The following is a 144,179-nucleotide window of genomic DNA, read 5'->3' on the forward strand; positions in this document are numbered from 1 at the left end:
TATACAGTCGTACCTGTGTTGCGTTCACTGTGGGTGCGAACGACACAGGTTACGAACGCTGCAAACCCGCTGCGGTCTGCGCATCCTCCACGCAGGTCACGCATGCGCCGAAGTGCAATATCACGCTTCGGCGCATGTGCGAAAGCTCTGCTCGGGTTGCGGACTTTTCTGGGTGCAAACGGCACCCGGAACAGATCGTGTCCACAATCCAAGGTACCACTGTACTATGGGAATGGGAGTGAAAAGCAGTAATTTGGGGAAGTTTCATAGAATTATCCCATCTTTTACTTTTACAAAAATAACCTGCAACACAACTTTGGCTTGCAAAATTCTATTGAGAAGTGCCTACATTCTATTGCAAGAGATGGAATTTGTCTGTTCCTCTGATTAGGCACCAATGATGCTATTGCAACCAACCCTCACATGAAATATTGATTGTAACATTTAATGGAATTATTCTTCATCATTTCTAAGGGTGGTAAAAGCTATTTTGGCAAAAAGCTTTTGTGGTTTGGTACTAAAAATCTTGCTGGTGCAGTTCAGATTTTAGAATTAGCATAAGAAGGAATAAGTCTAGCTACTGCCATTTTTGAAAACCAGTTTATTTCTAGGCATTATCTTCATGAAAGAAGAGACCAGATTTACACTATACACACCCACACACACACACACACACACACATACACACACAGTTTGTGATATATGTTCTCAAAGCACATTTTCCAATCCAAGGTTCTTTAAGTCAGGTGACTTCAATATCTAGTAGAGTGCAGCTTACCCTGCCATTTCTTTAGATCACTGGACAAGCCTTAATTTCCAGTCTGGATACCATACCAAGGTCCCATGGTGTCTAGTGATCAGAATGTGCCAAGGCACAGTTCAAGTGACAAAAAACCATTCTAGTGTCTGTCCCTACAGCTATTGGAGAATGCATGGCTGTATTTTGCCACAAGCGCACCTACAGTGGTACCTCTGGTTACGTACTTAATTCGTTCCGGAAGGTCCGTTCTTAACCTGAAGCACCACTTTAGCTAATGGGGCCACCGCTGCCGCTGTGCTGCCAGAGCACGATTTCTGTTCTTATCCTGAAGCAAAGTTCTTAACCTGAAGCGTTATTTCTGGGTTAAAGGAGTATGTAACCTGAAGCGTATGTAACCCGAGGTTCCACTGTATTTCCAACATGATAGTCACATGATGATGTCCCCATTTCCTAGCCCTGCATTTCCACATAGGAGCAGTGCATTAAGCAACCCTCTGCTCACCCACATATTGAACAGCAGCTCTTAACAAGTCAAGAAATAGTCCTTGCATTGATTTAAGTCTTGGTTCCATTGCATGTACCCATAACAGCCATACCTGAAGATTAACAGGCAAGCAAGAAGTAAGTAGGGTTTTATTCTTAGACAAGCTGCTGAACTAGGATAATAAAAGCAATTCAGCTATTTTACAAATACAAAATGTAGCATTTTAAACCAGTAACTCTAAAGTCTATTAAATTAATTATTCTCTGGAATTTTAGAGGCATACACTTTAAGAACTCTTTCACAAATAACTGCCCCTTTCCCAATAACTTGCAATAATCTGTAGGTATACAATTGACTCATTATTTAACATAACTCATCTCTGAGTGCTTTGTAGATCTGATACTGTGGAGAATGAACCATTCTTTACCACAAGACAGACTGGCAGACACATTCTAACATCCAGCACTGTGAACACAATACTGCTTGTTCCTTCCTGGTTCATTACAGTCATTTATGAAAATCTTCCACCAACTTCCTACTACCTCTTGCTATAACGTCTTAGCTGGAGGTTCTGATGCCATAGTTTTGGTCTGGAGCTGCTCTTGTCTGTCTCTAGATTTGGATCCACTTGTTCCTGTATATCTGATTTTACAGCATGGAGTGCATAGTTAATACTAGTGCTTTCAGTCCAGCTCCAGGACCCAAACAGGGGGTTGTACAGCATTCCTTTCACTGTCTTGACTAAAAAGCCATCTGTAAGAAAGGAGAGAGAGAGAGACAGCATAAGGAGACTATTCTTAAAAGGGACCTAACATCCACAGTAAACATGTGCAAAATTTCCTGTAGTGTCATTCTGGCACAATAGTGGTGTTGTCTCAGTAAACTGTGAGCCAAAGCAGCATTAGGAACAAGTTTTAAATCTTGATGCTATCAAAACATTCAATAACGTCCATCCCAAGTAAAATGTATCTTGCTGAATAGTCAGTGCTATAAATTCAAATTAGCACCTGGCTGATGTTTTTGAATTGTGACTAAAACCACAGGTTAACACATGCATTAACTCAAACCCAGAGTTAAATAAAATACCTGTCTTTAGAAAGTTGATGTTTAAAATCATTTTTAAAGGACACCTCAATTTACACACCAACATTTTACACATCAGATGATCCAATAGTCAGTGTTTAGGTATATCTACATGTTCCCGTGTGTGTATATACCACTTCATCATTTCATTGTCAACCCCCCTCCCTCCCCCAAGTGGGATAAACACTGTTGCCCAAGCTTGCCACTTGTAGAACAGTGCACTTGCCCTCCCCAACCCATGATATCATACAGTAAATCTTCTCACTGATGCTTAACATAAATTCCTAAAGCAGAGGAAACTGCTTTATGATAGAATCCCTTCTGAAAACACACTTTAAATGCAACCTACAAAAATCAGGGTGAAAACAGGACACCGAAAAAGGACTAACAAGGCAAACCTATGTTCACTCGGAAGAAAGTCCTATTTAATTCAATAGAGCTCAACCCCAGGTAAGTGGGGTTAGAACTGCAGGACTCACTTCTGGCAAGGATAAGATGCTGCTCACCCCAACACCTTCCCCCATTTAATTATTAACAGTCATTCTTCACCACTCTTCATCAAAGGATTCCAGGGTTGTGGGTGTAAGTGTGAACAAATTCACATAACTGTCTTTCACTTCCTGGTGTGAGCCTGGCGGGTCTTTTGATTGAGTATTTCATCCACCTTAGATTTCCCCCCACCCACTGACTACATATGATTACTCTGTAAAGCATGCTTGCTTTATGCAACACCTGTATCATGGGACAGTCAAGGTCAGCTAGCAGCCATACTTGAAGGAAGTTACTGTGTCCTTTCATTGGGGTTTAAACACTTACTTGACTCTAGGAGCCTCTCTAGCTCCTCAGGCGGTATGAACTTCTCCCAATCATGGGTGCCTGTCGGAACGATGCCCAAAACTCTCTCAGCTACCACAATGCCAAAGATGTAGGACAGCTGTGATTTGTTGATTGTAGTAATAAATAAGGAGCCTTCCGGCTTAAACAACAACAGCACAAGTGTTAGCACATCTGTCATGTATACACAATATAACTAGCAGCATCCAGTTAGTGTGTTAAAATTAGGACTGTCACCAAAGTAAAAAACTTGTGGTTCAAGCTTAAATTGATTTTTTAGCAGTTTTTCAAGACACTTCAGCAGATACCATCTTAGAAAAAGCATTTCCTTATATATGTGTGTATAATGCTTCTTCAAATATTATTCTTGCCTCCAGTTTTCTAGAATAAAACTATTTTAAAATTCTGCCATCCATACAAATACTGGCACCTTTATTGCCAATCACCAGATTTTTAATTGGTGAAACTAGCCTAGCAGCCAAGTAATGTAGCCCTAATCATGTAGGCCTAGCCAAAACATATTTGCATGGGTCAATTCAAAAACATGTTTCATCAGAGATGTTTGAATTTGTACTATAAGCAATGCAATTTATACTGAAGCCAAATTCAAATTATTCATGTTACTATGGTTCTGAGATTGGTATACAGAATATCTGTTAAGCGTTACTGCAATATTTTTGTGCACTAATCACCGTTTGGCTTGTTTCTATAAGAAAACAATCTAGGGCCCCATCTGCATTCTATATTCAAGGCAGTATCGTATCACTTTAACAATCATGTCTTTCCCCCAAAATCCAGGGAACAGTAGTTTGTTAAGGGTGCTGAAAGTTGTGACAAGACTGCTATTCCTCTCGCAGAGTTATAATTCCTAACGGTTTAATCCCTCTTCGCAGGGAACGCTGGGAGTTGCAGCTCTGTGAGGAACAGGGTGCCACAAGCCACAAGGTGGGGTTATGTGATCGATAAACTACTATTATTTACCCTGGGCCCTTGGGATAAATAGAACTCAAAATATCTACTTATTTATTTTGTGTTTTATAATTTATTTCCTTCATGTTTTTAGGTAAACGTAACAGATCTGTACCCAGAACCCATTTATTGTCTGGTTCATTTCCTCAGCAGGAAAAAGTACAATATTCTAAAGGTTGTGTTTGTTTTCAATCTGGATAATTTGAATCAATAAGGGTTACAATTACACCCTGTAGCACAGAGCAAGCCAAAAAAAGGAAACCAATACAAAACATTTCTTACAATCAACAGCTTAATTTTACAGTGCAAATGAATCAGCATTCTCTTTTTTGCTTTCTTCCAACTCACTTTTAACACTTTGCTGCAGCACCTGATAAACATTTCCACATCAGCCACATGTTCTACAACTTCAGAAGCTACAATGACATCAAATGTGTCTGATGCCTCTTCCACAATATCCTCTAGCGTACAGGATTTGTACTGTATTCTCTTAGCCAGGACTGGATCAAACGATTTATGCAGTTCTGCTGTTCTAATGCTGTCTTCCAGAGGATCAATCCCAGTAACCGAAGCTCCCAGTCTACCTAGTGGCTAAGACCATAGACACGTTAGTCTCTTCTGCTTAAAAAAAAATAGAATATGTAACAAAGTTATTTGATTAGAAGGAAGTTACTGAAGAGCTTAAAGTAATCTCCAAAGCTTCCTCCCTAACATCTATCCCTTTAGTGACACTTACCCCCACCTGCCCCCCCCCAAAAAACCCTACTGGAAATAATAGAAGGGACAGATCCAATAATATTCAATTATTCAACTTTTTCTAGGTTGATTAAGGAGAACAGATCATCAGAAGCATAGTTGCACTTTAGACTGCCAATTATAATAAATAGCTAATTATTTTGTCTTCCAGAGATTGTAGACCACAAATACACACTATGAAAAGTAAATCATGCATAAGGCTTCAATCCGGTCAGCACCTACTTGGAAGTAAGTATCACTGAACACAATGCAAAAGAAAAGTAAAAAAAAACTTTGTGGAAGTTCCAGCAAATTAGGGAACTTCAACCCTTTTCACAAAATCAGTTGAAGTGTCTTCCGGCTCACAATTTAGCTCTACAGCTAAATTCTGCATTTCCAGCAAGAACACAGCAACATCCTGCCTGCACATAATAAATAAGTGCATTGCCACATACACGATACCACTTTGCTTTATTGGACTATCTTACTCTAAATAATACAATAATGAACTAATAGAGCAGATTGCAAGAGAGACTTCTAGTTAAACAAGTACTTGGAATAACTAAATAAGCACTATTCAAAACTTCAGTGCTGTGCTACTTCAAAACAAAGGGTCAGGGATAAGAAAATTTATTATCAAAGAAGTAAGCCCTACCTCAGTTAACAATCCACCACCACAGCCAACATCCAGGATCTTCACACCAGAGAGAGGGCTTCCAGGCTGATGATCATTTCTCATATTTAAAACAGTATCTCTTACACAAAGTACGAAACAAATTATGTTTTAATTATGACCGTCCACCAGTAAAGACTTTTTGGTTGATCACTTGCATATTACCAAAGCCTCAAAATGTTTGCTTTGCTGAGATATGGAATGTAATCAGGGAACTTTCTGTTACTAAACAAAGGTTCGGATATAGGAGGGTCATCCTTAATATTCTCTTCTTTTTCATCTATTACAGTACACACTCCAGAATCAATATTGGCTCAAAAATAAAGACGCATATGCTTACCTCATAGCTCCCATTATTAAAACACACCCTCACTAAGTGAAATTGGTCTTCACATATCAACTAAGCTCAAATCCTATACACCTTTGCATGAGAGAAAGCCCCATTAAGCTCATTGGCACGCACTTGTGAATAGGACTGCTCATTCAGTCTACCACTTAAAATCTACAGCTCCAGTTGTAATAGCTTTGCACTTAGTAAATCTTTAAACTGAGCAATACAAATGAAGACACCTCTACTCTAAAAGGTGATGTGTTATGATTTTCAGATTCCCAGAAGTATGTAAAAGCTGACCCATTCCAAAACCTTACCTAATAAATGGCACTCTAATATCATTCATAGAATGAAGAGCTGCATAATCTCCGTGCTCATCCCACCATTTATGTGCCAGGAGTTGGAATTTTTTCATCTCCTTTGGATCGACTGTTGTTTGTGACATGCTGTAATGTCGCTCTGTGAGTAACCTAAACATCAAAGGTGTTATTACATTAGGTGGCATAAAAACAGGGATCAGCTAGCAAAATTGATTTTAGAAGTGTAACAAGAAGTTCCGTTTATGGAAGAGGGAAATTTTACAAGTGGATAAATTCAGATTACAGTAGGACACATGATTGTTCCTTACATTGAAGGCTAATGTATTTGGGAAATAGTTTTTGTTGTGTATTGATTCAATGGTTTTTATATCTGTATTACTATTGTCTGTATTAACATTAGGATAAAGTAACTGCCTTTCTGTTCCAGAAGGAACAGCTACTATTGGTTCATTTAAGCTGCTGTATTTGGATCATCAGTCTTATTGGTTCCCACCAAAAGGCAGCTTTGTGATTGCTTGAGATTGTTCCCTCCAAAATGTATCCTTTCTAGCCAGTCTTCTGTCCCTATAAATGTAGCTTCCCTCTCCTCAGTCTCCAGTCTTGTTTGCCTGAATAAAGAGTGTTACATGAAGAAGCTGTCTCCTGCCTATGTCAGAAAGCTGAAATCACTTACTGAAATCACTAACCCCATGCTACAACAGTTTTATCAATGGCTAATAAACACAACAGCTTCATGGAATCTCCATGTTCAGGGAGTGACATTATGCCTTTGAATACCAATTGGTGGAGTATGAAAGATGGTGGTTTTCATAGCCTGCTTATGAACTTCAAAAAAATCTAGCTAGCCACCCGAGGGTTAGTTGGCCCCTTGGTTTGAATCAACAGAGCACTTATTATATTCATGTTGACAAAGTCTAGCATGCACAAACCCAATTATATCTATTAGAGACTACAAACTATCTGACCTATGTAGAGACAAATAATTCACAAATCACATCCAGTAGACCCAGAGGTGGATGTGCAGAATCCTGCTGTCCAGTTGTATATAAATTATGGTTTACCAACATGTAATGACCCTTGTGTTTGAATAAAACAAATGGCTGTCCATTAGGAAGATTTGCCATGCCACTACATAAAACATTGGTGGCAGGGACACTAACATAGTGGCACAAAATGTGCCTTATGCTTACAATACAAAGGCACATGTGCCCAGAATGCTAGTTTGTAGGCTACATGCCAAAAAAGTTACAGATTACACTACTGTTATTTTTTCTTATTAGGAAATGCATGAAAACCATAACCCCCTTAAAAAAAATCACAACCTTCATTTTGAGCTGAGTCAATCATTATGAAGTAATCAAAAAATACAGACAGGGTGGGAGGTTATTATTTTTGTTTATTACTATGTTATGCATTTTTGTGTTTTTATACTGTAAATCACTCTGTGATCCTTGGATGAAGGATGGAACAGAAATTTAATAGATAATAATAATACTCACATTGTGTTCCTCGCTTGAACCAAACTAACAAATATATGATATTTTAACTGATCTTTACACCTCTTAAGGAAGGGTGTTTGGACTATTTGAGGAGGCTGTCTATAGTGGTTACCTGGAGAGAGAGAAGTAAAGCAATTTTTGTTGTAAGCTTCCTGGCCCAACAATTTTTAAAACTGCTAAGAATCCCCAATACATCCGAGTTTCTAGCTGAACAGGTTAATGTCTATTTTCTACAAACAACAGCTGCAAACGGTTGGCTCATCACTCCTTGTCTTCCTATTAGAACAATATGTAACATTTTGGAGTTCTTTCAGCAGCATATAATGTTTTGCACATTTTCATAATTAGTCTCGGGAATCAGTTTTAATCCAAAAAGGCAACCATGTGTTACCACAGTTATATATTAGTTATGTTTGTAACACTGCTTTTTAATGGGCTAAAACTAATATGTGCAGGAGCTCCTTTTCCCATATTGACACGCCTTTGCTATAAGATCAGCAGATCAGGCACTCATCTAATATGGTGCAAGAGTCAAGAAAAGGCCCTTTTCGGTGGTGGATCCTTGCACATGCATCTCGCCTCATTTCTTTACAGATCCAAGTAGCTAGTAAATACAGTTTTTCAGTGGGCATTTAGAGGAGATGAGACCTGATTGTTGCTGTGATGAAAAACTGTTATTCGGTGATTTGTTGTATGTTTTTAGTGGATTTTACATATCCTTATTTACTTGCTTTGATTTTTAACCATCCTGTGGCCTGTACAAAGATGACAAAAATCAAATAAATAAATAAATAGACAAATACTGTCAGGAAAACTACAGTACCTCAATGGTGAAAGATCCACACCCTCACACTCCATTGATAATTTCAATGCAAACTTAACATTCAATAGAATAAGCTAGTGACATGAGGATCAGACATCCTGGTTGGGGCTGTGAAAATTCATCCAAAGTTAGATGGCAAAGCTATTTACCCAACTTCTACAGCATTAGCAGCACACCCTGGCACCTTGCAAAATTGCAAACGCAGCAAATCAAGGTCCCTGTTCCCAAGGACCTTACAACCAACAGATAGCAGGGAAACACTACAATGGCAGAGGCAGGCAAATGCCAAGAAAACTATCTAGAGCTTTGGCTGTAATTCGGACAGCTGAAACAATGGGGTAAATGGAAAAAAATAAGCTCACCAGGCATGAATGCAACAGGTGCTGTTTTCTGCTATGGTGGGGCTGTAATTGGTAGGGTTTTCCTAAACAAAAAAAATTAGCAACTTCCAGGGTGTCCTGGTTTTTACTTTTAGAAATATGGCAGCCCTACGACAGGAAGCCCCGCTTGCTAGGGTTGCCGCCTGCCCTGTACAATACAGGATTGTCCCCTATTCCGATCTGAAATTCTGCGTCCTGTATTGATACATTTTGTATTCTCTTTCTATCTCTCGTTAGGGATCCTCTCCAAATGCACGTGTTTGAAAGGGTGCGTGAAAGGTCCTGTATTTAAGCCAAGCACAGACAGATTTACAAATCCATTTGTGTGGGGGGTGGGTGTGACCAATTCCAAAAGGATCGTCCTGTTAGGCTGCAGCAGATTGTAATGAAATGCTTTGAAGTCACTTCAGCTCCAGATTTTTTTTGGGGGGGTGAGGAATCGGTTCCCCTCCCCCACCCCTCCTTTTACCAGAGCAAAGGTGCCAACCCCGCAGGGATAACAGGGAGCCACCCAGCCGGATATACGTGCGGAAGAAGCCCGTTAGCATGCAAGGACACCGAAAATAAGGCAGGAGTGGACCCAAAAGCCACGGCGAAGCGCAAAGGCTTACTCACAGGAACTCAAGGCGCGCCGGCACGCCGCCCAGCCTCCCGCCATCTCCCCGCGGAAGACCCACAGCCGCCTGGCCCGGCTGAGGCAGCCGCTCTGCCAGCCCTTCATGGCTCAAGCTGATCTCCGCGCGGTGCCACTCTCAGGCGGGGCTCCACCTCCCGCCCCCTGAACTACCAATAGGGATTGCCGTTTCCAGCCACAACCAACGCTCAGCTTCCGGTTCCGGCGAGGAGAGAGGCGACTTTCCCTTTTTCTTTCTTTTTTTTTAGGAATTGCGCCAAGGTCCTCCTGAAAGGCCGCCGGTGGAAACAGCCCTGCAGCAAAGTCAGACTGTAGCCCTGCTCGCGGGTGGCGAGGAATCCGCTTTTTTGAGCAGAGTTTATTTGTTAGTTTATAAAAAATATATTTATGTACCGCTGTATCATTAAAAAACAAACAAACCAACCACACACACCTATATAGGTGGGCAGCAATAAAATATAAAACCATACAATAAAAGACAAATAGGAAAAAGTTAAGAACACAGGCATCAATTTACTGAAAAAGTTAAAACAAAATAAAAAATAAAAAAAAATCCTTCCAGTAGCACCTTCGAGACCAACTAACTTTGTTCTTGTTATGTTCTTAGTTGGTCTCTAAGGTGCTACTGGAAGGAATTTTATTATTATTATTAGTTTGACTACAGCAGGCCAACACGGCTACCTACCTGTAACAGAAAAAGTTAAGAACACAGGCTTCAATTAACTACTGTGGGAAGGATGCATTCTTAATTGTCTGCATAGGCCTGAATAGAGATTACACAAAGGCTGACACAGAAGGAACCTGCTGAATAATGGCAGATAATTCCACAGGACTGGGCAGATGACACCAAAGGTTCTGTTTGTCATTGTCCAACGAGCCGTGCCAACTTGGGGAGTGACAGACAATGCTCCTGCAGATGATCTCTGGGATATAAGGATTCGGGAAATTCCTGAGGTTCCCTGGACCTAAATTGTTCTGGCCTTGGAAATTAGTGCAAGAATCTTGAACCTGGTTACATAGTAAGCCAGCAGTCAAAAGTAGCTGTTTTAGCAATGGTGTCTCAGGTTCTTGACCAGAAGCTTCTGTCAGCTGCATTCTGCACCAGTTGGGAGTTTCCAAACCAGACCAAGGGCAGGTCCATATAGAAGGTATTACAGTAATCCAGCCTTGAGGTTATCAATACATGGACAACAAGCCAAGCTATCCCTGTCCAGGAATAACTATAGTTGGTGAATCAGACAAAGCTGGTAAAACGTTTCAAGGGGAGTGACTGTGTTTGAGGTCTTTCTCAGCAAAAAATCAGTCTGTTATATCCTTTCCTTATTGGAATGTTTCAATATAAGCTCATTTTGTAAAGGGGAGACTAAAATGGCTGGAGCAACAGATGTGTATTTTACATGTGTACAGTAGGCTAATTTCACCAGCCAAGAACTCAGAGTGTGTGGCCTGGCCCCCAGACAGATGTTCCCTATTCCTGCCTTTATGGCTTGCACATGAGGGGAGAAAAAAACTTCTGGTTGTTTACAATCTTCTACATGGGATGGTTCTCCATGGGACCTTCAACCTACAATAACTCTTCAGTTGTCTCTTCATTCAGCATAGAGAATCTAGGCAACCGTTATGATTCCACAAGCACTGGAATAATTGCCAGGGTGTGTAAGAGAGGTGATGAAATTAAGTATAAGAAGGTAGGTATTGCATTGGCTGGTGATGGCACAAGGCACTGAAACCCGAATAGGCCCAGACAGCCTTCTTCTCTCACTTCTTTGGATCCAAGTCAATACATTTACCATATTGTGTAGAAAAATTAATTATAGCTGCAATAAAGGAAACTCAATTTACTTAAAGGCTCATTGTTGACAACAGTTTGGTTCCACCATTCTCTGTGTGATGTGTTATATAAACCATTAAGTAAAACCTATGAACCTTTTAATTAGGAAGGGTATGCTCTCTTTATTGGCATACAGACATTACTGAAATTAGTGCACTTGTGTGAATGAAATTTCCACAGATACAGGGAGTGACAAATCCAGCTGGTGTAGTATATAAAAAGCTTCATGCACAATCTTGTTTACTTAACAAATAGAAGTCTAGTTTAAAAAGTGGGTGCAGTAGATCATGGAAAGCTGTATTCCTCAGTACTTCGTTTTAAAATAAATGGGAGCACTGAAAAAATCTTTGCCCCCGCTGATTTAATTTTTGAATACAATCTCTCAGATTCTTAGTTATCTAAAAACCAGTTTATCCTTAGAGCTTGTTTCTCTTCTTTCGTTTAAAACTACAGTAGGTTGAAATCATGGAGAAAGGGATGAGAGGACTCTGGGCAACATAATTCTTTGCTGTTCTTTTTATGCAATGTTTACCTGGAAAACAAATCCTGCTGAATTTAATGGAACATTCCCAACATATGCCATTGCATTCGTTAGCCATTTTTAAAGGATAAATTTGGTCAGCAGAATTATATTTAAAAACCAAAAAGCATAATACTGAGAACCCCTCATCAGAATGTCTTATTTGACATTTTGAAGTTCGCAAGAAGTCACAATGTTTGTTGACAGTTGTTTGGGATGGGCAGGTTGTATTAATAGTTTGCAAATACCAGTTTTTTACGACTTCAGTTCTATTAGCCCAAAGACCATCTCTCTAGGTAGTTAATATGTTGGCAAAAGAACTTTAAGAACTGTCTTGTTTTTTAAAGTGAAACCATAATTCTAGTAATAAGTTGCAAGACCAGACCTAGTTATTTTTATTAACCTTCTGTATCACAGTTATTTAATGGTTTCTAATGCAGAAGTTATAGAGTAATAAAACAAATGAATCCAAAATAGATTCTAGCTTCTCTAACCATATGAACCATTATAGAGTGTGCTTTTGAACACAGAAGTAGGATATTGAGGAATAGAGTTTCAAAGCTACAAACTCGCACCATACATGTTGTTTACTTGCACTTCGCTACTATTTGTGCTTGGCTAGTATTGGTATGTTGTACAATAAGAATTATGCACATTTTAGTCACAGACAGTAGGATGATAATTCAAGAAATGTTTTTTAAAAACAAAACCCTACAGTTCATTTCAACAATTCTATTGCCCGGGGACTGACCCTGAATTAGCCAAAGAGGAAACTTAAAACACTGAGAAAATTTAAAACTGACAAACTGTTCAGTATTTTACAAAAGTGTATTGTAAAAAAATAAGTAATTCAAAATAAATTAAAATACAAGAATTTAAACAAAAAATGAACTAAAGAACTTTATTGACATCACAGTACATTCAATAGCAATTTTAAGAACATTACAGCTGAAAGAGAATGGCATATTTCATAGTCTTAGTAAGCACTACTAAGGAAAAATGTAAATACAAAGAAATCCTAGCAAGTACTTAACTCCGAGCAGCGTTTCCCAAAAATACAGCTATTTACAGATTATTTTTTTAAAAAAGGAGGGTTCAGCTTTCACCTACACAGCCACAACTGTAGCCTCTATAATGAGCCTCTATAATGAGACAAGCCCTTAAAAACTCATGGAATTTTTAAATCGTATGACTAGTGCCATATCATTCCTCAGCGTTTACGACGTGGAGGAGTCATTGATCTGAAAAATAAAGAGAAAGGGAGGGAAATTAAAGGGGAAAATAACTATCAAAACCACACACACGTTAGGCTTAAAAACTTAAATTTTCTTAGTTGGAAATAAATGCTATCAAAGTCGTTCCCATCCGCCACCCCCCCCCCACCACACTCAGAACAATCTAAAGAAGTTAGGTTAACTTGTAAAATAAATAGTTGCAGGCATGATGATGAACAAAAGCAGAAATAAATACATAAATCAAACAAGATACTTAAAAGAATACTACCTTGATCGTGATTTAGACTTGTGTTTGCGGCTTGCCTTCTTACCAGACCTTTGAGATTTCTCCACGGACCGCGACCGACTATGCTTTGCTTTCTTAGACTTCTTTTCTTTGCTGCTGCCTGGTGACTCAGAACTGCTCCTCGTGCTAGATTCCGAACCTGAGTGCTTTTTGCTCTCTTTGGTAGAACTTTTCTTGCTTTCCTGCCTAGAATCATGCCTTAATGTTTTTGAGGAAACTGAATCGCTGCGAGAGACCGTTCTTTCACTATCTCTTTTCCTCTTTAATCTCTCATCATGATTGCCAGCTTTACTGTCTTTTTCTTCTTTTCTCTGTTTCTCTTTGCGCTTCTCCTGGTCTCTCTCCCTCTCTCTGTTCTTTTTTTTGTCTTTTTCTAGGCTCCTGCTGCGTTCCTTTTTCCTCTCCTGAACTTTACTATCGTGGCTGTGTTTGTGCCTGTTTCCACTTTCACTTCTACGCTGGTCCTCACTTTTACGCCTATCTCGACTCCCACTACGAGTGGAAAGGCTAGCAAGTCTATCCCTTGAGTGACTATCACTTCTACGCCTCTCCCAGTTTCGGTCATGGGAAGGACTACGATTTCGTCTCCTCTCCCCCCTGTCTACACTCCTATGTCTACTAGATCTCCGCCTTTCTCTTACCTTGCCCCTACTCCTGCTCCTCTCTCTCCTGTTTCTGTGAGAATAGCTCCTGCTTCTGCTGCGCCTAACCTTATGTGAAGGTGATCTACTGTGGCTACGCCTCTTTTTCCTTTTAGGGGAAGAAGAATGTGAAGAGCTGCGACTGCTGCCAGAGCTACTGCTATAGGATGAACTAGAGGCTGTACTGCTGCTACTACTGCTGCTACTTCTGCTGTTGGCACTCGAGCTACCACTGCTTGAACTTTTTGACCTACTCCTCCCTATTCTCTCTTTTTCTTTAACCTCTTTTTTGGGTTCAGCATCTGGTGTCATTTGCTTTGGAGATTTTTTCTTTTCACTGAACACATCTGCCTCCACCTCTTCTTTTGCATCCTCTGGTGGTGAACTGCTGTTTTGCTCTTTACTGGTGAGTTCACTCATCTCTTTAGCAATTTTCTCATTCTGGAGCTTTTCTTCTGCAAAAGTAAGTGCATAAAAGAAACAAATACAAAAATCATGCCAAGCGAAATACAAGAAATCTCTCCCTATCATGGCCAGTGTATCAACAAGGCAGCATGGTATAACACTGCTTCTTTTATATTACTACTTTTCTGTAGCTATTTGAAAGTCAATGGAGCTTATTTACAAGTGAACATGAATTAGATTGGGCTGTTAATCATCAATAATTCCCTTTTTAATAGGGTTTTGAAGCCAGTATATAAATGGAACCTAAACAATAATAACAATAAATATCTATGAAATATATCTGTTGCCATGGGCAACTGTAAACTGGCAGTCTCATTGAATTCAGAGGAATCTTTGTAATATGTGTGTTCCTGGAATCTCTGTACTGGAAAGTGTGCCTTTCCCCAAGGATTTCTTCATGCTATAGCTAATTCTGCCTCTATTCTATCCAAAGATTCTAGCAGATTCTTTACTTGGTAAATTCTGGATGTGAGCCAGTCCTTGTGTATCCAACTCTTAACAGGTAGGTCTTAGGAATTACAATGGCCAAGGCCTCTGCTTATGAAATTTTACTATCTGTGTTATTGACAGAGGTGAGGTCACCTAAAGATAAAACTATTTGGAGTTGTAAACCAGTACCAAAGCACAGAGAAAATCCCAAATTCCTCAATTACCTGTAATGTACTCTATAGCTCAGGCTTGTGTACATGGTGCATTACGTTTTTATTTCCATAAAGCTTGGCTCCCAGGTTGCAAGTTAGGGTACAAGCTGGCACATAAGTCTGAGAGGTTGAAAACCACCGCTGCTGTCGTCAATTCTGAACCAAACACACATCCTACCTTCCAGCTGTTTCTCTAGCAATAGCTGCTGTTCTCTCTCCTTTCTCCAAAATGCTTCTTGTTTTTGCCTGATTCTGTGTCGCAGTTCCTCGTCATCAGTATCGGATGACTCAGAGCCTCTGTCGCTCCTCTCATCGTCACTGTCTCCTGATCCATAACCACCCAGTCCACCTGCGTGCATAAAGCCTAGTCTATCACGAGGGAAGATTAATCCTGGTTCTTAATATTTCTGCAGGGCAAAGAGGAGAGTATATTGCCCATCTTTCACTTCTTCACTGAAGAAGCCACTTATTCTGGAGGAAGTGCCAAAGGTGGTTGACTGGATGTTCAAGGCCCACACATTTGACCTGCTGTTCAGTATCTGGTTTTACTTCTTCCGGAATAGCTTGCCATGTTTTCCAGCAAGCAATCGCTATGATTACATACTTTCCCGTTAAGTATATGGGTAAAAAAGCTCTTTACAGAGCCAGTACCAAATGCTTAGTGTACATCAGCAAGACCATATACACAGGAGTGCAGTGCCTAAGACCTGTCCCTGAAGACATCTTTGTAATGATTTCAGCCAGCTTCAATATCCAGGGCTTTAAAAAGTCCCAAATGCCAATCAATTTTCTACTGTTCAGAAAAGACTGTACATTAAAGAGGTACAGGTATGGAATAGGAATGGACTTCTCTTCCCCCAAAAGATAGACCTGGAAAAACTAACAAGACTAGCAGAAAGTAATCTTGAACATCTGATACAGAAGCATTCTTACTTTCTTATTATGTTCTCTTCAGTATTAGTTGACTAATACATTTAAGCTAATGTGAAAGAATTTGTTACTAGTAGTAAAAATATTTACTATAACAGTTACTAAAATTGTATAATTGTTACACTGATATTTCAAACATTTTTTTAAAAATCTATTACATCTCAATGTAATTCTGAATTTCATATCCAGCATATCCCAATATTACACTAAGTGCTGGCTATGAGAACTCAAAATATACATTTGTTGTGTGGATTGCTGGCAGGACAAAACTGTAGATTTTTATTGGTTTCTTTTTTCAAAACACACACTAATAGCTGAATTAAAAACAGGAGAAAAATTCCTCCAAATTCACTTTATTTAGATACTGTAGTAGCTATCTGGTGCAAAACATTTCATTTACAGGACAGGCTTACATTATGCTTACAATGGAAATAACACCACTGTACAATTTCATGTATTTCAATAGGTTTATTTGCAAGATAAGCCCTTTCTAAGAAACACAAAAGTTATCAGATGCTTGCCTATTGCATGTTGGTCAGTTTCAATACATATTTAGAAATGCAAGCCAGAGCAATCTCCCCATTAAGTCCCTCTCAAAATTGGGAACATACTTACCAAGTCCAGTAAGGGAAGCCAATGCACTGGACTGTGCCAGCTGTTTTGCAGGAGCTTTGTATCACATCAACAACAGGAACAACATGTTAACACAAATAGCCACGATTTCATAGGCATGAGAGTCTATGGTATTGTTAAATCTACTACTATTGCTGTTTTGTGGAGGAGAGAAAAAACATTAAAAACGTAATCCATTGAAAACCCAGTTATTTTCTGGCCACGAATGTTTAGAAATTTAAACTGTGAATTAATAGTGGATAGATCAGTTTCTTATAGTTGTACATTTCCAAGTTAATAAATTTCATCTGCAGACAGAACTGTATATAATTATTTACTCACAACTATATGGAATAAAGCTGCCTATTTTCGTAAAAAGAAAATAGCTGGCTAACAGTGAAAGCCAGTTCATTCATAATTCAAGTATGCGTTAAGTTTTACTCAGTTAAATTTGAACTAGAATTATCTAAAATATGTAAACATTTAAAATAAATAAATGACATTCTATAGGAAAGAAATGGAATAACTGAAATTAACTCACAATACACTGCACAGAACAATACACTGCACAGGACAATAGTATATGATTATTACAACTGAATTTTTGCAACTTTTCTTCCTTAACATACAGACTGCTTTTAGGTACAGATACTATGGATTTAAATGTTCTAGGACATGCAAAAGGATATTTAATTAAAGTACTAGAAAGCCTAAGCATACCTTTTATTGCTTTACGATGGGCATCTTTAGCCACGTAATATATTTCTTCATTTGTGACATCTAGGAGAATTTCTGTCAGCAGCATTTTTGTCAGCAACATCTAAACAATTATAAATATAAAATACCCAGTTCAAACACAATTCTCAGCAAACCTTTGCAATTCTATTCGGTTATTCAGGTTAGGAAGCATAATGGTTCCTTTACCCATGATTTCTTGGAACTACTGAAGAAAGCATTGGGCCCATACTATGCAACTGCTTACATGTTCAACCACAAGCAACGTACTTTAAAATGTACCAATTTGTTCAGTATGCATAGCAGTTCACCTTTGCATTCAGTGATGTGTAGTCAAGTAATGAAAACAGATGGAAACAGAGTTTGGGAGAGAAGAGCGCTACAATCACATTTCACATACATCTTTTCTTTTGAGTAAGAGAATCAAGATCCTTATAGGATCCTGCTGATCCTATAAATCAAGAGCTTGGATTATCTAAATTTGCTCAAGCATTTATAAACCTTTGGGTATGCTATGTGTACCTAACTTGACTCTAGCCATTCTCTCCCCTTGCCATGCATCTTATATCAGCACTATATCAGTGATATCTAGTGTCGCTCTTGCCCATAACTTTACAAAAGGTCATATATGTCCACTTCCCTCCCCCCCCCCCAAATTTGGTTCTCTGTTCTTTCTCAAGCCAGTCAAATGTGTAGTTAAATGCCGATGCTGGTTGTGTGGCTTTAAAGTTGGAGTTGACTGTCATCATATTAGGCTGTGCATACAATCATTTTATTCTTGCCTTAATAGCTACTAGTGGAAGCACTAGTGGAGGCACAGAGAACTTGCTTGCTAGCAGGCTTGCTAGTTTTCTCTAACTTAGCCCAAGAGGAACAGCTTTTCCTAATAACTAAGAGTACAATTTTTAACTAATTAAGGACAGGTTGATTAAAGTTGTTTTTATTCAACTCAAAAAGGAATCCTTGCTTAATTTTAAAAAAAGTTTTTAAGTAAGCATAAACAACAGGTGACAGAAACCATCTTTAAAGAGGCACCCCCTTCAATTTTGTAAAGGAGGGAATGCCTCTCTGAAATTGCACTTGCTGCAAAATACATGTACACTATATAAAAACAGAGTGTTTTCTGAAAACTATTATTTTAGTCAAATGAATTTTAACAAAAATTAATTAAATCAACACTATTAGATAAACCAACTATGATTTCTTTAAACAGAATGGCAGCCCTACTAATAAGCAAGCACATACAGGCATGGCCAATGAAGTGGTACCAAACTCATCCATACCATCTGATACTCCTTTTCTTCCTCTGTCATTTCTGGTTCGCTTTGCTCCTCTTGAGGAGCTGGAGAGGGACTTCTACTGACTTTTCCACTACTTGTAGCTTCTATGTTATCAAGATCTTCATCTTCTTCATCACTATCCTATAAGAAAAAGATTATGAAATAGGTTAAAATACAGGTTAGAATTCAATGCAGCATTATTACAGCTGTTCTGTCAGTGCAATAAACTTTTTCACTTACAAATTTACTTTTCTGAGGTAACCGTGGTCCATCTTCTTCTCCTGGGTGCGCATTTTCCTTTTTTTCTTTCTTAGACAATTGAGAACGTTGGTGCTCCATTCTCTCTTTCTCTAGCTTCTTTTGCTTTTCTCGTTCCATCTTCTCTAGGCCCTCACGAATCCAAGCAGGCAGAGTTCGGCGTTTAACAGCATCTAAATATTCATACAGAAAAGTAGTTTCTTTAAAAGGAACCCATTCATTTTCCTTTTAAGCTCATCAGCTAATTGATGTGTTTGAGGTTTTTAGGATGTTTCATGGGGAGAAAGCCACTGTAGCTTTCTAATTCTCTCCCTAGGCTAAACTAGACATTGTGATGGCAAACACATAAATAGGAGTTGGGATGCGGCTAAGGTAAAGGTAAAGGTAAAGGACCCCTGGACGGTTAAATCCAGTAAAGGTGACTATGGGGTTGCGGTGCTCATCTCGCTTTCAGGCCGAGGGAGCTGGCGTTTGTCCACAGACAGCTTTCCGAGTCATGTGGCCAGCATGACTAAACCGCTTCTGGCGCAACAGAATACCGTGATGGAAACCAGAGCGCACAGAAATGCCATTTACCTTCCCACCACAGCAGTACCTATTTATCTAATTGCACTGGCGTGCTTTCGAACTGCTAGGTAGGCAGGAGCTGGGACAGAGCAACAGGAGCTCACACCGCCATTTGAAATCCACAGCATAGGGAGGTGAAAGGGAAATCTCCTGCCCATGCATTCTCTTTGAGATCAGCCCGCTCAAGGCATGATCGTACTGTACTGATAACAGGAGCTTGTTCAGCCCAAGTCACTACATTTATTAAAATTAATATGATGAGGACATACCGATTTGAGGAGTCTCCTGTTTTGCCGGTAATGTGATAGGTGAACGCTGGCGATCTCTGAATGCTGGCCTCTCCCTTCGATTCTGAGGTGGTGCAGGAGGTGCTGGAGGACCTGGAGGTCCTGGTGGTCCAGGCTGCCAGTAAGGTGGATGAAACCCACCTTGAGGTGGACCAAAATTAGCCCCACGCTGAAAGAGTAATGAAGCTCATTTTCTTTCAGATCAATGCTACACATTTCCTTACTTTAATATTTGGCCTGTACAAGAATGCACAGTAGAAAGAACCTTACTGAATAGAAGCCCTTTTAATATTTTAAGGGACAGCATATATTCTCTAAACTGTGAAATTGACAGTTTCAGAAAAGAAAATTGACTAGTCCTTCTCATTTCAGAATTCAGAAATAGGAATTTTGCGTTACTGTAACAAAACATATATAAACTGGAAAAGTTCCAAGTCCCTTTCGTATTGGATGGGTGTTGAAAGGCTAGGGGGAAAACTTGTAATATCTACGTCTAATAAGCGTGTGGGGATTTGACAAAAAAATGGAAAAGGAAAAAGAAAGAGCCCTGAAACAGTCATTCTCCACTGATGTTTACTTTAAAAAAATCATTTACAACTTCATATTTGACTGCCATATATCACACTTTATGACACAATGTAACATTGACACACTGTTTAGAATGGCAATTCAGAAAAGTGTAGGCATGTTTAAGTGCCACTGAAATCAATGGAACTTGGCACTTCCTCTGAAAAGCCTAGTCTAGAAAGCCCACACAGACTCAAAAGCATAAATGTGCACAGCGGTCCACACTGCTCACTTCAATCCACACACCTAAAGAAATGTACACTTCCAGTAAAATGAATGGAGATGCTTTTTCAGGTAGAGGTGTTCCTTGCACATAAACTGGAACTCTTGCCCAGGAAAAATAACAGAACTGGCTATAATTTTGGCCAGTTCTATACTTCTAAATTACAGTATTTCAGAGAAGCTTAGTTGTGTGCAGGAGCACACAATTCATTTTGGAAACTGATATTGTGGGCATAATTCACCTTTATGAATCAAATCAAACTGGCGAGAGGTGGAAATGAAATACTAAATCATCTAGGTCGGATATCTTTCTAAATAGGCAGTTCCTTCTCAGAATATACTTGCTCATGTATTTAAGCATTTTGTTTTCTTTCATATTTTTCTGTTTTACACAAAACTTATTGCATTGGAAAACGAGGTGTTTTAACAACCAAATTATAAAGAGGTGTTCACAATGAAGGTGGTTTGCAGATGACAAACTGTTATCTGAGCAAACAATAAAACTTGTGGATTCTGTTGAAAATCGGCACTAGAGGCACAACTCCATGGAATGGGCTCTGCATGCTTACAATATTTAAGCAAGAAATGTTTCACCTGATAGTCAAACTGGTTCACTGGGCCCATTGCAAAGTTATCAGGTGGTGGTCCCCCAAAGTTGTGATTATTCTGACTAAATATATGCCTGTTGTCAGGGGCAAATTCCCCACTGTCCTGACTGTTGCTGTCTTCCGACGGAGGAACAATATCCATTGGGCCTGGTGCTGGAGGAATCCATGGCTGCTCTGGAGGTGGATGAGGGGGTTGGTGGGGCATGCTCCAGTCTGTTTTGATTTAAAATCAAAATGTTAACAACTCATTTTTTTCCATTTCTTCTCTTGAGACTTTCAAAATAAAATCTTTGATGTAAAATACACACAAATATATACCTCCATAAAACTAGCATTCATTGTTTGTGTCCAGACAATCACTGATATTCCTTCTTGATTTTTGTTTGCTGGCTAAATATACCATGAAATCAACCAAAATCAGGAAGATCTTGCATTTCATCATCCATAACATACTAAGAGCTAGTTGTGGACTTGAAAAGGGATCATGAAACAAGCCAGTGGGGAAGAACACTGTTCTTGGCTAGTTTATCCAAGTAGCTTACCATTTCCCTTAGCATATAGCTGTACTAGGCACACAGGCAGAACGGGGGGGGGGGGGACAGGACGACAACTTTCAACTATATGTTTCCATACTGTATCCTTTAACCAGCCTAATTTGAAATACATATAAGAGTTTGTGAAACTGTACATTAAGCAAAGTTAGCCCATTTGAAGCACAGAAAGCACTAGACTTGCTGGTATGAAAGTCTGTGTATGAAATGCCTGTGAGGAAATAGAAAACATTTTGATCTACAGATTGCTATCTGACCAGAGCCTGAATCTGACTACACCTGGCGGATTAAGGCAGCAACTAGGAGCATATCACAGAGCACTACAAAGGGCAGAACTATATGCTCCAATTTAAAATCTGTGCATTAACAGAGAAAATAATTTAAAGCCAATGGATTTGGATTTTGCAGTCAACTTGCCTTTTCTAAGGATGCTCCAGGCTTAGAAAGATAGAGCATATCAGTGTTAGAATCCAAAAGGAAAGAGGAATTAGTATTTTAAAAAAACAAACCTGGCTGCCACATTCTGTTGAAGTTTGGATCACCCTGAAAGTTGCCATGGTTGTTTGGACCAGGCTCCATGCCTGTCATCTCCTGGCCATTTGGCATCATCCCTTGCTGTTCCACTACATTCTGCTGCCCCGACGCTTCTCGCTGAGCAATCCATGCTTGAGCTAATGCTGCCCAGTCAATTTGGCCTAGAAATAAAATTAGATCTCCAACATACAGATTTCCATGGCATAATTAGGAAGACATATTTGTCAAGCCCATCAGAACAGCACCTTATTCACATGTTAAAGCTTCCTTTTAAAAATGTCCTTCATATAATTTATATGGATTAATCTAACACTATTGTATGTTTAAAATAAGGCAAATAATCATTAGATTTAGGCTGTAATCCTATACACACACACATAGAAATGAGCCCCAGTGAACACAGTGGGACTTCCTTCTTAAGACTGCACTTTAAGACTACCAAAACAGTTCATTGTCCTATTACAGTTTCTTCCAATCCTCCATTTCAAAAATATCTAATAAACAGAATTTGTCAGCTGTATTCAGAGAATGAAACCTGTACTGGTACTAATAGTCCTGTTGCTATAATACACATACATATTTAGCATGCATACTTAAGCTTCAATGGATTTAGTGAAACTTATTCCTGAATATGTAGGAATGGGCTGCACCCCTGCAATCCTGAACACACGCCAATTTTAATGGGATTTAAAGATTTAAGCAATCCACATGAAGGCTTGCAGCCTAAAAGGTTCAAATCAGCATTACACTGAAGTCAAGGGGAAAACTGCCGATGGGATTTAAATGGATGTGGTATGTGCCCCAGTTTTAAATTACAGCCCATTTTCTTTCTCCCATCTCCCAAAAGCTATTTTTGAAAAAAAGAAATACTTTTCAGTCAGACAACCTAAATTTACTATCCATTTACTATAGACTGAAAGTTGCAATATTATTTTTATGTATCCATGTTACCCAAGTAGGATTCATTGTAAGTATTCTAGTAGAGCCTGGGTATAGTGTTTTAAAACACTATAACAAAATGTCAAGGAATCAAAAGATAGCAAATAAAATACTAACAGTTGTATTCAACCTAGTGTTAAGTGTACAAGGTTTTCCACTTGTGCAATGGGATTTTCACCCTCTCTTCTTCCCCTGCCTCTCCAATTTATTACAGGGGTTCCCTCAATTATCTGCAGATTTGGGGAGGCCATGGGGTGCATGCAGGGGAAGATAGAGGGAGAAAGTTTCATTGTGCTAATAAGAATCCTTGCACTGGTGGGACATGTTAGTTGCATGCTGCCCTATGGAACAGATTAGCTTGATTAATTCTGTAGCAGGTGAAAGATCATGTCCTCGTCAAATTCCTAAAATGCTGATTGCTGTGCTAGCTTTTATCTTGAAAGCACTTTTCCAGTTATTCACTTACTTGGATCTTGCTGGTGCTGAAATGACTGCATCCATTGCTGCTGATTCAAAGGCCACTGTTGCCAAGGCTGCCCACTTTGATCCCACATCTTTAGTTCTTTATATATTCTACATTTAATCAAAAATAACAGTTGATGTTTCAGTTGAAGCTTCATGCATTTAGAGTCATTTAACTCTTTCAAAAGTCACAAATTATATTTTAAAATAAAATTAACTACCCAAACATTATCTCAAACAGATCAAGTAGCATTTCCATTTTGTTCCAATTCCTGGTAGCATCCAGAAACACTTATATGCCAGACAACTGCATATAACAGAATTGCCATTTCATATTGCAGGACTGTCATCAGTTGAGAAACAAGTAAAAACTTCACTTTCAGAAAACTGGTCAATTTATTACATGAATTCCTAACAAAATTGTGAAGGAGAGGGAAAACAACGATAAACACTTTTGGGAAATAAATATATTGTGAAAAGATGTCTAGAAAGAAGACTTGCCAAATCACAGGCACTGGCCCAGAAGTGCCTTTTGGTGATTTTTTTTTAAAACCCAGGCTTCCAAAGAACCTTACCCCTGTCAAGAAAGATTAATTTAGTCTCTGTGACTAGACGGGTGATAACAAAAGTGTTCTCAAAGCACACTATAACTTTGAAGTGGCAACAAAAGCTAATTAATTATTGAGACTATAATGTATTATCATTTACTTAAGTAAAACTGCTACTGGGTGGGATGGGGTGGGGCATAGACCAGAAAGCTGTCAATATGCTTAAGAGACATGTTCCTTAGAAATACTTCTGGATACCTACTGAAACATTTCTACTAAGTAGGAGTCAACAAATATTTGTAACAAGATTATTACAATTTCAAGAGTGAAATTATTAATTATTATTATTTTGTTGTAAATACTACACTAACACAGACAAACTCATGAGAAAGTATAACTTCCTTCCTTACAATTCTATGAACGCTACCCTAAGCAGTGGAAACCACTGAAGGAAATGCATATTTCTATTCTCCCAAGCAAACATGCTGGACCACTTTTTCTCATTACCAGTCTGCTTGATCACTAAGGTCAGCATCTGAGGCTCTTTCCCATGTGCTTCAACGCTGTATAGTAGGCTAAGGCACGTGGCTACCAAGTAGAAAAAGAGAATCATCTGTTCACTGGGCTTCCATTGATGAGACTCATTCATATGTTCAATCCCACCCTTGGTTTATACTATATCAGTTCAGATGCATCCACTAAGAGGCTGCAGAAGCTCTTGTGCAAGCAGGTGAATTTACTTTTACTTTCTTTGTACAACATTCCAGTGTGAGATGGAAGACAATCTTTCCATAAACAGTAGGAAACCATCTTCAAATCCAACCACTTGGTTTTGCCTTCAGTGTTTCACAGAAGCCCTATAGCAGGAATAGTCAATGTGGTGCCCTCCAGATGTTTTCAGACTCCAACTCCCATCAACCCAACCATTGGCTATAATGGTTGGGGCTGATAAGAGCTGAAGTTCAACAATGTCTGGAGGGCACCACTTTGCCTGCCCCTGCCCTAGAGTATTAGGGTACTAATCTACATGCGTTATTAAGAATGAATTTATTTCCACTTGACCGAATAGGAAATACTTTACTTTACTAGATCTAGACATATTGTCCCTTCATGACCTATCCCTTCCATCTTTTGCCTTGTTTCTGAATGCCCTGCTCTTCTGGTGCAGCTAAGATACAATATTCCAGGCTTGAATTATACAAGGGGGAATCCCAATTCCTTCTGATACAGCTGGATTTAGAATCTAGAAATAGGCTAATGTTCAAACCATTCATATAAATTAAGACATGACCTATAGTTTCTGGGATTTTTAAACTTTTTGAACAAACAGAAGTGACAACAAACAATCCTACAATCATCTAGTACACAAGAAAAGTTATGCCATTATGTATTTCCACATAAAATGTCTCACAGAACTACAAAATAGGTCTCTTCTTCATAAGTATTGCCGAATTCCGAAAGATGTGAAATTTGAAATACTAGAACTCATTCTGCTGTCTTACCGATTTCCAAAGTAAATTCTAACAGATTGCTATTGCCTAGTTTTTATTATGTTTTAATCCATTAGAGACCAATATCTTACATATATTAATAACTTCTTATAATTTTGGGGAAATATTTTATTATGTTTTCTGTATCAGAGCATTCCAAATATAAATGAAAAAGTTGCCTTTTGATTCTTGGCATCTCTATTTAAGTCATACTCATACATTCAGCTGAGATGGCACTGTAACAGAATAATGATGAATGAGTGGCACAAGACCTCCCTCTCCTCCATATGTAACTGGCTCATCTGCTTAAGTTTGCATAGAGACTTATTAATGTGACTTTTCCCCTTCAAAAAGCAGGGAGAGCTCACAAGTCAAATGGGCATATGCAGAGGGCCAAGTTCACACTAGAGACTGTTTATGTGTAGGTGAGGAGCAGCCGACATTGGTCCTCCACTGCTAAACTATTTTAACATGAGCCAGACAGTAAGTTTTCATCTATAAATATTCCCAAAATATGAATCATTTTCTTCTTCTGTACTAGGCAACCTTTCACCCTCCAGATGTTACTGAACTACTACTTCCATCATCCTTAGCCATTGGTCATGCTTGCAGTGTTGATGAGAGTTCTAGTTCAGCAACATCTGGAGGCCCAAAGGTTCTCCACATCTGTTCTAGATTTTCTACCATTTGTACATGCATTATTTTTCAGTGTTCTAAAAAAATGATGCAATTGATACCTTTTTGATCTCAAATGCTTTACTTCTATTAATAAAAGTTTCAAAATTATTCTTTCTGCCTTTGAACTTGCATCCCCAAGCTGGCTACATACTCTCAGCAGATGGGACTACTGTATGTGTGTAATTTCAGTAAAGGACAGAAAACAGGTGACCAGTACATACTAAACATACATGACTCCAACACAATCTCACATATGTACTCTATATAGAAGAGACTGTAATTTCCTGTTTGTTACTAGTACCATGCTACATATCCTATGTTTCACTAAGATCTTCAATAGGTGCCCCCCCAATCATCTGAGGTGCAGCGGGTGGCTAAAGAAAACAACCTACTTATTTTTCTTACAATTGTAGAATGCTGTACCCAGGGAGCATTGCCTGAAAACGCAATGTAATTTCATGAGTAAGCAAATACCTATTTTCTGTTCAAGCCTTTTATCCTTTGGTGTTTGCTTTTATGCTGTTCGTTTATACTATGCTTTTTAATGTTTTTAATTTTAATCTTTTATAAACTACCCTGGAAAACTGTAGAACAGATCTGACCTGAACTAAAATCTATTTATTGGAAAACACTATTTCCCCAAATTCTCAGAGACACCAGTTGGACTACACACAGGATCATATGCAACAAGATACCATCCTTGATTTCAGGCATTTAACAGATATATTTTACTTTTAAAGCCAAACTGGTCCTTTTCTTTAACTAATATTATATGCCTTGTACAGTATATGTCTGTTTTGTCCTCTATTAAGCACAATGAAAATTCCAACAGGCAAAATGTTGCTGAGAAGCCATTAGAGCATTCCCAAAACACCCATCACAGTTTACTTTTGGGATCTAACTTAGTTAAACTTCAATTGGCAAAAATGTGGCCAAGGCTCATGTAGGATTTTGCAGAAAAGTACCGTAAACTTGGGTGCAGATGTTTCACGTGTTAGGTGTGTGAAGTTATTCTGAAGTTCAAGCTTCAATGATTTCCAGAAGTGTCGCAAAGCTTTCCTGTCTGGAGTTTTGACAGCCAAAGTTTTGACAGCCATGTGGTAATTTTAATTTCTAAATATTTTAACTGGATAGTCTGTTTTTACTTTATTTTCTTAAGCTGCTATTATTCATTCCAAACCTTTGGAAAGAGGTGGGACATAAACAGAAATAATTATTTAGACAATGGCTGGTATAGAGACATCTGGATGTTATCAACATAGATTACCCAATAGTGAAATTTTGACTAGCAGAGTATTTCAGTTTTCAGTGTATGCTGAGAAGTGTATGAAGTTGTTAAGTATGTTTTAGTACCTTAGTTTGCCACCAAAACCCCACTTATCTAGAAGTCCTATTGAATACAATAAGACTTACTTCTAAGCAGACATACTTAGAATTAAGTTACCAAAATAGTTGTATGATTTGAACACTATAAGTTAGTATGGACAAGACAAGCCCTTTTGTACATACTCCAGAACACTAAATTCTACATGCATTTCCATCAATAATGTAACTGGTTCCACACATACTGAAGCTTCTTTTCCATGAAATATTTACACTCAGGCCATCCAGAGTTGGTATACAGTGGGGACTAAGAACTGTCAACTGTGAATTCCCTGTTTAAAATCTCAAAGCCATTAACTCAGCTGGTAGCATTAAGCAAAATTGCACAGTATTCTCTCTTTCCTCCTCTTTCCATCTACAATGTCAGAATACTCTCCTACATTACAGAACTCTTTATTAGGATTACTGAGATAATGCATGTAAAACCAGTTGAATTGCTGAAATAATCTGTATATAGAAGCTTAGTTCCCACCCCAACTTTTTGTGTACACAATCACAGATTTTACTGCTGTGAAGCAAAATGAAGTAGAGTGCTTCACTTAGCACACATGCTTTCATAGCAAAGATGTGAAAGGCTGAAAATTAATCCTAACCATGACAATCTTTTATTTATTTTTAGTACAACTTTCTTCCATCATGGAACCCAAATCATTATACATAAAGTTCCCAGACTGTCTCCCATCCTGGCACTGATTATTTATTGTGTTTATATCCTACCCTTACTCCCCAAGGGACCCAGGAAGGCAAATAAGATACACAACTTAAAAACAAAAAGCAAAAACATTCTGAAAACAATCAGTTATTGTATCAAAATCCAGGGTAAATAGGTATGTTTTCAGCATTTGCCAGAAACTGTATGATGAGGTTGCCAGAATAATGAGAGGATAACACTACTTCAGGGTTGCCACAGAGAATATGCTCTGCCACCGCCCCCCTTTGAGCATCTGGGGGCTGAGAAAACACCAAGGGGGCTCCCCCTCTGTGGATCTGAGCAAGATCCGTGAGGTTGCAGCTGCCTTCCTGAGTCTCAATGCTTGCGGCTAGGCCTCACTAATGAACAATGCTTACTGCCAAGTAAACATGTGCAGGGTACTGTTGAAAAACATTATCAGAGTGCACATGAATAACTTCAAGAATTTGACAAACATTTTTGGGCCAGACGAATATGTAGCGAAGTATGAATTGCTTTACCACCACATGAGGGGAAAACCCACTCAGCATCCAAACCCATTATGGCAACTATCAGCCAGTACAGTAATCCTATACAATAAAAACGCCTATACATGCTTATGGAGCCAATGGGCGTGACTGACTCCATCCCTTCCCTCCAGGCACCACGAGCAACAAAACCACCACCGGCCCCAAACGTCAACCCCTATATATTTCATTCCGATGAACCGGGAGCGCACCGGCGCATGCGCATTATGGATTCGTAACGGGTTTTAATCTCAACCCGCCCGTTCAGTACCACAGCGGGGACAACGGCGCATGCGCAAAAGGGGGTGGGTACGTGAGGGGTGGGGGAAACAGAACCTCGAGAAAAAGGGTTACGTGCCATAAATAAGCGCCCGCTGCGATAAGTCAACCAATGTGGGGGAATCCCTCCACGCTTCTTCACATGGGCCCAGCGGGCAGACACCTTACCCCCCCCCACCTTCTCAACCGCGCCGGCTGCTGGGACAACAGCGCCGAGCCCTGGCGCGCCCCCTGACGCCGAAGGGAAAGGCGCCCCAGTCCTTCGGCGGCGTCGAGCGTCTTTTCAAATGCAGCCGCCCTGTGCGCCGTTACTCACCCCCTCCCGCTCCTTCCCCGCCGACCGGCGGCACTAGCAGCTCTTGGGCTGCCTCCTTCTCTCCGGTAGGCTTTTTTCCCGAACCACACAAAATGGCGCCCGCTAGGACTCACCCGGAACAGAAACTCACGTCACTGGAACCCGTTGGAGAAAGCGGATCGACCGCCATCTTTGGTAAGGGCAGAAGCGGCTCCTGAGAGACTCCTTTAACGAGAAGTGGGCGGGGGGGGGAGGTTAGCCTTTTAGGCTAACCCCACTATTGAGAAGAGAATACGGGTCCTCCGAAATATATGCTAAGAAGAGGAAAGAGTCCTTTCATGTCTGCTGATTTTAATCTCAGTCTGCTCTTCCCCGCCACCGACACACACCTTTTAGGGTTCGGATTAAGTTTATTCTGCCGGCGCCATTTTTAGGAAGGGCGCAACGCCATTTCTTCCGCTCTTGGCATTTCCGCCTCGAGGCGAGGCTTGGGAAGGGCAGCGGCGCGTGCCTGGTGGCTCTAAGGTGTGTTACTGGGTTACTGGCAAAAAAAAGCCAGTGGATCTGCGCATGCAGAACGGAGGATTAGAAAGACCGTTTCGCATTTCGAGACTGCTGCCAATAAGGATGAGCCCAGTGGGTGATCCTTGCAAAATTAAGATATGCCTCAGGCTCCTGTGCATGTTGACCCAGACATCAATTCTACACTGGTTTTATTCCTAGGTGAGTGCGCGTAAGGTTGCAAGCAGGGCAAGTGAAGTAGTCGGAGTGACCTACATCTAACGCCGCCCCTAAACTGCAGTTATAAACATTTATTTAGAAATAAAAATCCGTAGCAGTGAATGTGACGTGCTGCTCGTTTCCATGCAAGTTTGCTTAGCACTTAATCCCGCTGAATTTGAGTGCAACCTACTTCGTGGTAAGTATACAGGTCATCGCAGCTTTATGTCCAAATAAATATGCTCAGAATTTGTGGGTGCACTGCAGCCACAGCCTTATCTAAATAAAACCCACAGAACTCTAGAGCTGCAATCTTGTGCATTCTTATCTGCGATAGATTTATTAAACACAATACTTTTAATCATTAATTTATATCCCACTGTTCCTTAAATTACCCCAAGGTCCACATTTCTTCCTTTCCACAACCCTGCAAGGAAGAAACAAAATAAAATAAAAAATTCCTTCCAGTAGCACCTTAGAGACCAACTAAGTTTGTTCTTGGTATGAGCTTTCGTGTGCATGCACACTTCTTCAGATACAAAAGCTCATACCAAGAACAAACTTAGTTGGTCTCTAAGGTGCTACTGGAAGGAATTTTTTATTTTATTTTGTTTTGACTATGGCAGACCAACACGGCCACCTACCTGTACCTGCAAGGAAGGTTAGGCTAAGAGATGTGCCTGATGCAAGCAACTGTTGAGTCGCAAGTTGAAGCCTGGTTTCCCAGATCCTAATCTGACACTCTTAACTACTATGCTATACTGATTTGGAGCAAATACGCATAAACTCATGCTCTATTCAAATTATGTGTCAGTGTGTTCTGTGTTGGAAGGGATTTGCATGATGTGGGCGTGTCCCTCTGCTTAGTCCTGCCCAGCTCTGTCATTAGTAAAGCTGTAGCAATAGGCCAGCTGAAGCCACTGCAAGCAGCATCCCTATGGTGAGGCTGGTGCAGCAAAAGGGTATATTTCCTACCTTCCACCATGTCTGTTATGAGCAGCACAGCTGTGCTGCTCCATCAAGCCCCGCCATTGTTGGCCAGCGACTTGGATCGACCCCTGAGCTTACAAGTAGAAAAGGACCCCGATCCAATCTACCTCACACATTCCATTTGTTTCCACCTGATTATTGGAAACTTTGCAACTCACAGAACAGGCAAGCAATAAGGGGCAAACTGCAGAGCACAGCATTGTTCAAAAAGACACAAACACAGCTCTAACCATCTGCAGTTGGATCTCAAGAGGTGCATGTGCCAGACTGCCTGCCTGTGTCTCTTCTCTGACTCCTCACATTGACAGCACTTAACCAAAGCAAAGGTAAGGGAGATGATGCAGGGGACACATCAAACAAGACTGACAGCCACATCCATCCCATGAACTCAATAGTAAATCATTTGGCAAGTTAGGGAAGGCATGATCCCCCACCTGTCTTAATGAAATCAAACACAATAATCTGTTTTAACATCCGACATTCATTTCTGAAAATTTCCCACTATTATTTTGCAACATCCTAGATGCCGTATTTTTGCTCCATAAGACGCACTTTTCCTCCCAAAAAGTAAGGGGAAATGTCTGTGCGTCTTATGGAGCGAATGGTGGTCCCTGGAGCCGAATTGCCCAGGGGCCAAAAGCAGATCCTGCTTTTTTTAAAAGAAAGAGAGAAGGGGGTATTGAAAGGACCCCGCTCAGCAGATGATCAGCAAGAGATCAGGAGAGAGATAAGACTCCTGGCTCCCTCTGGGCCCTGCCCCCTTGCCCAGGCCTCCATTGTTGAATGTGCCTGCAGAGGGAGGCTGTTTGTTTCCCCAGCCACATGTAACTGGCTGATTAAATTATCTTTCTGCAAACTGTAGAAAGGGCTCCTTAAGAATCTGCAGAAATGTGAGTTGAACCCCAGCAAAAGGGGGCTTTTCCTCTTGCTTTTCCCCCTTTGCAAAAGCTTTGCTTCCCCCCCTTTGCAAAAAAGCTTTGTTTCCCCCCTTTGCAAAAAAAGCTTTGCTTCCCCCCCCTTTGCAAAAAAGCTGCACAAATCTGAGCTGATCCTCAAAAAACCAAGGCTTTTTCCCCTTTCCACCTCTAAAAACTAGGTGCGTCTTATGTTCAGGTGTGTCTTACGGAGCGAAAACTACGGTATATAACAGAGAAGTAAGGGAACAATAGATTCTGGGTAAGCTGTGGGTTCTAAATAAGCCTTTTCCCATCCTAAAGTGGTGTGACTTTAATGAACCCACATACTGAATAAAGTTAGCTTAGAAAAATAATTTAGAAACCAGAATATGACACTGGATTTCAGTTAAAAATTTATCTTACCCCTTCAAATAAATATAAAATGAACATTTTTTTCTAAACTTGTGTGCTGACTTTTATGTTTTATTTTGACAATCAAAAATAAACAAGTGTTTTTGTATCCCAATAGTATATATTTAGCAGACATTTTCATATTTTGCCTCCATTCAATTAAATACATATTCCTGTTGAACATTCTCTATACATTTTATACATAAAATACGTAAAAATACAGTAATAGGTTCATTTATTGCACATACAAAGTAAATTATGCTTGCATTTCTCTTTGCTCATCATTACACAAGTATCCTCTGCAATATATAATTGGCCTGAATATTGTTTTAATATAATCCCAAGTTTACTAGTATACTGAAATATTAAGGAATAGAAAATCTGTTATTCATAGTGCATTCTAAATTTATTCTAAGTATCATCTGCCTCACAATATTCCCTGGTTTAATCTATCATATGTAGACCATTGAGGAAAAATATAAAATATTTAATTCTAGACTTCTTTTCAACACACTACTGTTCCCAGCAGGCAAATCAAGTTTTCACTGTGCCTTATACATAAAACTCACAGCAACTCTTGAGTTGCTAAGCAAACACCCCTGCCTTAGGAAGTACTGGCCTAATACTTTGTAGCCTAAATTCCAATAGATCCAGGTTTTACAGTGTGCAGTTCCAAGATTAAGCCAGAAGATGGTGTCACTTGCACTGCTCAGTTACCATACTACCGTAGTGATCGTATCAATTTCCTTCTATGATGCCTCCTTATCTGAGGAAGTGTTTTACAGTCAAAGGACTGATTTGAGTTTGAACCACAACCACACTAACATGGGCATGCTAGTATAGAGAAAAAAAGGCAAAGGTCAGGGGTCATTTCAAAAGGCTGAAAAGGTTGAAACGCATGGGGAAAAGCAAAGAAGGATAGGGAGAAAAAGTGATGGTGGAGCGCGTCTGTTATTGGGATACTGAATTCTAATTCTAGGGCTGAATATAATACAAGAGGTGAAAACCTGAGGTAGTACAAGGAGATTGCAAGGGAGATACGGGCAGAGATCATTTTTTCAAAAATCACAGAAAACCACTCAACTATGATACCCCCAGAAGTAGATAGCTAATTAGGCTTTTGTAGCATGAGCAGAACCCATACACTGTTCATTTGCTATCATGAGCCAGCCAAAGCGAAGCATATTTAAAGCCCACTGATTTTAATGTGAGCATTTAAAAAGTGTAGTTAACTCCCTTTTAATTTGACAGATTTTAGCTTTGGGTCGTGTGAATTTTAAAGGATGCTTTTTAGAAAGGTGCCACTGAAATTCTTAAAATATAATCTCTTTATTTGATGTAGAAACCAAAACATAAATAACATTCCAGAGCTTGTGTATGCATTCTTCAGAACTCCCGTACCAATGAATAGGTACCATTTTCTTTCAGTGTATGGGGTTTTAACCCCTGTTGAAACAGATAACAAATTCCTGTATGCACTTGAGACTTCATGTCTTATCCCCAAAGTGCTGGAATGCAGCATTTAAAATAAATTCTGAATATGATTGTGCATAAAAAGGTACATCTGAGTAAGGACCCCTGACAGTACAGCCCAGCTGCGAATGACTCTGGGGTTGCGGCACTCATCTCGCTTTACTAGCCAAGGGAGCCATTTGTCCACAGACAGTTTTTCCGGGTCATGTGGCCAGCATGACTAAGCCGCTTTTGGCAAAACCAGAGCAGTGCACGGAAACGCCGTTTACCTTCCCGCCGGAGCAGTACCTATTTATCTACTTGCACTTTGACGTGCTTTCGAACTGCTAGGTTGGCAGGAGCTGGGACCGAACAACAGGAGCTCAGTCCGTTGCGGGGATTCAAACCACCGACCTTCCAATCGGCAAGCCCTAGGCTCAGTGGTTTAGACCACAGCGCCACCCGCGTCTGAGTAAGCTACATTGCTCTAAATGTGCATGGGTGAGTGATGGATTTGTTGGGATAGATACGTAATATGGAAATGATCAGTCACTGAAACTGATTAATTTACTTTAAATTATCAGATTAAACGTGAATCATCATGGGTTACTGCAGGTCACAACAACTCTCTCTCCAGTGCTAGGATCATAACATAATATCAATAAATTATCATTAAAGTATTAGCAATAATTGGAATTAGTGAGGTGGGTATGGAGACATTCTGGATGTATTCTGCAAGAAACTACTCAGAGATAGATGGATACATATGTGCATGACACACTCACTGCTGTTCCATTATACAGCTTGTTAAATTGACTCTTTTGTTTTTAGCAGGCAGTGGGTTATATCCAACAGTGTTGCTCTGCTGGTAAGCAAAGCTGCTGTGACTGGAAAGGGAGGGAAGCAATTTCCCATGATTCCTCCTCCCTCTCGCAGCTCCTTACTTCCCTTAAATATGCTCTGGCAGGCCCCCCCCCCCCATGCCAAACTGCTTTCCTCCCCATTTCACTGATGGAAGCCTTGCCATTGGCTAAGACACATAACTGGCTGGAACCCAATGGCTACAATTTAAAGAGTATCCTAGAATATGTAGGGTTCAGTGCACAGGAGAAACTTGGATTATCCTGAAGCTGAAAAGGAGAATCCACAAAGAGATAATAACATTTCTTTAAAATTCTCCAAGTCCTAAAATTAGATCATGTGGTGCACAGGTAAAAAATAAGAAGTAAAAAAACTGCATTTCACATGTGGAGCTAGTCCCACTGTCCTCTGTACATTAGAAATAATATGCATAAATTCATATTATTGAGGACAGTAATAAACAGCAGACCTGATCCTTTGTAAGAGACAGCAATATACCCCACCCCCGTATTTAATAGAAAAGAAGTTGAGTACTGTCGGTAGTGTATATATTGTGTACCAGTAAATCAGCATGCTTGACTATATGATGCTTTGCAGATATTAATGGCGGAGAACATAATGTATGACTAGAAACTATATTTGGATATATATAAGCAAATACAAAACACTACTAAACCTTAGGTTACGTAAATACAATCTTGGTAACAACACACACATCATAACAGCCTGTTTTTGACTATATAACTTCCATTTCAAACACAATTCAACATATAATATCTCACAAAGTGTAATTCCATAGACCGACACATCATGCAAACAGAACATATCAAGAGAAATTAAAGTCCAATGGATGGTCAGGAGAGTTAGAATCTATACAGTCTCTCTGTTTAAAAAAGAACTTTGGCCAGTGATTGAATTAACTGAATTTATTTTGTTCCATGTTTCCGTCATAGAAGAATATAGTATGTAAACTTCTTGTTTTAATTTGTATGTTATGTTACTTAGTTTGTATAAAGATTATGTTACATCATGTTTGTTTAATTTAGAGTATGCATGGCTGACGAAGCCCAGTAGGGTGAAACAAGTTATTATCCCAGAATCCTTGTCGTGCCATACCTTCAAGTTTTCCATCTGATCCGATATCTACATCCAAGGAACGTTAGAATCCCCAAAGCAGCAATACGTGGGCCATCATAAGATAAGCATACCATATTGTGGTTATTGCCAATATGCCAATTTAGGAACCGAATGGACTTGTGAGATATTATATGTTGAATTGTGTTTGAAATAGAAGTTACATAGTGAAAAACAGCCTGTTGCATTGTGTGTGTTGTTACCATATCTATAAGCAAAGTCAAATGTTCTGAAAAAGTAGCATAGTGACTATAGTCATGGTGCATATCTGAATACACTCCCATGTCAAGCACTCTTTGAATGTGAAAAGGGAGCACATAAGGTAGAAAGGTTCTGTTCTAATCTACTCCCTGATGTACTCAACTTTCTGCATATAGAACTCAACATGCATTCAGAAGAGAATCAGTTCTAGAAGAACTGTGCAACATGCCTTTTTTTAAATATATGAACTGACAGAATCACAGAATTGTAAAGTTGGAAGGGACCCTGGGGGTCATCTAGTCCAGCCCCCTGCAATGCAGGAATCTCAACTAAAGCATACACAACAGAGTAGAACTCAATTGTTGAGCTTGCAGCTTAACAAACTACAGCAATGTTTTATAGGAACTTCAAGTGCCAGATTGCTATTCAAACATGATTAGTGAATGGCACAGACTAACTCTTAATGGTTGCACAAAAAGAAAGGCTTGCAATCACTCTCTCTCTCTTCCCCACTCCCTTCTGTACTCCCCCAAAAAAGCTTTCTCCAAAGGAGAGGGCTGCACAGTGAGGGATGTGTTATACTAGCTTGCAGTGGGAGGGGGGAAATCCCCAAAATTAGGTGGAAGAATTTTGCTCTAGTCTCTGCTGTACAGTCCTCTGCCTCCCCTTTTTGCAAGAGAAAGGTAGAGAAAGAGACTGCTTATGTGGGCTGCAACTCTACTTCTGTATTAAGGAAAAACCAGGCACAACTCCAGTTCATTTCTCAATTCATGTTCTTTTTTTTTAATTTTGCTTATCCGAAACTGAAATTTCACTACAGTATTCAGTTTCCGAGCACATTGCTTCAAATGCATTTTGGGGATTTAAATAATGAGCATGTGGGCTTATATTCAGAGAAACATGAAGTTATTTCCACTTACACGTGAGGTGATTTTCTGTTCCTCCACTCTGGTTGCAGCTCAACATGCCCCTTTCAAAAGCAGCAACACAGGGTGCTGAAACTGCATCCTCTGCTGTTTGATGGGCAGTTGCCAATCAACATGGTAAGCTACCCTGCTTATGTGTGCATCTAGGTGCTTTGTGCATGCACCAGCTTCTCAGAACGCAAGGCATTGTTTTTAAAGTAAGAAATCATGGTAAATTTTGTATTAGAGAACAGATAAAAGCACAATATTTACATGTACTGCTGCATTTAAGAAAACACAAAAATAACTTATTTAGACTTTCAGTATTGATCACAGCTACAGTATTCTTTCATAGAAAAGCAAGTAAGCTTGTGAATTTAATACTCTTGATTCTGTAACTGCTTGTACATGGGTATCACTGACATATACCCACTGTCCTACAGTGGCTCCTACAGAGTCTTTCAAACCTGCAATGCAAAAAAAAGCAAAAAGAGTTATTAATTACCATCATAGTGCAGAAGAGAATACAATATGACTAAGCCAATAACTCTGAGAATTTTGAAGGTTTGCTATTGTATAAAATTCACTGAAACTTTGTTTTCATATTCACAGTACTGCCAGCTTTGAAAATTGTCTTAGCAAAAGGGTACAAATGAGGAAAGGCAGTGTTTTCCCAACTGCATGTTGGAGTGAGCTAGGGTGGCCTTGAAAACTGAAGCTACTTGGTTGGATACCTGCTTGGGCAGGGAGACAAGGGCCAGTGGGGGGGGGGCCGAGGGGAAATGGAAATAAAAGTGCATAGAGCACCAAAACCCCACTACATGAGCAGTAGATTTCTCGTCCTTTTTAGCCTCTTGAGATTTCACTAGAAACCTGTTACAAATACATGTCAGCTTTTGTGCAGGCTACACACTTATATTTAAAAAAGAGAAAACTTGGCTTCTGAAGATACACACGTCTACAGTTTATGGGGCTGCATTGTAAATGCAGAATCATTGAGTCTACAGCACAGTCCTGGATAATGCACAGAGTCCTGAACAATGTGAAATGACATATTATCTCCAATGTAGAAGATACAAGATTTCGGCAGTAAATGTTAAGAAGAGCCCTGCTGGCCCATCTAGTCCAGCACTCTTTTCTCATGGTGGCCAACCAGATGCCTATGAAAAGCCTATGAGCAGAACCTGAGTGCAATAGTGCTCTCCCCACTGACTTCCCACAACTGGTATTCAGAGGCTTACTGCTTCCAACATAGCCATCATAACTACAGCCATTCGTAGACTGTCCATGCATCTGTCTAATCTTTTAATTCCATCCAAGTTGGTGGCCATTATTACTGTACTACCTTACATGGGAGAGAATTCCACTGCTTTAATTATTATGTGCTGTGTGAAGATTACTTCCTTCAGCGTGTCCTGAATCTTCCAGCATCCAGATTCAAAAGTTACCATAGGCTGGAAATCTTGAATGTGGAAATTATTGCATGTAAGAAACAGAATGTCTTAATTGTCCTTTTGCTGGAAAAAGGTGGGCTGGATCTAAAAGATAACTGTTTATTGTAGGCTGCTGAAGTACTGAACTGATAAAACCAACTGTATGATACTGAGAAAAAGGCATGCACTAGATGTGCATGTCCCAAAAATACATCATTTTCTTTAGGTACATACCTTGAACATTTCTGTTGCTAGAAATGTGCTCCAAAATCTTTTTGGATGGTGCTCTGACTTTCACATATGCTGCATAGTGACCTCCTCGCATGGACCCACTATGCTCCACTATTCCATAAAGAGAATAGAGAACTTTCCCACCATCTGCCACATTCTTCATTGCAAAAACAAAAGGGAGATGGAAAGGGGGGAAATGTGATTTCTATGCAGTGAGTTTTGAGAACATACTCAGCTCAAAAATATAACAATTAGCAAAAACAGTGACAAGCCTTCACTAATTTTACATCTTAGGCTAGCAAGAGAGGGTTTTTTAGTTTTTGTTTTTTAGCTATTGCCAATTCAATACAGCTACAGTGGTGCCCCGCTAGACGAAAATAATTCGTTCTGCGAAAATTTTCATCTAGCGGGTTTTTCGTCTTGCGGAGCGGCAATGACAGCCGCGCTCCGCAAAACGAAAAAAAAAGACGAAAATGTTTCGTCTTGCGAGGCAGCCCCATAGACTTTTTCGTCTAGCGGGGCAGCCTTCTGCTAGACGAATGCTTTCGTCTAGCGAGTTTTTCGTCTAGCGAGGCATTCGTCTAGCGGGGCACCACTGTATCTTGACTTGGCAGAGAAATGAGGCTTTCTGTGATTTAAAGGGAAGCCTTGGGCTTCACTTGAAAACAAAGACAACTGTAAAAACTGAAGCCTGAAATTATCGTTGAAGTAAATTGAAATGGTGCTTCTGACATGCCATACCTTGCAAGAAGCAGAACAAAACGGAGCCAAGTCCAAAACAAGAGGGAAATCCACGTGGCGGTTAACTTTCCTTAGACTCATACCAGCCTGAAGAAGAAATGAAATATTTACTATTTCTACTTGAGTGCCACCTGAATCCAGCTGTACTGCAAAAGCATAGTACTGAACGTTTTAAATTCAAAAATTCTGAATCGACTACAGTGACAAGAACAGTATACATACACTGACAAATTAATTTATTTACCTGATATGTTGATAAGAAAATTGCTAAATTCAGTCATGCAGAAATGCAACATAGAAGGCTAAATTGCAGCACCACGAAGAGAAAAGCTGCATCTGTTGAAATTATGTATTGTACAGAACTAAACTGCATTTTTGAAAAATGCTATAAATCTAAAGATCCACTAACAAAATGGGCTTAGTCATTTCTACCTTATTTATTTATAAACCACACAGTCACAGAAAATATAACAAGGCAGTACACAACATTAAGAGCCAACAAATCCTACTCAGAGTAGACTCTTTTAAATTCATGAACCTATGTTAGTCATGTGTATTAACTTCAATGGGTCTGGTCAGAGTAGGATTAGCATTGGATACCATCCTAAAAAACAATTTTCTTTGGCTGGGTATAAAAGGATCAAGTCTTTGATATTTCTTCCACAGTCACTCTGGAGAAAATACAGTTTTACAGAAATTCAGTGCAGTCCAAAATTATAACTCCTTTCAATAACACCTTATTTCAAGACTTTACCTGATGAAATCTTTTCAGATGGAGAACAAGAACAGCAGGAACTGAAGAAATCAACAGCTGCTTCCTGGCATTTGTATATACACCTTCTATTTTCTTTTCTGTACAGAAAAAAATTATTTAAAAAGCATGGCAGTATTTTTTAATTTTCTGTAGTATTTTAAGTATGCGTACAATCCCCACAAAAATCCAGAAAGGTGAATGTTTAGTAATAGTCCTAATATTCCTATTTTTCAGATAGCAGCTGAGGTTAAATAAACAATGATTTCCCTAAAGTCACAACACAGCTAAATATCTGAGCCAAAAGTCTCCAAGATCTAATTCCATTAGTCTTTCTACTGAGAACACAGGCTCACTGAACATATTGAATGTTCAAAAATGGTCAGAAGGCCCTCCTCTCCTTTTTTGCTGGATATTTTGGACATAATATTAGAGAAAAAATATTTCAGATTTGATTATTAATTTTATTGTCAAACTAAAGGAATGGCTCTGGGTAATCCTGTTGCCCCTAGCACAGCAAATTTATGTTAAGTCCTACTTCAATAGCACCTATCAGTTCTGAAAAGAAGAAAAACCTTCATGTACAGTACAGCAAGTATATGATACACAAATATTTATATTATTGCTCATCAGGATTGTGTGCTTTCCCCATGTTTTATACAGGTGAACATGGATGATACTCAGTTTACTGATCATATGGACTTACAACAGACACTGTTTTTGATGTTATGATTTATAAATCACACATACAAATTTGTATTAAAAAATTACAGTAAATCCACTTTTAAAACAGATTAGATAGTCATGAACGAAAAACTTATCAATTTTTAATTAGCCCTGATGCTCAAAACAGTGTCTCCATGCACTGAAGGAATATATCTTTGATTATCGGGTGCTAAGGGCAAACAACTTGTGGAATTAGACAGACCTCAGTCTGGTCCAGCAAGTCATATTGCTAAACTCCTAAATTATGTTCTGAAGGGAGTAAGTTTCTGCCAGAGAAAATTCAGCTAGAGGCAACTATTGTCACCTAGCCACACTCCAACTGCATTATTTCCCATGTTTAATCTCCATATCTTTCACGTTGGAGTGATTTTGCTGAGAGGAACTTGGAGGCATCAATAGAAGAAAAACACTGTAAATGCATTTTGGCCACAAGAGGGCATTAATATACAAATACAGTGGTACCTTGGGTTACACACGCTTCAGGTTACATATGCCACTAACCCAGAAATAACGCTTCAGGTTAAGAACTTTGCTTCAGGATAAGAACAGAAATCGTGCTCTGGCAGCGCAGCGGCAGCGGGAGGTCCCATTAGCTAAAGTGGTGCTTCAGGTTAAGAACGGACCTCCGGAATGAATTAAGTACGTAACCAGAGGTACCACTGTACAAATTAATGAAGGATGGTGACAAATGTCACATTTATTTAGGTCCTCTAGAATATATAAATCACAAATGTGCGTATAGAAAAAACCTAATTATGCAACTGGAATAAATTACGTATCTGGGGAATCTGCATAAATTTAATCAATCACAAGCTTTGTATTATATGCCAATTAGAGTTAAGGTTTTGTGGAGTTTTTTTTTTATTTGAAGTGCTTTGAATGTATCACATCAACATTGAGTGCATTTATAGCCAAAATGGCATTATTCACACAAAAGAGAGAGGTTATTAGCATGCTCTGGAGAATCACAAGCTCTGTAGAAAGACAGCCCAAAGAGGACTGAGCATGCCTGAGTGGGCATAGAATGACAACCAACTGTCCCGAATCCTGCATGGGAGCACTGCACACCACAACCTTATGTTGCAGGCCCCATTTGTGCTTGTGTCATATAAATGTAAAGGCTAAAAATATTTAGGATTATTGAAGAACTGTACTGAGGTCAAAAAAAATTGCAGACATGGTGAGATGAACAGGTTCCCCTCAAAAATGCACACTAGTTCAGTCTCTTGGATATAAGTTAAATGTCACTGATTGTGTTCTGTGGTGCAATCATACAACTTTTCAGGGTCTCTTGGTTATACAGCCAGAATCCAAAGGACTACAGTGGTGCCTTGGGTTACAGACGCTTCAGGTTACAGACTCCGCTAACCCAGAAATAGTACCTCGGGTTAAGAACTTTGCTTCAGGATGAGAACAGAAATTGTGCGGTGGCGGCAGTGGGAGGCCCCATTAGCTAAAGTGGTACCTCAGGTTAAGAACAGTTTCAGGTTAAGAACGGACCTCCAGAACGAATTCAGTTCTTAACCTGAGCTACCACTGTATTTTAGGCTGATCAAAGTCTTGGAAATGCCCAAAAGGATTTCTGAACTTTATCTCTGAAGAGCGGACTTTCATGCCGTGTGGCAAAAGGTCTTTGAAATTCCTGTGTTTCAAATGCAGTTTAGCATGCATGGTGGTGGCTGATTTTGAAGGCATATAATACATTCCCCATCCCCCCAAGTGTGCCAGAATCATACACTCCATTGGACCCTGAAAAGTTGTGTATGTGAAACAATACACTCAGCCATCATTTCATTACCTGTGAAATTTGCTTTCTTCTGGTGCTTCTGTTTCCGTTCCGTACAGTTCTCACACAAAAGTTTGTTGTTTCCCATTAAGAGCTCCACATATGTAAACTGATAGAGGCATGACTGGACTGAACACTCTTTAGAACTAGTTATGTAACACTGAGAAAGAGTCTGGAAAGCATTTTGAGGGTTTTGCAGTGATGGGGGGTTCTCTGCTGAAATGTCTATGTTGTTGGACAGACTTGACAGCTGATCTCTACTGAGAGTCCCTTCGGTCTCACCGACACCACTACCCAAGCAGAGGTTTGATAAGCCAGTAGTAAGTCCCTCTGTACCGCCATCACTTGACTTGTTATACTGTGATTTAATGCTTGCAGATAAATGTTTATGTTCATCAGTGCACAACCCAGGTGTGCTACAAGCTCTGCTGGAAGCAGTTTGCTTAGAATGACTTTCGCTTTCAGAGGCCTCACTGTCTGCACCAATGCTACTTTCAGAATGACTCGCTTCTTTTTCACTGCCTTCAGTCTGACTTCCATTTCCTGCAGATTCCATTACCGAACTGCTGTCTCTTGTATATGGAACAGCAGGTCTGCCTTCACCTTTAGTGTTTCTGACTTTTTTGTGCATGATAAAATGACTTGTTTCTTCTTCAGCAGAGGAGGATTTTTTGGCAAATCTTCTTTCATGGTTTTCTTGGTTCTGTCAATTTCCACATAATTAGCAAAGGGGTGGGGGGGAGAAACCAAATGTAAGTCTGTTGAAAATCCATAAAAGCACTGCACTAACTCTTAAAAGCATTTAGGAAATATGGTGGTTGTTTTTTAAACAAACAAACAAACAAACAAACAAACAAACAAACCAGTGTTTATGCATTTGCTTTAAAATGTATTTGGCTATATACTCCAACCTCAAATTTCCTACCTTTCTGAGACAGAAAAACCCTTTAACCTATCTTATGGAAACTCTCCCAGGTGTTAAGATCAGCAGAAGGGGCCTCTTGGTAGTTCTACTACCCTCAGGAGTTTGGGTGGTGGTGGTCCTGAGAGGGCATTCTCTCTGGCAGACCCCAATATCCTCGTGGATTTCCATGGTCTTTATACAGGATGACAACAAAACCAGCCACAGAAGGCACAAAGACCTAGGATTTGATAATGGTTTTGAGGGGATTCCTTGCACAAATGATGATGATCCATAAGTATCTGTGCATTGGATCCATGTTTTTGCATGGCAGTGCTGGAAAGCTCTGGATCTGTGGTGTTTACAGATCAGTGAACACAGACACAGCTGACCTGTTATTTGATAGGCGTTGCAGGGCAGTCCAGTTTCCTTTCCCCAAATAACTCACCTACCCCCACGCCCTTCTCAGTTACTCCACCTTCTGGTTAAGCTACTCAGGTACAGATGAGCTCTGAAAAGTATACAGAGCTGAAAGAGGTAGTGCCTAGGATATCTTAAATTAAATGCATTAATTTAGTATTGCAAACAAAAATATTACTAACTAAACTTAAAGCTTAAATTCAATTTTTGATTCCATTCAATTTAAACTTAGATTCCATCTGTAATAAAATCTCTTACGCTTTCAAAATCAATTTATCTTAGGGGCTTGTAAAACTTCTGCAATAAATGAAGAAAAAAACAGTGGCAGCTCATTCCTCTCATGACTCCAATTCTACAATATTTCATGGATGGATTATTCTTAACATACAGTAAAGCAATTTTGGCTGGTTTGAGCAGTAAGTGGTATATGAAAGCATAATAAAAATTAATGTGTACAACATATGTAAAACAGAAAGTGTTTAAAAAAAACCTCTTGAGAACTATATGAACAGTATTATACATTTATCAACACTGCAAAGTTTAACTTTGATTAACAAAAGCAGCATTAGGCTCGGCAAAAATAATTTAAATGCCTGCCTTCCAATGAAGTGTTGGGTTTTTTCCAAATGCCCTTGGATATTCAGATATAGCTGCGTTTTCTGTCATCCTTGGCTAAGGACAGAGGATCCCAACACATGGTGTTTGGAATTGGCAGTGCCCTATCTCAAAATAATTTTTCTAGTAAATATAAAGAGGGTAAATATCCCTTAGGTGATAGTCCTAAATTACCTCAGCTGGAACTAAAGTCCACTGAATTTAATCGGGCACACATACAGATTTATGTTTATATGACCAAGGGGACCAAGAAAGCTTTCCACTAGCAGCAAGGAACTTTCTAAATGAAAAGTGAAACATTTAACTATAGTGGTAAAGACCTCTTTAGGTCATTTACACATTCCTCCTCAAATGTACTCCTCTTTAATTCAGACTTTGAATACTAAAATTAAATTGATCAGCCTCTAGACCCTATTAGAATTTATTATGGGCAAGTCACTCATCTAAAAATGGAAATGGCTTCCATTAATTTCAATGGCTCAAAGCTTATACTCTTAAAGCCTTTCTAAACAATCAGAGGGAAGGGAATTGCACTTTTGTTGCACGGGATCCAAAATATCCTTCCTTTCAGAAGCACTTGTACTGGCTGCATCACATTTTCCTGGTGCTCAAATCACAGCCTATGTTGCTCTTTTCCCAGCAAGCAAGGTTTTTTGATTGAAAATTCTGGCTGAGCAAGTTTCAAGGGCTGAGCAAGTTTCATGGGCCACCAACAGGCCATCATCGTTTCATGAAATGGAAGAGTCCAAGCCCAAACCCCAGTAGGGGACCACTACCAATACCTGCAGGCTCCTGATCCTGATATACTCATCCTCACTGCTGCTGCTGCTGCTGCTGTTGCTGCTTACTACTACTACTACTACAACTTGTTTATCTGCCCTCTTGAAAGGAACAAGCAAGGAGAAAGAGCAGATACCCAACATGGCTTGCAGATTATCTTAGAGGACTGGGCCAGTGGGAGAGGTAAGCAAGTGAGAAACAACAGCAAGGTGGAGGGCCATCTCATGCAGTATCTTGCCTCAAAGTACCAAAAAGCAGCACTTGGTACCATCACTGATTTACTGATACTGCTGATGACATTCTTGACCACCCCAATCCCATGTCTGAGACTGCACAAAAGAGACTTGCATGAAAGTTGAAACTGACTTGCTTTCCCACAGGCAAATTGGGGGGGGGGGGTTCATAGTGCTCACAACTGTTCAATTTCCATTGAAGGATTTCCCAAATAGCCCCTGAAATTGCTTGTATTGCTAGCTCTGGATTTCTCCACATGCAGTCTGAGCATTAACACTTGTCTTGCCTTTTAAAAATAAGAAAGGGGGGAGGGAACACAGCACAACTATTATTCTCCATGCATTGTACATGGCCTCAATTTCTCACTGCTACGTCTGAATCAATATGGATTCCCTTCCCCTTCCCCCCCCCCCAGACTAAAACATAGCAGGGGCAGACTGTGGACTGATAGTATCGCCACAATTCTTTTAGTGAGCTTTGCCACTATACAAGTGGTAGAATGTTTGAAGGAAGTCTTATGGTCCATTTTCTGAGACTAGAAAAACTTTTTAAAAAAGCATCTCCTAATTCCAGACTCCATTTAAAAAGAGGGAGAGAGTTTCTACAAATTTGCATGACTGCATACAAAGAGATGTCAAGTAGAAGATTTTGTGCTAAGAGGAAATCAAAATCTGAAACAGACAACAAACATAAAAATCATAGCATTTGTGTGTATATGGTAGTGGGGGAGGGAGGGAGGGAGGGAGGGAGAGAGAGAGAAAGAACACAATAATGGAAGGGAATGGAAAAATAAAAAGCATAAATAGCCACTGAAACCTTAATGCCATCCAAAGAGAAATAAGTAGGTTTTTAGATTTTCAGCAATAGTATTTTTAAAGTCAGTGGATTTTTTAAAAAAAAGACTAGGAGATGGGAAATTCTGCCAGACTGCCTTAGAGGCCTCACGCTCACCACTCAGCTGTTAAGCAAGACACTTTTTCATCTGTCAAATGCTGAAGGATATAGGTTAAAATTTTAAATAATAAAAAATGGTCTGAAGTATTCTATTTTCAATAAATGTTCTAAACATAAAAGCTTTCCTTGTAAAATAATGTACAGTAGAATATTTGCAGGGGGGAAAGCATCTCACATTGTATTAGCCCATCATATCTGCAGCATGCTGTGCCACCATCAGGAAGAACCATGTTAAGAGGCTGAACTATGGTTCATAGGCCCTTGGGCCACTGGAGGCTGAGCACATCATGGAAGTCATGTTCCAAGTCTCCTGGGAGACTGTGTTGGCTGCACTTCTCATGTAGTACACCCTGCCAACTGATCCACCAAATGGCACGAAGGCTGACTTGTCTGCTCTCTTGGCCAGCCCTGCACTGCTTGCAATTGCAGCCAGAAGCAAACTTGGACAACACTAGAGGAAAGCAGGCAGGAGGGCACAGAGAGTGGAGAATAAATTTGAAAAGTAGCTTTTTATTTTATTTTTTAAAGAAAGAAATATTTTAAACCCATCTTTTTTTATAAAAAAAAAATCACCTACAAACACACATACATACAATATTTGTGGATGTGGGGGTGAATATATCACACACTTTTAAATTTCATAAATACAGTACTTTAAAACCCTGTAATGTATCAACACCGCATTATGAGCCCCAGAAGTATCAGGTGTACATATATCAAAAAATCTGTAATACAGTGCTGTAGATTAAAAGATACCTATTCAAACCAAATGAGATTTGTTATACAACTAGTTGAACTACAGATCAGCTATGCTGTTGCATTCTTACCTTATCTTTTGTTAACAAATGCTTTCTAGACAATTTAGATTGTTGATTATTCAGAGCAGTAACAGAAGAACAGTTGTACTCAACATCTGCTTCTTGGATATGTTTACCTCTGCTTGTCCTCCCAAAAGGAACAGGTTTTGAGATCTGGAAAATACACGTGGTTATTCAAGGTAAAACATACAATCTCCTATATTAAAAAAAGATCTTTCCCTCCTACCTTTTCCAAACAAGACTTATATCAATATGCACAGGGTAAATTAGACATCTGACACTTTAAAAAATATATATCTGGTTCATTTACTGGTCAAGTCTTAATCGTATCTTGTAAAATAATATTAATGTGTTTAAAAATTTAATTAGATTGTGTAAATAATTACAAAGACATATTTCTAGAATACTTCACAAAATTACAGCTCCCAGAAACTTGAGAGAGTATCATAGGTCAAGGCTTTCCTTTTGAAAATCAAATACAATGGGCTAAATCAGCCTTTTCCAAACTCAAGTCCCTACCTAGATGTTGTTGGTATACAGCCCACACCATCCCCAACCATCAGCCATGTTTGAAGGGAATGATGGAGGTTGCATCTGGGCACCCAAGGCTACAGAAGGCTGGGCTAAGAGGTAATCCTAAATCTTGAGCACTTGCAATCTACGCAGGGTTGCTCCCTCAGGAACTCCAGGAACTGCCTTATACTCAGGCTACTGTTTCATCTTGCTCAGTATTGTCTACAGTAATTAGCAGTGACTTTCCAGGTTTTCAGATTGGGTTTTCTCTGCAGATGCCAAGGATTGAACCTGGGACCTTCAACATGCAAAGCACATGCTCTGCTAACAGCCCTTCTCCATGAGCTATGGTCCTGCCCTCAAATGTTCCGGCAAGGCCTCTCCTCCTCAGCGAGGGGAGGGGTTGTGAGCGGGAGCCGGCTCCAGCACCTGGGCGGGGGGCGTTTCGCCCCAGCCTTACCTGCCCCGCCGCCGCGCCGCGCCCCTAGCAGTCAGCCAATAGGGCTGACTTGGGGGCGGGGTTTTGCTGCACCTTAGCAGCCGCAGCGGCTTATATAGCCAGCTGAGGACTACATCCATCAGAAATAGCTCTTTTCCCACAACAGTGATTCTTACCCATCCCAAATAATGCTACTTGTTAAAAAATACCTGATTGTCTGAAGAAGTTCACCCTTCATGGGTCAACACTGAGTAATTTAGGTCATTCATTTTAAATATAACCGATGTGGCTGAGCAGATTCCTTCTCCCCCACCTGTCCACCCTTCAAATACCAAACACTGTGAGGGTACTTACACTTTAATCTATGATGAAAACACCTCTTTCCACAAAACACTTCAGTTACACTGCATGTTTTCACTGTGAATAACTGATTCATAGCAGAGAAAATGCTAATAACTACTTGCCAAGTACGGTAACACATCTAGTTAATGCTTATACTGCTCACCTTTTATATCAGACAAGATCAGTTGTGTGCTTCTGGTATAAAACTAGTATATCATACAGGCAAAGGGAAATGGCTAGATAATAAATGTGTTTGAAGTTATTAATCTTACTTAAGAGACCCAATTCAGGAAGGACAACCCACAGACATTAAAAAGGCTCCAGGCATGATTTAATTTTTTTATTAAAAAAATAATCTGATAGTCACCCTTTGGTCAGTGCAAATGGTCAAGTTCAGTTTGGCAGTGCCAATATCTAAGGTAGGGTATGGAGAGACTGAATCCAGGGCTCACTGGCAATCTAATGTTTTGGCTGCTCCAACATTCGTTCAGTGATCCGCAAACACAGCAGCATGATGCTAATGTACCAATTGTAGCTATTTATTAAAGAAGTTGTTTCTTACCCTCTCTTCTATTATAGGAAGTGAAAGATCAATGAAAGGTTCCTTTACTGTGGAAATCTTAGAAGAAAGTAAAAAAAAGAAATATATCAAAGTGGAGTATGCATCATTTCTGGTTTCCATCATGCATTAGAACTGATGAACAGTGGTAGACAAATTTAATAAATAATAATAATAATAACTGCCTAATTCAAAAAAATTACACACTTTAAGGTTTCTTTATGTAGTGAAGAACTTCACAATACTGTTTTAGAAATGAAGTGACTGATTTCATTTTGGTTGTGTGTGTGTGTGTGTGTGTGTGTGTTTTAAAAAGGAAAACAGAAGTATGAACACTGTCAAAATCTAGAAGTAGTCATAGATTTCATTGGCAACAGAACAACTTGTCTTTTAGAACTTAATTTCAATACTATCAGAACATTATTAGATGCTAAATTTAGGCACAGAAATCTAAACATGTTTAGTTTTTTGCTGTTTTACACAGATTTTTAACATGCTCCCCTTTCTCTTAACCACTAGCATAACTTTAGGCTTCAATAACACAAGAATTCTGGCTATGGGCCTATACTAATAAGCAGGGGCAGAAAAATGCCCCACTTAGAGACTCCACTGGAAACCCACACATTTACATTTAAAGGTGGGCCATATTTCTTTCAAAGTAAGTTGAACTTTGAGAGACACTGATGAAGTGTTTCCAGATACTAGAAGAGGGAGGGGGAAACAAATAATTTTTCAAGTCCAGCTACAACTGTATCAATGTGGTGCCTGCCAGCAGGATTCTAGCCTTGTTTCCTATGGACAGGGACTCTCCATGTCCAAAAAAGCAAGCCAAATTTTGCAGTTCAGGGCACCGGTTTCCAGCGACTAGTCCCTGCCAATGCTGGCAAGGGAATACGAGTCGGGAACTTGTTTACCAGGGCTGTAGATAGCTCATGCCTGACACCAGCATGAGCAGGATTGCAAGGATGAGGCCACAATGATACAAAACAAACTGTTAATCTTTCTGGCACCCCAATCCTAGCCATATGCATGGATCTAGCTGCTTGCAAAGGCTTTGGCTCAATGACATGTTTTCTGACATTTTGCTTATGAAGTATTCAACATGCATCACACTCGGTAATTTCCTAGTACAGCAAGTCTTAAGGATGTATTTCCCTCAGTGGTTTTTCACATGAGGTATCGTGGGAACATTCTGATCTGCATTGTGAGGAACATTGCCCTCTTTCAGGGTAGCAAATCTGGCTCCAGTATTTCCATTTATACGACTGTTCAGCATCATCACTATGCCAATAGACAACATCATGAGTAAACATCTCAATATGCCGCTTCGATGCCACAGACTGCAGGGCTTATTCATAAATAAATTATTATACTGCTTTTGGGTGGTGCAGCATAATAATACTCTAAAACAGGTGTGGCTAACTGTTTTTGACTTGAAAGCTGACCACATTCACTACTGACCAACTCTTCAGGGTCCACATGCCAGTGATAAGTTTGGCCATCCCACACATAAGGGCAAACAGCCCCCCTTCTCAGAAAATCCATGCAGATCAGCTGATTTCAAATGTTTGATCTGATGACTGAGAAGGTGGAGATTCTTATTCCCATTGGGGTGCTGGGCTCTGCTCACCCCAGAGCTATCTCTGCTTTGAAGTGTGTATAATTTTTTTGTTTTGGCCAGAGCTGCAAATTCTGAGGTCTTGAGGAGCAAAGAAACTGGCTTGGGGGGTTGGATCAGGTCCCCAAACTTGGGGTTAGCCACCCCTGCTCCAGAAAGAGGAAGAGCATCATGGAATGATTAAAATAGTCCCTTTTTATGCTGGAGTGGAACTGGATGGTGTGAACACATTTGTGGGACAGGGCTAAAGGCTATAGAAAGATTTAAGTCTTTCAATTATGTACTGTACTTAAGATTGATATAAAACAATAAGTCTACTGAAAGTTATAATGGAATTGCCACACTGGGGAATATCTCATATTTGCTAAAATATGAAAGCAGATACATTGTCAGCTGGTAGAACTATATAAGGCTGCTGAACAACTGTCTGTCTACCTACCTATCTATCACCCAGAGCCAGCCTTAGGAATCAGCTTTGTTGGGCAACAGCTGAGGCCCATGGCCTAGCAGGGGCCCTCTGCCAATCCCTGTAATCTTTTTGCCCTGCTGTTGCTTCCTATTTAACTGCTCTTGAATCAAAAGGAAAATTAGGGAAGCAAGAAAGACTCGCATACCTCCCCCACCCAACACACACACTCTCTTTCTTGAAATTGGTGGAAACAATCTGGAGGGAGGAATGAACAGGTAGCGGAAACAGTAGCTAGGAGGTAGGGATGCCGAGTTAGGGGAAAGGGCCCCACTGAAAGAATTTTGTCAAAAGACCTCACCACCAAAAAAACCAAAACATCCCCACTTATAACTGGCACTACTAACAGCTTCTGGGATATTAGTATTTTCTGTAGATGGCATTTTTAGTTCCATGCTGTGCATAAGGAACTAGCTAAGGAACCCTGAAGAGCATGTATATGCATACACACAAAGACCTATAGGTCTTTGATGATAATGTGACAAACCTGCAGAAGGGCTGAGAAGAACATTAGTTTTTCTTCAAGTAAGAAAGCAGCTACATGGCAGCTAGAGGGATATGTTATACTTAATGCATAGTTTTTGATCTTACTTTCATTACAGTATTAGAATTCAGATCTCCAACCTAAAATTATTCAGGTGGTCAGGGGTTGTTTTTTTTATGAAACTCCCTTCTCTATATGAAAGTGAAATTTAAAGGGTTGCACTTCGAAATAATCTGTTTTCTAATATACTATTGCAAGACATTGATAAAACAGACAGTACATAAATTAATAAAAAAACACAGTACATTCACATCATTAAGTGATCTTTTACTTTAACAAATCAAATTCCAGAATACCTACATTTTCACATTCCTCACACATGATAGTGCTAGTCAATTCACCAACAAAGATCCTATCTATGAAGTTCATCTTCACACCCTCTCTTCCATATGCTGCAAAAACATTACCCTTTTTTAAAGGAGGAAACACATACATCCATTCTAAAAACAATTCATTCTAGGGTTTTATTCTGAAAACAGTTAGTGCATTGTAAGTAAACATTTGCAATACTATCAACACAGAAACGTTTCCATTCATCAGTACTTAATACACTTTTTAAAGAGTGATAAATAGATACATTTAGTTTTGATTTCTGTTTCAGATAGCTAACAGCACGCATTTCAAAAGGAGCAGAGGCATAGCAAGCCCAAGTGGTAACCAGTGCGGGGTTTTTTTGTCAAACCCCCCCCCCCAACATGATGTGCTGCAAAGCATTGTGGGGGAACGCAAAACGCTCACTGTGACTTGAAGGGGTGTGGGCGGATGGTACCCCAGGCCCAGGTGGACTGAGTAAAGCAAGCATAGCTAATGCTTTTGCAGTGCTGTGGTGAGTCCTAAGCCCAAAGCCACTGGATTTGCTCTGGCTTGTGCTTGAGGCTCTAGGTGGAGGTGCCAAATGTCACCCCTTGAAGATGGCACCTTTGTACCCCCTGAGAGGGCAGTGCCCTGGTGAAATGTGCCAGGCTGCTGGGTGGAGCCCTGGCTGGGCAGAGCTGTGCTTCTGTGGCTCTTCCCAGCAGGAAGGAAAACACAAAGTGTGTGCTGTGTAAGCCAGCTGCTGCACTGAGCAACTTATGAGTTGTGGAGTGGGCATGCTGAGAGTCACCCCCCTCCCCTGGAACCCGGGGTGCCCCCCCAGCGACACCCCTGAAAAGGAGGGATTAAAATGCAAAATATGACTATACCTATCCATATACTTTACATAGTGGACATTTTATTATGCTATACAAAGCATCAACAGCACTTCAGTGATCCCACTGTGTTTTTCCTCCTTGAGTAGTCTGCCTTAAGTATTAAAGAACTAACATTTAAGGCAGACTCCTTTGCGGGGCAGGGAGAGGAACTTTTGGTTTTCGTATCCAAAACAAGACCCCATAGTAACTTGTAATAAGATATCAAAAACTAATACTTTAACGTAAATCATCATGCTTGTGTTTTAAATTCATAGATAAAAATATATTCCAGCTCATGTTTTTAGTACATGTGCTTTGATATTTTGATTTATGCAGCTGTTCAGGCAGTCCTTTTTGCCTGAACTTGCTTCCCAGTATATGTGGAATGTGGCCGTATAAGGTTAAAGCCTTATATCCCTGTCTTACAGGGTAATTTATGGACAGCTTAATGCCACAGTTTCTAAGTGGTGATTTGCCTTGAACTAGACTTCATAGACTCATCCTCCAAGGGCTGAGAAAAAGGGGAGGGTGTTATCCATTCCTTAATCCTCTAGCCTTCCCCAGGTTGAATCCTCAACTTAATTACAATATGTATACTTGAGTAGAGTGCAGCGAGCAGGACTTCCTGACCCACTTAAAATTCTAGCTTCTCCATTTATTTTTTTACAGAAGGCTAAAGACAGAAGACAACCTAGCTATGTGAATCATAGATATAGCTAGATCAGAGAATCAGGTTACAAGTGTAGAACAAAATGATCAATGGGAGTGTTTTGCATGCGCACTAGATGGCACCAGAATAATAGGCACAAGCCCTGGAAAAGCCACACGGAACCTCCAGTGTGATTCATTTGAATGAAATTATATATTCATTAATACAATATTTCATAATCAATTCATTTGCAAAAGCAAACTCAAACCAGACTCTGTGCAAGTTAACACAATGGCACATTTGCTAAATACCTTTGACTTTCCTTTTCGTCTCTTCGTCTGCAGTTTTAGTGGTTGGATTATTGAATGCTTTTAAGATTGCAGCTTGTATGCGCTGTAAGAAACATTCAGCACATATTTTATTTGTCAAACTTTGCAAGTACAGTGAAATATATTAAACAGAACAAACAACAACAAATAAGAAGAACACTTGGCAGTACTGTCAAAAATACATAGCCTCTTACATTTTATACTTTGTCAGTAGATTTGAAACTTAAATTGTTAATATTAAAGGTTTCCTTCAGCTGCCCCACTTCAAAGATATCTGTTTCTTCAGGCAAGTAGTAAACTGATTATCTTTTCCCCTCCCTTAAAAAGCCATGGGAGAAACCCTGAAATGCAATCTAGAAGACAACAAAATTGCAGCTCTAATTTAATTGTTTTAATGGAAAAATACAGCTGTATTTACTGAGCCAGCATTCTAACAAAAAGAACAATGACTAAAGTAATTAAAGTCAACCAGGTATCTTGGTGATGGGATTTTTGTTACAGGGCTCAGAACCTGTGGCTCACCACATGTTGTTGACCTACAACTCCCATCATTCCTGACCACTGGCCATGCTGGCTGGTAGCAAAGGGAGTTGTAGTCCAGCAGCAGCTGGAGGGCCACCAGTTCCCTGCGCCTGACTTAGAATCTATTAAAAAAAACTGGTATGGTATGGCTAAGAGTGTGAACTGAAGTAACCAGTTTGCTTTTGCCTCAATATATATGAATATATTTAAATTGTTTCAGCTTTCTCTCTCTATAAACAAGAGCAGCGGAGAGACAAGGCAATCAGAATTGGGTCTGTGTTACATGTGGCTTGCATGACAGAGATTAGCTCTTTCCCCCACTGTGGCCCAGATTGAAATAAAATACACAGATACACATTGAACCTCCTGTAAGCCCTGCCAGGGAAGATTCCATCGGAGTCAATGGAAACTTTATTGCTAGGACTTCAGTGGGATACAATTTCCACTGGGACTACTAGGGAGGGAGTGGAAGGGTTAACTCCCTCTCCCCATACACCATGGTTCCAATCCTTAGGGATGTCCTAGCCCTCTAGCACAATTAACAATTGTGTTAGGGAGAGTGAGGCCACACACACAACTGAACTTCTGAAAATAGAAAATGTTAAGTATTAAATAAAGCCATAATATAAATGTGGCGGGGGGGGGGGAGTTATAGCTAAACCATATATGAACATGGCATTCAATGAAAACTTAAATATATAGTCCACATGTAGCCAAACATTTAAGAACATTAAGTATCTTCCAACTAAGTCATGTTTTACTATGCAATGGCATTCTAGATACGGGCCTTTCTAAACTCATTCCTCACGTGCTGATAAGATGTGTCAGTATCAACATCAGAAAAGACAAGGGAAAAAATACAATTGTATTTCTAACTTAGAAATATTTGTGATGTACTTGCTCCACTCATACACCTTAAACCGAGAAGTGCCATGATCAATGTATTTTGAAATATTAACTACATCACTAGTGCACCAAGTAACAGCTTCTACTTCATGAGTATCTGACCTGGCTAGTGTATTAACTCCCAGTGCCTCAAGCTCTTTGTTCATCTTAAATCCAACAATATACTAAAGAGGGCTAATCAATAAATAACTCAGCAAGTTGGATACCATAAATGGGTTTAAGGCCATAAGCTACTCCCTTTTTGTTGGGATGAGTGCGTTGAACCATTTATTTAGGTCAAAGAAAACATAGTCTTTGAAGGGTTTGGGTGCGGCTAACAATGGCATCAGACATTAATCAATTAGCAGCAGGGTTCAAATACTTCAAAGCCCTGGTGTGAAGCATCTCCAGTGCACAATGTTGGAAAAACCAGACAACGTGCAATTTTGACTGTGTTATTGACTATTTCCATTTGCTGTGGTTTTCAAAAAAGGCTCACTTACATACATTAATGTAATTTAGAAGGATGCAAATACAAAGAACACTAAGTGTTTGGGAATAAGGAAGCATTCTGAGCCCACAAATGAGATATCAGCATGAATGAAAATTTGAAAGCACTTTAACAGAAAAGAAAATGCAGGATCGACAAGCAATAGATACTCCCTGCACTTAAAAAAAAAAAAAAGTTGTCATAAATTTTAGTTTAAAATAGTCTTTATATTATTGTGTTGTAAAGGATCAGAAGATTTTTTATTTAAAAAAGATCAAATTTTTAGAAAATTATATTTTAATTTATGCAGAATAGATCGTTCAGAAATAAAAGTTTACTATGGGGGACAGTGAAAAACGTGGCTATTTGGCATTTTAGCAAGACTGGTCTAAACTTTTACACTCAGAGTAAATACATTTAAGAGCAGCGTGAAAAACAGAAAGTTTTAAAGTATTCTGGTGGCAGACAGATTGCTCTAGGCTTCCCTTCAAATAAAAAACAAAACACATGGTAGTGACACTTTCTAACAATAGCACGATTAACAGCTGTGGGGTTCCCATGACAGACAATGTTGCTCATGTTTTGTTTCAGACTGGCACAACTGTCACGGCTCACAAGATTGACCAGATCCGCAAAACTGACATTTTCAGTTTGTCACACATCTATAAAATCGAAAAGGGGGAAGGGGGGAAATCCCAAGAGCTTTTACTAGTAATGTCCCTTGCTGTGATGCCTGAGGTGATAAAGTCCTCATACTATTCCACCATTATGGCCAAACATGGGTTTAATTGTTATCAAGGGTGGGATCAAGCTTTGTTTGTCCGTAGGTGGAAATGGGACTGGGAAACAACTTCTACGCAGCTTTTCTTTTTCTGGTTTAAGTAAGGCTAGATTGCATAATTATTGGCAAGGTAATGAAATAAACAAATAACTTTTAAGGCCCGGCAAAGGGTGTGTGCTAATTTTGGTTTATTTATCCTAACATAGTATCGGCCAACATTCTATTATTGGCAAGCATTTTCTTGCTATAAAATTTTGCACAAAGTGATCGAATGTGTCAAGCAATCAGTTGTGAAGATTAATATCTAAGGGGCTTCTCTAAACAGGAAAAAATATGTCCTATTTCTACTTTTGGTCTTAAACTAAAGCATCAGCATTTCTGAAGTGCTCATGCAACAATCACAATATTTTTTTCCTATGTTTAACCTACAACTTTATTAGCTAATTAAGCATTATGGGTACTTTTATACTCCAACACCCTAATAGTGTACAGTGGTGCCCCGCTAGACGAATGCCTCGCCAGACGAACGGCATTCGCTAGCGGAAGGCTGCCCCGCAAGACGAAAATGTCAATGGGGCTGCCTCGCAAGATGGAAAAAAAAATCGCCGTGAAAAACCGCTACTTGCCTTGGTGCTTCGCTAGACGAAAAAATCGCTCTACGAAGACACTCGTAGAACGAATTATTTTCGTCTAGCGGGGCACCACTGTACACGCAAAACCAAAGCATATTATAAGCAACCCTGTCCACCAGCAATGAGAATTTCAATAAAAGCAAAACATGTTGTGTGATGATGACACAACTGAACAGGACTGTGTGCACCCCATTGCATTGGTTTATTTTCCAGCTGAAGAAGTTAGAGGGAGATCCCAGGACAAAGCAGGCAGTTTCCACATTGACTCATGCCATGTAAGATTTTCTTGTCCATATTTACACTGTACAGTGACATCTAAGACTTTTGGCTTCAAACCAAGGATTCCACAAGCTATGGCAAACAACCTGGTGAGTAGCCAGACCTTACTGAAGCTAAGGAGGTGGAAAATTACTGAGCCTCATGTAAATTGCCCTCAGATTTCTAAACAAAGGAAGACATGAATACAACTAAACAGAAACAAAAAGGAACAAAAACAGAAACGTATTTGCTACTGTTGCACAGATGTATTAACTGTGCTGGGCCTGGAGTCCAGGGGTCCTCTCCATTCAGTAATATCTTTAACATAGAATTATAAATTGTAGAGATGGAGGGGACCGCAAGGATCATCTAGTTCAACACTCTGCAATGCAGGAATCTTTTGCCCAACGTGGGGCTTGAACCCAGATTAAGAGTCTATTCTGGTTGTCTCAACTACCATATCAGAGCACCAAAAAATAGTTGAAATGTAAATTTAAGTCTACTGCGTACTTATTGATTTACAAACATATCACCTTTGTCTCTTCTATTCTCATTGCATCCAGCAAATAGTGGAGAACTTCTTGGCTGTCCTGCTGTTGAAATCCCTTAAAGCGAGGAGCCCTGCAAAGGGGGAAGAGAAGAAATGAGTACGTCTCTTGCAGATGAGTTTTCAGATTCAGTAATAAAATCATATGTTTTCTAAATAAGGTAATTTATATAGAAATATGTGTTTGCTAAGGAATCAAAAGAAAACCATGGGCAAAAAGAGAAAACCACAGCAAGAAACAGGAATATATAAAGGTGAAAGGGAGGTGGAAAGCATATAAGCTTCGCTTACTTTTCAAAAAGATTTCAATATGAGACATAGCTGAGAGGCAACAAAACTCAAAACTGTAGGGGCAAATCATGAGAAAAGAAACAACCTTATCACAGTGGTGTCAAGTTTCTCCTATACAAGTGAATGGCTGCCATTTGCTCCTATGACAAAAAATAAATGCTGGAATTGTGGCCAAAACCAACCAACCCACCACCTCTAAGATCAAATGGCTAATCTTAAATCTGCAGAGATGTTCACAAATTTATCTGGGCAGCCAGTTCTCAGAAGGACAGTCCACAGGGCATTATGATTTTCGAATAAATGCTGGAAATTTACAGACCTTCACTCTGAACACAAAATAATGTGGTGTTTTTTTTTAATTCCAGTAAAAAATATTTAAAGGTACTTGAGTTTTGGGATATTGAGGGTTATACAGCAACTATTATAAAGTATATGAAGGCTAATCTTAAAAGTCCTACAATATGTAGAAGAGCAGGTAGCTTGCTTCTTTGCTGAAAAGAGCAGCAGAGTATTGTCACATTAGTGCAGCAAACAGGGGGCATTTCAATAGCAAAGAAAAGTAGGGCACGCTACCAGCTCTCTTAGATGCACGGTACCAGGTGCTTATGAAAATTTTGAGTAAGTTTTAGCTCACCATTACCAGCATTGTTCCTACAAAAATATTCAACTTTCCATAAAAAGACTATGACCCTGTTCACACATAATAGTAAAATATAGTTAATGGTTTATAATAATCACACCTGAGTGGGCTCTTTCATTCTTCCCTGCATGCGCTAGGGAGAAGCAATGCAAAGCCAGGCTTTCCTTGTAATCAAACTATGTTCTGGACGTAGTGATCATAGTTTGTTAAAACAAACCACGATCCCTGATTCAGACATAACACGAAGGGAGGGATCAAATTCCCCACTGCCTGCTCGCCCCTCCCCCCCAGCAAATATACAGAGTAGTGAAAGAGTTCTCTTAGGTGCATTCACAATAACTTATTAACTGTGGAAACAAAATAGGAAATTCTTTCCAGTAGCACCTTAGAGACCAACTGAGTTTGTTCTTGGTATGAGCTTTCGTGTGCATGCACACGAAAGCTCATACCAAGAACAAACTCAGTTGGTCTCTAAGGTGCTACTGGAAAGAATTTCCTATTTTGTTTCAACTATGGCAGACCAACACGGCTACCCACCTGTAACTGGAATTATTAACTGTGGTCTGTCCAAGCAAGACTGCAGAATGCAAATGTGATAGATACATGTATCAGGCTTATAAATAGTGATTAGCCATGGCAAGTAAGTATTGTCTCAAGGTGAAGAAGCCAGAAAGCATTACAGAAGTTTGACCTTTATTTATTTTAGACCTAAACACAGGTCAGCTACAAACTTTGGTGGACTGATTTCTTAAACTGAAATATTATAATTCAGAGTCTGGTCAGTTTTAAAACAAACAGTAATTCTTACTGCAGAATACTATACATTCTTATCTAAGCTGCCACTGAAAGGCACTATCTCATGGGAAACTGAAACTTGTTTGTAAATACCAGTGAATGTCAAAGCCATTACTTATTTGCGTAGAGAAGTGGAATGGGACACATGCACAACGGCTGTCCACTCCTCTTGGTATACAGACCAGAGTATAATTGACAGAACACAGCTTATGGTGATATTTAATAAAACTTGAAGGTATGGGGAAAGAAAGAATTTCCTGCTTTGGCCTATTCCACCTTTTAATAAAATTAGAAGAACTGAGTCCAATTTTTATTTTAGCCTAAGGAGAAATGTTCTGAACAGGAAGAGCAGAAGAGTTTTCAGTGTATGTCAGAAACTTGTCCTGTATACAGTAATTTCATTTGTCATTTGCCCAACCAAGGCCTTTTCCGTCAAGGTCTTATACAATTACACCAGTCAGTGAATACGAGAAGAAAAATGTTAGAGCTAGCCCAAAATTTCTCATAAAGTATTTCTTTCTGAAGTTTTCCCTTTTTCTCACCTACCATTGAAAAAGAAGCCACCTTGCAGAATATTTTCTGAATCTTCTCTGCCATTTATTGTGTGCCTCAAATGCTTGTTCGGGGACAAGCCATCAACACACTTTCTACTGGAACTACTTACATTTTCCTCTAAAAAACTCAAAGTTTTACTCTGCCACCCACCCCCCGACCCGGCCATTTTATTCACAACAAGTACTTGTGAAGTAGGCTAGGACAGGCTGAGAAATGAAGGCTGGCCCAAGGTCACATACTATAAAGGTTTAATCAACACACTTTTCAATATAAAATGACAAAAGTACAGCAGTTTAAAAATAAGCCATTTCGTGGTTAAGCCAGTTGCTTAAGGCCTATGAGCAATAAATATTAATGTCTGTTAACATACAACATTGCACTAAAATTCTTAGCGAGAAATGGAAAGATTTCTACAGGAAACCTTTGTCAAAAAAGCTAAAGAAAGAAGAGTGGGGGAGAGTGTGTAGGAAAGGGGAAATAGAAAAGCTCTAATCAGCATTGATATGTTCAGATTTGACAACTAAAAGATGTGCATTCTTGTCTCCTTGAAAATATGCTCCAAGCAAGATCCTTGGCAAAAGTGGAGGACTCTAAGATGGTTGGTTGAACTGACCGTTCACAGATGTGCTAACATATGGAAGCCAGTGTCATTGCGCTACAACCTGTTGTACAGTGTCAGCAGTATAAATGACAGAACAGGTTGAATTCCTGTTAATGGCCATAAGTAGTGAAGGACAACTGTGACAGCTATGTCATGGCAACTCAAGTCTACTATCTCAATGCTCAACATGGTACAAAACAAACCTGTTTTGAATAACACCTAAATATTTAGCCAATATTTAGATATAGCATCTATTCATTTTAAGTGAAGGAGAATTTATTTTTTGTAAAACTTTCATGATTCGATTGTCAGTACATTTAAACAAAATATGCACTGTAATTATCAACTACAAGAAAAATAAATAAATGTCAAGATTGCCCCCCTGAACTCCTTCAGGGAGGAAGAACAGGATATAAACTAAACAAACATTTCACTGCATCAACCAAGCATCATCATGGAAGGCATAGAAACAGAAAAAAGGACCAGAATACTCTGATCTGCAAAACAGATGTATGGTGTAGGAAAGATGAGTGTGGCTTGGATGAAGTGGCCTTGTAGACCAAATAGGGAGTCTTGGCGGACCTAATCAGACCCATTGGTCAAAGGTTTCCTATCCCAAATTTATGGGAAGAAAAACAAATGGTGTGTTAGGCTATGACAATGAAGAAACATTTACATAGGGTGGGATAGAATTTGAAATTCCTTTGAATCTCTGATAGCCTATGTGGATTGCAAGCCTAGTTGTAATTAGAAACATTAAAACATGCTTAAGAATTTTCTTTTTCAAAGTGTAGATATTTTACAAACTTCAAGGCAGTTGTATACTAACAGCACCTCACCTCACATAATTGTAGAGGGGCAGGATAACAGAATTCTAAAAATAAGCAATTATCCTGTTCCTATTAATTGTAAATTAAAATTAATGGAGAAGGTTGGGGGGGAGCGAAATGTCTCCCATTCATTTGTTTAGCTCTGGATTCCACAAAATGGTAACCATAGGCACTTCACCCTTGGGACATTTTCCTTGGTTCCTCTCAAGGCCCTTTGTCCTAAGCACCAGCAAAAGAACAGGTGCATCTAAAGGTGGAATTCCATTATGTTTGCTCAAAAGTCTCATTGAGTTCAGCAGAGCTTACTTCACAGATCTTAAGCCACAGATTTAAGGCTGCAATCCTAAATGTACGTAACTAGGAAATAAGCCGCATTAAAAACAGTGTCACTTATTTCCAAGTAAAAATAGTGGAGAATCTCAGGCCCAAGAGCTAAATGAAACTCTCCAGATCTCCATTTACCTCTCAGTATTCTCCCTAAGCCACACCTCTCTCTGGCCCTGCTCCCATGCCTTTCCTGAGTGCTTTTGCCTGGCAGGAATATGTGTCCTAAAAGTGTGATAATTATTACCTTGCTTGGGGATGAGTGTGTGTGTGTGTGTGTGTATGTATGCGTGCGCACATCCCTCCATTGCTCTGCCCACATACATTGTTCTAACCACTTGGCCTCTGGCACCCGCCACCACTAGAATGCAGCCCCTGGAAGGTTCTCCATGAAGGAATGTGGCCTTGAAGCTGAAAACTTACAGATGTATAGGATTGTGTAGCTTAAAAGATATCTAGAGCAAAAAGAAGTGACACATATACTAAGCGGTGGTGTTTTTCCATCTGAACCATCTGTGGTTATCCAGAAAAAGAACCAAGACAAGACAAGCTCCTCTTTTGCCCACTATGTGACCTTTTCCTTTTCTTACAAACTACAGTACTGGCTTTTCTAAGCTCCAAATTACAAGACACCATAGTTATTGCTACATTATTGCTATTAAACAAAATGTTACGCAGCAATACAAAAGCACAAGTTTGGTTTTTTTTAAACATCGCTAACTGCATTTTTTTGAGCACACCAAGCAAAAACAAAGCTCCACTTTCCAATTCAGCTGAAAATCTACTCAATAGCAAGGAGTCCTGCCATAATACCTGGCTTCACAATTTCTTCCACTGATAAAATTACCCAGCCGTAACAAATAAAAGAATTATTTATGTCCTCTTAGTACATAAATGTTGTGTGAGCCACTAAGTCTCTAGATAAGTCAAAAGTCTGCATCCCTAATATTCAGAATAGTGGAAAACAAACAGAAGGGCCCTGTAGCTATGCACACAATCTGTCTTAGCAAAACGTCTGACAGCTGCAACACTAACAAAATTAACAGTGGATGAATTAGTACCAGACGCAGAACAGTTGCTATGGAAAGAATCATCAATTTCTTTCTTTTTTCCTCAATAACCTAACTGTTAAGAGGGGAAAACTCGTATAAAAATCATTGCCGTTTTATTTCAACATGATATGCCATAATAAATTTCTACTGATCTAAATAAAAAGGATTATGTTAGGCAAAGCATTTAAAATTTAACATGTGGATGCCATGAATGTGAAGCATGCTACCAACATGAAGTTGCTCTTACTTTTGGCAGAGCTGGCTGAAAAGAACTTTGGGAGAAAGAGGCCCTTTTCCAGTTTCTTTCATGCTGTGAAGGAACAGGAACATAGCTGAAGTCAGTGGCCCAGGACTTGAAAGGTTCACTACCAAAGGTTCCTTTGGGATCAAAATAAATATCAGACTTTAATTCACAATACTTCCTCTTAATTTATAAATGTAAACTAAACAGTTGATGAAATAGCTAATTAAAATTAGGAAAAGGGGGGAACCCTAAACCTCTCAAGGTTGGCATTTCACATGTAAATAAAAACAATTTGTAGGATCCTATATTTAAAATATAGCATTTTGTTTGAGGACAGTCTACTTGGTGAGCATTTTGAACAAGCAAACAAAGAACAAAGCAAAATTTAACATGCCTTGCCATGCATCAAGGAAGTGCAATATATAGAATAAAACACATTTTACAAGGATAATTTTTTTTAAGTGAGATTTTTAATTTTGTTTTAGAGATGAGCATGAAAAAGATATATGTGGGTTGAAATGTTATTTGGAGACAAAATTGGACATCAGTTTCTCCTTAAAACAGTGGTTTTCAACCAGTGTGCTGTGGCACCCTGGGGTGTCACAAAGAGAGGTGTCCCTCTTTGCTTTTGATGCCCTCTCGCATCTCTGCCTCCTAAAGGCTTGCATGGCTGTTTGTTGCAGCAGTCCTAGCTACAAGTTCCCCAGGTGAATGGCACCTCGGGCTGGCCAGGGGGTGCTGGTTGCCAGGAGCTGCAAGCAGGAGCCCAGTCAGTCAGCCAATGCTGTTGGGAATGGACAGACAAGTGGGAGGCCAGGCAGGCAGGCAAGCAAGCAGGCACCGCACGGGCCTTTCTTGTGCTTGCTGTGTGCAAAGCCTGCCTGGGAGCTGAGTGCCCAGTGCTGAAGTGGAGCCTTTCCACCCAGCAGCACCCACTGCTGCTTCCCAAGGTAAGGTGCTGGCCTACGTTCACCTTTGGCTAGCCTCCATTGGGGCACTAAGGCTGGAGGCATCCTCTTCCCAGGCCACTGTGGGGCAGTGTGAGGAGGCACCTCTCTTTGGGATATGGGGGGAGGGGGCAGCTCAGAGACCAGGGGTGGCAGAGGAGTGGGGAGAGGAGAGGAGGTTTAAAAAAGGTGAGAGGCTGCCAGCTATGCAGACAAGTTTGAAAACCTATGCTTTAAGAAATAAGAACGCTGCTGAATCTAAAGGTCCATCTAGTCTCACATCCTGTTCCAACAGTGACCAGACGACTACAGGAAGCTGGAAAGCAAAACTCAAGTCAACACTTCTGTTTTAATTTAGCAGAACATCACCCCGGTCACTAATTTTATAGAACAATATGTCTAAAAACTAAATTAGAGGCAGATATAATGATCACTGAATAAATATTAAATTGGTCAAGAATATATTCACCATTATCATTTTTCAATGTCCAGTCAATGCCATTCCCAAAGGAGGGTCCTCTGAATATTTCACACAAAGCAAAATCTCTCACTAAATGCTTACCAGTTGAGCTGCAGGACTCTGACCAATTTTAAGCTTTGTCCCCTTTTCTTTAACTTCACACATTAGTTCATTTAACAAGTGTGTCTGTGCCATGTTCTAAAGAAAAAAAGGAAGGAAAATGTTATAGATGACATTTATTTGTTAACTGAACTACTCTTAACAAATTATTATTGAAAGTGAATTTATACTGTGGCAGGCATAATTCTCCTTAATGGCAGTAGAATAACCACAATCCAAAGAGCTCCTTTAGAACATATGTCCAGCGAGGCTTCTGACCATTTCTTTAATGTGCAGCTGCCTATGTCACATCACAAACTGCTTTCGAAATTCCCTCACGTTTCACATGTTCCAAATTCTGCAAACTGCCATTTAAAAAATACATACTTCAAATTCTAGCTGGTCGCACAGTTAGCAGCAACAACACTCCCCGGACTGAGAGAAAACTTGCTTCTACACTATCTGCTCAGTCCAAAATTATCATAGTTTCTTCACTCAACAAATAGATCAGCTAGATGACATCTTTAGATCAATGTTTCTCCTTATTTTTCCTCCATTCCATTTAGGAGCTCATATATACATACATATATACATACATACATATATATATATATATAAGAGCAGCACAACTCCAGCAATAGTAGATCACCTTTGTGCTACAATTTAATTAAAGCTGGTCCTTGCACTTCACATCTCCCACTACCCCTTGAAATGCAACTACTACAAGAATAAAGGTATTGGTATATTGCTAAGTAATATAAAATAATTGAAAATGTCGCCCAGCATCAAGTGAATGTTCAGAAAACAGGATGGAGCTGTCCTAGGTAGCCAGTGCTGCAGAAGAAGGCTAACAGGGAAATTCATTACCAGATTTTTATCAGCATGTTTCGGAACCCAAGACAAAAATAAGTGCAACCTGCAGCCTTAATGAAATACATAGGTGCACTTCAGAATACGGTGGTGCATCTTAATTCTTACCTGCATGACAGCATTAAAGAAGCATGTGTTCCCTAGGTTATTAATGCCTTTAACCGGAACTGATGCCCAACTAGAGCTGATGCCTTTGCCCTTTAATATGTCACTTGCTTCATTGTTTTCTCCATGTAACCATATAATTTTTGATGATGAACCTTTAATAGAAAAGAAATAGCAGTAACAACTATGGGTAGAAAGTCACTGTGTGCTTATGAAACTGATATAAAAGACAAAGTAGTGAAGACTTATCCACAGATGCTTGATCAATAAAACCTTAAGGAACTCGATGTTATTCTAATTAGGTATTTGAACACACTTTTTATGAGTTTGGGATCAGCTAGCACATGTACGATCACATGTGCTGAATACCATGTTTGTACTCTTGACATAGGAAGGTTTGCGAGTCAGAATCTTATTGTCCTGTCATATTAGCTGTTCACAAACTCATAAAAGAGTGTTCAATGTGTTAAAACTACAGACAATATCCGAACTTTCAGCATTGCAGAGAGCTGACTATATGTCCCTGGGGTTCCCTTCCAACTCTACAGTTGTATGCTTCTATGAACTACATGTTCAAGGGAATTTGACTCCCTTTTCTTTAACAGAAGTCTAAAACTTTTCCCGAAGGACCAGATTGGAGATACACTTTAACTGTGTTTTCATCTTTGATGTAATTTTGCTGCTATCTTTTGTGGTACATCCCCTGGGCATTGCTAGAGCAATGTGATAGATAGATAGATAGATAGATATCCATTTTGAAAGCAGCTTAAGGTATGGTATGGAATCATCCGTTAAAAGAAAAAAAATATCAAAATTTGGCGGAGCTAGCACATGCACCTTGAATAATCCTAAAACAGGTATTTATAATGGTAAAACCGTCATGTGTGAAGTGGCTCTCTGCCTTTATCCCAAACCAACAACACATTTAGGTGTTCTCTACTACGAGGGCTATAGTTATATATCTATAACTATATATCTAAGTGAGGGTTATATATTGTTGTTGTTCAGCCGCTCAGTCGTGCCCGACTCTTCGTGACCCCATGGACCAGAGCACGCCAGGCACCCCTATCCTCCACTGCCTCCCGCAGTTTGGCCAAACTCATGCTAGTCACTTCGAGAACACTGTCCAACCATCTCATCCTCTGTCGTCCCCTTCTCCGTCGTCCCCTTTTTATATATAGGGTTATATATAGGTGTTGGCAAATCATATGATTAAAAGGGCTATAAAAATCTAAAGGCTATGCATGTAGGGCAATTTCTGTGTCTTGCAATACTTCATATATTTTTTTAAGTACATAGTAACATGCACTGTGTACATGACTCCAACGTCCAAGATGTGTAAGACACACGGTATCTATGACCCAAAGAATTATGGACAGCAGATCATATATATATATGGCCACTGATCTAAAGGGCAGCAACAATGGTGTTCTATTAGCAAAGGCATTTGAGGCTCAAAAACTATTATCTCACAAGGTGTGCTCAGCTAACTTGAGACTTTGGGGTGGGGAGGATGATGCATATACTGAAGCCACTATCAAGCATAACCCCAGTTTTCAACCCCTTAAAGAGAACCCTTAAACAATAAAATATAAATACATAGCTCAGAGAACAGCATTACTTTCTGAAATAATCCTGAATATTCTGGGTTGGACACATGAAAAGTTAGTTTTCAATGGGGCCAAACAGTCATGACTTAGTACCATGTTGTTGGTCATCATGGTCATTTAAACCATCAATTCAAAGAAATATACATCCTATCCATACTATACAGAATGCACATAGATACACCATTAAAAGACAGTGTTAGCCAATTTATATATACATATATATCTTAAAATGCAAACCAAAATATGTAAGTTTCTTTATTCCATTGACGATCAGATCACTACAGTCCATATTATCCTTGATGAACATTCTTCTCAGTTTTTAGTCATGACTTAAGTCCTATTGATTTAAATGGGAACCAAGTGCAAGTAACAGTCTACAGTCTACAAACTTCCATTATTTCCCTTAATGTATCCAAGAATCACACTACACTCCCCTCACAGCCTCTGTTGACTATTACACTATGTCTGAAGGGCCTTTCATGGAACTTATAAAATGCAGAGTATATGCCAGATGCTAGAAAGTCTAATTTATAAATATTCCAGTGGTGGCAGAAGTGGGAATCATGCAGCACAATTCAACACACTTCTACTCAGAAGTTATTCCTATTAAATTGACTCTGACTTACTTGCAGAGAAGTATGTATAGAATTGTAGCCTTAGCACCCTGCCCATCAGGAGAGCAAGAGCTCAAATTAGTTTGCAGCAGATCTTCAACAACTGGATGGATATCATGTTTTCCCCATAACATACTTGCACTGTTCTCTGCCCACCACAGTTCACCATGTGACATGGACTTGTTAATTTAGAACAAGATGAAGCGACTGCTTGCTATTTGCCTTAAACCTTTAAAATCCAATATATTTAAACAAACTGTAATATAATGTGCTACCAGTACAGTGTCCTTGTATTTCCCTATTTGCCTTATTGCTTAAATATATACGGGGCAGTGAAGTTAGACAGCCATTAACTTGTAGCCTAGAGGTATTAAGAATACTTGAGACACAGTATTTAGCCTAGATTTCTACTAGCAACTTTCATATTGTCATGGCTGCTGTACTAAATATGAACATTACTGACATCTGCAGCATTTCAAGTATTGATTAACAATGCATGTCAATGTGAACAAGTTATGGACTTAATGGATGCCAAGAGCTGCAGTGCTGCAATCTACATTTTGACATATGAATTCATATATTTGCCCTAATGAGTTACATACTGAGGACTCATTAAGTGTTCTTGAGAAATAACTAAACAGACCTATTTACATTAACAAAACTCTCATACTGAAAGATTTCTCTATGCATTATTCTTAGATACTTACATCCTCTGTCAAAAAATAGGGAGGTAGTTGGGGAGGGTGGGGGGGCTATAATTAAATAATGAAAGAAACCAAATATGATTAAAGATTCCTATTATAGCTGACATAAGATGGCTGGAATGATCTCCCTGCCTTCCAGTCAAAGCACTTTTTAAAAAAATTATGCCTGGGTTTGCAAAAGATGTAATTTGATTTTTGACACCACCCCCACTGCCTGATGCTCGTAATGAGGCAGTTCATATAGAATACACCCAAGTTCACTAATAGAGGCCAGTAAAAAGCAAGCAAGACATGCCAGGAGATTCAGGAGCTGCTTTACTGAGCTAGTTCTCTTTGTATAAGTGTGTGTGTCATAAAGATATATATATATCAACTGCATATTCAATATATTAGTGGAAACATACTTGTGCTGTACTTCATACAACAGTGTGTGCCTTTTCCTGTTTTCTGCATGGATCAGCTGTGTGATCAAGTTCCCCATAAGGAACTTGGTGATGCAGTCGATCCTGTTGTGTCTCTAAGATCAGAAACCTGAGGGGTGCATTCTCCAAATTGTGCACCCATAAAAACCTCATTCACAAGGCAAGTCTATAAAATCTCCAGTGGCATAAAACTTATACAACACGTTTATTAATTACAGTTGTATCTCACCTAAAATAGAGCTCAACAGAGCACACATGGCTCCCCGCCCCCACCCCTGGCAAATGTTATCCTCACAACAATTATGTGAAAGAAAGTTAGGCTGGAAGATAAACCCACTAAGCTGTATCACTAACCAGAGATTTGAACCCTGAATGTGTCTGTCTAAACCCAGCGTCTATCCACTGCCTTCTACTGGATCTTTTCTTTTAAAAGTAAATTAAAGTAGAAATATTTTTTGCCAAAGTAAAAAATAATACATAAACATTCTGGTTACTTTTTATTTTAAAAAAGTCAAAATTGTGTACATAATCTACATATTGGACTACCACAGTTGTTTCATTTATCCATCGGCATTCAACAACATCTGGGACAACATCTTAAAGTAAACAATGCTCACAAGGCCATCTGGACAAAACTGCAGGCAAAAATTAGAGCAGAAGCATATGGAAAAGCAGATTTTTCTCTCCCCTTCAGCAGTGCAGGATGACAAATGTCAAACCTAGATCTGTCCACGCTTCACTGTGCTATGCTTTGCAGCACCACCTGGCTCTCCTTGTACAGCCACCAAATATGGACAGCACTGCCACAGAGGACCATATCTGGAGGGCAAACTCAATAAAAGCATTTCATTTCATGGTTAAATGACAGCTTCACACAAGTAGCAAGGTTCTGTTTACTGAATCTCAAATGTGAATCATTCAGCAGTGGGTGGGGGGGGGAGAATAAAACAAAACCCACCACAAAAAAACAATGACTATGAACAGGACAGCTTTGTTACTAAGATATGAATACTCATATAATTATAAAATGCAGGAAGCCATAATTACACATCCAAACAGCACATTAGCTTAGCAGTTATCAAGAAACTTGAAATATAAAGAAAATGTGCTTTGTCAGTTCTTAAAATCCAATCCATAACCCAGACTGAAATCCTAAGCACACTTAACTGAATTCACTGAACACAGTGGGAATTACTTCTGAGTAAACATGCATAGGCTTCCACTGCCATTTAAACGTGAAGTGTGAGGATGTTCAGTGGGATTTAAACTGAAGAAAACATGAACAGGATCTGACTGTTAGTTCAACTGCCCTAAGAAATGAAATCTACATACTTTGGCTTAGCTGATCTTCACCTAAAACATTTTGCTTTTAATAGATGTGAGAAGTATTTACATGTTCATTGGCAATTTGAACTCCAGATAATTATTAACTCTGGCTGGTCCAGTCCTCTGACCAAAGGATTCTGTTCCTTGAACCATTTTATAAGCCTCTTTAACATTCAGAGAGGGTTATATCCAGCACAGCATTCAGTTAAGGCCACACAGGCACAGGAAGCTCCCAACTTCCTCCTCCTCACTGCAGACCTGATGCACTTCCTTTATATTTTAAGTTGAAGAGTTATTTTTAATTCCTTGCCTGTGCTACTCTTTTTAATTGTATTGTTATGCCATGATTTTTATAGATTTTGGCCACAATCCAAAACTGAATTAAGTGTGCTTAAACCCACTGATTAAGTCTTCTTGGATTCTAGTGTTTATTAGTTGTTTTGTTTTAAATCATGCACTTCATTTTAAACTAATCCAAGAGTTTTTCACTGTGGAGTGGTGTAACACATTCAAACAATAAAAAACGAGATTTGAGATGGTTTCATCAAAATGTTTTGCTAAGAGAACAAGGGGCTGAAATCCCACATGACTAAATCCCCCTGATTTTAATGGATTTACTCTGATCAAATCTGCATTCAACCCTATGTTCTCACCCAAATACATCACATTCTAATAAAGCACAGGATCTACCTAACCAGTCCTGTCAGTGGAATCCCTGCACAAGGACTTCCGCTTGCACAACAAGGCTTTCCTCCCGCTCCCTGCCTGCACACCTCCTACCCACCCAAAATTGGCTCTGGGAGAATTGAGAAAATACTCAAAACAGCATGGGAGTGATCTTTCCATCTGGCAAGCAACAACGTTTGTGCAGACAGAACAACCGGAAGACCGCAATATTAAATTTCACCCACTTAGTTCAGGATTCTGTTTCCAACTCTGGCAAATTCACAAACAGAACATGATGGAAATGATAATTTATTTGCCCAGAACACCTTTAAAAGACTTAAATTACATCCGCAATAAAATAAAAATAAATAGGAGCCTCCAGAGTGCATTGCAATAGCATCATCAATATTTTATAGTGTTCTCCTTCTGCAGAATATGATCAGACCTGTTTTCAAGGGAGATATTTGGAACAGTAACATGTTTCTGGATCACTTAAGCAAAAAAAATATAGATAGCTGTTATAACTATTTCCCCATCAATTTCATCAAGTGCCTGATTAGATATAACCTGAACACAACTCTTCCTAGAATGTTTTAGACTTAGTGTTTGTGCACACCAACCCGTCCTTCTATTTCTCACCCCGACAGAGAAAGTAATAAATAAGCTGAGTATCCTATGTTTCTTTGAATGCTGGACTACAAAAAACAACAACCACTAGTCAGACTATTTATTAGCATTATCTACTTCTATTGAGATACACTGCCCAAAAAAGTCAAGAGCTTATATAAATCTACATACAGAGGTACCGGTAATATAAACCTACAAAGCTTAATTACACATGGTTTGCAAAAATGCTATTTATAAAAATTGTACACCATTTAACAAAAATCTTCAAGTGGTTTACATAAAAATGCAATATTCAATATATTAGTGAAAATATTCAATATATTAGTGAAAAAACCAGCACATTTTTAAACAGTAATTAACACTCAGTGTCAATGTTATGAATCTCAAAACATCAAGCTGCATTGCAAATTTTACAGAAACTCTGCACAAGCAACGAAGGCAATTCTGACATAAATAAAAATGGTTTTCCTGCTCCCATAAACTGAAAGAAAAGACGCAGAGAAAATAATCTGCATAAGCTTTGTTTCCAGTGATCAAGCACACCCTTGCTTCTAATTTTCCCCATTCCTAGAAAAGACTGGCATTCAAACTGTAGCAGCTCAGCATGGTTCCTGTGTGTTACATGTGCACTGGGTTCATGTGAAACTCACAAGTGTGCCATCATGACAATAATGCACCTGGTTTACTGGCAAATAAAACATAATGGCCTGCTAACCTTTTCCACAAAACTACGTTCTGCTGAGTGGTTACTCCTTACAAAGCCCTTGCTTTATTCTTCCATGTTGTGCCAAACATGACCTTTTAACCAAACAAGATTACTTTTTAAAAGCCAGGGCAGGGAATTGGAGGATGGAGAAAGCAAAGAAAACAACATATTGTTGGATATGGTAAACCACTAGATTGTGGTTGAAATCCACACAGCTGCAAGCATTCTTTTGGGAAACCCTACACTTGGGCTTATCTCAATTGCTTAATGTAATTCCCTGGGTCAGTCATGTAGAAGTAATGCAATTTGCACATTTCTGCAGCTAAAGTTTAATCTTTACGAACTGCCAAGTGGAAAGACAGGATCCTGCTGCCACTCTAGTCCTTCGCATCCACACCAATCGTAAGCATTTTCCTTTTGTTGTTCCTCAAAATGTACCCAACAGGATATCTGTGTTCTCAACACCCCCGCCCCAACATTTTTGCCTTCCCTTCAAATGAATTCTCAATTAAACTGAAACGAGACAAAGTTGCCATGCCCAAGTTCTCATATTCTTGTTGGGTACATGGTATTTAGAAAGATTTCCATGTAATAAAGGTGGGAAAGTCATTTTTCAACACACCATTATATAGCTTATAGAAGACCAGTGCTGTTTGAACCACAAAAACAGCAATTTTTCTTCTCAAGGGAAAAAAGGCTATTTTAATGGGCCTTTTGTTATCATCCTTTACATTCCTAGTACAAGGCTCTTCTAAGATGTAAGAGAAACACCTCTTCTAAGATGAAACCAGTTGCAATATATACGTAGCATCCAAAAAAGTATGCATTCTGCTTAAAAGCTATAGTAAGTTACATAGGCACATAACTTACTTGTGTATATCCTGTACCTCTTCCTTCATTACAGAATAACCTCTCAAACCTCAATACAACTAGATATCAGAGCTTTCTAGACAGATGATGAAATGCAAAGCCTGGCACCTCTCTTTTGCAAGAGAACTGCTGAGGTGCTCTGTAGAGTTGTCATTGAGATAGCCCTCTTACATATGGTACATACATAATTTTATTCATACGTTGCCTTTCCGTAGTTAAAACTATGCTCAAGGCGGTTGACAACATGTAAAAAAATACACAATCACAAATGTAACAAAAGTAATCATAAACAATAAATAAAACATCAAAAAGTACACAAATTGAAAAATTTCCACATAAATCATATTAAGATCTCAGATAAAGATACAAAAAAGTAATGTCGGTAACAGCAATCCCCACCCCCCGCAAACAAATCTCCCCTGAGCAATTCCCTAGCCCAAGAATCTGTTCAGCAGCCATAGCTTTTGTGGCTGGAGTCAGCCAGGGCCCCACCCTCCCAGGCAAGGTGGGGAAAGGCCTGCAAGGCAGGGAGCATGTCTTCCAAGACTCACAGCCAAAACGGTCTCTCAAGAATCCCTACTAATTTAGGGGCATTACTTATTAGCACTAAAGATAATTCAGTCATTTGTTTGGTGCATGACTAATGTCGTGGGCCACACGGGACTCTTAAAGGACCTGCTGGATCTGCGAGCCTCATGTTTAATTCCTCAAAAATAAAAAGACGCATGATATCAACTTCAGCCCCATACAACCTTTATTAATGCAAACTTACTTGATTCATTTCTAATAACATGTCTTTGGAGGAAGTCGACTATCTGTGCCAAAGCCTTCTTGTTACAGTGTGTTGACAGCTCTTCATTACATTCATAACACCTAGAATAAGGATTTAAATTGTTATAAATTGTTAAATTGTCATAACGATTTTCCAGGCAAATCTTAAATTCTTATCACTTTATACGAAGTCATAAAACATTGTGATTCCTTATTTCAGGTAATGTCTATATACAGCAGGGGTCAGCAAACTTTTCCAGCAGGGGGCCGGTCCACTGTACCTCAGACCTTGTGGGGGGCCGGACTATATTTTGAAAAAAAATATGAATGAATTCCTATGCCCCACAAATAACCCAGAGATGCATTTTAAATAAAAGGACACATTCTACTCATGTAAAAACAAGCTGGTTCCTGGACCATCTGCGGGCCGGATTTAGAAGGCGATTGGGCCGCATCCGGCCCCCGGGCCTTAGTTTGGGGACCCCTGATATACAGACTGCATGTTACAACTACTATAAACAACATATTCAATTTGGGACCTGAACCAAGCAAATTCCCTGCCACCAGCACCACCTAGACCCTACTGATTTTGGTGGTGGTAGCATCAAAAGAGACTGTGTAGCCACAATGCTAGAGTGAGCATACTACAGCGCCTGGATGGGGATGCAAACAGTCCCCTCTCCAATCTTAGGGAAGGCACAGACAGAAAGGGTTAAAACACCCCTGCTCCCAAACATATGATATTTAGTTTGGCCCTCAGTCACAAGGGCTCTCCGAAGCAACATCAGCGCCAATAAAACTTTTGCAGATGAACTGTGATTTATCACTGAAAAGGAAAGTCCCTCTTAGGTATGAACAGTGTAGATCACTTTGCTACTGTGAATCTGACTACTTCAAAAAAGAAGAAGAAAAAAGCCATGTATGAGAGAGGGGAACATGGGAGAGACTTTGTCCTTCCACAATTCCACCACTTCAACCACCACCAGGTGGTGGAATGAGGGCTGGATCCCATTGCCATTACATATGGAGTAATTATCTTCTCAAACTACTACTGGACCCTCTGTGTCTGATCCTATTAACCCATATTAACAGCAGGGGTAACCTTTTTCAGGGGTTGACCTCTGGGAGGTCCAATGTGAAAAGTAGGTGTGGCAATTTCCCTTTTTAAAAGTGACACACTTGATGGGTCTTCGGGTCACAAAACCCTTTTGGCATCACAGAATCACAACACTGGACCTGCAGGAGTAGCCGGTAAAATATTAATGCTGTTGCTGTTGTTGCTGTTTCACAAATTTTGGGGAAGGCCGTAGGGTAGTAAAAAAACTGTAATAAAGCAGATGACCCATAGGAGCAGAATTTTCTCTCCTATATATATATATATATATATATATATATATATATATATATATATATATTCTATTTTATATATATATATAACCTCTGGGGAGCAGAAGCTACATTTCAGAGTCCACATTAACAAACTTTACATTCTAACAAGTTATTAATTTGATGTACTAGAATTATCATTCACAATAAAACAAAGGGCTTTCTTTAACCAGCTTATATTTTCTTGTTGAATAACTAAATCAAAAATATTAGTGCAACTCCAAGAAGAATTTCATGTACAAAAGGAATGAATCATTATATGTATGCATACCTGTATACTACGGGGGTATACAAGTGTATGTCTTCCCTCACAAACACACACAGCTTCCCCTCTCAAAACACAAAATTACTTACCATACGATCCATGTGCTGAGGTTGATTACAATGCAATGAGGCTCTCCTAGTGCATTCTGGAAATGCTTAAGCGAATGCTGGCCTTCTGAGTTTTGACTGCAGCCCTGAATTCATTAATAAAAACGTTAAACTATAGTTATCATAACTACTATGTTCTATAGTAAAATCAGCAAATTTTCTTCTTGTCTTAAGTTTCCGTTCCTGGGCTGACCTGTTGTAGCTTATATGACATTTTGAAGACCCCTGACAAGAACAGCTTCTAAACAACCCAATGCCTAGATAAAGAGTAACATTTTTTGAACCATTACTCTTTATCTAGGCATTTATAGGTATTGGGTTATAATAGACACAAAATGGCCAAACAATTTCATTGTTTCAAAACATATGAACTGCTCCAATTCTGGCTTTTCTTCAAAACATCCAGACAAGAAGACCTAAGGAATAACAAGCTGCTAGGTATACCTAAGCAAGAACTAAAGTGTTATTGTCCAGATGCCACAAATGAACAGAACTCCAAACACTTAGTCCTAGACTGATTTCTATTCTATTCTATACTAAGTCAACGAGCTGCTTTATATACCTTGTGAGGGGCCAGAGGGCAGGTTAGAAACTATACATATTACAGTGGTACCTCTGGTTATGAACTTAATTCGTTCCGGAGGTCCGTTCTTAACCTGAAACCATTCTTAACCTGAGGTACCACTTTAGCTAATGGGGCCTCCTGCTGCTGCCGCGCCGTAATTTCTGTTCTCATCCTGAGGTAAAGTTCTTAACCCAAGGTACTACTTCCAGGTTAGCAGAGTCTGTAACCCCGAAGTGTTTGTAACCCAAGATACCACTGTAGCTTTAAAGTCACATATTTATTTACCTGAGTACCACATTTGAGGCACAGCCATATGTCAGAAGGCATTACTGGCTCACCGTCACATATTCTTCTTTCTTTTAAGCACTCTGAACATATTGACCAGACATTCTGAGCTACTGCTCTCTTCACATTATGCACATCCACTGCCTGGCTTACATGCTGGCATGTCAGACCTACAGAAGTAGTAAAAAAAAAAAGATGAAAACAATAAAAGGCATACGTTTTATTGTTGTAGCAGATATTTGGCAAGAAAACATTTTTGTAAATTTGGAAGGGGAAGAAATCACGTAACCATGAGACTGCGATTAATGGCTTCTCAAAGACTATAAATGCACACCCCATGCCCTTCATAGTATCATTTTGCTATGTATTGATGGCATGTTTTTACTACTGTTTTATTGGGTTTGCTTCACAGGTTACTGTGAGGCTTTGCTCTTTTTTATGTTATGCCATGCTTCATGCTTTTAAGTTTTGTGAGTCACTTTGAGACTTTTTATATGTCAAGTGACCAATAAATTAAATACCAGTTACAGGTAGGTAGCCGTGTTGGTCTGCCATAGTCAAAACAAAATAAATAAATAAATAAATTCCTTCCAGTAGCACCTTAGAGACCAACTAAGTTTGTTCTTAAATACCAATTAGCCGTAACAGTGGTCATGTATGAAATTTCAGCCAATGCATGAACCAGCAAGATTTCTGCATTTTCCCCTCCACTGTGCAAATCAGATAAACCTATTTTGTCTGTCTTTTCCTCCTCCTCTCCTCCAAGCTTTTCAGTAGTGTTGTCACTGCTATTCTTACTTCCCTTCTCATTCCACCATAAAAAGATGCAGTTCTACAAACATATACAGTAAAGTAAATTCCTGAAATAAGAGTACTCCAAGGATAATATCATTTCATAAATCATCAGGCCATAGATATTTCGACTGCAAGCAACTGTTGGAAGTCTACTAATTAAACTAGGAACCCGCAGTTCCCATGGACTGTATTTTTACAGTAAGTTTTTAAACTGTTTTTTTAATTGTTGAAACTCACCTTGGAACCTTAGGGTGAAGGACGAGTTAATAATAATAGAAACAGTATGGACAATGCTTTCATTTCCTTGATTACCATGGGCTGAGTCACTCCAACCACTCACATTTAGTAGTTGCTCAACAACCACCTAAAATCACAGGCAGTGTTGCCTCCTTGTCTGCGGCAAGACAGTTGCATGCTAGCACCATCAGGATCAGGCTTTTAGCATTAATATGGGTTACTGGAGTGGAGGTGTGCTAAAAGCCCTTCTTGATACATGGTGGTGTCTCCACATTTTCTGTTCATCAGAGTCAGGAACCAGCCAATGCAGTATATACAAATTATTACTACCCACATGATTGTGTCAACTGATTCAGACCATTAGATGGCTTTTTTTTTTACCTGTGATATCATCTGAAGAATCATCATCTTGATGCTGATTTGACTTTGTGTGTGTCTTGGTTTTGACAGGGATAGCCCTTGATGGATCTTTTACCCGCATCTGTTTTCTGCTGGAAAAGAAATGAAGAAATATGTATTGCTAATACGGAAAGGTTTGGCTGTCATAAACAACTCCTAAAATTCTGCATTATGCTGACAAAGAAATGCAATAAGCAGCCCCCCTCTCAAATAAATGGCCTGGAGAGGTCCCAGCAGCAATTATTCCCACTGCCTTAATTGGCAGTGACTCGCTCAACTTACGCTTAAAAAATATTGTTGTGCAATGAAACTGGAGCTTGCCAAAAATAGTGGAAAGGGCTACATTTTTAAAAAGTAAGTTTGACTATAACTCTGCCTACTTTTAGTATAACTCTGCATAATGCAGACCCCAATTAGACACCCCTGGACTTTTCATTGGAGACACAAATACCTTACAATTACCCTATTGGTACTTGCTACTATGACATTTCTCCCCAGGATTTGTGTATTATTTATACCTTACATTTTATGCCATCCTGCTTCCAAGGACCACAGGGAATTCCCATCCATTTTATCCTCACAACAAACCTGGGAGGAAAACAAGCCTGAGTGACAATAGCCCAAAGGCATTCAGTGAGCTCCATGGCCAACCAGTTATCCCCAGGCCAAGGCCAATGCTCTCCTCAGAGCTAGAACACTGGTTACTGTTGCTGTATTAAAAGCAATTTTAATAAAATAAATACTTAAAAGATTTTATCTCTTTTATACAGCAGTGACTGCCTGATCAATACTTAACCTCATGATAATTATAGGCTAAGGCTTGGTTTTACATGTGGTCAAAAAGCATGGATGATGACAGGTCTTGCTTCCTCCCATTTTCTAAGAATGACATGTTTACAGATACAGCTATGACTATCTGCCATAGTCAAAACAAAATAAAAAATAAAAAAAATCCTTCCAGTAGCACCTTAGAGACCAACTAAGTTTGTTCTTGGTATGAGCATTCGTGTGCATGCACACTTCAGATATGTCTTGCATTTTCACATGAGCTATACGCAGATGTGTTTTGTAACTACCTGTGGCATTTTAGATGTCCAGAGCTAGACCAGCTGTCACCCAATTACAGTCAGGAGGACCGTATTTGTCATGACTAGCAACTGGACAATGTCATCAATCAGCAGAGAAGACGTTTCAGCACAGCGACAGCTCTGAAAGCCTTTCAAAGCATACAAGCACTTAATGCCTCCTGGAGCAGTAAAAGAACCAGAACTACAGGCTGGTAGTAGCAGAAACGCTGTTTCCATCCACAGATGTCATTTGAAATTCTCAAAGTGTCATAACCATGATATTCCGTGCCATAGGCACATCCCACCTACAACATTACTGGGGGTGGGGGTGGGGGGCCAGAAGATTACTGCTCTTTTCCATGGGGTTCTGTGGGGATCCATCAATGGCACCCTCTACTCATATGCCAAATACACAGCTAAGCTATCACAGAAGGGTCACGTAGAAACTCAAAAGCAGGGGAGACAAGACACACAGAGAGAACAGCAGTAGTCTCCCAACACCACCTTCTGAAGCCTCCCAGTAAGGCATGAGTACAACTAACACAGCACATTCCCACTCCTAACTCACTTATTAGGACCAGAAGGAACCAGTCTGGATCAGAATCCCCCTTTCAGCACAGGGCATCAATCATGAAAACTCAGGGAGCCTCCATCTCAAACAATATCAAGACCTATTTCAGTTCATCCATAGAGCTGGCCTGCCCTTTTCTGCTCTGTTTTTTTGTAGGGATGGGAAGTTAGACTTTAAATTCACAACTCCGGCTTTAAATCCACAACTCCAGGGTATCTAGAGAAGCCTTTTTGAATAGAGGCCTTGCTACTGCTTCTTTTGAAGAGGATGTAACTGAACCTTCCCTGAAGGAAGCTTCCACAATACTGTATTGAAAAATACAGACCTCACTGACTCCAATCATCACTAACAATGATGCATATGGATTGAACAGACAATGCACTGGCATGGTCTGAATCCAGCACCCTGTCCACATTCTTAGGTCTCAACAATCAAAATTAATCCAAAGAACTCCCAAGTTTCTGGATGCCTCAAATTATGGAAGACTACTGTAGCCCCTGACTTGAATCCATATGTGACTGGCCCATATGGTGAGCCACAAACTACCAGCTACAATATCTACCTAAGCAGCCAAGGCCCTGAACCGACCCTGCTCACCCATGGATCTTCCTGGACAGGAATAAGAAGGCTTCTTGTTCCAGTTAAAACTAAGCAACACAGTCTTTCTGAGATTTAGAATGCTTCTGTATCCTTTGGTTGTCGTTAACTCCAGATTGCTGGCTTCTCTACTTCAAATCCTTAGTGCAACTCCAGGCTCACTGCCTACAGCTCAGCCCTGATAGCTATAGACGTTGAATCTGAGTCCAAGTAATTTTATCCACAAAGCTCTAAGGAACCCAGAGTTTGTTGAATTTACCATAGTAAGCAACTGAGATTTCTCAGCAAGAAAAGTGGTAGACTGCAACAGGCCCTTAACCATTTGGGAAAGCTTAGCAGGACAAGCCTATTTGGGCATAATGATGGCAAAAATGAAATTTATTTACTGTCACCGTGAACTAGGCTTTAAAATAACTTCTAAAGCAGCATTCAGACAAGCAGAAGCTTTAAATCCCAAAGAAGCAGCCACAGCCCTCATTTTACAGACACAAATCAGTCATTAGCTGATCAGAATAAATTACCAGATTTCAAACTGTGACCTGTAACAAGCATTGGGTCAGATACAGTACTCATTAAAGTAAGCCCATTATTGCCATGGTGGCTATGAAAACCTGAGCACATCTCTTAATGCAGCATATAAATGAAAGTCACTCAAGACAATAAGGCTAGGAAAACCTCAACACCTCTTCAGTGATTTAGTCAAAGTCTGTTGGTGATAGATACATCACCAAATACACCAACAAAAGCATATCCCACATGCCTTTGACGTGGACAATACAGGTGGTTACAAGAGACAGGGTCTTTCTCATAGTGGCATCAAAACTTTGGATTGTCCTTCTTGGATAAATCTGTCAGATTCCCTGTCTTCCTGAATTTAGATGGGTTCTGAAAAGTTATTTTTTCTGTATTCAAGAAATTGATTTATTCCAGTCCTGCTATTTGATGGTTTTAACTGCAGATTTTAAAATAAGTAAGTAGGTTTTACTGATTCTTGTTTTTATAAGCCATTCATGGCTTCCAAGGTCATTCATGTGTGTCACTACAGTTTGCTTCATCAAATATTTTTGACAACTCTCTACAGTATTAAACTAAATGTTGAAAAGAAGTGAAATAATCTGCTTGCTGGCCATCTTTTTATGATCCAATTTAGATGCTGCTTCTATGGTCAGAGAACCCAGGAACTTGGAGGTAATGGGTTCTGAAGTGTGGCTCTGGTACAGCCCAAGGGGAAACATATAGTGGTTGACAAGGCAGCAGGATGTCAGGCCGATGGAATGATTAGCACTCTTTCCCAGGAAGCCACTAACTGCCGAGGGTGTAATATTACATCACTTTTTTTCTACATAGCAGGCTGCCCCAGTTTGTTCTTCATGACACATGTCAATCTCAAAGCAAGGACAAGTTGCTCTACATTGGACACTACCAGCAAAACCCGAGACAGATGGTGTGCTGTTGCACAACTTAAGGGGAACAAATCTACAAAATACCAGTTTTGCAATATTTCCTGGAGAAATCTGACAAAAGCTTTATAACTCAAGTTTATTATCGAGAAACTTCTCAAGTCAGCAACATACAGCCTACTTATAAGCTGCAGTGCTGTCTTCATTTTGAAGAGATACTTAGGAAGCTAAATTACAGTAACTGGCACAAATATTCTGAAATATTTGGCTCAGTACTGCATAGCAGTAACTTTGCACAAGTGTTACTCAGGTGGCTGTATTTCATAGAAGTTGCCAAATCTCCCTCTTTGAAGCTGGAAAATTAGATTTAACCCGTCCTGGGAGATACCCTCCCAGGGACCATATGATTGAAGTCTAGCTGGAGCAATGGTGTCTTTCGATACAAGACAGCTTCAGATTCCCCACCCCCCAAAACAAAAAAGACTGTGCTCATCAAATAAACTGGATTTCAAAACACTTTCCAATGACTTAGTTTGATTCACAAGAAAAGGGATAACTGCACTCTATAAACATGCTCGATCCTGCTGCCTTTTTCCTCTAACACTGAACCACATAACGAAGGGCAAGGCACATATGACACAAGGGCCTACTGGTATAACTAAAAGTGAATAGACAGCAAGTCTGATTCTTTTTTAATTGTTTGCATTTCTGGTCATCTGTCACACCTTAGGAATAAAGTTGACATTTATAACAATGAAGCAAAGAAAAACTTCATTGATATGCACAAATCTATCAGTCAGCTTCTGGGCACCAAACAGGTAAGCATGCAAGTGGAAAAAAGTACAAAGGCACTCCAATTAGCTTTTACTGAAACATATGTAATATATAATACATATGTAATAATTTGCTATTCCTATCCAGCAGAGGTCTATGATATAGAATACTATATTCAACAATGCCCTGTCAGCAGAAGCCCTGCACAACACTCCCGAGCAGGTGGGGAACCTGTGGGCCTCCAGATATTGCTAGACTACAATTCCCATTATTTCCCAACATTGGCTACGCTCGCTGGGGCTGATGGAAGTTAGAACAGCATCTGGATAGTCACAGGTTTCCCAACCTGTCCTAGAGTTCTTAATGAATTTTCCTTAAAACATGAACTCCAAGAACTGGGTGCTCCTGCAGGTGAAAACAGTGTTCAAAACTCCCATTGTTCTAGGCGCATTTTGCGACGGGATTTCATCAGCACAAGCAGTTTCTGAGCTTTGAGCTCACTACTGCACCTAAAATTTCTGATTAAAACTGTAGAGTGGAAGGAAAGGAGGACTTTTTTCTGCCTCCCCACTTCCAGCTACACTCTGAGGACTGGAGAAAAGACCCTCTTAAGAATATTAGGGGATAGGCGGACAGGGGAAGGACTAGACCCTGTGAAAAATGAACATAATATTTTAACTGCAGTTCATTAATTTTCAGTTTTGTATTCTTGTTATAAAAAAGCGTGCCTAGACATTCCGTTGTTGTGCCCATAACCTAGGTTTAAAGTGCCATTTAGCTCCTAGCCTTCATATCTCAGTTTCTAACACTGGGTGGAACGGGGTAGTCAAATATTCACAAAATACTTCTGTTTCAGTGTATCTGAAGAAGTGTGCATGCACACGAAAGCTCATACCAAGAACAAAATTAGTTGGTCTCTAAGGTGCTACTGGAAGGAATTTTTTATTATTTATTTTGTCACAAAATATTGTTCTGTGCTATTTGCACTGGCAGTTTGAGGTTTGTTTGTTCACACTTCCTCTTGAGCATTTATTAGAGCTCTGTGTGACTTGGCAACTTGCATAAGTGTGTACCAACAGAAGGCAGCCTCAAGCAAGACAGCTCAGCTTACTTATTTTGTTTCTCCTCCTTTGGGACTAATATAGCAACAACTCCCTGGACCCAAACTGCCCTTACTACTTGACTCACAATTTCCTGCAGACATATACAAGACACATTTATATTCTCCCCCACCTTGGGTGCTCTTTATGCTTTTGCAGTCCCCATTCACTGTGACCAGCAAAACAACTACCTCCTTGCATGATCTGAACATGTTTTCTTGGAAGCAAATCCTGACGTGTTCAATAAGGAGTGTTGTACACTACAGAAGATATGTATTCCCTAGATCAGGGCTGGGGAAACAATTGGCCCTTCAGATGTCACTGGAGTACAACACTAACCATCCCTATGCTGATTAGGGCTGATGGGAATTGTAACCCAGCCACACCTGGGGAGCCCAAAGTTCCCAAGATTTGCACTAGTTCATAGAATTGCAGCGTTGGAAGGTATCCCAAAGGCAGTCTAGTCCAACCCCCTGCAATGCAGGAATATGCAGGTGGCCCATATGAGGACTGAACCTGCAACCTTAGCACCATAGAATCTTGGAAGGAACCCAAGGGTCATCTAGTCCAATCCTCTGCAATGCTAAAGCATCCAGGACAGATGGCCATCCAACCTCTGTTTGAAAACCTCCAAAGAAGGAGAGTACACCATCTCTCGTGGGAGTCTGTTCCACTGCTGAGCAGCTCTTACTGTCAGAAAGTTTTTCCAAATGTTAGGCCAGAATCTCTTTTCTTGCAACTTGAAGCCATTGGTTTGATTCCTACCCTCCAGAGCAGGAATAAACAAGCAAGCTCCCTCCTCCACCTGACAGCCCTTAAGATATGGCCGTCATATCGCCTCTCAGTCTTCTCTTTTCCAGGCTAAACATAACAAGCACTCCTCATAACCCTCAGTTTCCAGAACCTTGATCATGTGGTCAACATCCTTCTTCAATTGTGGTTCCCAGAATAGGACACAGTATTCCAAGTGTGGTCTGACTAAGGCAGAATCCAGTGGTACTATCACTTCCCTTGATCTGGGCACTGTACTTCTGCTGATGCAGCCTAGAACAGCATGAGCTTTTTTTGCTGCTGCCTCACGCTGTTGACTCTAGCCAACTGGGCCAACAATAAGTTAGCATTTGAGCAGCAAACACTATGGAGCCCAGTGTCCAGGCTTACTCCCAAATACTCCTGCGTAGGCCTGGGCCCTTTAAAGGCTCAGGGACCCGGGACCTGGCCTACCAGTTCTGCCGCCAGAGCGAGCCGCGCTCAAGGAGGTGCAAGGCGGCGTCACAATTCAACCCCCAAAGGTGTCTCGGGGCAGCGCAGGCCGCCTGCCTAGGCCACGATTGAGGAAAGACGGGGCAAGGGCGACTCAGCCACCGCCTGCAAGACCTCGGGGAAGCACCGCGGAGACCTTAGCGGGGGTCCCCAGGCACCGCAAAGCGGACGAGGAAGGACCCACATGCCGGGCAGCCCCTTCCCCTCCCAGCACCTCGCGCCCCCACCGCTTCGGTTTCCACGGCCCCCACCCAAGCGAGAGGCCTCTCCTTAGCTCGCCTCCCCCTTGCCCGCCGCACTCACCGCGCTGGGCGACGGGCTTCGCCCTCGCAGGCTGCAGGCTGGAGCGGCGGCGGCAGCAGAAGCCGAGGAGGAGGAGCAGGAAGCGGCAAAGGAAGCCTGGGCTGCCCGTCCCGCCCCGAGAGCGGCTAAGCGAGAGCCGGGGCGGCTGAATGGGGCGGGATTGTGTGTTGGAGGGGTCCGCTCTGCTTTGTAAACACCGGACGGAGCTGCCGCATCGCCGATAGGGAGCCGCCTGTATTTACATCGATGTCAACCCCCGTTGAAATTGCTGGTGCCCACGTGTTTGGAGAGGCCTCGCTTGCTCCTGACTCCCTTGAAAACGGGTGCGGCTGTTTGCACCGGGAACGCAAGCCATCATCGTGCTAAATGTGCACAGCGGCTTTTATTCTCCTCCATCGTTAAAGGAGCAGGCGTCACGTCCCAGGCTACGAATTGTGCAGGATTCCAGATTGCCCCAGCCCCTGCCCTTTAGGGATCGAGGGGTGGGTATAGGAGGGCTGATCCACCGATCCCTGCGTTGTCTCCTCTTGCCTGGCAACAGTAGTTGTCTAGGATATGAGGCAGAGTGGAAGTGCCAGGGGTTGAACCTGGGACCCTGAATATTTTAACTGAATATAAAACTAAGCCCTTGCTCTGCATGGTTTACTTCTGAACAAACGATTCAGCTCAAACCACTAGGTTCCATTTAAGCCAGGGGGTATTTAGCATTATTCAGGGTTTGAGCATGTGTAATTGTACTTCTGGGCATATGCAGAGTGCATTTCCTTGATAGACTATTAATCTGAGTCACACATACACTTCGGTGTTTGCAATAAAACTCCTGCATGTTGTACCCTGCAGAGAATTCTGGGAAGTGTCCATTGAACTCACTAAATGGCAAGGCCCCACCCAGTACTTTCAGGTGGCAACAGTTAGAGATTTCTGTCTCAAAAGTCCTGTTCTAAGGGCACCTCTGACCTAAAGCTTCATCAGAACAGATGCCACAGCTCTATAATACCTTGTTATTTTTAATGTTTTGTCTGGTCCAGCACCATGGCACTGACTCTACCTCTTTCCTTCCTGCCATCTTTCTTGGTATGCCACATAAATAGGCAAGTTTACTAAATAACACCAATTAGATCCATCTTCAGGTATAGGAAAGATGAGCACAGTGGGAGTGAATCAATCAGAATATTGCCTATATGGAGTGTATACTGCAACACTTAATTTACTTTTTTAATTACGCTATCATAAATATACTCTTCTATCTGTAGAAAAAGGAATGCCATATGGATAGGCTGACAGCCAGCAACCAGAGAACCAGTTTATATGACAGCTTAAATTAATCACCCTTTTATAGAGATGTTTTATCCTTGTTTAATTAAAAACCAAGGGGAAAGCCTGTTAAGACATTTCTTCAAATTCCATCTTTGCTAATGAAAATGTGTTTGATCGAAATTCTTTTAAGAACTGTGTCAAAGAATATCAGAAAGAGGCAGCATTTTTCCAAATCTCAGAGTCATTAGTTCTGATCCCACCCCCAAAATTGTGCACCCTGTTGTAAAAAAAAATGCATGGAGATGTCCTCCTTCATTGCTTTACTTACATGAATGGGAAACTTTGCACCCATGGCATCTACATGCTGCACATGCAAGACAGTTGTCTAAGAAATAGGTCCCAGTGATTTCCGTGGATCACAGATCCCATTCCACAGCAGCCTCTAGTATGGAACCCTCAAATAAATAAGGCTTGTGGTGGAACAGTTTGCAGGTAATTGCTTATCATTATACTGTGGTACCTCAGGTTACAGATGCTTCGGGTTGCAGACGCTTCAGGTTACAGACTAACCCAGAAATAGTACCTTGGGTTAAGAACTTTGCTTCAGGATGAGAACAGAAATTGTGGCACGGCGGCAGCGGGAGGCCCCAATAGCTAAAGTGATACCTCAGGTTAAGAACAGTTTCAGGTTAAGAACGGACCTCCAGAACGAATTAAGTTCTTAACCTGAGTTACCACTGTAATTGTAAAGCACTGTACTGAGGTAACACTATGTGATCATTTGTTTCTGGGACTACTCTGGAGCATGAGGCTCTTAATTCTTAATGTTTGCTTTAACCTCTAAATATGTTACCTTCTGTTTCTTCAGCTAGAGATCAGATAACTATATATGAAGTGCCATACTGTAGCTAGCTATCGTATGACATGACTGGTTTGTACCAGTGATAGGTCTTGCATGTGGAAATGCAAAGCCACCATATGCCACAAGGCTGGCTGCTAAAGGTCTTTCAAAATATTGTGAAGCATATATTTAATACAATACACATTTCATTACAGATGTACACAGAAAGACACTTTGGAAAATGACTATTTTATAGAAAACTTGCTAGCAAAAAAAAAAAAAGGTTTCATGTGAGTGAATAAGCCACAGCTAGGTTGTAAAAATATTTGTTTGCGTAAAGCAATATAATTTGAAGCATTTCTGTGTAAGAAATGTTGTCATAAATAATGCTACTGGGTGAATCACCAGTCTGTAGTCTCAGCTGGTAGCACAAGGCTTGCCATGTGGAAGGCTCAAGTATAGGAGTGATCTTTGCTCCCCAAGACTAGCCCAAGGGTGAATATAGAGTTCTACACTTGTTAGTATATTTTTTAAAAAACATAGTAATACTTGAAATCTTGTACCATTAAATTAAGGTTGGGAGGGGGAGTAGAATGCTTTCCCCAGCAATCTTTCAACATTCCACTTCACTGGTTGTGGAATTATGAGAGAAGCTTTGCTCTATCCACTTTTATCAACATCATACATATTTTTATACACTTCTAGCATGTCCCCGCTTACTCCTAAACCTTTTCCTAAACCACAAAGCCCAAAATATTATATCATTTCCTCATAGGGGAGTTGTTCCAGTCCCTTGATCATTTTTATTGCCCTCTTCTGCACCTTTTCCAGCCCTACAATACCCTTTTCGGGTGAAACAAGGGCATAAACAAAAGAACCTCTTAATTGTGCAGAAAAGGGGAAGCTGAGGGCACCCTGAGGGAGCATCCAGAAAAAGGAAGAGGTGTTAACATAATATGACTCATAGAATCAGAAATGTAGAGTTGGAAGCGACCCCAAGGGCTATCTAGTCCAACCCCCTGCAATGCATCCATGATAGATGGCCATCAAACCTCTTCTTAAAAACCTGCAAGGCCATAAACTCCAGAGGGAGGGAAACCGTTCCATTGGGTTGAGAAGAAAACCGAAGTGCTTACTTGGCATGCAACTCTAGTCTCACTTTAAACAGCGTACGTTTAAAGCACACACCCCACTCCCAAGAACCTTGAGAACTGTAGTTTGTTAAGGGTGCTGGGAATTGTAGTTCTCTGAGGGGTAAACTACAGTTCCCGGGATTCCTTTGAGGGGTGTGTGCGCTTTAAATGTATCTTGTGTGCTCAGAAGTAAGCCCTACAGGATGCTTCTAAGCAAATGGGGAAATGGGTCAGCCGAGGGACTGTGGCAGCTTCTGGTGCAAAGCGCCTAGAAAGCACAGGCGCAAAAGACAGGCAAACGACGCGGCCTGCTATAGCTTGGGAAGCCCGGCAAAGAATGGGAGGAGACATGTTAAAACGCGCAGATACCTGAGCCGCGTTGGGAAACATGTGGGGCTGCTGCAGCCGGCTAGGTCTGGCGACCTTTCTTTTGACAGCAAAGCGGACAGGGGTCACTGCGAGAGGCAGGCGAGGAAAGAGCCTGTTGGCAGGGAGCCACGGTCGCGGCTCCATTGTGCGGCCGGAATCGGGAGCAGGCCGTGGCCCCTTCCGGAGTCCGCCGCGGCGTAAGTGCTCCGGAGTGGGTGGGGAGAGAGGGGAGACGCCGGTGCGCGCGCTTCGGGGCGGGGTGGGGAGAAAGCATCTCTCCTCCCCTATATACCGAACCTGCAGCATAGTCTGACATTCGCTAGCGTCAGAGTGTAAGGTCAGATCCGCACTTGCTTAATTCAGCAGATCTGATTGCTGGGATAGCTCATTCGGTAGAGCATGGGACTCTTCATCTCAGGGTCTAGGGTTCGAGTTCCACGTTGGGCAAAAGATCCCAGCATGACACAGGGTTGGACTAGATGACCCTCGAGGTGACCCCTCTCAATTCTACAAGTCTGTGATTCCGTGTTACGTTCCATTAGTGGAACATTTCTCAGTCCTAATTTTAGGATTAGGACGGTTGGCTCCACTTGCGAAACAGATCCATTGCAGCCTCCAGATCTAGCTCCTTATTCCGAAAGGGGGGAAGAAATTGGGCAAAGTTGCCTATGCTATGTTTCAGCCTCATTCTTCCTTTGTAAAAGAGTAATGACCTCATGCCTCTGTAAAGAAGCTGGGGACAAACAAAGGTGTGAATGATTTTGCATGTAGGAAGCTTTAAGGAGGAAGTGGTATCTCAATATCAGATCGGATGCTATATATTTAAGTTATTCCCAGATCAGGAGAGAAGGGTAAGCACACCCACATGGCACAAGAGACCTGGTGATGTGACCAGTGGGGCTTTGTGGATTTGTGCTCCACAGTTAAGTAGCAACTATTTCACACTTAGTGAGAATAGTTCTAAGCTGTTTTTATATCATTTGTTGCATTGATTGTTTCCCTATTCCTCCTCTGGGAATGGGAGGGAAAGGTTGCAATCCAAGCCCAATCTGTGCCAGGCTGGGAGCAAAGGTGGTTGGGGGGGGCCCCCTATCTCCCTAAAGGAACACATTTAAAAAGGTACCACACAGTAAGTCCAGACTAACAAATTTATTATAGCATGTGGTATTTTGTACTATAAAAATACTCTGAACCTGTAGTGTTTCACACTCTCAGCAAAACACAAAAAACGCATTTTGCCAATCTTAATAAACCCTCACCTGGTTTAACCTAATCACCTTTAAAATGGTGTGTAGGCCGGCAACCTATACCACATGATGTGTTGTGTGATGAAACACTTTCTCTTCTGAGTCTATTACTGTACTCCCTTTCAATTTCACTGTCAGATCCTGAGTTCTAATGATACAGAAATTATGAAAATCTATGAGTACATTTGACAATGCAGTATTGGGGGGGGGGGGATACTGTGTGTCACAACATAAGTGTGTCAGCTGCATTGTGTAGGTGTGTCATGCCAATGCTCCCTGTGCTCCTCCCAGGGCTAGAAATGGGTTAGTTTAACCTGCAGTTTGCTAGTAAAACTGAATTACTGTGTCGTGAAATGATGCATGTCTAAAAAGTGTGTCACCAACATGAAGTTTGAAAACCTCTGGCCTATAAAGCCACTGGCATAAACTGTGCTCGCTGGTAACATTAGAAGTTGCTAGTAGATCTATTTGAGAAATGATGATCCAGAGACAAGATTGCTTGCTTGAGTAATAGCTTCTACTCTTTACAGATCTAAAAACTGAAAAACCAGACGTGATTGTTTGCCATTTTTGCACTGCTAAAGATAAGGTCTCCTACAAAGAACTCAAGGAGTTGCTGCAATCCAAGGCCATTTTGCTTGTTGATGTTAGAGAAAAATGGGAAATTGAGCAGTATGGGAAAATTCCTGGATCCATCAGCATTCCATGTAAGCTGCCACTCTTCCTGGTCATGAGCAGAGTGAGGAGGAAATACAAGGCCAGCTAGCTCAAAACCTTTTACTTATGTAACAAGAGATATGTAAGGTTCACCCACATATCATGGATTTTATGACCTGTTGCATTTACCGCATTTTTTGTCTATAAGACGCCCCCATGTGTAAGACACCCCCTATTTTTGGGGACTCAAAATTAAGAAAATGGGGGGAGATTGCCCTGTGTATAAGACTACCCACCTTTTTCAACATTTTTTAGTAAAAAAAAACAAACCCTAGTCTTATACACAGAAAAGTCAACTGCTTAATTCAACAGTCAGTCTTTGTTTTTGTAGTGGGCGAGGTTGTGGAAGCTTTGCAGATGGAACCGGTACATTTTAAGGAGATATACAATCAAGATATGCCTTCTAAATCAGACATTTTAGTGTTTTCCTGTATGGCAGGAGTGAGAAGCTTACAAGCTCTAGCTGCTGCAAAGTCTCTGGGTTTCAGCAGGTGAGTATATATACTCAGGGACAAACTGCATAAATGTATCTTCACTGACTTCTACCTCTGCTTTAATACTTACACTGATGTTCTACTCTGAAGTGTGGTGAATCAATAGCTCTTCATTCCATAGCCCTGATCTTTGCTTCTAAGTAACTTATTGCTAGGCCTGGCACAAATGAAGCAAACCGAAACTTTTGTCTCCTGCCATTCAAAACTTATCACCCTTGCCATGAAATTTTAATCATTACAGTTGAAAGTAGTCTGTGCCATCTATTCGTGCAAGTCAGTGAGGTTGAAGCAGGACTGGTCACTCTAGTCCTTTAAACAAAAAACAAAAAAACTAGGTCAGCTTGTTTTAAGTTCTTTGGAATGCTACAGACATTTCATTCCGCAGAAGCAATCACAAAAAGTAATGTTCTCATGCATGTAGGCTGACAGCAAACAGCCTAGAGCGGTGGTGGGCAGAACATAGATCAGGATCTACTAGTAGCACTCTGAATGACTTGCAATAGATTGTCATGGATTCCTGAAAGACAATCGTTTAACAGCCACAACAAAAAATGTCACACAACAACACCTACATTAGACTGCTGAAATGAAGACAGCTTGAGATAACTAGGCTTTTTTAATGTATAGAAAGACTGGAGTTCAGCTCAATACTGGTACACTAATCTCTGTGCTCAGCAGCTTCCCAGAATTCTTTAATTCTAAGTGTACATATTTTGCACAGGGCTCCATCTGCAGTAAATATGGCCATAGAGTCAGAGCCGTAGCTAGGTGATCTTGCACCCCTGGTAGAACCGTCCAGATTGCACCCCCTAGCCATGGACAAATTGGCTCTTTTTTCCACCTCTCTTCCAACCCCCCAACCCATTCAATTCACCCTCTATTTAAAACCTTTTCTTATCAGGCAATAATCAATATTTTTATGGACATATTTATGGACATTTTAAAGCCAATTTTGTGCCCCCCACCTGCGCCCCTGGTGGGGGCCCACCCAACACCCCCCTAGCTACGGCCCTGCATTGAGTAACAGATCTGCCTTAAAGATAGTACATGGAAGTACAGGCAACCCCTGATTTGTGTGGGGATTGCATTTCAGGTCATCATCCCATGCGACAGTGGAGCATGCATAAGCCCATTAGGCCCCCTTCTGCCCCCTTCCGGGCCGCCTTGTAAATCAATCGTTGCCTTCAATCTAAAACTGCCACCTGCCATTTCACAGCTTTCCTCTTAAAAGCAAATCCAGTTGTGATTTTAAAAACCTAACTAAGGTGATACCTTGTTCCGCTTTGCTACATCAAAGGCTCTGCATGGAATCTGCAGAATCTTAATGCCTTTGGCTGCTGTGACAAAAACCAGAATTAAAAATCTTGCATGGGGTGCAGCCAAATCCAGTGGTGTGATTAATAGTTTTTAATCAACAAAACTATATCTGTTTTGCAAAATGAACTATTTGTTTAAGAGGCTATTGGGGGTTGTATTATTTGAGGAAGACATCATATGCATGCTCCTTTGTTTTCTTGTCTTATTAAATAATAATTGTTATACCAGACAGTGCAGCAGATAGTATTTTGAAGTTGGATGTGGAAGATTAACATCCCCATAAAGTCTTGAGCCCACTGAGTTGTTCTGAGCAAATCAGTGACCTGACCAGTATGTTTTAGAGAAAGGATAACTAACTAAAGTACTTTGTACAGTGTGAAATGTTAAGATACTTACTTTATATGCTTGCAGAGCTCAGAACTATGCTGGTGGCTTCAAGGAATGGGCTGAGTATGAATCTTCTGCAGGGAAATGACGTCTGGAATAGTGACCTATTCAGTATCCTCATATTACACAGAGTAAAGGCTAACTAACTTTTATTAAGGATCTATATAGATTTAGGAAATATTTTATGTAGCAATATATTGGTTGTGTTACACAGCAGGAAAGAACTGATACCTGTTTTGAATATTCAACCAGGCTATTCCCCATTATGGAAATATCTTCTCCAAAATTTGAATATTTCCTCTTAAATAGTTTTGCTATTTGAATGAAATTTGCAATTGATCAATATAATAGCCTAAATAATAATCAGGTTGTTCCCTTAACATTGCAATTAATTTCAACTCTTACATACTAACTAAATTTTGGTTAGTCGTGATTTCAAATTAAAGTTGTGCATTTTAAAATTAGTAATTAGGCACTTGCTTCAAACAACTTTAGCTAATTTCCCCAGTAATTTTTCCTGCACATAAAACAGAGCTCAAGTGTTTATCCAGTATGTAAGAGATAACCTTGGTTTCTTTTTCTTGCTTTTAAAGTCTTTGACTCTTTTTATAGGCCTGCTTTTTGCTGTCTGATAGTAAATGCTCATGGAAGTAACAGTGTGTGGAAACATGTTTTTATCCAACAGGGGAAGTGCTCATAATATGAATACAATACGCTACATCTACATGACCTATTACTATTCCACAGTTAAATCAACAATGCAATCATATTTCCAATTAAACAACTTCCACTGCTTTCAGTGGATCATGATTCCATTCTTTATTTATATTTCTGCAACACCACCTTGATTTATTTGTATCGTTTATTTATAACTCCAGAATAAAAGAAGCAGTCAAAGTTGTCAATTTGCATTTGTTTTTATTCCTACCCAGCTAGTTCATATTACAAATAAAGTTTAAAGCCTCAAGGGAACAAAAGTAATTTCCATATGGCTAAGGACAAGATGTCTTCAACCAATCATGTTAGCACGGGTGTGGAAAAAGACAACAAAATAAGCAGAACAAATAAGGAGAGTATGAAAAGGCCAGAAACACGTCACTTCTCACAGAAGTGTTTTCGTAAGTCAGTATCCAAACACGCTTTATAAAAATAACTTACAGTTAAGTGCAAAGAGCCCAATCACTTGCATACAAAAACACTTTGGTTACACTTAATTGAAGGACAGATCAAGTAGAAGCAGGCACTGCTGCTTTTTTAAAAATCAAGTTTTAGAACAAGCACCAAGTGACAAGATTCTTAAACCAACATTCCTCTGGTTTTGTACCAGTTTAAAGTTGTTCTCTGGGATGAAAAAATACCTAAGACAGTAGTTATTTTTATTTGATTTTGTTTTAGGATAACAGACATTTATTTCATTATGAAATTGTGTGTGCATAATGTTCATTAAAATCTAAAGGCTTTGAACCAAATCCCATTTTCAGTGGAAGGTCTGCCTGAGTAAAGAGCGCAGGATATGACCCTGTGGTTTTAAAAAAAATTAAGCCTCTCTAGTTAAATTTTTACAGTAATTAATAAATAGTTTCCTGTGGAGTAAGTTTTATTTTCATCTGAATACTTGCTGCTTCCTTAAAAGGCCTCTGTTACGATGAATGATTGGTAACAATGAAGGCAAGCTAACTTCTACAGCACACAACACATCCAATCCACCATTACCTCAAATAGGTTAGATTATTCAACTTGATTGGATTGCAGAATTTGACTTAATAGTTTAGCACTTGTAAAGGTTGAAATTTTCCTCCCTACAACAGCCACAATTTGCATTATACATATTGCACTTTTGGGGTACTGGATTTCAATTTCTGCTAGCAAATTATAGGTACAGACTAAGACTACCTTGTTAAATTTCAGATTCAATTTCTAACTCTTTGTTTAAGGAGTCTTTTCTTTTCAAGAATTTACTGAAGAAGTGCATTTTCCTACTTGTACAATATTCACTAGCATTTGGAGTATATACCTGGTCAATTAGGATTTCAAATCCAACATTTCAAGCCACCTCCTGTGGTCAAACTGGTATGGGGGCAAGAAGATCCAGTTACTCATCCAGCTTCGTGTTAACAGTTTCTTTAACTATTCACTTTTTAAAAAAACAATGACGAAAGTGTTGAATGCTGTCCATATTGAAGTTAATCATGTTTTTTCTAGCTTTATCCAGGCTTTTGACTTGTTCGGAGACTGAGAAGTGGTATTAAATGTGTTAGTGCCACAATTCAAATGGGTGTGTATTTATGGGAAATTTTTCAGTATGCTTGACAGAAACATTATTCAAGTTCTTTCTGAAAATACATTATTGAAACCTTGTGTTCATGTCTTCCACACAAGAAAAAATCCATCATGACATAATCCAAAGTGGTCCACAATGAGTTTCTTTGGAATGACTTAAGACTGGCTGTAGCTAGAATTCTGACTTCCATTTGGACCTTGGTCGCCTTCACTGTTTGGAACAAAACAAATATGGATATATATTTTTAAAATTGTTTCTTTTACTTCTGTGAATTCATTTCATGAAGGCATCTCTAATGTAACAGCAAGGCAGGAGATTACAATCTTTATTCTACAATCTTGGAAGCACAAGAAGTCACAATGGACAAGGTCAATCATCATGCAGCTCTTTAATTACATTTACTTCATGTGAGAGCATACATGAATTTATTCTAGGAGAGCCTGTGCAAGTGGCAAAATGTAAATAGCACCACGGAAATTTGCCTCAAACTCCTACAGATTGTGAGCCTTGCTTTAATAATGACTTAGGAAATAAATAAAAAATGTTTTCTGAGTCCTCGTAGCTTTTGTCTTCATACTTTCACTTAGTTATGCCAACAACTGCCTGGGTAGGGAGCAGTGTGATTATTTTTAAAATTATTTGCTCCTAAAATGCACAATTGTTTTTTGAAAATCAGGTATAGAATTTAGCCCACACAATAATCTCACACTCAGCTCATAACCAGAGTTGCAAGGGGCAAAGGTTATGTATATCATATCCAAAATTACAACAACCTATCCACCAACCCCTTGCCTGTGCTAATCCTGAGTATTTGCTACAAGCAGAGAATGTGCCTGGTAAAAAGATCCCTGCAAACCAAAAAGCTTTAATATGATAGTCAAGGAACAATGTCACTCAGTTTACAAACATCCAATGACTAACAGTGCAAAACCATAGTTTAAAGCATTATGTTCAAGCACAGCCATTCATTCATGTTCAAATGACATTGATAAAGGTTGTTAGAGTCCCTGAAGATTCAGAAGGAGGTTGCCTATGCCTACACAATTCTGGAGAGTTAACTCATTTCTATTAGGTAATTTCACAAAAGAAAAGCAGGAAGTTGTGTAACTGTTAACCTGAGAACTATCAAATTTCTAGCAACTATACATTCAGATAGATCTCTGGAATATTGTTCAAGTTCTTGTTTACAATTTGGATACACTCTTCAAATAAATAGAAATAGATATAGACAGATACAGAGATAGAGATAGATAAGTACAACAAGGAGAAAACAAAGTTTGTAGACACCTACCTGTTTGGAGGTGGTTTTGGTTTAGGCATCTTACTTAGAATAGTAGCCATTTCTTTCCTTTCATCAAAGTTCTTCCATTGTTCATACAGTTTCAAGATAACCCTGATTATTTCTAAAATCTAAACAAAAACATGTCTAGATAACAAAACGTAAACATGTTTCTATGTGTCTATCAACAATAGGCACACACATCATATATGAGGAATAGGTCCAAAAATATTAAGTCTTCTGTTTCCCTTGTATAGTACCTCTGTCTGTTTAAATTTAGTAATAATATATTTAATGTTTTACCCGCTGGGAGGGAAAGGAAAAATTATGAGCCTACTTTAAAACATTCAACATCTTAAGACATTGGTACTTGGGATTATTTGGGATTTGTTACTGGGAATTAACATGAGCTTCAATCTTAGATCATAATAGAGTTTATACTCGGAGATCAGTGCACTAGGAAATTAGCTGAATGGTATGTAATTTCAAGATGAAATAAACACAGCCTTCATTTGATTTAAATGAGCCCAGTTCCAATACACATAGGGCATTGAAAAGAAGCACCTGCACCATGAATTCTGCCCCCAAAATGACCAGAAGCTAGTCCGGTGTTCAACCATTGTCAAGAAGTGATTATAGTACCTGGCCCTATGAAGCTACCACTTTACATGAGGACATGTGGCTAGCATACATCTTTTCCCATGACACAATAAATCTGTACCTCAGAAAGAAAATGTATCTACCTTCTCCATATCAACAGAGAGCTCAGCAAACCACTGTCTAGCATCCTTTTGCTGGACAACACAAGCCACATGTAGACAAGCTGCAAGGGAAACAAATGTTGCATAAGGTTAGATAACAATACTTGCAGAATGATGGGTAACATACTAGTAATGGCAAAGGAAATTTCCAGAACATGTTCTTTTTACCACTGTCTACATCTCAAGAGAGGATTTTTCCATCAAGCCATTCTAGATACTTTTCACACTGCTGACACTTAACATGTACATTTAAGTTTCGTTTCCTAGTTGCTCCATTAGATTTTTTTTTTTTAAAATTAACACCATAAAAGCATTTCAGTTACTAAGTAAAAAAATGAAACTGAGGCTATGACGTCAACACTAGACTTTATATGAAGATGGTCATGGGTGGATGGTCATTCCATTCAAATAGTGATAAAGCACTTTTTAACGTGTTACTTACCTAGAGCTATCATGAAAGGAGGGTACAGCAGACAAAGATCTGTTCTATATGTGTCATTCACTATCCTCCTGCACAAACAAAAGCAACCAATCAGCATGCTGCCATTCATTTCTCCACATAAGGGAGTCAAGGTAATATGCCACAAACACACCAGCTTATTTCTCCTTTAAACATTTACGTTCAGTTTGAAATCAGGATGTTGGTTATTATATACACATTTCATTGTATATTTTTTCCTACATACTTTGCAGTTAATTTCTTCCCAAATTCATTCTGGAAGTCTGTTTGACTTCCAAAGCATTCAACTTCCAAATCACAGCTTCTGATTGGATGCTGGTAGCTCCTGCAGCCAATTGGAAGCCGCTGAAGCCCCAGCAGACATTCAGCTTCCAAAAGAACGTTCAACAACTGGAACAGTTACTTCCGAGTTTCGATCGTTCAGGAGCCAAAATGTCCGAGTTCCAGGGCGTTCAACAACCAAGGTACAATGTAATACATCTGTATTCAGAGACATTATATGATGTCATCTTTCCTACTGCAAGACAAGGTTAGGGGTGGTTTGAGGGCAGGCACCTTGCTGAAGCCACCTTGAGTTCCATGAAGAAGAGCAGGGATAAATATACTAAATAAATACAATAGTAATCAGAGTATCTAATTACTATGTGTTCCCCTTGGGTATTTTGAAGAAAAGGCTGTACAGGTCATATGCAAAACAATCCAATGGTGACAAATAAACCAAACTGGTTCCATGTGTTCTCCAGCGTGTATTAAACTAATACTAATCCCCAGGAAAATGTCTAGATATTGGCTCATGTGGCTTTGGCAAACTGGGGAAAGTGTCTGCTAAGTCAGTTAGCAGACTTCACCTCCGTTGTTGTATTTAATCTTGTACTCTTCCTCAGATGAACACACTCATTAAACATTTTTATATTTATTACCAGGCAAGGGGTAGCAGCATATCTTCTTGGCCCATATCTTGCACATACTGAAGTAGAGGTCTATAGGGGTGGTATACTATCAAACAGCAGTCCTGGAAAAATTGATTTTAAAAGGCCATTTAAAATTAAGTGCAGCACAAAGTTCATTGTCGCTAGCAAGAATTCAAAACATCTGACTTACAAATTTAGGTGCTTCCTGCCTTCCATTCAACATGTTACTGTTGCAGCACCCTTATTCTGTCATAATGAGGTCAGTAGTCTCTTTAGAATACTCCTCTGTAGAAGCTGACAGACTGCCTATCAGACTATCTCCCTCAGAGACACGAAGTGACACAACTGCAGCAAACAAAAACCTTATTTGTCCACAAACCTAAATACCTCACTGGAAAATGAACTTTGAGAAAGAACAGCCTGCGTTTAAAGTGCATAAACTAAAAGCTTGTCAAAATAACTGGCACTAGTTTGAAATTCAAGTAAATTCTCACTTCTCTTCTTGTAATATAAGGGGGGTTATGTCAGAGAGACTGTAGGAGGAAGCTCCTCCTCCACTAGTTCAGAACAGAGATGCAACGTGCAAAGGCGCTATGTGTTGCAACCACACTAAAAAGCAGGAGAATTTTTAACCACACCTTAGAACAGTTTTTAAAAGTCAAGGGTAATCTGACAGAGGCCACATACCAATGGTGAGCAGGGCCAAAGCTAAAGGTGGGTGGAGTCTGAAGTACTACACACTCCCCGTTGTCTGACCAACATGATGCATAGAGTAGCTGTGCTGCCTGTACTGGTTAGCTGACTGATTGAAAGAGCAGTTGTCAGTATATAAAGTAGCCAAGAGTACACACATTTCCAGAGAAGTATTTGTGAGGTGTAAGAACATGACATGGGTCCCTGAACCTACACCTGTGGTTAAGTATTTATAGTACAGTGGTACCTCAGTTTAAGAAAAGCCCTGTTTACGAACTATTCGGTGTACGAACTCCGCAAAACCGGAAGTAGTGTTCTAGTTAGCGAACTTTACCTTGGTCTATGAATGGAATCCAAACGGTGAAAGGACACCAGCAGTGGGAGCCCTCATTAGGGAAAGTGGCGCCTCCGTTTAAGAACGGCTTTGGTTTAAGAACGGACTTCCAGAACAGATTAAGATGGTAAACCGAGGTACCACTGTATATCTTACAAACTGAATATAATGTATTCAAATATCTATACAAAGAAAACATTCGGGTTTTGTATGTAATTTGTGCAACTCTATTCTTAACTTCTGCTTAGCTTTCATGAACTACTAAACTATAAAAAGGAATGCTCCTTTCTTAGGGACTTGCAGTGCAACTGGGGAGAGGTGTAGACAATACTGCCTATTTAAAGGTAAGTGCTATGGGTAGTAGCTCATTTCATCCCCTTTAACAAAAAGGAAAGAAGTATACTTTTGTAATATAAAGTTAAACCAATGCAGAGGTAAACAGATGAACTTACCATTAATTCTAAGAGATAGAATTCACATTCTAGTATCTGCAAAAATACAAAATAAGTTAATCATATCAAACACACTGCTCACATTAAACAGAAGGAGAGGGAAAACACAGATCCTCTGGAGGCTAGGTAAATCCATTCCACTTAACATTAATATATTGTAATGAAATTTGGTGCATAATACATTTTATTAGAGACCAGTTCAACTGTTGCACCCATTTACAAAAGGGCTACGTAAGTAATGCACATGAGGAAGTAAGTTCCACTTATAAATTAGTGGAGCTTACTTTCAAATAAATATATTTATGGTGGAGGTGCCAATAAACTAATTCAGAGATGATATGCTAATACAAACTATGTCACTACAGGGTTACTTACATGGTTCATCCTATAAGGAAATTCCTTCGGAAAGGCATACGAAAACCTAGTTTTCACTGCAATTAAAAGAAGTCAAGAGACATTTTTAAAAAAGAGGATAAAATTAAATCACCATGTTTATTTTTCATTGAACTCACCAATCTCACAAGACTGGATGTTGGATGCATTGTTTTACATTTTCAAGTACAAGAGAATACCTGGAAACTATGTACCGGTATATTAGAGCACATGGGCTTTTGAGATTAACTGACAAAATTCAGATACAATGAAAAACTACTATGAAAGAATGTAAATAAAATAGTATTGCAATGACCAAAGCAAAGGGTGGGTGTGTGAGAATAGGTTTTGAAATTTATTTTATATACTTTGAAAAGTAAGCTGATATGGCTTTTTAAAAGAAAATATTTACCAGCCTCTGAAAGCTTACAAATTGACCAAATTATCTAGTGGTGTGGAAGCATTTACCAGTTTCTGGAAATTAGTTTTCTACTATCATGCATGTGCCAATATCTATTTTGCAGAGGGGTGAGGGGAAACAGACTTTAACCAAGTATCAAACATACTAAGGATAAAGGAATTCAGTTTCATTTCTGCTGCTGAGATTGAAAACTGATTTCAGTTAGTTCTTATCTGTTTTATTTATTTCAGTAACAGGCAGGTAGCCGTGTTGGTCTGCCATAGTCAAAACAAAATAAAAAATTCCTTCCAGTAGCACCTTAGAGACCAACTAAGTTTGTTCTTGTTATGAGCTTTCATGTGCATGCACACTTCTTCAGATACACTGAAACAGAATTTTGTTTCAGTGTATCTGAAGAAGTGTGCATGCACACGAAAGCTCATAACAAGAACAAACTTAGTTGGTCTCTAAGGTGCTACTGGAAGGAATTTTATTATTATTTCAGATATTGTTATACTATTTAATCCCCAAAGTTTCTAAGCAATGCACAGCTTCCTATGAAAAAGACAACATTTTATCTATAACTATTATGATGACTATTTTACCTATGATAAAGCAGCAAAAAATGACATGATTTACACTTACATACAGAAGTAGCAGCAGATATCAACCTTGTATTTGAGACCACACCAAATTCCTAAAGCAAGAAAAAAAGAAGTTGCACTGGAAGGTATTCCACACTAGAAACACAATGTGACAATTTGCCTGTCATTATGATGGGTGAAAGGAAGGTTCTCTTGAGAGGCTTGTAGGAAATGCTGAGCACTTTCCATGACAGGCTGGCAGAATCCAAGGCCAGCCATGCCCAGTTCCACTGCAGCCTATGGTGAACAGGTGTAAAAAGGTTCATCTCCACCTCACCCTACTATAGTCACAACAACGCTGCAAATAATAAGGAAGCCTGTCTGAGAAGGAATCTCTTTTCTTCCCCATCAGCAGAATATCTTTCAATTGCAATGCAGCTGCCAAGATGGCCCTCGTACCACATGGCAAGAAAGGCAACCTGTAGTTCTAACACTGGAAGCATGGTGTGATCAAGGGACACCATTTATTCTGAATGTATGAACAGCCAAACACCAATAAAGATGGTGGGGAGGGCACAAAACCCTTGGTGGGAGAAATGCTATGCACTTTACTAAATCCTAGTATCTATAAAGATTGAGAAGACAAGACAGCAACTCAGCCAATAGGACAGATTAGAATGGTAGTGAACTACTGTTCATCACCACCATTGGATCTTCTTTTTTAAATTTATCTTTGTTGATTTTCTTCTTAAGGGTTAAACAACAACACATACATCAAAAGAAAACCCCCCTCCTATAAGTGTGATGCAGCATTGAATAATGGACATGGAGAGACAAAGCCACCAAATGCTCCAATTTAACTTTTCTCTTTAGGGTTAAAAATGAATTCCGTTCTCTTTTATACCAAATTTATGCACACACAGAAAAATATGCTCTACGTACCTCTACTTTGGATGCCAAAAACACACACGTAGGAGCCATTAGTACCGGATCTATACTTTTTAGGGAATATCTGAAAAGTTACAGTACATGATTTTAAGAAGGCAGAAGGAGCTATTCACCTAGAGCACTGCTTTTTAGAAAAGTTACCAACAATAATGCAAACCGCTTTTAGGTGTTTTTTTTTTTACAATCAAGCAGTGTATAAATTTTATTAAATAAATAAAATAAATAAAATAAATAAATAAAAGGTTTGCATATATAGAAGGACAATGGGGTTGAATTGAACGATATCACTCAGCTGACAGGAAGGCTTCCATAAGCAGAATGGGAAAGGTTGCAGTTTTTAGCTATTTGCCTTCCCTCCTGCAGCCCGCACCCCTCTAAATCTGTTCTGCAGGGTCTCCCAACCCTCTGTAGCATATTTAGCAGGTGGAGAGAGACTGTGTGTGTTGCGTTGGCATCCATCTGTCTCAGGAGACAATGGAAGAGTGTGCCACTGGGGGTAAAGTCAAACCGTTAGAAAGTTACATCGCCTGCTGTGGCTGTAGAGGCCAATATGGGAGAGATGTTTTATTACAGCTGGGGAAGATGAAGGCATCTGGTGTCGCTGTTAGAGAGGCACCATGGCATTGTGGGATGTAATAACTGAAAATTGCTAGCCTTCCCATTCTGCTTACAGAAGCCTTTCATCAGCTGAACAGTACCCACTGGATATGGCTACAAACCAACTTATCTGTTAACTTATGGATTCTGTTTAAAAAGGAAATATATATATATACTAAAGTGGTCCTACCTGGCATAGAACCTTTTGAAGTAGACAGTGGCTGTGGCAATAACTTGTTGTCTTAATTTCAAATGTTCACCTAAGGCCTGGATAACTTACAAACAAAAACAAAACTGAGTTAAGATTTTAAGTACAATTTGCATTTTATCAGAAGTGGTGAAGGTTATCCCCCATGGTGCTGTGAAACAATCACTATGCCAACATTTCTACACTGTCATTACAATCAGATCCTATACAAATTTATTCAAAGCCCCACTGATTTCATGAAATTTACTGATGCATAGGACTGCAGCCTTAATATGTAAAGAGTTGTCAAGTTTAACCAAGTCATCCTCTCAGGAACCCTACAAGATACATCAATAATATTTTTACATGTTGAGACCATAGCACAGTTGCCTGGTTCAGATATACATTTTCCAGACTGCTTAACCATAATATAAAACATGATTTAATATCCTTGTCAGGTACTGACATTAAACCAGAGGTCCCTGTTTCAGACATACCAGGGAACTACCAAGGAACAAATGGGAATGTGGTCTTAATGGTTGTTTCTAGCTGCTAAACTGAAATTTAGCAAGCCAGGAAATGTATGGCTGAACTGGATCAGTGATTTTCCCACAACTACCTGAGGGATTAAAAGGCGATTCTAGATCAAAGTGTAGCATGCTACCCACTAGGTCAAACTAGTTCAAACACAGTCAGATGGCACTTAATTCCAACATTTAAAGATGGATCCATGAAAGAAGAAGGGGCATGTGACATCTCCATAGAGTGAAGGCAACAGTTTGCTCTAGGATGTACAATTTAAGGCAACTCTCAAATCACTTACTCTACACTCCTACAATTACATCACGCATGCCTTCTGGAGATCCGTAAGCCCTCAGCTAAAAAAACGAAAAATGAGCCACCTCTAGCCTACAATGCTTAAACACATCACAACGCTGATGTTATTTGTCCAATGAATGAAGCTGCCAGTAACAACATAGTTGCTGAATTTGGCAGGGCAGCAGGTGTTTGAAGTATGACATATTTAATCTAGGGAAAGGAGTGGGATGCAGGAGGGAGAGACACTAGAGGAAGTAGTCAGCTGCTCCATCACAAGCTCTGCCTGCCAGTTGGCCAAGAAGCAGCCCTGGTGTCAGCTGTGCAGGTAGCTCTTATTTGGCCTTCCAGGCAAAGGAGATGTGCCAAGCATGTTAGAAGCATCCGTCTGGGATCCCGAGCAGAGGTGGAAGGACAAAATGATGGAATGAAACATAAGGTGATTACTTGGTATTTTTCCTGAATGCCCTCATCCATTTATAATCTGAACATGGCAATGCTATATCATTATCCTGCCATTTTAAAACAGCACTGCAAGTTATGCCATTCCGATTCACATAACTATGCACAGATTTTAAAGGCTGACTGCCAAGTGAGGCATTTGCACACATGATTAATGTTTAAAGGAACAACCATTACAATTGTGATCAACCTGATGCTGCACTATAACACCATAAATAAATGCTGTATACATTCATGAGTACATTCATGATATCCAAATATCATGTCACAAAAATCAGCAGCACTTTACAAATATTCTCCATCCAGCCATAGCAGTTTCTAACATACTACCTCTCTTTCCCATATTAACTATACACAGATCTGCTACAGTGGCTAAGAAAACAAGCTAAGAACCAACAGATTGTTGGGATATTTGTACACGCCGAGCTGCAAAATCAACAGTGAGGCCAGTGTAACATGTGTCTGTTTTTATCCTGTGAGAAAGCCATTAGTCCTATCTGCTTTCTCACACATTTCAGTTCTGGCTCGAGAGATGCTAGATGCTCTTATGCACAGCTCTGAGTATCTGAGCTGGTTAGCAGAGACATATTCTGCATTTACCTATAATAAATAGTTTAGCCTCATCAATGGCTTGTGTGTTGTTCTTCACACTGGGGAACAATCGCATATTGAATGTGCCACCGGTCTCGCGTAGCCGGGAATGTGAACAAGGCTTTGTTCCAGGTTCGGGGCAGTCTCACAACTGACCCCGGACGGGACATTTGCCAACATAGATCACGGTGCAGATCTTACTGCAGCTAAAAAAAAAAAAAATCATTAGGCAGGCTTAACAAGCCACTACTTAACAGATAGCATCTATGACAAGAAAGATCATCAACAACATTTGCACACACATGCATAAGTCCAAACCATGTTCTGGCCTTACACCAGAGAAGAATCATACAAGCTGAATCCAAGTTAAAGACAGAGAAGTCTATTATCAGTTTCACAGAAAGTCTTCAGAATTGCAAAGTAACCTAAGAAATACTATTAAAATGAAAGACCAAGAGAAGAATAACCTCAAGGTAAAGGCTGGACTGTCAGTTTCAGCTCCCCTGCAAGTGCCATCTTTACATACAAACTAGGCATTATGTTATTGCCTTTAAACCAGGACCTGAAGGACTGTCACATAAGAATAAACATGTAGTAGAGGCCCAAAGTTCAGTGTTAGAACACATGCCTTACATCCACAAGGTCTCAGGATGAAAACATATGCATAATACCAAAAACAACAAACCATAAATAAACCTGAATGCTATATTTAAAGTGAAAGATAAGGTCTCTTGGGGGAGCATATTCATGTCACTAGGTACCTAATGAATGTTTCTTCTAATAAAGTTATGGTGAATCTGTGTATTTTATGATATTAACAAAAAATAATTCATCAAGTTAAAAGTGAAACTATTTTTACCATTTGTAAAAAATATCTGCAGCTTCCAATATTCTTCTTCTGCCAAAAATTTTAAGTCCTTCTGGCGTTCCTTCAACAGATCTTGCTTATCCAAAATCCATTGTAAGCTACAAAGAAAGTGGAGAGAGAAAAGACAACTTTCAGTATAAGTTAGATTATTATACCAACTAAACAGAAAGGCATTTTACCACAAATAGAAAATAGCCTACATTTCAGCTTCTACTACACAGCCTGATACAAAAGCCACAAACTTTCCTAGGTATTCAGAGCCATACTAATTTGTTCCCCCCAGCACCTCTTACATGTGCCACAAGAGCCAGCAGCTGCAAGAGACAGCAGCAGCAGCCAAGCAAGGAAGCCCCAACCTGTGACATTTCCTCTTAGGCCTGCTGGGGCCGAGAGATTCAGCTGCAGAGCAGCATTGGGAGTATCTGAGAATGAGGAAGAAACTTGTATACATCTTTGTTCTGCCCTAGTAACTTTCTTTCCATTTTATTGTATTTTAAATATACTGCTAGATGCCTCAAGAACTCTGGTTAGTAAGCAGAATATAATTTAAATAAATAAATGCTATGAAAAGCATGCATACACCTAAAAATTCAATCCAGCCTCTCTGCCTGTGGCACCTGTCCCAGAAGCATCTCAACATCATCATGGTTTCCAATTATGTGTTTATATTGTTTTGGGTTTTGAGATCAGACTTACTCACAAATAAACACATTTAGAATTTAGGTGCTGGTAGCTTACACATAAAAAGTGGGCAAAGAAGGATAAACTGACTGCTGCAATAATGAGAATTCTCTCCAGCCAGGTGAAATTTAATCCTATTTGTAATTGCTAGTTTGCATTATCCTAAAAGATACCCATTCATTTTCTGTCAAAAATTTATGAACCTAAGTCAAGTCTTTTCACCATGGATATTTTTTACAAGCTTTCAGTTATTTCAAGGGTAGCCAACATGGTGGCCTCCTGATGTTGCTGGACTGCAACTCCCACCTTCCCTGACCACTGACCATGCTGGCTTGGGCGGATGGGAGTTGGAGCTCAACAACATCTGTAGGGCACTAAGTTGGTTACCCTCAAGTTATCTGTTGAAGGTTCTCTAGCCTCATAGTATCACAATGCTCTATTCACCTAAGACCTTGTGGGTGGAGGTGGTGGGGAATAAGCAACCCAATTATTGGGAGGTAGTACAATATTCATTTGTGCACAGATACAATATGCAGATACAAAAGCATTTGAAGAAAGGAGGGGGAAATGATGAATTTAAACGGGCAACATTACTCTCATAGTAAACAACAAATAGATATCAGAACATTCCACATTTTTCACATTACCTGTTTCCATCCAAAATTTAAATAACTACTTGTTGCCTTTCCATTTGAACCAAAATAAAAAATAAAAACTGTGTGCATTTAAGGCGATACTAGTAGTATGGTTCAATAAAGGACATCAATAGTTAGTTTTTTTTAGCTCCACAAAATTCTTGGGCGGGGGTATTTACTAAATTATGTAGTATACAGCAGGCAGCACTTGTACTGTGTCATGAGCTGTCACCTTATCAATGCCACATGAAAGAACACAAGAAGAGCCTGCTGGATCAGGCCAATGGCCCATCTAGTCCAGGATCTTGTTCTCACAGCAGCCAACCATGTGTCTGTGGGGAAACTTGCAAGCAGGACATAACACAACAGTACTCTGGCCACCTGCGATTCCCAGCAATTGGTATTCAGAGGCATACTGCCTCAGACAGTGCATATAGAACTGTGGTTATTAGCCTCTAACAGTCTTCTCCTCCATGAATTGTCTGATCCTCTTTTAAAGCCACACAGTTTGGTAGCCATCACTGCCTCCTGGGGGAACGAGTTCCATATTTTAACTATGTGCTGCATGAAGGAGTACTGTACTTTCTTTTATCTGTCCTGAATCTTCCAGCATTCAGCTTCATTGGATGCCCACAAGTTCTATTGTCATGAGAGAGGAAGAAAATATTTTCTCCATCCACTTTCTCTGCACCATGCATCATCTTATGAACTTCTACCATGTCACTTCTTACTGGCCTTATCTCTAAACTAAGAAACCCCATATGCTGCAACCTTTCCTCATAGGGAGATTCTCCATCCCCTTGAACATTTTGAATGCCCTTCTCTGGACCTTTTCCAACCCTACAATGTCAGTTTTTGAGGGGAGCTGACCAGAACTTTACACAGTATTACATATGACACCGCACCATAGATTTGCATGACTCTCTATAAGGGATTTTCCATCTGGAAAAACACAATAGCACACTCAGCCAATTTCATCCTTACAGCCAGTAGCAGAAAACCCATAACAGCTTTGGAATAAAGCCATACAAACATATAACAGTGTAAGAATTCATATTTCCCCCCAAAGCCACAACCTCCAAGCACACCCCTTCCACCCGCAAGCCGCATCTCACTGCACCTAATGTTCCAACGACTATTACTTATGAAGGCCCTACCGGGGGGGGGGGATTTGCCTCGCCCGCCTTATCTCCCCCCGCCCCATTTGTGCCTCCCCGCCCCGGTAATCCGGCACAGCTTTCGCTTCCCATCCTAGATGCACCCAGACCCGTGAAAACAGCTACTCACTAATGCGAGCTCTGCCAGAAGTTCCCTGCCATGTAGCGGAGTCGGCGGGAGCCTTTTCGTTTTCTGGTTGCCCAGGCGGAGAGCACAGACGCCGGTGCCGGTGCAGCCTACTCTGACGCCCCCCTCCCGCCCCTCCAGGAACAGGAACAGCTTCAGCGGCAGGAAAGAAGAGCCTGTAACGAGCGGCGGAGCTCCTAATTAGCGGCAACCTGGGTTCTACGTGCTCACCCCTCCGTGGTCCGGCAGCTCGCGGCCGCCTTGCTAATCAGTTCCGCAGCACACAAGTTCCGCCTGGGGGTGCGGAAGGGAAACCCAAATGCCGGCTGTCCTCACCCTCAGCTGTTCAAGGGTGCATCGGTTAAGTTTTGCTTTGCCCTAGAGGGCTTTTGTGCAAAATGAAGTTTTGTGCAAAATGAAGTTTTAGCGAAATGAGAGCAGATTCATTGGGGAAGACAGTTACGCCCTGTCTTATGTTCACTATCCCACAGCAGACTGAGATTAAGAGGAAAGAGAACAGTTTCTGTATCCGGGGAGGGCATTCTACCATGACAGTCATAACAAAAAGTCCAGATGTTATCCCTCGGCCAAGGGTGTAATTCTGCCCTTGCATATTTTCAAATCACTTAAATGCCAATCTTACCCGAGAAAGGGGATTGCCTCATCCTGTGTTTTTAAGTCCCAAACACATCTCTTCAGACCATGCTCCAATATTTATATATTTCTTTATTTTTATCCAGTCCTTCAGCAGAGATTCTAAGGCAAAAAAAATTCCACTTCAAGTAAAAATTCTGGCCCTCATTCAACACACTGAGCAATCTCAGTCCTACAGAGGGAGCCGTTATCTAGCCGTTCACAGCTGGCAACATTCGTCCACCAAGCGATTCCTGAGAATCCAGAACACACTGTTCCCAAACCAACAGATTTCCCATGTTTTTCCTGTTATCTTTCTATTTTTCACATATGCTCATTTGTGGCAATATTTCTGCTTCAAATATTGTGTGTTATTTGTATGCATTACCCTTAACTACAGTTACAGGTGGGTAGCCGTGTTGGTCTGCCATAGTCAAAACAAAATCGAAAATTCTTTCTAGTAGCACCTTAGAGACCAACTGAGTTTGTTCCTGGTATGAGCTTTCGTGTGCATGCACACTTCTTCAGATACTTCTTCGTATCTGAAGAAGTGTGCATGCACACGAAAGCTCATACCAGGAACAAACTCAGTTGGTCTCTAAGGTGCTACTAGAAAGAATTTTCGATTTTGCCTTAACTACAGTACAGTCAAGCCTCTAGACACCCCGATTTCCCTTGGAGTAGGACAAACCCTGCTATAGGCCTGTATTGTCAAGCCCAGTCAGGGAGCCATATATGCCCTATATATATGTTAGGTTACCAACCTATATGAATCCTGGGTATATAATAAAGGTTCAGATTTAAGAAATTTAAGTGGGATTGCAACATTGCTCTTGCATCCATAGACTGGCACTGCTATTGCTTTCCCTCTGCAGAAGCATTTTTTTCGTTGTAGACAGTGATGTGGCTGATGGTGGTGTTCCCCCCCCCCAGTTCATGTTATTGCATTACCTACCTGCATTTCTGCACTACCTTTCCTGCAACATGCTATGCTCCTGTCATTATCAGTCATCACTTTTGTAAAATTTATTTTCCTTACATTTTTATTGCATTATTCATATCCATATTACATTATCCAATTCTATACATTATGAACAAAATATACAATGATCCTTAAGAGGAATAATCAACAAAGGATTGTAAGCTTCTCTCAAGTGGTATTTTAACCTTAATATGAATAGTTAGAATAGATAGGAAATGTTTCAATTCAATTTTTGGTACATAATAACACTGCTTTAAAAAATGTTTGGTTAAAGTGCAATTGCACCTGAATTTTTTGTTTGTTTGTTTTGCTCTGATGGTTGACGATTGCACTTTTTAACTTTGGAACTGCATGGCTGGGGGGGGGTGTGTGTGGAATATCCACACATATCATGAACCAGTGCCGAATTTACGTATAAGCTAAACAAGCTATAGCTTAGGGGCCCACTCTCTTGGTGGCCCCCAAAAAAATTAAAAGGAAAAACAACAACTGGATGTACATTTCCAAAATATAAGATAAAAAAATAAAACCTACATACAGCATCAGTGTTTTGTGTTGTGTAGGCTCCTATAATGTAAGTAATGGGCCCCGCCTACTAGCCTGCTCCCTAAAATATAAGATATAAAGGGCCCCATTACATTCAATAGCTTAGGGCCTCATCAAACCTAAATCTGGCCCTGTCATGAACCAGTGGGGCACCAGCGATATTCAAATAAAGTTCTAGGAGTGCATCACAGCCATGTGTTTCTATTGAAATTGAAATAGTAATAATAATAATCTTCAGGGCTACATTCCAGTGTGGCATATTTGCACACTTTTTGCAAGTCGGGGGAAACCCCAGGTGATATGGTTCTTGTTTACCCATAATGCTCTGGATATACTCACCTGTATTGTACTGCTGACTTGTAATTTGGACAAGGCTGAAAAACAGTCTTTCATAGAGGAATGCTCTAGCTTCCTTACAGTGAGGAGGTGAGGCTGAGACATTTCTCTTGGCTTACATGTTGTGTCCATTTCACAGAATACATATTGTCACATTAAAAATATTATTGGTTGCATAATACACTTAAAGCACTGACCTACCTCTCTGCCTTCTCTCTGTCTTTCTGTCTATCCATCTAGCAACCTTCAGGGATGATAAGTGTGGAAGGTGATTATTTTATATTGTGTTTATATACAATACCATGCCAGCTTCCAAGCATCACACATTCTTTCACTTGCACTTCCCACAATACTGAAGGAGTGGTAGGTAGCTTTTCTAGCAGGGATGGGGAACCTTTTGCAAACCCAGGTCCATATTACCTTCTGGGAAACTTTCTGAGGGGCACATGCAGAGAGCTTGAGAGAGTTAGGCTGCAATTTCATACCCACCAACCAGTCCCTTTTTCAAACTTAAGAAAACCAGGACAAAATTCTTATGCCAACTTGGTGCATTAAAGGCACCATATGATGGTCATGTACTATATGCATGTGGATACTACTGTGGCTATAACATATGGCCTAATGTTGAAACAAGTGGAGACAAATTCAAAGTGCACAGGATTGTGCTGCACAGCTCCCAATAACTTCAATAGGGAACATATGTATGTGTCCCAACGTCTCCTTTTGTAAGCTGCCCTGGAAATGTTTTGGAACTTAAGGGGAGGTGCTTACGTCACCATCAAATGCAGGATCTAAAAGGGCCAAACTCTGACTGGATCATACCCATTTGGACCACGTCACTTTGGACCCACTTGCTTCCTTAACAATTCGGCCTGCATGGTCACTTACACGCTTACAGCCATGCAAAGCAAGGAAACCCCCCCCCCCCACTTACTGGAATCCTTCCCGCGCACTGACCCCACTAGCCTGGCTTTAGCCCCACTTCACTGTTTAGCAACGCTGCTGGTGCTGCAGTTTTTCCCATTCTTGAGAGAGTTCGGGAGGAGAAAAGGCCGGGTCTCCCACTTCATGCTGCTGAGACAGGGCAGGCATTTCTTGAGTCCTAAATTAGTTGGTTATATTATATGCCCTTGATCACCCCAGCAAAAAAAAAAAAACTCAAATCTCCGTCCATCCTTACGCATTTATCTCTTTCCTCTCCGAATCCGCTCATCGCCTCATCCTTTATTTGTTTGTTTGTTTTTACTTCGGATTAAGTGTGCCTATGAGATCGCAGTCTTAACTTTTCCCTGTGTCGACCCGCGCCTCTTCCATGCCCTTTCCTCATCTCCATTCATTCCCCTGCTGCCTTGCAATGTCTTAGACGGCGGCGGCCTCTCTCCAAACAAGCCGATAGGCGTCGCAGAATGGAGAGGAGCGCAAGAGGAGGAGGAGGAAGAGGAGGAGACTGCGGCGCGTCACTGCCGCGGCTGCTGCGGGTGTCCAGCCCACCTCCTCTCCGCCAGCGGCGTCGGACGAGCCAAGCAGCTCCGCACTAGCAGCAGCAAATTCGCGGCGGCTTAGTGGGAGAGCAGGCGGGCAGCAGGACCGACTCAGCCACCCGACGGCTTCGCACCGACCGGTAAAGAGAGGATCGGGGCGGGGCTTCGGAGAGCCGGGGAGGCGGAGCCCTGCGCTTTGCCTGACGGCTGTCCCGACGCATGAGACTCGGTGGGCCCCACCGTAGAAGCGCGCGGCTCCCGCAGTTAAAAGGGCAACGGCAGCGCGCTTACCTTCCCGGAGAATGCGCTGGTTACGTCGAGTAGTAAGGCTGCTCCTCGCTGGAAACAGGCACGTAGAAGTCAACACAAAGGAAACCTCGGCACATGTGATGATGTCCAGTCCCTTGTAACTAGACCCTCGAGGCGCTTTGAATCCGGATCTCAAAGGCATCGAAAAAGTGCAGGAATTTTCAGGTCATTATACTGAGGATCTCCTTCGCAGCCTTCGTTGGAAATAAGCAGAGTCGGCGATTTCTGTAGCATTCGCTTTCCAAAAACACGGGTGAACCGGATGAAAGATCTTCCTCGCACTATCACCGTTTCCCCCCTCTTTTTGGACCGCTTTCCTTGCTGTGACGTTTGGCCCGGGCCAGGAATAGCATTTTGATGAAATGAACCACAAAATAAATTAAACCTCGATCAGAAAAAGGACAGAAACATGGGAGCTCGAGCCTCGAGAGAAGCGCGTTGCTGTTGTGGCGTTTCCGCCTACAGTATATTAGAGAAGAGGATACTGTACTTGTTTTATGTTACAGTATTTCCGAAAGTAGAAAGAAAACCAGGTCTGCAGTCCTTCCACACTTACCTGGAAGTAAGACCCATAGAATTCAATAGGACTGACTTCTGAGTAGCCATGGCTAGCATTGCGCTGCTGTGGTTACAACGGTGGTGACAACTCGAACACACAATGCCGTCCTATGTACATCTACACAGAAGTAATCCCCACTGAGTTCAGTGTGTATAGGATCACATCCTTAATTGGAAATAACCCTCGTTAAACACAGTATGACTTACCTCTTTATAAATATGCATATGATTGATCTGTAGATGACTTAATATTTGCAGTCTGTGCCTAAAGCCCTTAAAAACCTCTTTGTTCTGAAATAGTCAATTAAAATAATAGGTATCTACAAAAATAGATTCGGGGGTCTTGTGGGATTCCTGTTTTATTCCTTCGTATCATCATCATCATCATCATCATCATTTCTATACCGCCCTTCATCCGAGATTCACAAGGCACTTTACAATATAAAAACACAAAAATACATACAGTTCTTCCCACCTCCAAAATTCTATTAAAAATCAACCCAATCCCGAAAAGGGAGGGATTTCAAAAATAAATAACAGTCTCCCTGTATAATCTTATTTTATTATTCTAGGAGTTAACATTCCATTAAATTTCTGATGCACTTCCAGTTAATGTGTTTAGTATCGAAGCACAAGTAAAGAAATGCATCCAAAGTGTGTCTGTGTAATACTGTAGACTACATAATTAACTGTGTAATATGTGCATGTATGCACATAAATACTCTACATAATATTTATGGTTCCTTCATATGAGTGAGCTACTAAATATAGCTACAAAAAAATTAACAATAACCACAAGTCAAAATATCCTTTAGATGAGCTGTTCCAGAAGCTGTGGGTTGAGGGGAGGAATACAAAACTGTATTTCAGATTCTCCTGGCAAGATCTGACAATATTTATTTCTAAGAATACCTGAAATTGTACCACAACTGTTGTTGCCAACCCCTTGATTAAAAGCATTCCCTGGCATTAATACTAGCAATATGCAAATTGCATATCATACCTATGTTTGGTTAGGACTGTTTCACATATATGTGTACCTTGGTTTAAAAGCTGGGGTTTCAATCAGTCATAATCATAAATATGTGAACTTAACTCCATTACTTACTGCTAGATGATCTGACGGTCAATGTATGAGTGACACTGAAAATGCTGTTTTGAGAATTTTCTGACTACTCTCCTTTATATAGGAAACTTTGAAGGTCCTTTATTTCAAAAAGGGTGTGAATTTCTAAAGGGGGTGTGAAAGACAGAGTATGCATATGCAAACATCTCTTTGGCTTCTCATTATAGGGATCAAAGGATTCAAATAAGTTTTACTCAGAGTAGACCCACAGACGTTATGAACCTAACTTAATAATGTTCATTAATTTAAATTATTATTCTAAGTATAACTAATATTGGTCACCACCCAAACACAAAATCCAAGAATTTGGGGTAGAGGCTCTGTGCAGACATCCTTCAAGGATGCCTTGCTCTAAATAACCAAGAGTAAGGAAATTGTTTGGGGGTTTGGGCTCTCTAACAGATGTCCCAGTACCCCACAAAACCACACTCCCCATGATTTTTTGGGGAACAGTATAAAAAAGCCAGTTACATACTAATTTAAGCTCCGCATGACATGACTGGCCAAAATAGGAGATGCCAACTAAAGCCCTCTGTCTTTTGCAATCCTCCCAAAAATGGCCCAAAACAAATACATGTGCATTATCAGCAAGCAACTGGGACTTTCACAGAAGCCGAGTCCAGTACACATGTGCTGTCCTTTGGCTAGGTGGAGAGCAAGGGCTTGATGTTGAAGCAAGCAACATGATTACCATTCTCCCCAGCCTAAAAAGTCTCATGTGTAGGTGGATGTCCTAAAGCTGGGATGATCTCCTTTAGCTGCAGACTTCGTCTCCATGTAGGGAAAATTGCCTTGGGCACCATTTCATTCATTTGGGTATTACAACACTTCCTTGAGGTAGGGGAGTAGGGGAGGACTACAGCGTGACATAACTTCTCTCTGAATTCTAGGATTGTCTGGTCATAGGAGATAATAGAGTGAGATCGGAAACAAACCACAACTGTTTCTATGCAGGAGCAAACACAAGCATCCCTTTGGCCCCTGTTGAACTAGCAGGTTGAACTAGCAGGTAGCTGCAGTCCATTGGGAAGAATGGGAGTGTTATTTCCAACACTGGGAGGTAGATTATTATCCCCTGGTTCCCAAATCCTGAATACTTCACTATGGAAATAACTCTGCCTCTCTAGTCCATCTGAATCATGATAAGCTGTGAAGGTGTTGTTGGATCAGTGTCTGGAAGCAGTACTGGGCTGGTAGGGAGACAATAAACTGAATCCTGATAAGAGGGATGTGATCTGGGGGGGGGGGGTTCTCCTGTCTAGGAATTACCTGCTCTGGGACATTTTGCACTCCCCCCGAAGGAGTCTGGGAATATGCCTAAATTCCAATTTGTCACTGGTATGGCATCCCAATTGTCTTCTGTGACTAGGAGTGCTTACACCCACTTTAAGCTATTTTGCCAGTTATGACTGTTCCTGGGCCAAGATAGTCTGGCCTCAGCAGTCCATGCTCTGTTGTTGTTCAGTCGTTCAGTCGTGTCCGACTCTTCGTGACCCCATGGACCAGAGCACGCCAGGCACGCCTATCCTTCACTGCCTCTCGCAGTTTGGCCAAACTCATGTTAGTAGCTTCAAGAACACTGTCCAATCATCTCATCCTCTGTCGTCCCCTTCTCCTTGTGCCCTCCATCTTTCCCAACATCAGGTTCTTTTCCAGGGAGTCTTCTCTTCTCATGAGGTGGCCAAAGTACTGGAGCCTCAACTTCAGGATCTGTCCTTCTAGTGAGCACTCGGGGCTGATTTCTTTGAGAATGGATAGGTTTGATCTTCTTGCAGTCCATGGGACTCTCAAGAGTCTCCTCCAGCACCATCTTGGCAGGGATACTGGAGTGGCTTGCCAGTTCCTTCTCCAGGTGGATCACGTTTGGTCCAAACTCTCCACTATGACCTGTCCATCTTGACCTGTCCATAGCTTCCCTGAGTAATTCAAGCCCCTTCGCCATGACAAGGCAGTGATCCATGAAGCAGTCCATGCTCTAGTGACCTCCTATCTGGACTATTGCAATTCACAATATGTGGGGCTCCCTTTGAAGACTGTGCAGAAGCTGAAACAAGTGCAGAATGTGGCTAACAGGTTGGTCAGTGGGCCACCCCAATGGGATCATGTGTCGGCAGACTTGAAAGCACAGGCTAACAAAGAACAACTGGGCCTAATTTAGCTAAATACTAATGTACAAAGCAAAAAATGGCTTTAGATCCAAGAATCTAAAAGGGCACAACCCCAGAATCATCTACAGACTTATGATCAGCACCTATGTCTTATAGAGGAGCAGTTTTTAGAGTTAATCAGTGCTAGGTTTCAGCCCTGGGACATAGAGGTTATGAATTATGAGCTGTTATTCTCTGACTGTGGACAGAGTTCATTTCCTCAGTCATTAAGAAATCATAGTCCACCCATGAACACCTGAGACTCTGAGTTGTAATAAGCCAGAATGAAGGTCTGTAAGATTGGCTTCAGTCTTACCTTGGCTCTTCTTCTTAGTCAGATGTGATCTAGAGTAGCCTACAATAATAGCTGAAATCCTATGTATACACACAACCCAATTCTAAGCATATTATTTCAGTTCCATATTTGCTTATATCTTTTAGGCATTTATATGCCACCTTCCAGGTACTGTATAACAATATCCCGAAGCAGTTAACAAAAACACTAAGACAGGAGAAACATTAGTAAACATTCATACATGAGTTTGATATTTGATGTTTCTTTCTGTATAGTGATTGTTCTTTGTTCTTTCAAGCTTCAATAAAAATAGAAATATGAGAAAAATACACAAGTGTGTAGCAAATTGCAGCCATTACTGCAATTACGTAGAGTAGGACCACTGATCTTAGTTGATTAAATATGCACAGCATCAGGCTATATGTATACTTTAAAGAAAAATGCCCCCCATGGGAAATTGGATTATGGGAAGCTGTCTTATATTGAGCAAAACTGTTGTTTCATCTACATTGACTACTCCAATGTCCAGCAGGCTACTCCAATGGCCCTGAAGTCCAGGGCTTCAGACAAGAGTATTCCCACTCCCACATGGAGATGCTAGGGGTTGGACCTTCTGCACAGAAGGCAAATGAGGTACCACTGAGATACCATGGTGGTGGTTGATCAGTGGGAAATCCCAGGCTGGATTCCCACTGAGGCACCTTATTCCAGAGGGGTGAGTCTTGTTAAGAGTGTTGTGGCAAAAACAAAGTGTCCTGTGACACCTGAACAACCCCCGCATTGTGCCATAGGTTTTCTCAGGCTACCCTGATAGTAGTCAAAGTGATGGCCTCCAGATGTTTTAGACCAGGCATAGGCAAACTCGGCTGCCAGATGTTTTGGGACTACAATTCCCATCATCCCTGCCCACTGGTCCTGTTAGCTAGGGATGATGGGAGTTGTAGTCCCAAAACATCTGGAGGGCCGAGTTTGCCTATGCCTGTTTTAGACTCATTCCCACCACCCCCAGCAAGAATGACCAATGGTTAGTGATAGTGGGAATTGTGGGAATGTTCAGGGTGGCAGGAGAGGATATGTTGTTTATTAATATCCTTCCTAACTTGTGTTAGCAAGTTCCTTTACTTAGCAGAGTGCATTCCCCTTTACACAGCAGAAAACTCATGTGAGTTTCTTAAGACAATACGCAATTCAATCTGGCTTGTCCAGATTGAAATATGTTCTAATATTTTCATGGTAAGATCCCTTGAATCCCTCCTAAAAGAATAAAGACACCACAGTCTTAATCATAAGTAACAAAAATAAAGTTTACTCACGATCAGGCAGAGCACAGTGTGATCCCTGAAGGCAGGCTTTAGGCTTAAAGTTACAACCAACGGATAAAAACAGGTTTACCCCATAAGGGAGATGACCGAGGGACTGCTTGGCTGGCAGCCAGCAGTTCATTCCAGGAAGTTCGCAGGATGACAGGAAGATGGAAAAGAGAGAGAGTGGCAGCATGCCTTGGCCTTTTTACCGGGTCTGGAAAGGTCACGTCCACCCACTAGTCACATGCAAGGAAGGATGCTCCATGCCAGGAGGAACAGGAAGTTTTGACTGGCTGGACCAAACATTCCCTTGCATGTCCACTCTAGCAAAACAAGGAATGTTGTATTTGACTGCTCCCAGTGGATTACATCCCACAGGAATCACAGTCTAACAATATCTGGATGGCACCATGTTGGCTACCCCTGAGAGAGCATAGAGGAACCTCAGATGCATCTTCTGCATTGCACTGCACTGGTGATGGGTGGGAGCGGGGGGGGGGGGTTACAGAAGGATATTGTAGATGCTCCTAATGCCCTTTGCCTGGTTCTGAGGTCGGGAAAAGAGGTGGGGAGCTGGGTTGCCTGCCTGGCAGAGGATGGTGATGTTGGAAGCTGTGCATGTCCCGAATCTGGTCCCCCCCCCCCAAAAAAAGGCGCCAGCCACCATCACTTGTCACTCTGGAGCAACTCGAGGAGCTGCTACGGAAAGATCATCTTGCCGATTGTGTGTGTGTGTGTTTCTGTCAAACCAAGGAAGGCAAGACGCGATGAGAAACAAAAACTCCAACGTGGCTGCGTGTGCTGTGCTGTCTCCCACTCCGACCGAGACCTGGTTGCTGCTCAGAGGGACACTCAGACGGAGGATGAAGGAATCGCAGCCAAGAACCTGCAGGTAAAATTAGACTCCCTCAGATTCGTAATACGAAATTAGCTGTCACATTTGGCTTATCCAAAGAGGAGCCTTGTGCGTGACAAGCATATTTAGTATATTCACCATTGCATCTCTTGAAACACACACACACACACACACGTTCATAGGCATATAGAATAGACAGATAATAGGCAGACCGAAGAACAAGCTGGCTAATTAGAGATCCTCATGGAAACAAAGACAGGACGATGGAGAGACAGATATGCCAGAACTAAATAGGCGGATATCTTAAAAAGCATTAGTGTTATCTTTAAGCGCAAGAACGCGCGGAGGACAGCGACTTTCGCTGCTCCTCTGGGTTGAAATGATCTGATTGCTGCACACCCTCACGTAATAATTAGGTTGGACCAATTTCCATTTTCTTATGATGCGCAGGAGGCCTGTGTGTAAGTAGGTAATGTAAGGGTGCACAGCATATCTTCATGCGCTGCTCTTCCCCACCCCCTTTGTAAGATCTGACAATAAAAATTCGTGTTTGCGATATCCTATCTAATCCCCCCCGCAGGAAACCAACGAGAAGCACAAAACTCGATGCCTTTGATTTCCATCAAGCCTCGCCCGACAAACATGCGGCGAATGTGAGACATTTCAAGGAGGAAATCAGGGACGACCAAAGAAGTGTAACTGGATCTGAAAAGCCCTTCCAGCTTCTATTCTGTCACTTCTCATGGAGCCCTTTGTTATGATTTCACTAAGTTAGGTAATGTGACAGACGTCTCAGATTTTCCTGAAATGGTGGCCTTTTAGGCTATATATTGAGTTTGGGGAGTGGGGAGGGAAGAGAGGGAGGTGGATGGAAAGAGCAACTCTTGGTGACCCCGTGTGTCAATCCGCTGTCTGAACCTGGTGGGAGAGCATTTTGGGTACGGAGAAGAGAAGAGAAAGTTTTGCCTGCTAATGAATGTCTAAAAGTGTTCTCAGTTCTTCCAAAAAAAAGCATCTAAGCCATACGCAGATTCATTGAAATCAGTGAAGTAAAATTAGCCATAATTAACTCCAAACCATTTATTTCAGTGGTCTGCTCTGAGGGTATCTTAGTCGGATTCAGCCCCAAGCCTGCACATCTAACAGGGCGTAACACCATGGTTTTGATCTCGACTTTGCCTTGGGTACATATTTAGGGCAATACCTCTGTTAGATCAATCAAAATACCACAAAATAGTGCGCAAGCTTTCCAAATGTTCAGAACTGTTCATCAAGTTAGATGGTAAAAAGAACCATGACAGGTGAGGAGGGGGACTCTGTCGCCTTGCAGATGTTCTGAGACTCCAGCTCCCAGCAGCCCTTACCAGTATGGCCTGCGGTCAGAGAGGATGGGAGTTGTAGTCTGACAGCATCGGAAGAGCCACATGTTCCCCATCCTTGGTATATAGACAGTAAGGAGCAAGATGGGCCCATAGTCTAACTCAGTATCCTCATAACTCTCAAAGTATGTTAGGCGGAGACAGTCACTATCCTAAGGTCAGTCAGTGAGTTTCGACAGTCACTATCCTAAGGTCAGCCAGTGAGTTTCGTGACAGAACCCGAGTCTCTACAATCTTAGTTCAAGACACTAACCAGCACACTAAACTGGCCTCCAGACATTTACAGACCGGTCCCTCCTCCTATATTGCTAAAACTGTTGGAAGTGTTGGGATCCAACTCACCTTGTCTTACGGTGGGGTTTGCATGGGGAGAAAGTCGACAGAGAGAGGAACCTCCAAGCTTCCTAGACTGTCTTTCTAATCTAACCTAACTTGTGCTGACCTTTCCTAGATGGTTAGACTGCTATTCTTAGGGTTGCTGACCACCATCACCCCTTGTCTCTCACTCTCGCTTCTGAAGCTGAAAGGAGAGGAGACATCTTCCTTTTGTTTCTCTCTCCTGAATAAATCAAAGACCAAGCTGGGCTCCTTTGCATCTCCGACAATGTTAGCTAAGGCAGGAACTCCTTACTAGCCAATAGCTGCATCCTATAAGAAACGAAGCTTTCTTATTTTCCACCCTTGAAGTCTCACTGTTATTGCTCCCCTTGCAAGGTTGGACCCTTGCAAGGCTGGCGAAATACATTCCTCTGCTAGTGGAAAGGACAAGATCCCTCCCCCCATTTCTTTACTAGGCGGTGCGTTGAAACTCTCTGCGTCTTGGACAAGGTGAAGTCCAGGGCAGCTGCCTGTTGAGATTCAGTTGGCTGCTTGGGGAAACCTCAATCGAAAGTTAACTACCCTGTTCCTAAATACATTGCTTGAATGTGGAAGGTTTGCGAAGCTGCCTTGAACAGCTCTGATGTGATCCACCAAAAAGGCCAAGGACCCTAACCTATCCTACCCGATGAAGCCCTGTGGCGATGAATGGACATCACTTCCCGACCAAAGAAGCGAAGTGATCTGTTAAAACTCTCAAGAAGAAGAAGAAGAAGAGTTTGGATTTGATATCCCGCCTTTCACTCCCCTTAAGGAGTCTCAAAGCGGCTAACATTCTCCTTTCCCTTCCTCCCTCACAACAGACACTCTGTGAGGTGAGTGGGGCTGAGAGACTTCAGAGAAGTGTGACTAGCCCAAGGTCACCCAGCAGCTGCATGTGGAGGAGTGCAGACACGAACCCGGTTCCCCAGATTATGAGTCTGCCGCTCCTAACCACTACACCAAACTGGCTCTCAAGCCAGCCTTGTCGTTGCCTTCTGCTTGATGTGGACTGCAAACTCCTAACACTATCCGACCAAAGTTGAGTCCTCTTAGAATAGATCCTCCTATTGATTTAAAGTGAAGAGATTAGGCTGCATCCCAATACACACTTACCCGGGAGTAACCCCACTGATCTCCTTGATTTACTTCTGAGTAGACCTGAGGACTGTAAACCACACATTTAACTCTCCCATTTGCCTTTAGCCCTTGGCTGAACCACGTCCAGTGTTTCTAGAACCGGGGTATAAGCGAACGCTTTTGGTACCCATATCCTAAAAGTGTGACTCGGAAGTGATTCCTAAGGTCTTGTTTGCTACTTAGCCGTTACATTGCAATTTGTTTAAGCACCATAGGTTATATATATATTGGGCGGCTATATTTTTTAATGGCCACAATGGCCGTTGGAGCCATAGGGACGGGACGAGCTAGATGTTTGGATAAATGTGTGAGTATCACATTTTCTCTATCGCTGCCTCTCAGTGTCTGGAAAAAACTGCACCTGCTTTATTTCTACCTGTCACGCATGTGCAGGAGCCCTGGAAAGGGGGGGGGGAGTGGGATTCCTTGTGTTGCGTTCTGCCCAGCATTTATTGCAGGCTAGCTTGTAGCCTCCCTTTGCAGGACTAGCGTGCTCTCTAGTAAGTCCAGATGGAGGAATGGGGTTAGTAACTGCTGCGAAGAAAGGCGTCGTGTATTGAGGGCGCCAAGGGAGAAGGCAGGTCGCTTCCGCTCCAGCGCAGTTGACACTGAAGTATTTGCATTCTGCCAGAACTGCAACGTTTGCTTAACTGCGCAGGCCTAACCGTGTCGGCTCAAAGAAGGGTCTGTTGAATTCAGTGGGGCTTATTCCCAGGTAATTGGGGTTAGACTGTCGACTTTCTGAATATAAAACGGACAAGGTGGTCCCCGTGAACCGAGAAGCAATTTTTAAACTAGTGGTGCTGCCTGGTGATGATGATAGAGACTTCTGAAAACTGCCAGCGCCGTATTAGAATAGACACACCCCATTTTTCTATCACGCGTCTTCTACAAGATGGCGCACTCATGTCATTATTACTAATATCATTTTAAATATTTTCTGATAATATATATTCCATTCCCTTAATCCCAGACACCGTGTCGTAGACACATACAAGGTTCATTAAAAGCAAAGGTCTTGGTCCATGCGAAAGAAGAAGAAATAACCTCGCAAAATTCATAGCTAGACAATATTTTTATTAGGACTAACCAAAATGCAACCAAATCGTGGCGAGCATTTGAATGACTAAGGTTGCAGACCTGATGCTTATCTGGGAGTAAGCCCCAGTGACCTCAGCTGGACTGGCTCCTGCGTAGACTTGCAGGACTGCACTCTTAAGAGCTGAGAGTACATCCCACTGACGTGAAAATCGCAGCCTCCTTTCACTAGGAGGAAAGTAAATGGAAATAAGAAATCACAACGGAGAGGCGATTTGCTGTGAATTCCTTTTCTCGGTGTTCTGCGAACTCGGACACCACATTGAGTGGTTTGAGGATTATACCTTAAAACAGGAGGGTGTCACGCACCCCTTAACCGCCCCCCCATGGTGCATTCCAAGTTCCCATCAGCCTCAGCTAGCATGGCCAATGAATGGTCAAGGATAATGGGAGCTGGGAGTCCAGAAACATATCGAAGTCCATAGGTTCCCTTGTTGTTGTTCAGTCGTGTCCGACTCTTCGTGACCCCATGGACCAGAACACGCCAGGTACCCCTATCCTCCACTGCCTCCCGCAGTTTGACCAAACTCATGCCAGTCGCTTCGAGAACACTGTTCAACCATCTCATCCTCTGTCGTCCCCTTCTCCTTGTGCCCTCCATCTTTCCCAACATCAGGGTCTTTTCCAGGGGGTCTTTTCCAGGGAGTCTCCACCTGGAGAAGGAACTGGCAAGCCACTCCAGTATCCCTGCCAAGAAAACTCAATGGACAAAGACAACAGGCATAGGTTCCCTAGCCCTGCCTTATCAGTGATGATGACTTTTATTGACACTCTCAAACAACTAGTGCAAGGTTTCACAAAAGTCATTATCGATCTTTATATGGTCAAGAGTCTCTCCTGGAGGAGAGTTCCTCTGGCTGGGTGTGGATGGTGGTCCTAAATCTGATGCAAGTTGGGTTTTTGTGCGTGAGAGCAAGATAGCGAACACGGCTGAATGTTCTATTTACAAGGAGACGCAATATTCATAAAGTGGAACCGGAGGCGGCTGCTTCTGTGCCAAGGTGTTTCGTGAAAATAAAACAATGCCTTGGTGAGCTTTGAGCAGGAGGTGATTACTGAAAGGAAGGCGAAGACAGGAGTGCTGCCTTGAAAGGAGCCTAGCAGATCAATCCCACCTTCCTCCAAGTACCTGATTTCATCCTCTCCCTGTTTTATTCTCCTTTTTTATCCTCACATTCCTGTGAGGTAGGCTAATATGAGAAACAGCGACTGACTCCGGGATCAGATAATGATCTTAAAAAAAAAAAAGCAGAAGGTGGGCTTGACCCGTGTCTCCCCAGCAAGGTCAGCCCCCTCGCCGTTACGCCACACTATCAAGGGAGAAAGAATGCAACTTATGGAAATGTTCTGTATCATATCGCGGAACTCTTAAGGAAGCATGGTTGCAAAGTTGAGATGAAATCCGTCGGCTTTCGCTACGGATGTCAAAAGCGCTTTGCCTCTTCCCTTACACCCAGAGACCAGAGCAGGCTGTTCCATTGGTGCCTAATTGCAACCCACCACACCAGTCTCGTTGGCTTGCCTGCCCTTTTCTCTGGCATGCTTCCCTCATTTAATTAACGCAAGAGCCCTTCTCTCTCTCTCTCCATTTCTTTTTCCTTAGGACAGCTCAGGACTGCTAAAGCCTCAAACCCACAAGACTCGGGGGCGGGAAGAAGGATGCCGAAGGTGCCTGGCGCTGAGGAGGATGCAGAGAGCAAAGAGACCAAGTCAAAGGTGCTCGCCTGCGCCGCTCGGGATGGAGCGAGAAGCGTCTCCCTCTCCAATCCCGGTGCCTCCCCGCTTTCCAAACCTGCTTTAACTCGATTAGGAAATTAAAGGCACTTCTAAGCGCATTTTCCCTGCCTCAGTGGCTCCCCCCACAATTCCTCTGTCTCTCTATAAACTTCTGCTCTGTTTAATGATAATTCATCGCGCAAGGCGTTTTGAGAGTGTGTGTTTGTGTGTGTGATTTTCCACTCAGGTAAACTTGGCGAACCTTGAAAGGACCCGACGTCTTGCCTTTTGAAAACATTTGAGTAGGAAAGATGGAAAGAAGTGGCCTATGGAAACACCAAGAGAAGTTTCCGTCTCAGACAAATGCTGCCGAGAGAGATGAAGTAATCAGGAAACCTAGCAAAGGAGAAAGTGGTGGGGAGAGGGAGGAGAGAGGAAAAGATTGAATTAATTAGCCTTAAAGAGCTCATGCTTGATGGAAAATCAACAACGGTCTGAGTTTCCTTGGGTCATTTGCATGCGTTTCAGAACTATGCCATCGTATTCATCCTGGCTTCCATTTTCTAGAGAAATTTTCAGTGGCGTCAGTATCAAGAAGACCTATTTATTTACCTTTTGCCCCACAATTCTATTTACCCCAAAGTGGTGGGTGCAGTTCAAGCTGTTGTCGCTGTCCTATGCACACTTACCGGCAACAGGGCCCATCAGGAATCACACGTCAATCACACCAGGATATATTTACAAATATATTTTCAAAGATGCAGATATATACGCCTTCATTTAGTGTGTATCACATTTCATTAAAAACAAGCTTCCCACCCCTAAAAGAATCCTGATAATTGTAGTTTGCCAGCACCTTGCAATCTACAGTTCTCAAGATTCTGGGGAGGGGGGGGGAATGCTTTAAATGTATGGTGTATGCACAGCCTTGATGCAATTCTATGCACACTTACCTAGGTGTAAGTTCCACTGAACACAACTGGCCTTATTTCTGAGTAGACATGCATAGGACCACACTAAAAGCATTTTGATATTTCCTGAGTCAGAAGGTCCCAAGAGCCTCTTCCTGTTTTGTGCAACCCCTCCTCCTCTTGAAGAGTTCAGAGGCACAGGGTGGAATCAGTGCCAGTTTTTTCAGCCTGTTGCAATCAGTCTCTGATGCTCCAAGGCTTTTATTTTTATTTTTACATCTCAAACTCACCCAACATGTGGTTTTTTTTGCAGGAGTGAAGTCCACATGTGCTGTTGCTGACTGCCAAACTCAGGACAAATAGAAATCATAGAAGGGAAGAGGAGGCAGAAAGATAATAAATAGATTAGATGAATAAATGGGGAACTGTGAGATGCAGTGCTGATGTTCCTTTGGCGGTAGCCCATGATGGAGATGCACTGAAGATTAAATCTGTAAATTACATTTTAAACCTTCCATACCATGTGTGTGAGAGAAATATGAGAGTAAACAGGCTGTGAAGCCCTTTTAGCAGAGTAAAAACACTTACGCACTTTTGCAGCTTACTAGATGCTAGGAATTAGGCAATTACACCTGCTTATTTGTGGGTTGGCTGACCTTTCCCCTCTTTGTCCCCATTGCTAAGAATCAACCACATTTACTGTAAAAAAAAGTTTACTTACATTTCAATGCAGGCAGCAAATATATCAAAGTAGCATGCAGGCAAAATTACTTCTTAGTTACAAAATACAAATTTCCAAAATGTAGTTTGGGCAGAGTCCAAGAATGTACATCTGCTCACATTGTTGGCTTGAAAGGGAGAGAGAGACTGAGGCAAGGAGGAAGGAGAAAATATTAAGCTCCTCTGTCCTATTTCCTGCTACAGGAAGAAAGGGATATGACATCACACAGACCTGTCTTCTCTAGGAATACAGGAACTCTGAAACTTAACCCCTTCATATGCTTATTTAGCAAACATAATTGTCATTTTTATTGCAGATTTTCCACAGCCCAAAGGGGAGAAAAGGGAGATAATGAATCAAGGTGTAGAGACACTTCTGTAGAGAAAAGCTAATGGTGGTGTTTGGAGTTTAAATGCTCAGAAGAAGTAAAATTAATACAAAACCCCACACACTTTACCCTGGGTACAATCACACTGATACTCTAAGTTTGCAAAATAAGAAAGCTATATTTATTACTGGAATTACCAGTAGGCTACATAGTTGATTGGGGTGGGGAATCCTACTTCTCTCTAACATTTGTAGGCAAAACTATGAGGATCAATTTTCCAAGGCTGAAACCATTAGGCCAAAATGAGATAAAAGGGGTGGGTGGGGGGAAAGAAATTTTTTTTAATGTGCTAATAAGATTGTAGCCAGGAAGCTATGTTTTTAAAATATCTTTCTATCTATTGATTGTCTGTGTATTCCATGAGCAAAGCTCCCTGGATGTAAAACATTTATGTATTTTACACTTACATTCTGCTGAGGCAGCATACAAGACTCTCCACCCCCCCCCAATTTCACCATCACAACAACCCTGTGAGTAGGCTGGACTGAAAATGAGTGATTACCCTGGGGGTAGGTTTTGATATTCTACTTTAAAACATGCATGGGGAATTTTCATTGGTAGAGCATTAAAAAATGCAGCCCTACTCTTGCAACATGTGGGGTGCAGCACAGCATCCTACCACCTTTCTACTTAAGGTAGCCCACTTCCAATTACTCAGGGAGAAAAGGGGTGTGCTCTCACATCTGCCTCACTGGCCAGAAGTTGCCCATAAGGCAGCCGCACTAGACCCAGCTTTGTTCAGAAGATAAACATGCCAAACGAGGAGATTAGATTCTTGCTTGAGTTAGTTGCATGTTGGGGCTATATGGTGAGTGCCAGTAATTTTGATATTTATGTGAAATGAGGGCCAACGCAGCCAGCAACTTGATTTGCCCCTCCTGGCAAAATAGAGTCAATAATGACAGCTTCAGGTGTCCTGTGATGAAAATGCAGAAATTCTTCCACTGGCAAGTCATCTGGGAGACAGATTGGGCTCATTATTTCCAGAATATGCATAATCAGCCCATTGCTTTATACACAAAGGGAGGGGATCTGGTTTCTCGGGCTCTGCAGCAAGATCCTGGGAATGTTATGCAGCGGGGCGGGGATCCTTCTGAGTTCAACAGGGCTTAACTCTATCGGAAAGTGTGCATGCCACTGCCCAATCCTATGCATGTTTTTACTCAGTAGGAAGTCTCACTGAGTTCAATGAAGTCTACTCCCAAGTATATAATGATTGAAATGCTGGATACATTTTCAGAAGAAGAATATAAATGGGGGTTGTGTGTGTGTGTGTGTGTTATTGACCTTACAATCTTTAAGGAACTCAATGTGACATACATGCTCCCCCCAAGTAATCCCCACAACAACCCTGTGAGGTAGGTTAAGCCAAGAGGCAGTGATTGGCCCAAGGTCACGCAATGAGCTTCATGGCCAAATGGGGAATCGAAACCTGGTCTTCCAGGTTCTATTCCAACACTCTAACCACTACATCACACTGGGCAGTGGTTACTGTTTTACACTTAGGAAATCTGAATCATAACGTAATTGTTATGATTGTTAAGACTGAATACTTGGATGATGCCTTACTGGAGCAGATTACCAAACATTCAAAAAGGAGAGAAATAGTAATCGTGGGGGACTTCTACTTCACCAATATCTGTTGGAACTCAAACTCTGCCCAGAGTGAAAGGTCTGACAAATTCCTCCATTGCATTGCTGACAATTTCATTTCCCAGAGGGTGGAAGAATAAACAAGGGGACTATCTATCTTGGACCTGGTCCTTACCAGTAGGGAGGAACTGATTGATGAAGTGGAAGTGCTCAGAAACTTGGGAGGAAGTGATCATGTTCTCCTGGGTTTCAGGATACAGAAGCAAGGGGAAACTGAGTGTAGTTGGACATGCATTCTGGACTTTAAAAAGGCCAATTTCGAAAAGCTGAAGGAGCTACTGTGTGTGATCCCATGGTCAGAAATACTCAATGAGAAGGGAGTCCAAGAAAGATAGCAGTTTCTAAAAGGAGAAATATTGAAGGCCCAAATGCAGCAGACAATACCAACAAGAAAGAAAAGTGGGGAGCATCTAAGGAAACTGGTGTGGCTGCATAAGGAGCTTACATGAATAGCCAACAGTTGCAGGGGGGAAGTCAAGCTCGCTAAAGCTCAGAATAAGCTCAGGCTTGCAAGAGAGGTTAAAAATAATAATAATAAAGGTTTCTTCAGCTATGTCTAAAGTAAGAGGAAGAACAAGCAAGTGGTGGATCCTCTGTGTGGGGAACACGGAGAAATGCTATTGGGTGACAGAGAAAAGTTGGAACTACTCAACACCTACTTTGCCTCTGTCTTCAGTGATGCCCAACCTGGTGATAACAATAAATGATGTAAGGAGGGAGTTGCAGCACAATATGGGAAAAGAGGTAGTAAGAGAACACCTAACTACTTTAAATGTATTCAAATCTCCAGGGCTTGATGAGCTGCATTCAAGGGTGTAATTTCAGAGCCTTTGTCTATTATCTTTGAGAATTCTTGGAGAACAGGTGAGGTCCCTACAGACTGGAGGCGGCACATGTTGTCCCCATAGGGGGGAAAGGAAGACCCAGGTAACTACCGACTGGTGGAAAGTGGAAAGGTGTGTGGTTTTCATTTTAGAAAAGTCTCACGAAAAGCAAGCAACGGCTAAGAGAGAGGCGAATCCTATTGCAGCCCAGAATTGCACGGCGTTATTCAAAGCCGGGAAGTCTAAAATGACTTACACTAAAAGGAAGCGTACTTCTCAAGGAGCTATGAAAGAGCAACAGATTATCAGTCACGTGTTACTAAATTATGGGAAGTAACATTAAATAGAAGCAAAAAAACTATCCACTCCGTGTTCATAATCAGTACAAAATATTTCTAATCGCCTTCTTGGTATTCGAGTCCGATTTTTTTTTTTAATGTGCATTCCTGTGGAATAGTGTGATGCTAAATCTTTAAAAGGTACATCGAGTTCAACATCCTGGATCCCAGATACCTATGGGAAACCCGCAAGCAGCGGCCGTCTCCAGCTGTTGTCCACCAGTGACTGGTATTCTCTGTACATCTGACACAGCCAGACACTGATAGCCTTACCCAACATAGTTTGCTGAACCCTTAAAATTAATTAGCAGTGCAATGCTCTTTATCTGTCTGCTCTGAAATAAGTTCCATTAAGTTCAGTGGCACTCACTCTCGGATATATTCTAAACCGCCTTGTAATTCTGTAATTTCAGATGAAGAGCAGTTTAGAAATTTATAAATAATAATAAAACAATAAGTTTGCGCAGGAATCTTAAGCAGCACCGCTATAGAAGGCCATCAGTCAACAAGCTGCAGCGATTGGCTCGTCTTCTCTCTCTCGCTCTCTCTCTCCATGGCTAGCCCAGCTATATCAAGTCCCTTTTAAAAAGGCAGGATTCAGAGAAGGCTTCCGTTTGTCAACATCATTTCAGATCATCATACGAAAAAGAGGGTTTTTTGTTTTTGTTTTAAATCCACACCGTCCTTCTCTCCTTTCGTCCCTAAACTGTTTAACCAGGAGGGAATGTTTAACTAAGTGTAAGGAACAGTTTCTGACTGGCTGTGTGCGTGTGTGCAAAACTTGATTGTTCTCGGCAGATATCTGGCCAGACAGAAGGGGATGCAAACCCAGTTTACAGCATTAAAATAAAGAAAGTGCGTCTCTCGCGCAAAACCCTCTCCTCCTCCGCCTCCTCCTCCTGGCAAAGCCGGCCTCGTTCTCCATTTAGAAAGATTACCAGCCAGCCAGCAGCCGAGCAGGCCTCCCCTCTCCCTGGTGCTTTCGCATCGTCGTTCCAGCAGCAGCTACCATCTCGCTCGCTCCCTCGCTCCCTCCTCCTCCTTTCCTTCCACGCGAAGAGGCTGCTCTCTTGTAAAGCAACCGAGGCGAATTCGCAGCGAATGGGGGGGGGGGGGGAGGTCAGATCGTGATCCGTCTGACTTTCTCTCAGCCAGCGCTTCTTCTTCCTCGGGCTTTGATGGGAAGAAGAGGCAGAGAGAGGCTCCTTTTCACAGGCGGAGTGGGAAGGAGGGAGGCAGACAAATCGCCGTTAAGGTCCAAGGAGGAGAAGTCACGATTCAACCGCAGCATAGTAAAATACAATTTTTCGATTCGGTTTTCAGAGCAGTTCGGAGTTATACCCGCCAACACTGTCAGTGCAATCCTATGTAGGTTGACTCTGAAGAAAATCCCACTGGGATTAATCAGTGGGATTTATGAACCATCTGGTGGTTATACAGTTACTCGTGTGTGTAGAATCATTAAGTTGGCCAGAAGCATACAAGGAGAATGGTTGTATTGGAATAAAGGGCTTCCGAAATGAAGCCCCTGTAGACAGATTCTTCACTTGGACCCACTACCTACATACCCGAAGTGCTGGCCTCATTATTAACATTTATTTATATAGCACCATCAATTCACAAGATGGCTGTACACAATCAAAATAAGCATTCTACCCCAAAGGGCGCACAATCTACTATAACAAAAAGAAGCATTAAAATAAAAAGCAATCGTTTACTGTGGGGTTGTAGCCAAATCACAAATGAGTTTTGCTAGACAAGCACAGGGCTGGCCTGTACACAGAAAGCTCTTAAACTTCCTAGAGAGGACCCTTGGGCCGGAAGCCTGTAACAAACGAGATTCTTTACACTTCCTTCCACCTGTTTTTCCACCGTGCTGTCCAAGGTTTTTCAGACTTGTGTCTGAGGAATCCAACATGCAGCCTATTCTGAAGCCAAATTTATATTTTAAAGCCGAGAGGTTTTCTTACTTGAAATTGTATTTGCTGCCTACATTTAAATTAAATAAACATTTTATGTTTATCTTACAAAAAATATGTGGGTCAGTTCTGCAATGGGGGTGAAGAGGGAAATCAGCAAACCACAGTCCCCTTACTTTTGTATTTCTCCTATTTGTGGGAGGTTTAAATTTTAATCTACAGATTTAAACCTCAAACATCTCCTACATTTACAGTGGACAATTCGCATACTTAGCATCTCAGGGAACCATTGAAAAACAAAACAAAATATTGTGCTATATAATTTATTTACACATTTTTTCTCAGATGTGAAAGTCATTTTCACTATTAAGGACATGAGATAGCCAAGGTTTAGTACATTTGATGGAAATTATTTCAGTGGGAGATACTGGTATTTAAACATGTCTTCAACTTTCTCATTGAAATCGCTGGGGCTAAAAGTGTTTCTATTTGACTGGATTGTGATTACAGGATAGGAAGCACCCTTATACTGAGCCATCTAGCTCAGTACTGTCTACACAGGACGTCCAATTCCCAAGAAACTGCGATCTCAGAATAAAAAACTGGCAGTGATCTACCCTTGGGATTCAGGTTCACGATTGACCTGTTGGACATCCCTGGTCTACACTGAATGTAATAGCTCTCCAGTTTTTCAGGCAGGAGATATTCCCAGTCTTACCTCAAGATGTCAGGCAACTAGGGACCTTCTGCATGCAAAGCAGATGTTCTACAACTGCCCTCATTTTCATCCTTTTTAAATGAATTAGATATATGAGTATATTATGTTTTACAGAATGATCTTGTGTTGACATGGTGCTGGTAGCATTTCACCCCCTGATTTAGTAGTTTCAGTTCTTCATTTGGAAAATACAAAGAATCACTTCAGCAATGTGCTTTTTGGCATCTTATGCCAGCTATTATGGAGCAGAACAGAGTGTTGGGATGTGTGAGTGTAAGTAGTGACTAATAGGGCAAGTGCATTTGAAAGATTAAAAGAAGAGAGCTTGAGGCATGGAATGAGGTCAAGAAAGGGTTTCTAGATAATGGCCAGCCTCATAGAAGCCACAAAGCAGGCAATTAGACCAGCATCTTCAGTTGAGCTAATAGGGCAGAGAGTGTGAAAGGAAATAGAAATTGACGCAGGATTTTCCATACCAGAGAGGACTTAGTAGGCAAGAAGAGAGAACCTGAACAGAATATAGTAGAAATAAAGATGTGTATAAATGTTTTTTAGATTTCACAGTAGTTGCAATTTGCAGTTTGATGTAATGAATATGTAAATTTGAATTTTATCTGGTCCCATGGCAGTGACTGGGAAAAATCCAGTTGTAGTTCCCATGTGATGGGTTATGAACTGGACAGTTTTTCAGCAGAACTTTGGAAAGCTTGAAGAATGTCTGAGTACTGATTGAGATGTTCCTAGGACCTTCTACATAGTGGAGGAGTTGCATGTCCCCTCTGCTCCACCACACAGGTGACATAACAGATGTGAACATAAGAAGAACATAAGAAAGCCCTGCAGGAATCAGGCCAAAATCATCAAGCATTCTGCTCTCTCAGTGGCCAACAGTGGCTGTTGTGTTGAGATTTGGTTTGTGGGCTTTGCATAGGCATCTGGTTGGCCTGAAAACAGTATGCTGGACTAGATGAACTATTGGCCTGATTCAACAGGCTCATATTATATTTACTAACTGGAGAAAGCAGTATGTCCACTCAAAACCTTTGCAGATGCAAACAGCATTGAAAGCAGCATTGTGTATAACCAAACTGATACCAGCATGAGCACAAATCATCATGAGGATACAATAAAAAATACATGGGGGGACCAGTAATTGGGCTTGACACCATTTTATGCATATTGGGTCCCTGTATATGCCTTTGTCACCCAAAAACTTGAATTGTGAAGCCCAGTCCCAAATATCTCTATCCTTCCTATGCCAGCAGAAACCTACACATCTAGAGGCAAAACTATGGTAGGAGCTGGCTAAGTTATAGATCTACATGTAGTCATGGGAGGGAAAAGGATGTGCTAAAGTGAGCAGATTTGAAGGAGAACAGCAACTTTAAGAGTTGTAGGGGGGAAAGGGACATAGGAAGCTGCCAATGACTAAGTCAGACCATTTTAGTCCATCTCACTCAATATTGTCCGCTAGACTCAGAAGCTTCTTTCTGTGTTGTGACATTTTGGTTGGCCATAATAGAGGGACTTTTTGTTTTTTCCAGGTGGCAGTTTGACTCATAGCCATGCATGCTAATGTAACCTACCTCTTCATCTGCTTAGCTTATTTGGTGGGTTTCTCTCTGGAAAATTTGTTCATTTGGCATGCAGAGGATTGGTGAATAGCACCTCAGGAGATGATGTCATCATATCTGTAGTGAAATCAGTGGTATATCTGCCCACCCCTCCTCCAGTACACCACTACACCCTTAGAACATGGATAGCCATGTGATGCCCTCCAGATATTATTGGACCAATGCCCTCCAACCCCAGACAACATGATCAACTGATTTATCTATCTTTAGTAGACTTATTTCTGATTTATTGTAATTGAATATGAACTACTGTGTTTATTATTAATACTAGATTTATATGTTGCTTATATGCTATAATGGCTTTTAAGTTGCTTACAAGCATAAAAGCAAGTATTAAATCCATACATAATTAAAACAATTCCACAAAATAATTCCATAAACCCATTAAAAGCCCATATTTAAAATATACAATAAACAATGCCATTTAAAAGTATGACAATTAAACAGTTAGAAAGCAATTAATACAGTTGGATCAAGAAGTTCAAGTTCATGGAAATGCTTGCCTAAACAGGTGTATCTTCAAGACCTGGCAGAATGCCAGTATGCATGCAGCCTCTCATTTTTCAGAAGGGAGGGCATTCTACACAGTGCTGCCAATGGTATCAAATTTATGGGAAACGGTCTTGCTAGAAAAAACTAACCAATAAACTAAAACTGACACGGGGACAAATAGAAGAGGATGCCTTCACCCCAGTATGGCTCCCCTTTATCACATACACAGCCAAACAAGATGACAAGAACCAGTGAAAAAGCCTACATCACACGCCAATAAACACCAGGCCTTGGGGAAACTAGACAAGCCCCATTTGCTTATCTGGATGCCATTACTTGGCAGTGGAAGGGGAAATAGTTTTTCAGGAAACTTGACTGGGTGGCTAATAAACAGCCAGTACAGATCCCTTAGCACTGTGATATGTGATATCCCTTAGTGTGATATGTGGGGCCCTGGGACACTTAAATTTCCCATTGACACGGGGGATAAGTAAGTTTTTATCTGGCCAGTTAGTGAGGCCAGTAGTAAGAAGGATAACATATTTTCCCAGGGAGTGAGTTCCAGAGGTCTAGATGCCACCACTGAGAAGACCCTTTTCTTGTGTAATCACACCATAAGCCACTTCTAGTAGTGGAGCCATGAGTATTTTCCTTTTGGGTAGATAGATAGATAGATAGATAATGTTGATGACAGGGATGCCTTGTTTATAGTAACCAGTAAGCTGCACTGGGAGCCTTTATTAAATTTTAGGGCTATTTTTAAAAGTAAAAAGAAAATCCCATTAAAATTATGAATTTATCTGGGTTTGTTACTCAGTTCACATTCAATCATGGACCTCAATAGCTGCAATATGATATTCATATTTAAACATCACCTGATTATGATATGATATGATATGATATTCATATTTCCCAGACACCTGTACTTTGCTTTGGCATTTTTATAGGTAAAGTTAAAATTACCTTAGGTGTAAACATCTAAAAAACACAAAGGGTGAAACAGTCAGTGTGGCAGGCTCAAGGACAGGGAGCAAGCTTTGATTTAGAACTCTTGATGTTTACATGCCTGAAATTCCCTTATTGTGGTAACAAGTCTATCAGCTTCTGACCCAAGAAGCATGTGTGCGCCATCCTAGCCCCTTCTGGCAGCATGTTTGGTTCAGTGGCCATGCAGCTATTATCTCTCCACCCACAGCTGCACTAGCTCCCTCTCCGAGATGGATAAAACCCAGAGACTGGAAGCAAATGCTCCAGCAAGCAGAGTTCACTGAAGAAGCATTTTGACACAGAATTTACTGGCGTGCCATTGAAAACTGGCTGCCACCAAACTCTGACCTCTTTCCTGACAGCCATTCCACCCACAAGCATACAGAAAATGAAATCACAGGGCTTGGGGGTTAACCCGGTAGGGAGACTGCAAGGTCTTTGGGCTTGAACCAAAACATTTTGCATTACCTTTGTGGTCAATGACAAGAATGACATCTGCCACTATGAATGTTGAAGAGATCCTCAATGGGAAGACATGAGAATCATCCTGCTCCTATCAAATTGTGGTGTCTAATGCAGAGGTTATTATTATATTTTAATATGAATTTTAAAAAACTTACCAGAGGATGCTTTTCTCCCATTAGACTATTTATGTACAATATGTAATCGCAGGGATTGATTTCTGTTTTCTGTAAACAGCAATACAAGCATCAGAGTGCTGTGGTGTTTGCGAAGTAATGGTGTTGGACTTGAAATAGCAAATAGACTGAGCCATCATGAATGATTTTCAGAGAAATATGTCACATGTTCAAACTTCATTTTTGTGCTGCATCTGCTTCTGTTTGTCTGCTATTTCCTTTAGTTAAAGGCTTTTATTTTCTTTGGACACACATTCAATGTATGATGTGCTGTCTTAAACTTTTATAAACACCTAGTTTCATGCATGGCCTGTTTTCAGGCAACTCTCACTGCATCATACATTTTGTAGTCTTTAAGCTTCCACCTTCACAATTCTATGACTCATATCACAGGTCCAATCCAGTTCAGTACTGACTACACAGACTGGCAGCAGCTGTCCATGATTTCAGACAGGGGCTTCTCCCAGCCCTACCTGGAGATGTGGGGACTGAACCTGGACCTTCTGCATGCCAAGCAGGTGCTCTCCCACAGAGCTAAGGCCTTTTTCTCACCATGCTTATTACCCACCCCTTCTGCAACAGTAATTATGGCTGTTTGGAAGGATTTTGGTGACATTATTTTGGCCACCATCCCATCAGGGCCTAATTAGGTCACCTAATTTGGTGTGTGCTATTTTTAAATCATATTCCCCCCCCCACCTTTCTTCTCAGAAGCTGTCAGGAACATTTGCTGGTCTGCAAGTTCCACAGTGGGGAGAGAGAGGCCTTTACCTTCTTCTCCCTTTTGGCAGGGCCCGTCTCTTTCATGCCCTCCGCTCCTCCGGGCCAGCCCCGCCAAGCAGCGTCCTCTCTCTCCAAGAGGAGCGTCCAGGCGGGTGGAAGGCCGAGCACAATGGAACCTGAGAATTTCTGTCACTCTCCGCATATGGCCCGAAGTGCTTTAATCCCAATTAGGGGCGGCTGACACACGGTCCTATTCATCCCCCTCAGCTCTTGAATACATTTGCCTAGAAATGAACTTCGCCCATAGAGGCGCCGCTAAATGTGCCCAACAGCAAGGAAAATCGAATTGAGGCCTGCGCTCAATTGGAAGGCGAGGGCGGGAGAAAAGGTATGAATTTATAAGGTACACCGAAACATTGCGATTCAGCCACAAGTCGGGTGACTTTTCTTTGCACCCTGTCAACCGAAAGAGCCGGGAGATAAGTGGGCTGGGGGGCGGAGGCGAAGGGAGGAGGAGGACGGACGAGAAAAAAGGCGACTTTTTCCACAGACTTTGAATACGCCAGGATAAGCCTTCCCCCCCCCCTTTTGAAAGCGGCTGATTGTGCGCGCCTTGAAATACGCTCGCCTCCCTCCAGGCATTCAGCGGGGCGGCCCTGCCTTGAGCGCGTCCATTTCACAGAGCGTGGGGGGGGGGACGAGGCGGGCTGGAACCGAGATATTTTATTTAAAATAATAATAATGGCGTTTTCCACAGGCCCCCAAGGCGCCTTTAGACTCTGACTCTCTGTTTCTCATTCTGTCTCCCTGGGAGTTGCCAAGGCAGAGCTTCGACAGCCCAGGCCGCGATCGTGTCATCTGCCGGGGTTCCCATAGAAGCCTAATTACTATTCAAAAGCTGCTCCAATATCCCACCCGCATCTTGTCTGCCCCGCACAGCTGGTTGGGGGCCTCGGAGGTTCGCCTCCCCTAGCCCAGCCACCAAGCGAGGACCCGTTCGCTTTTCACAATCGGCTGCCTTTTATTTTCTTCTATTTTCTTTCGTCCAACAAGATCTCGATTCTCGGGCCTCTTTTCTCGTTTTGGAAAATAAATAAAGAATGAATTAGGAGTAAATGAAACAAAGCCACCAACTCGAAAGGAGAGAGAAGCGCTGTGAACAAAGCGGGGCTTAATTGGATTTGTCGGCTTCTTCTTGGGCAGAGCAGAGGGGCAGCAGTAAAGCTGGAGGGTGGGCTGGGTCCAGCAGGCAGAGTTCAGAATGGCACTTCCAGGATTTAGGAAACACTTCCCCCCACCCTCCAAAAAAACACGCCTTTGAAATGAGTGGCAGATCTTCGCACTGGTCACAGATGGCAATGTGTGTTTTTGCTGACTTCAGAATTTGGTAAGCCAGCCCTGTTGCATTTTGGGGTCCTTATGCGAAGTGAGGCCCTGGATGTCTCCCCTAAAGTCACCCTTTGACTGCGCCACTGGAGCTCAGAGCGCGGCTGTACCACTTAAGCTGCAGGGGGTGTGTAGGTGACACGTGGAATCCACCCCCTAAAACAGCAAACATAAATAAATTAAAAAACCCAACAACCCCAGTATCAGGAAGAGTAGTGCTAGGGCGAGCTTAGTAATTTTCTGCTTGCATAGGGTTTTGTTTTGACATACAGGAGCCTCCAAAGAGGTGAGTCCCTCACCTGCAGGATGATATGGTGCCGTCCATTCTACCACTTCCAGACTCCTGTGTTCTGCTGCATGTCTAGATCTGCCTTCAGCCTTGGAGCATGCAAATAAACAAGAGTGCTCCTAAGCATACACAGAGTGCATGTCTCTTGACACTGATTAGCCACAGTCCTCTTCCATATCTGGGGACAGGGATTTCAGGCAGACCAGGGCACCTCCTCTATTCAAGATGTTAGCCACTGTTCTGAGCATGTGCAGAATGCATGCCCATAGCCAGGGGTAGGAAAAGTTTTTGAGCCAGAGGACCATATTCACCATGGGCAAGATTCTGAGGGACACATGTCAGTGGTGGGCAGGGCCAGAGGCAAACTAGGGCAGGTGTTTCAACACCCACCCATACATCTCTCTATCCTTCATCTAGCCAAGCAAGAGGCTTTATGTTAGTTGGAAGGTCACATTCCAACCAGGCAATAGGGAACATAGGGAACAGCCTTGTATAGTGTCAGACCATTGTTCCACCTCTCAGGCAAGGGCTCTCAGGTTTCAGATGAGGCACATTCCCAGCCCTACCTGGAGTGGCTGGGAATTGAATACAGGACCTTCTGAATGCAAAGCAGATGCTCTATCACTGAGCTACAGACTTTCCCTAGGGAGGGCATAGAGCAGGGTGGGGGCCTTGAGGGGTGGGTGGCCTAGGGCCCAGGGGTCAGATAGATCTGAAGGGGCATATTTGACCCTAGACCTCTGCTTCCCACTCAGCCCCTGCCCTTAACCTAAAGCACACCTACTATATCTGAAAGAATATGTTTACAAGGTCAGATGGCACGACTTTTGGGCTTTCCTCTCTGTGGCCTTAGCATTAGGGAGGTTTAAATGAATTACTGGGTGGTGTAGTGGTTAGACAGACTAGGACTTGAAGATGAGAGTTCAAATCCCAACACAGCTATGAAACTCATTTAGGCCATTCACTGTCTCTGAGCCTAACCTACCTCACAGGGTTGTTGTGATGATAAAAAGTACAGGTGGAAGAACTATGTATGTCACCTTGAGTTCCTTGGAGGAAATGTAGGACAGAAATGTAATAAAACAAAACAAACAAAATTGTCTTAAAACTTGTTTTCAGGGGCCCCTGCTGCCGCAAGTGAGATAACAGAGACATGTCCTGAGGATGTGTTGAGTGCCTTCCTCTTCTAAAGCAACAGGCCACACTTATCTAAGATGAGAGGCAGAGAGCCTAGTATTCATGTAGGCTTCAAACCCAGCATTATCTCATTTTAAAAATTCACAACTGTAAGAAGAGATAGGACAAAAAGAAAGAAAAAAGCTATTGAAAGCTTTATAGGTTTTAAATGGTCTCCACTAAATAGTTGTCCCAGTGAAAGCTTCTTTTCATCTTACCTCTATTTAAGAATATAATTCAAGGCAACAATCCTCAGACTGTTTACGAAGAGTCAAGTGTCGCTAGTCAAAAGCAGATTACACGGTTGCTATCCTGGGAGAGAGTTCTCTCTGTCTCTCTTTAACCCAGGGGTGGGTAGCTATATTCTCTCAAGGCCCTTTCCCACTAAAAGCAGTATATATTTAATTTACATAGCCATGAGGAACAGAAACTTATTTTTGATTCAAAAATAAAATCTGGCATCTAGAGGATTCTCCTCATGTCAAGGTTGATCTTGTGTATGAAAATGCCAGCTTAGAAGGGAATACACATAAACTTGCATGGATAAACTGATTAGGGGTTAACTCTGGTAAAAAGTGGTGGCTATTTTGTGTGTGTGTAAATTGTAAATTGACTTGTAAATTGACTCCGATCAGATGCCATGTGGAATGCTCTTTGGCCCTTACACCATTTATTCTCACTGGCCATAACAATCCGATTGACTTTACTCGGATTGTGGGGAGGAGGGGGAGGAAGGGAGGGAGGGGGGGTAGGAGGGAGGAGAAGGAGCGGTGCGGGAATAAATTGACTGGAAAGACGAAGATGCTGCAAGATTCCAGGGGGCTGATTTTGGCTGAAACACACCTTTTTTTGAGTCAGAACGAGGTTCTGCCTTAGGGAGTGAAAATAGGCTGCTCCGTTTGCACTGGGAGAATCTGGGCCACTGAATGAACTTGCAGCATTTCTTTCTTTCTCTTTCTTTCGTTCCCCCAACGTTTTTTTGTTTTGTTTTGTTTTGTTCAAGCATCCACTGTGTTTCTTTCCCCACAGCATAATGGAGCTGGCCCTGTATACAGGCATTCATGCTGGTTTGAATGTAATGTTGAACCTTCTCAGTGCTGGAGGTTTGATGGTTTGAATGGAGCTCCTGGTGGGACATTGCTAGGCGCAACTGTGCCTCTTTGGACGCCTGTTGTTCCTTAACATTCATGCCTCATTATGGGGCAACCTGTTCAAGCCAAGAGAGAGCCAGTCCTGAGCCAAAGCCTTCCCTCGGGGGCGTTGGCAGTTCAGAGAGAGAGAGGGAGGGAGGGGGGAGGGAGGAAAGACTGAGGGAGAGGGCTAAGAAGGGGGGGGGGAATCTCTTTGGTAGCTGGGCAAAAGTGATTTCCCCTTTTAACTGGTCTTTCCAGCGGCCCAGTTGAAGTGTCTCAAAAGGGACTAGTGGAATGTTTGACTCTCAACATTGTCTCGGAATAAAGCTAGAAGCATGTAATTAATGTGTCCTTTTAATAAGGGACAATAAAGCCGTTCAAGCTATTTAATTTCATTTAATTTTCCATCCCATTTGCTTCCAAGGCTCCTTTTACCCCCCTTTTTTTTAAACCCAGCCTTTCATGGCGTGGCTTGCTTCAGTAGGCACGTTAGATCGATTTCAGCCTGCCTTTTTAGGGATTGGGGGGAAAGGAGATAGACAAAAATCAAAGCAAACGTGTCTCCTTCCCTTTTGGGGGGGGGAGGGGGGACCATTTATTGTAACTGAAAGAAGCTTCCAGGCAACTGAGCCACAGGAACGGAATAAAATAAAATAAAGCCAACGGGCGGGGCCACTGCCATCCTTTCCAGGGGTTGGGAAATGAGGTATAACTTGGATGTACATGCGGATATAGAAAGAAATGGTTTTCTCTCGTAACCGACCAGCTGTGGGTTGCTTTCCGTCGGAGGACCCTCGCGACTCCAGCCTGTACAGCCGGCCGTGGCGAGGCTGCCCCACTAGAGCAGATGAGCTTCTCTTCCTTTCCCTTTGACGCCCCCGACCAGTGCCATGGCGGCCGGCGAGCGGGTCAGGAAGAGTATATTTCAACCGGTTGTCACCCCGAAGCCGGCAGGCCAGAGGTTAGACGAACTAGTCCTTGCCTTGAATTTATTGCTCTCCGCTTTTTGTTTCGCCCTTTGCTTCCTATTCAGGATGCGGACTGCAGGGGTCATCTTCAGTCTTCAGTCCCGGCCACCGCCCCCTTAGAAGCCTCTGCAACAACCCAAACGATCCCTTCTCGAGAAAGCACCGATCCAATTCCACCTGACCCAGGAAAGAAAGGATTTCTGAACTCGGGTCGGTACAAAGGCCGTTTTAAGGCGCGTTCCCCCAATCCCCAGCTCCCCTCACCCCACATCACCGTTTGTCATTCCAGTAATTTAGAATCTCAAACTTATACTTGCTAGAAAAAGTATATATTCGATTTGAAACTGTGTGGGGGTGGGGTGGAGGGGTTCTTAGGCTTTCCAGTCTGCAGCATCGGAGACTTGCGTAAGTGACACATCTTGAGCCAGATGCTGCGATCGCAAGCGCGCTTACCTGGGAGTAAGCCCAATTGAACTCAATCGGATTTCCTTCTAACTGGTCGTATATAGAATTGCGCTGGAAGGCTTCACTCCACAAACACATTTACTACGGAGTAAGACCCATTGGACAGTGTGGAACTTACTACCAAGTCAACATGAATGGGCTTGTACTCTGGAAAGACACTTTTGACAGCCCATAACATTTGAGACTCTTAATCTCAGGGTCGTGAGCTCGAGCCCCAGGTTGGGCAAAATATTCCTGCTCTGTAAGGAGCTGGACTAGATGATCCTCGTGGTCCCCTGCGACTCTACAATTATATGATTTCAGAAAACTGGATTTGTCAGTACTCAAGTCTTATTAAACCCAGGGCGATTGACATGGATTTTGGGTAGTAAGCAGTCCAGTCCTTCCATGGAAGCATCTCCATCCCAGAAGGACAGCCATGTCATTCCCGGGGCATCAAGGAATCTTGTAGCTGCACCTTCCAGCACATCACGCAATGTTATTCTGACATAATTTTTAGCGCCCAGTTCCTGAAATGCCTTTAGGTTTTCCAGCCCACTAAATGCAAGTCATACAGGGGTGGCTAACATGTGCCTCGCCAGATGTTGTTGGACACCGACTCCTATGCCTTGGAAAGCATTAGGATTTACTTCAATCACTAGGGTCTACTTCAATGTAAATTTATTGGTGCCAGACCAATTTCCTCTTCTGGTCATTTGCTCCTACTTCATTGATATATCTAGGTAGCTGTTGGCGGAGCCACCTGACCCCGTGGGCATTTCCTCAGAAGCAAGCCCAAATGAGTTCAATGGGGCCTGCTTCCAAGTGAGCACCGATATGATTGTGGCTGCCGTGTGTGCCTTCAACCCCACATTTTAGAGCAGGGGTGGGGAATTTGTGGCCCTCCAGATTACAGCTTCCACACACCCGACTGTTGACCATGCTGTCTGGGGATGATGAGGGTTGGAATCCATTGGTAGCGTTGGTTACCCTTGGTGTAGAGGCACAGAATCCATAGGAAAATCCCTGGGAATATTTTACTGGGGTTCTCACCACATTGCATGAAAGGAAGCCTTCTTGGAATTTAGATATAAACCTAAGTAGAACTCAACTTTTCGTTATACGGCCCCTGAAGTTGCACCCCTACACCATTTGGCTAGGAGTAAGTTCCACTAAACTTAATGGGGCTTACTTCTGAGTCAGGGTATAGGATTGTGTTGTAAATTACTTACACTTCACAAAGCCTCTGTGAGTTTCTGCAAGGAAACCTTTCTTGATTTTTACCTTGGGCAAACTACCATGCGTTGCTCTTATGTAAATGCTTAGGAAATATTTTTGATTTAGATACAGGACAAACGAGTGGATTTGCATGAAAGTCAGCTTCAGCTTCCGAGTGCTAGGCCGAGATGAATGAAAGCTACGGAGCTGAATAGAACCTGCACAAATGAAGTGTCACGTTAATGTTTTCATTAACTGCAGAGAGTTAGAGCCAGGCTTAGACAGCAGTTCGGAGCACACTTCCTAGCAAGGAGTAAGACTCGTCGAACTCAATGTAACTGACTTCCAAGTAAACATGCAGAGAATCGCGCTGTTAAAGTTGTCCGATCCATAAAGAGTTTAAGGAAGAAGCACCACATGAGCTGATTTGTAAATTTTGGTCGGGTGACATTCTGCTGAAATCAATAGATAGTTGAAGGTTAT

General features: G+C 41.0%; 5 protein-coding genes across 9 annotated transcripts; 1 reads left to right on the plus strand and 4 right to left on the minus strand.

The window, feature by feature from the left end:
* Positions 1 to 1,580: 1,580 nt before the first annotated feature.
* On the minus strand, positions 1,581 to 9,675 carry COQ3 (coenzyme Q3, methyltransferase). Of its 2 annotated transcripts, none has more exons than XM_033143483.1 (7): positions 9,507 to 9,675; positions 7,689 to 7,800; positions 6,187 to 6,339; positions 5,521 to 5,620; positions 4,479 to 4,721; positions 3,144 to 3,261; positions 1,581 to 1,997 (listed from the first exon to the last, which is right to left on the minus strand). In XM_033143483.1, exons 1-7 carry the CDS (start codon positions 9,610 to 9,612, stop codon positions 1,783 to 1,785), a joined length of 1,047 nt encoding a protein of 348 aa, XP_032999374.1. In that variant the 5' UTR covers positions 9,613 to 9,675; the 3' UTR covers positions 1,581 to 1,782. The 2 variants fall into 2 exon arrangements, with proteins under 2 accessions (XP_032999374.1, XP_032999373.1); XM_033143482.1 differs by having other exon boundaries at positions 3,144 to 3,303; positions 9,507 to 9,674.
* Positions 9,676 to 12,750: 3,075 nt separating this feature from the next.
* Positions 12,751 to 29,694, minus strand: PNISR (PNN interacting serine and arginine rich protein). The gene is made up of 12 exons (XM_033143484.1): positions 29,588 to 29,694; positions 23,701 to 23,807; positions 22,271 to 22,456; positions 21,197 to 21,423; positions 19,796 to 19,982; positions 18,942 to 19,132; positions 18,705 to 18,842; positions 17,407 to 17,506; positions 16,690 to 16,743; positions 15,323 to 15,493; positions 13,380 to 14,493; positions 12,751 to 13,117 (listed from the first exon to the last, which is right to left on the minus strand). The coding sequence occupies exons 2-12, from the start codon at positions 23,786 to 23,788 to the stop codon at positions 13,087 to 13,089; spliced, it is 2,487 nt and encodes an 828-aa protein (XP_032999375.1). The 5' UTR covers positions 23,789 to 23,807; positions 29,588 to 29,694; the 3' UTR covers positions 12,751 to 13,086.
* A 7,421-nt stretch (positions 29,695 to 37,115) lies between these two features.
* On the minus strand, positions 37,116 to 85,924 carry USP45 (ubiquitin specific peptidase 45). 3 transcript variants are annotated; one of them, XM_033143486.1, is made up of 18 exons: positions 85,516 to 85,924; positions 78,423 to 78,529; positions 77,010 to 77,179; positions 76,142 to 76,245; positions 74,403 to 74,503; positions 66,089 to 66,240; positions 65,114 to 65,209; positions 63,608 to 63,738; positions 58,259 to 58,346; positions 54,140 to 54,221; positions 52,308 to 52,399; positions 49,383 to 49,439; positions 47,536 to 47,679; positions 42,817 to 43,507; positions 40,296 to 40,393; positions 39,542 to 39,628; positions 38,804 to 38,957; positions 37,116 to 37,603 (listed from the first exon to the last, which is right to left on the minus strand). In XM_033143486.1, the coding sequence occupies exons 2-18, from the start codon at positions 78,520 to 78,522 to the stop codon at positions 37,473 to 37,475; spliced, it is 2,478 nt and encodes an 825-aa protein (XP_032999377.1). In that variant the 5' UTR covers positions 78,523 to 78,529; positions 85,516 to 85,924; the 3' UTR covers positions 37,116 to 37,472. The 3 variants fall into 3 exon arrangements, 2 of the variants coding, with proteins under 2 accessions (XP_032999377.1, XP_032999376.1); XM_033143485.1 differs by having other exon boundaries at positions 78,423 to 78,532; positions 85,516 to 85,923; XR_004426211.1 differs by lacking the exons at positions 37,116 to 37,603; positions 38,804 to 38,957; positions 42,817 to 43,507; positions 85,516 to 85,924 and having other exon boundaries at positions 78,423 to 78,532.
* Positions 85,925 to 89,044: 3,120 nt separating this feature from the next.
* On the plus strand, positions 89,045 to 94,178 carry TSTD3 (thiosulfate sulfurtransferase like domain containing 3). The gene is made up of 4 exons (XM_033143490.1): positions 89,045 to 89,309; positions 90,893 to 91,069; positions 91,411 to 91,570; positions 93,302 to 94,178. The coding sequence occupies exons 1-4, from the start codon at positions 89,135 to 89,137 to the stop codon at positions 93,363 to 93,365; spliced, it is 576 nt and encodes a 191-aa protein (XP_032999381.1). The 5' UTR covers positions 89,045 to 89,134; the 3' UTR covers positions 93,366 to 94,178.
* On the minus strand, positions 94,179 to 109,036 carry CCNC (cyclin C). 2 transcript variants are annotated; one of them, XM_033143488.1, is made up of 12 exons: positions 108,877 to 109,036; positions 106,265 to 106,371; positions 103,540 to 103,624; positions 102,747 to 102,816; positions 101,866 to 101,917; positions 100,824 to 100,879; positions 100,449 to 100,484; positions 98,979 to 99,070; positions 98,041 to 98,108; positions 97,581 to 97,660; positions 96,850 to 96,968; positions 94,179 to 95,610 (listed from the first exon to the last, which is right to left on the minus strand). In XM_033143488.1, the coding sequence occupies exons 1-12, from the start codon at positions 108,906 to 108,908 to the stop codon at positions 95,532 to 95,534; spliced, it is 876 nt and encodes a 291-aa protein (XP_032999379.1). In that variant the 5' UTR covers positions 108,909 to 109,036; the 3' UTR covers positions 94,179 to 95,531. The 2 variants fall into 2 exon arrangements, with proteins under 2 accessions (XP_032999379.1, XP_032999380.1); XM_033143489.1 differs by having other exon boundaries at positions 94,179 to 95,768; positions 108,877 to 109,033.
* Positions 109,037 to 144,179: the final 35,143 nt, after the last annotated feature.

This window comes from Lacerta agilis, chromosome 3 (assembly GCF_009819535.1).
Source record: "Lacerta agilis isolate rLacAgi1 chromosome 3, rLacAgi1.pri, whole genome shotgun sequence".
NCBI classification, from domain to species: Eukaryota; Metazoa; Chordata; class Lepidosauria; order Squamata; family Lacertidae; genus Lacerta; species Lacerta agilis.

Coding starts and splice junctions, on each gene's coding strand:
- USP45 (XM_033143486.1), bottom strand. CDS start 78,522: ATGCGGGTAAAAGATCCATCAAGGGCTATCCCTGTCAAAACCAAGACA. Junction 47,680..49,382: donor TTCCTATAATAGAAGAGAGG/GTAAGAAACAAC, acceptor TGTATTTTCCAG/ATCTCAAAACCTGTTCCTTT. Junction 40,394..42,816: donor GAAGAAAGCAAATTTCACAG/GTAATGAAATGA, acceptor TTTTCTGTACAG/AAAAGAAAATAGAAGGTGTA.
- CCNC (XM_033143488.1), bottom strand. CDS start 108,908: ATGGCAGGGAACTTCTGGCAGAGCTCGCATTA. Junction 101,918..102,746: donor TTTTGGCATCCAAAGTAGAG/GTACGTAGAGCA, acceptor TTCTTGCTTTAG/GAATTTGGTGTGGTCTCAAA. Junction 100,880..101,865: donor ATCTGCTGCTACTTCTGTAT/GTAAGTGTAAAT, acceptor TTTTAATTGCAG/TGAAAACTAGGTTTTCGTAT.
- PNISR (XM_033143484.1), bottom strand. CDS start 23,788: ATGTGGGATCAAAGTGGGCAGCCTTGGCAACAGTGGCCTTTGAATCAG. Junction 22,457..23,700: donor TCAGCACCAGCAAGATCCAA/GTAAGTGAATAA, acceptor TTTTATTTCTAG/GCCAAATTGACTGGGCAGCA. Junction 17,507..18,704: donor AAGAAAAGGAGTATCAGATG/GTATGGATGAGT, acceptor ATAATTGTTTAG/ATGTTGCTGACAAAAATGCT.
- COQ3 (XM_033143482.1), bottom strand. CDS start 9,612: ATGAAGGGCTGGCAGAGCGGCTGCCTCAGCCGGGCCAGGCGGCTGTGG. Junction 5,621..6,186: donor ATTAGAGTGCCATTTATTAG/GTAAGGTTTTGG, acceptor ACTTTGTGTAAG/AGATACTGTTTTAAATATGA. Junction 4,722..5,520: donor GTGGTGGATTGTTAACTGAG/GTAGGGCTTACT, acceptor CTATGGTCTTAG/CCACTAGGTAGACTGGGAGC.
- TSTD3 (XM_033143490.1), top strand. CDS start 89,135: ATGTGGGGCTGCTGCAGCCGGCTAGGTCTGGCGACCTTTCTTTTGACA. Junction 89,310..90,892: donor CCCCTTCCGGAGTCCGCCGC/GGCGTAAGTGCT, acceptor TACTCTTTACAG/ATCTAAAAACTGAAAAACCA. Junction 91,571..93,301: donor AAGTCTCTGGGTTTCAGCAG/GTGAGTATATAT, acceptor ATATGCTTGCAG/AGCTCAGAACTATGCTGGTG.